Here is a 140,507-nt window from a genome sequence, read left to right as displayed (position 1 = left end):
GTTTAGGCATATCAGGGGGTCCCAAACGCGACATGGCGCCACTACTGATTCCAGCCAATCTTGCATTCAAAAAGTCAAATGGTGCTCCCTCCCTTCCGAGCCCTGACTTGCACCCAAACAGTTGTTTACCCAAACATATGGGGCAAAAGAGTACGCAGGAAAAATTGCACAACAACTTTGGGGGGTCTAATTTCTATTGTTACCCTTGGGAAAATAAAAAATTGGGGGCTAAAAATTTATTTTTGTGGGGGAAAAATGATTTTATATTTTCACAGCTCTGCATTATAAACTTCTATGAAGCACTTGAGGGTAAAAAGTGCTCACCACACATCTAGATAAGTTCATTGGGGGGTCTCATTTCCAATATGGGGTCGCTTGTGAGGGGTTTCTACTGTTTAGGCACATCAGGGGCTCTGCAAATGTCACATGACGCCCGCAGACCATTCCATCAGTCTGCATTCCAAAACGTCACTACTTCCCCTCCGAGCCCCGACGTGTGCCCAAATAGTGGTTTACCCCAAATATGGGGTACCAGCGTACTCAGGAGAAACTGGACAACTTTTGAGGTCCAATTTCTCCTGTTACCCTTGAGAAAATAATAAATTGCGGACTAAAAAAATAATTTTTGAGGAAAAAAAGTTTTTATTTTTATGGCTCTGCGTTATAAACTTCTGTGAAGCACTTGGGGGTAAAAAGTGCTCACCGCACATCTAGATTAGTTCCACGGGAGGTCTAGTTTCCAAAATGGGGTCACTTGTGGGGGAGCTCCAATGTTTAGGCACACGGAGGCTCTCCAAACGCGACATGGTGTCCGCTAACGATTGGAGCTAATTTTTCATTCAAAAAGTCAAATGGCGCTCCTTCGTTTCCGAGCCTTGCCGTGCACCCAAACATAGGTTTACCCCCACATATGAGGTATCGGTGTACTCAGGAGCAATTGCCCAACAAATTTTAGGATTCATTGTATCATGTTGCCCATCTAAAAATGAAAAAATTGAGGCTAAAAGAAATTTTTTGTGGGGAAGAAAAAAAGTACTTTTTCATTTTTATGGATCAATTTGTGAAGCACTTTGGGGTTCAAAGTGCTCACTATGCATCTAGATAAGTTCCTTGGGGGGTCTAGTTTCTAAAATGGGGTCACTTGTTGGGGAGCTCCAATCTTTACGCACACAGGGGCTCTCCAAACGTGACATGGTGTCCACTAACGATTGGAGCCAATTTTTCAGTCAAAAAGTCAAACGGTGCTCCTTCCCTTCTGAGCCCTGTCGTGCGCCCAGTGATTTTTCCCCTCCACATATGGGGTATCGGTGTACTCAGGACAAATTGTACAACTTTCGTGGTCCACTTTCTCCTTTTAACCTTGGGAAATTTAAAAAAAAAAGTTGCTAAATGATCATTTTTGTGACTAAAAAGTTAAATGAATGGTATAAGTTGAATTAGTCAGATGTGACATCATTTCAAGTGACCTCTTTTTAAGTGTTTCGTCAGAAATATGCCATAATGGTAACCCATGGTATATTCTCCTTCACGCTGTCATGCCCTGACCCATCTGCTTCCATCCACAGGTACATTTGAACTGTCTCCTTACCTGGAATACCCACTGCACCCCTGAATCCATGCACCTCTCTCCCTCTGTTCTACATGGTACGCTGCTACTTTTTCCATGACCTTAATTCCACGCATCATACTTCAAATTTACTGCATGCTGATTGATATATCCATGCTCTTCACACCTAACACTATATCCTCCCTCTTCACACCTAACACTATATCCTCCCATCTTATTTTATCTTTCTTGAGCTTTGATGGTAGTCAAATGTGTCTTTTAACTGCAATCTGCTAATTGTTCCCCACTGTGAACTGTCCTTCACCTCCTTCCCCCTCCCTCTCTCACCTGGCTTCATTTCATGGACACTTGAATGATATAAGTTGAATTGAGCTGGCCAGATTTGACTTTAGTCAGATGTGACATCATTTCAAGTCACATCTTTTAAGTGTTTCATCAGAAATTGTCCAGAAATCGACCAGAGGGTAAGATTCTAATTTTACTTGCTTTTCTTCCCCTTACCCCTGCACCCTCAAACCAAATAACTATCTCCCCCTCTCTCCCACCCCCACCTCGCTTCATCCACAGACCTGCTCTTCAGACCTCACCTACTAACATATAATATAAGCCAATTGCTCTCCTTCACCCACCTGCTTTCCCTTTTTTCTTCTCATTCTCACTGCTGGTGACATATCCCCCAATCCTGGCCCCCCCGCCTCATACATCCCACTAATCCTCACCCCTATACTTCTCACACCAAGAGAAACCATCCTCCTTCTCGAACTGTCCTCTGCCTTCGACTATCGACCACTACCTACTGCTACAGATTCTTCCCTTGGCATCAAAGGCCCTGTCCTGGATTGCCTCAAACTTAAAATCTGTGCCACTGACCCCCACCCCCCTGCTTCCTCTCTCTGGGGCACTTTGGATTGCCTGCTCTGTCTGCAACAAGCTCCATGTGATCCACGATCTCTTTACTTCCCACAACCTTTCCCTCCTGGCCCTCACTGAGACCTGGCTGACGCCCCGACACTGCCTCCCCTGCTGCACTGAGTTATGGTGGCCTCCACATTACCCACACACCTCACTCTGGCAACAGACAGTTTCAGTTTCATTCTTTCCAAAAGCTGTTACTTCAACCCTATCCAACCCCCACCCTCCCTTATTCTCCCTTCTTTCAAGGTTCACGCTGTCCGTATCTACTCTCCCTCTAATCTCCTCCAAATGGCTGTCACATACTGACCACCGGGCTCAGCCACTGCCTCCATTGACCAATTCTCCACCTGGCTTCTTCACTTCCTCTCTGCTGACATCCCCACCATCATCATGGGTGACTTTAATATCCCTACTGACACCCACCAGCCAACAGCCTCCAAGCTCCTGTCCCTTACTTCATCCTTTGGACTTACTCAGTGGTCCTCCATAACCACCAACACAGACAGATATATTAGACCTCATCTTCACCCGCCTCTGTTCCATATCTAATCTCACAACCTCTCCCTTCACCCTATCTGACCACCATCTACTCACCTTCTCATCCTTGTCCTCCTCACCCGTACCCCAAGTCCAGCCACTGCCAAATCCTCGCAGAAACCTAGCACACCTAGACATTCAGACTCTGTCCTCCATATCTTCACTTCACGACACGGACAGCACCACCGCTTTCTATAACTCCACCCTCACATCAGCCATAGACTTAGTCGCCCCTCTCATGCATGGCAAAGTGTGACAAATCAATAGGCAACCCTGGCATAACAACCTCACCAAAAAACTCCGACAAGCATCCAGGGTCACGGAGCGCCTTTGGAAAAAAACAAGCCTGCAAGACTTCACTGCTTTCAAACAAGCTACACTTGCCTTCAAATTGCCCTCACTTCTGCTAAACAGACCTATTTTACTAACCTTGTATCTTCACTATCCTACAACCCAAAACAACTGTTCAGCACATTAACTCTCTCATCCGCCCACCACTGCCACCTCCAACTCCCCTTATCTCTTCTGAGAACTTTGCCACCTACTTCAAAAACAAGATCAACCAAACAAGGCAAACCTTTACTGTTCCACCACCCCAACCACTCCATATATCAGACCTCTGTCCTTACCTAATAACCTCCCTCTCCAACATCACCGAAGGAGAACTTACTCGCCTCCTTTCCAAATCACACATCACTACCTGTGCACTTGACCCCATCCCTTCCCACCTGCTCCCCAACCTCACTAACATGCTCATTCCAGCCCTAACCCATCTCTTCAACCTATCGCTTCTGGTACCATCCCCTCTGCCTTCAAACATGCCACCATTACACCCATCCTCAAAAAAGCTAACCTTGATCCAACTGCTATGCCCAGCTATTGCCCCATATCACTGCTCCAGTTTGCTTCCAAACTCCTTGAGCAGCATGTCCACGCTCAACTTTCCTCCCACCTCTAATCTCTCTCCTTGACAACCTCCAATCTGGCTTCCGCCCCACCACTCCACCGAAACTGCCCTGACCAAAATTACTAATGACTTACTCACAGCCAAAGCTAACACAGTTCTCCATCCTCCTTCTCGAACTGTCCTCTGCCTTCGACACAGTCGACCACTGCCTACTGCTACAGATTCTTCCCTTGGCATCAAAGGCCCTGTCCTGGATCGCCTCATACCTTTCTGACCGCACATTTAGCATTTCCCACTCCCACACTACCTCCTCACCCCGCCCTTTCTCTGTTGGAGTCCCTCAAGGCTCAGTCCTAGGGCCCCTACTTTTTTCCATCTATACCCTTGGCCTAGGACAACTCATAAAGTCCCATGGCTTCCAGTACCACCTATATGCGGACGACACTCAGATCTACCTCTCTGGCTCAGATGACTCCTCTCTGCTGTCCAGAATCCCGGATTGTCTGTCAGCCATATCCTCCTTCAACTCTCGCTTCCTAAAACTCAATGTAGACAAAACCGAATTCATCATCTTTCCTCCATCTCGCGTATCCCCCCTATCTGATCTATCTATTATGGTAAAAGGCATCACACTTTCTCTTGCACCTGAAATCCACTGCCTTGGGGTAACTCTCAACTCTGCCCTGTCCTTCAAACCGCACGTCCAAACTCTTGCCACCTCCTATCACCTCCAACTCAAAAATATTGCCAGAATCCATCCTTTCCTCAGCCCACAACCTAATAAAACTCTTGTGCATGCCCTCATCATCTCCCACCTCGATTACTGCAACACCCTCCTCTGTGGCCTCCCGCTAACTCCCTTGCACCACTCCAGTCTGTCCTCAACTCTGCTGCTCGGCTAATCCACCTCTCTCCTCACTACTCCCCTCTGCAAATCCCTCCACTGGCTCCCAATTCCCCAAGTAATCCAGTTCAAACTACTAACACTGATCTACAAAGCCATCCACAACCTGTCCCCTCCCTATATCTCTGAACTAATCTCCCACTATCTTCCCTCATGTAATCTTCGATCCTCCCAAGACCTCCTACTCTCCTCCACACTTATTCGTTCCTCACACAACTGCCTCCAAGATTTCTTCCGAATATCCCCCATCCTCTGGAATTCCACTCCTCAACACGTTCGATTATCCACCTGTTATGATCCGGTGACCTTGGAGCAGCATGAGACTTTCTCTGGAGTAGGTGGAACCTGTACTGACCGCAAACCCTAAACTGACACCGCAACTAGAAGTAGCCGTGGGGTGTACCTAACACATCCTAGACACCTCGACACAGCCGGAGGACTAAATACCCCTATAGATGGAAATGGGAATACTATCTTGCCTCAGAGCAGAACCCCAAAGGATAGACAGCCCCCACAAATATTGACACTGAGTAGGAGAGGAAGGACACACGCAGACAGAAAGCAGGATTTAGCAAACGAGGCCACTCCAGCTAAATAGGAAAGGATAGGACAGAATACTAAGCGGTCAGTATAAAACCCTAAAAATATCCACAGCAGATAATACAAAAATTCCACATCTAACTAAAGACATGGAATGTATATCTGCATCTCCTGAGAATCCAACTTGACTGAGAAAATCCTAACAGTCTAAGCTGGACAGAAAAAACAATGAATAGCACTGAATTGTAAGGCACACAGCACGTGTGCTGCAGAAACAATAAACAGACACTTATCTTAGCTGATTTGGCAGCAGGGCAGGAGGAACCAGACAGAGATGCAAAACCTCCATGAACAATGGACAACTGGCAAGGACTAATGAATCCTGCACACCTAAATACCCCAGTCAGAACAGCAATAAGCAGGGACACCTGAGCAGGATTACAACCCAGGGACAGCTGCATTACCACCAACAACCACCGGAGGGAACCCAAGAGCAGAATTCACAACATCCACCACCCTCGGATCCTTCAGACAGAACCTGAAGACCCATCTCTTCAGGAAAGCCTACAATAACCATTCTGTCACCTCACCAACCACCCGAGCTGCCGCCTCACCAACCACCAGTGCTGCAGCACCCCCGACCTCCTGTCTCTTTCCCATTACCCCGTACAATGTAAGTCCGCAATGACAGGGTCCTCTCCCTTCTGTACCAGTCTGTCATTGTAAATTTATTTTCTGTTAACAATATCTATAACCTTGTATGCAACCCATTTTCTCATGTACAGCACCATGGAATTAATGGTGCTATGTAAATAAATTAATATGTTCATTTTTTCCTTCCATGTTGCTTCTGCTGCTGTGAAGCACCTGAAGGGTTAATAAACTTCTTGAATGTGGTTTTGAGCACCTTGAGGGGTGCAGTTTTTAGAATGGTGTTACTTTTGGGTGTTTTCAGCCATACAGACCCCTCAAACTGACTTCAAATGTGAGGTGGTCCCTAAAAAAAAAAAAATGGTTTTGTAAATTTTGTTGTAAAAATAAGAATTTGCTGGTCAAATTTTAACCCTTATAACTTCCTAGCAAAAAAAAAAAATTGTTTCCAAAACTGTGCTGATGTAAAGTAGACATGTGGGTAATGTTATTTATTAACTACATTGTGTCACATAAGTCTCTGGTTTAACAGAATAAAAATTCAAAATTTGAAAATTTTCACCAAATTTCCGATTTTTTTTTTTTTTCACAAATAAACGCAAAAATTATCGACCTAAATTTACCACTAACATGAAGCCCAATATGTCACTAAAAACAATCTCAGAACCACTAGGATCCGTTGAAGCGTTCCTGAGTTATTACCTCATAAAGGGACACTGGTCAGAATTGCAAAAAATGGCCAGGTCATTAACCCCCTTCCCGACCTTTGACGCAGCGTATGCGTCATGAAAACCTGTGCCAATCCGACCTGTGACGCAGCATATGCGTCATGGTCGGATCGCGCTCCTGCAGGCCGGGTGAAAGGGTTAACTGTAATTTCACCCAACCTGCAGGGACAGGGGGAGTGGTACTTGAGCCCAGGAGGGGTGGCTTTGCCCCCCCCCCCCCGTGGCTACGATCGCTCTGATTGGCTGTTGAAAGTGACGTTTCACTTTCAATCAGAGCGATAGTAATATTTCACCAATGAAAATTGGTGAAATATTACAATCCAGCCATGGCTGATGCTGCAATAGCATCAGCCATGGCTGGAGATCGCGATCTGCCCCCCTCCACCGCCACCGATCTTGTCCCCACGGTCCTCCGTCCTGTTATTGCTGTCCTCCGCTCCCCCCGCAGTCCGATCCCTCCCCTGCTGTCCGATGCCCCCCCCCCTCATACTTACCGACCTCCGGTGTCCGTCCGTGTGCTCCATGGGCGCCGCCATCTTCCAAAATGGCGGGCGCATGCGCAGTGCGCCCGCCGAATCTGCCGGCCGGCAGATTCGTTACAAGTACATTTTGATTGCTGTGATAGGTTCTATCACAGCGATCAAAATAAAAAAATAATAAACCCTCCCCTTTATCACCCCCATAGGTAGGGACAATAATAAAATAAAGAAAATATTTTTTTTTTTTTTTTTTTACACTAGGGCTAGGGTTAGGGCTAGAACTAGGGTTAGGGTTAGAATTAGGGTATGTGCACACGGTGCGGATTTGGCTGCGGATCCGCAGTGGATTGGCTGCGGCGGATTCGTAGCAGTTTCCCATCATGTTTACAGTACCATGTAAACCTATGGCAAACCAAATCCGCTGTGCCCATGGTGCGAAAAATACCGCGCAAACGTTGTGCTGTATTTTCCGCAGCATGTCAATTGTTTGTGCGGATTCTGCAGCGTTTTACACCTGTTCCTCAATAGGAATCCGCATGTGAAATCCGCACAAAAAACACTGGAAATCCGCGGTAAATCCGCAGGTAAAATGCAGTGCCTTTTTCCTGCGGATTTTTAAAAAATGGTGGGGAAAAATCTCACACGAGTCCGCAACATGGGCACATAGCCTTAGGGTTAGGGTTGGAATGAGTTAGGGTTGGCATTAGGGCTAGGGTTGGAAATAGGGTTAAGATTAGGCTGTGGTTAGGGTTAGGGTTATGGTTAGGGTCAGGGGTGTGTTGGGGTTAGGGTTGGGTTAGGATTAGGGGTGTGTTGGGGTTGTGGTTAGGGGTGTGTTGGGGTTAGGGTTGTGATTAGGGTTATGGCTAGAGTTGGGGTTAGGGTTAGGGGTGTGTTGGGGCTAGTGTTGGCGTTAGAATTGAGGGGTTTCCACTGTTTAGGCACATCAGGGGTCTCCAAACGCAACATGGCGCCACCATTGATTCCAGTCAATCTTGTATTCAAAAAGTCAAATGGTGCTCCCTCCCTTCTGAGCACCGACGTGCGCCCAAAATAGTGGTTTACCCCCACATATGGGGTAACAGCATGCTCAGGAGAAACTGGGCAACAATTATTGGGGTCCAATTTCTCCTGCTACCCTTGTGAAAATAAAAAATTGCTTGCTAAAACAATTTTTGAGGAAAGAAAAATGATTTTTTATTTTCACGGCTCTGCGTTGTAAACTTCTGTGAAGCACTTGGGGGTTCAAAGTGCTCACCACATATCTAGATAAATTCCTTGGGGGGTCTAGTTTCCACAATGGGGTCACTTGTGGGGGGTTTCTACTGTTTAGGCACATCAGGGGCTCTGCAAACGCAACGTGACGCCTGCAGACCATTCCATCATGTCTGCATTTCAAAAATCACTACTTCCCTTCCGAGCCCCGTCGTGTGCCAAAACAAAGGTTTACCCCCACATATGGAGTATCAGTGTACTCAAGACAAACTGGGCAACAACTATTGGGGTCCAATTTCTCCTGCTACCCTTGTGAAAATAAAAAAAATGCTTGCTAAAACATCATTTTTGAGGAAAGAAAAATGATTTTTTATTTTCACAGCTCTGCGTTGTAAACTTCTGTGAAGCACTTGGGGGTTCAAAGTGCTCACCACACATCTAGATAAGTTCCGTTGGGGTCTAGTTTCTAAAATGGGGTCAATTGTGGGGGGTTTCTACAGTTTAGGCACATCAGGGGCTCTGCAAACGCAACATGATGCATGCAGACCATTCCATCAAAGTCTGCATTTCAAAAGTCACTACTTCCCTTCCGAGCCCTGACGTGTGCCCAAACAGTGGTTTACCCCCACATATGGGGTATCAGTGTACTCTGGACAAACTGCGCAACAACTTTTGGGGTCCAATTTCTACTGTTACTTTGTGAAAATAAAAAATTGCGGGCTAAAAAATTTTTGAGGAAATAAAAATTATTTTTTATTTTCACTGCTCTGCGTTATAAACTTCTGTGAAGCACTTGGGGGTTCAAAGTGCTCACCGCACATCGATATTAGTTCCTTGGGAGGTCTAGTTTCCAAAATGGGGTCACATGTGGAGGAGCTTCAATGTTTAGGCACACAGGGGCTCTCCAAACGCGACATGGTGTCCGCTAACGATTGGAGCTAATTTTTCATTCAAAAAGTCAAATGGCGCTCCTTCCCTTCCGAGCCGTCGTGTGCCCAAACAGTGGTTTACCCCCACATGTGAGCTATCAGTGTACTCAGGAGAAATTGCCCAATACATTTTAGGATCCATTTTTTCCTGTTGCCTATGTAAAAATGAAAAAATTGAGGCTAAAAGAAATTTTTTGTGAAGAAAAAAAAAGTTCTTTTTCATTTTTACGGATCAATTTGTGAAGCACCTTGGGGTTCAAAGTGCTCACTATGCATCTAGATAAGTTCCTTGGGGGGGTCTAGTTTCCAAAATGGGGTCACTTGTGGGGGAGCGCCAATATTTAGGCACACAGGGGCTCTCCAAACGCGACATGGTGTCCGCTAACGATTGGAGCTAATTTTTCATTCAAAAGTCAAATGGTGCTCATTCCTTTCCGAGCCTTGCCGTGTGCACAAACAGTGGTTTGTGACCAGGTATGAGGTATTGGTGTACTCAGGAGAAATTGCCCAACACATTTTAGGATCCATTTTATCCTGTTGCCTATGTAAAAATGAAAAAATTGAGGCTAAAGAATTTTTTTGTGAAAAAAAAGTACTTTTCATTTTTACGGATCAATTTGTGAAGCACCTGGGGGTTCAAAGTGCTCACTATGCATCTAGGTAAGCTCCTTGGGGGGTCTAGTTTCCAAAATGGGGTCACTTGTGGGGGAGCTCCAATGTTTAGGCACACAGGGGCGACATTGTGTCCGCTAATGATTGGAGCCAATTTTTCATTGAAAAAGTCAAATGGCGCTCCTTCCCTTCCGAGCCCTGTCGTGCGCCCAAACAGTGGTTCCACCGACATATGGGGTATCAGCGTACTCAGGACAAATTGTACAATAACTTTTGGGGTCCAGTTTCTCCTTTTACCCTTGGGAAAATAAAAAAATTGTTGCTAAAACATCATTTTTGTGACTAAAAAGTTAAATGTTCATTTTTTCCTTCCATGTTGCTTCTGCTGCTGTGAAGCACCTGAAGGGTTAATAAACTTCTTGAATGTGGTTTTGAGCACCTTGAGGGGTGCAGTTTTTAGAATGGTGTCATTTTTGGGTATTTTCAGCCATATAGAACCCTCAAACTGACTTCAAATGTGAGGTGGTCCCTAAAAAATATGGTTTTGTAAATTTCGTTGTAAAAATGAGAAATCGCTGGTCAAATTTTAACCCTTATAACTTCCTAGCAAAAAAAAATGTTGTTTCCAAAATTGTGCTGATGTAAAGTAGACATGTGGGAAATGTTATTTATTAACTATTTTGTGTCACATAACTCTCTGGTTTAACAGAATAACATTTGAAAATTGCGAAATTTTCAAAATTTTAGCCAAATTTCCATTTTTTTCACAAATAAACGCAAAAATTATCGACCTAAATTTACCACTAACATGAAGCCCAATATGTCACGAAAAAACAGTCTCAGAACCGCTAGGATCCGTTGAAGCGTTCCTGAGTTATTACCTCATAAAGGGACACTGGTCAGAATTGCAAAAAACGGCCAGGTCATTAAGGCCAAAATAGGCTGGGTCAAGAAGGGGTTAAGGGCATAAAAATTCAAAGTTGCAAAACTGCAAAATTTTCACCAAACTTCCATTTTTTTTTTTCACAAATAAACGCAGGTAATATCAAAGACATTTTACCACTATCATGAAGTACAATATGTCACGAGAAAACACTGGAACGCTTCAACAGATCCCGGTGATTCTGACAGAGTTATAACCTCATAAAGGGACAGTGGTCAGAATTGTAAAAATTGGCCCGGTCATTAATGTGCAAACCACCCTTGGGGGTAAAGGGGTTAAAGAGGTAGACACAGGACTCCCGCTGGTTTATTGCAATCCTCATAAACCTCGTCAGCAGAAAATGTAAATCCGGCCTTTGTCTGACAGAAGGCAAAACATAAAGTAACAAGTCCCTACAATATTGCTAGTTAGCGCCTGAAGAATTAGAGTCCGGCCTCCATGTCCTTTAGAAAAGGGCGTTCAATGCAGGAGACCTGCGACCTCCATACATCCAGCTTTCCTTAACACAAAAGCACTTCTCCAGCGCTTGCACCTTTAGCCCCACGCACATAATGGTCTAGAAAGCTGGGTATTTATCCTCTGGACGCCTCTCCTCTACAGCTGGCACTAAACATGGCTGATTAACCCCTCTCATCACAGTGTGCTGGAGGATTTTTCCTAGGTTTATATTACTGAAGCTAACAACCTCAGTGCTACATATCCCCATCTGGTACCTGATACAAAATATAAAAATGCAGGTGTGAACATTCTGATCAGACTGTATGAAGGCCACGTCATGGTGAACCTCTCAGTGGGTCCTACCTTGGTATATTGGGTTTTTTGTCCCTTTTTTCTTGGACCTGCACTCCTCCCATTTGGCAGAGGTAATTTTAAATTAGCAGGAGACTGCAGAGGGGTCCAGACTATTTTTGCCCTCACTTGAGGAAGGCGAGTTTCAATGCTCCTTTCATTTGGGGTTGGTGCTGTGTGGCGGCCATTGTTGCAGTGATTTTGTGCTTGTGGGGCGGTCTGGAGTCATGGGGACTTAGTAATGCAACATGGGTGCTGTGAGGCACCAGGCCGTCCGCCCTGCTGATGCACTGTCGCTGCCGCGGAGGTTAGCGCATGACGCCGCTCCGTTAAGGTGAGAAAAGTTAGGACCCACTAAGAGGTTCACCGTGACAGCGGCTTCATCCAGTCTGATCTGAATGTTACACTGAGAACCTCATGGTCAGTTATTTATATTAGTGCCTAGCGGCATTAGGTCAATGTATGATTTTTGGAGGTGCGGTCCATGCTGTTTTTTTTTTTTTTTGTGAATTATTTTGTTTAACACATTATTGCAGTTTCAAGATATTATTTCCATCTTTTTGAAGCCCAAATGCTTTAAAAAACACAAACAAACCTCTTTTCGTGGTGCGTGTCCGTCCATTTATTACAGTGTGACTCCAGATTCCTCTCAGTGTGGGCGAGCGCGTGACTACTGTAATACAAAGGGTTCTGGCTACAGCGCGGCTTCACTGCTGCGAAAATAAAGTCTTTTCTTCTATGGATCCCGGTCAGAGTTGAGAGGAAGATAGAAGCACTTAACATTCATATGATGATCAAAGGCTGTAAATAACCTGATGAGTGAAAAATCTTTTGTTTTTGCTCTTATAACATTTTTCAACTTTAAGAACAAGTTGATGGACGACTTTTAAAACTTTTTATGGAGAATGCTGCAGTCCATCAGCAACCACGAATAAGCTGCAACATTCACAACAACCCTGAATGTCTGAGAGAAGTGTGAACGAAGAAGCCCATAAGCAGCCGCTGATTGGCTGCAGCTCATACAGGTGCATCTCACAAAATTAGAATATCATCAAAAAGTTATTCTATTTCAGTTCTTCAATACATCAATCACTGCATCTACGCGGTGTGGCATGGAGGCGATCAGACTGTGGCACTGCTGAGGTGTTATGGTCTGCTGTCTCTCTATGGGGATAAGGTCAAGCGTGTTTGCTGCCAATCAAGCTTTGTTTTCACACCAGGTATTGGTACTTCTGGCAGTGTGGACAGGGACCAAGTCCTGCTGGAGAATGACATCTCCAAAAAGCTTGTCGGCAGAGGGAAGCATGAAGTGCTCTAAAATTTCCTGGTAGACGGCTGCGCTGAGTTTGGACTTGATAAAACACAGTGGACATACACCAGCAGATGACATGGCTCCCCAAACCATCACTGATTGTGGATACTGCACACTAGACCTTGGAAATCAAGGTCCCAGAGTCTGGAGGAAGAGAGGAGAGACAGATAATCCATGATGCTTGAGGTCTAGTGTGAAGCTTCCACAATCGGTGATGGATTCGGGAGCCATGTCATCTGCTGGTGTAGAGAATCTATGGTGTCATGATCTCAATGGCAAGAGAACATAGCATCAGCATATATAGGAACTAGCTCTTGGAAGATGGGAACTGAGCTGACCATGAACTAAACCTAACGCACAACTAGCAGTGGCCGGGTAGCATGCCTACGTTGATTCTAGATGCCCAGCACCAGCCGGAGGACTAAATAATGCTAGCAGAGGAAAATATTAGTCCTAGCTCACCTCTAGAGAAATACCCCGAAAGGAGACAGAGGCCCCCCACATGTATTGGCGGTGAGTTAAGATGAAATAACAAACGTAGTAAGAAAATAGGTTTAGCAAATTTGAGGTCCACTTACTACATAGCAGAAGACAGAAAGGACACTTTCATGGTCAGCTGAAAACCCCATCAAAACACCATCCAGAAATTACTTTAAAACTCTGGCATTAACTCATAACACCAGAGTGGCAATTCCTGTTCACAAGAGCTTTCCAGACACAGTAACGAAACTACAGCTGTGAACTGGAACAAAAATGCAAAAACAAACATGGACAAGAGTCCAACTTATCTAGTAGTTGTCTAGGAGCAGGAACAAGCACAGAGAGGCTTCTGATAACATTGTTGACCGGCAAGCATCTAACAGAGAAGCAAGGTTATATAGCGACTCCCACATCTAGATGGGAACAGGTGAACAGAGAAGATGAAAACACCAGTTCAATTCCACCAGTAGCCACCGGGGGAGCCCAGAATCCAAATTCACAACAGTACCCCCCCCTCAAGGAGGGGGCACCGAACCCTCACCAGAACCACCAGGGCGATCAGGATGGGCCCTATGAAAGGCACGAACCAGATCAGAGGCATGAACATCAGATGCATTCACCCAAGAATTATCCTCCTGGCCGTATCCCTTCCACTTGACCAGATACTGGAGTCTCCGTCTGGAAACACGAGAGTCTAAGATTTTCTCCACAACGTACTCCAACTCACCCTCAACCAACACCGGAGCAGGAGGCTCAACGGAAGGCACAACCGGTACCTCATACCTGCGCAATAATGACCGATGAAAAACGTTATGAATAGAAAAGGATGCAGGGAGGTCCAAACGGAAGGAAACAGGGTTAAGAATCTCCAATATCTTATACGGGCCGATGAACCGAGGCTTAAACTTAGGAGAAGAGACCCTCATAGGGACAAAACGAGAAGACAACCACACCAAATCCCCAACACAAAGCCGAGGACCAACACGACGGTGGCGGTTGGCAAAAAGCTGAGTCTTCTCCTGGGACAACCTCAAATTGTCCACCACCTGCCCCCAGATCTGATGCAATCTCTCCACCACAGCATCCACTCCAGGACAATCCGAAGATTCCACCTGACCAGAGGAAAATCGAGGATGAAACCCCGAATTACAGAAAAACGGGGACACCAAAGTGGCAGAGCTGGCCCGATTATTGAGAGCGAACTCCGCCAATGGCAAAAAAGCAACCCAATCATCCTGGTCAGCAGACACAAAACACCTCAGATATGTCTCCAGGGTCTGATTAATCCGCTCGGTCTGGCCATTCGTCTGAGGATGGAAAGCGGACGAAAAAGATAAATCTATGCCCATCCTAGCACAGAATGCCCGCCAAAATCTAGACACGAATTGGGTCCCTCTGTCAGAAACGATATTCTCAGGAATACCATGCAAACGAACAACATTTTGAAAAAACAGAGGAACCAACTCGGAAGAAGAAGGCAACTTGGGCAGAGGAACCAAATGGACCATCTTAGAGAAACGGTCACACACCACCCAGATGACAGACATCTTCTGAGAAACAGGCAGATCTGAAATAAAATCCATCGAGATGTGCGTCCAAGGCCTCTTAGGAATAGGCAAGGGCAACAATAATCCACTAGCCCGAGAACAACAAGGCTTGGCCCGAGCACAAACGTCACAAGACTGCACAAAGCCTCGCACATCTCGTGACAGGGAAGGCCACCAGAAGGACCTTGCCACCAAATCCCTGGTACCAAAAATGCCAGGATGACCTGCCAACGCAGAAGAATGAACCTCAGAGATGACTCTACTGGTCCAATCATCAGGAACAAACAGTTTATCAGGTGGGCAACGATCAGGTCTATCCGCCTGAAACTCCTGCAAGGCCCGCCGCAGGTCTGGAGAAACGGCTGACAATACCACTCCATCCTTATGGATACCTGTGGGCTCAGAGTTACCAGGCGAGTCAGGCTCAAAACTCCTAGAAAGGGCATCCGCCTTAACATTCTTAGAACCCGGTAGGTATGACACCACAAAATTAAACCGAGAGAAAAATAATGACCAGCGCGCCTGTCTAGGATTCAGGCGCCTGGCGGTCTCAAGATAAATCAAATTTTTGTGGTCAGTCAATACCACCACCTGATGTCTGGCCCCCTCAAGCCAATGGCGCCACTCCTCAAAAGCCCACTTCATGGCCAAAAGCTCCCAATTCCCAACATCATAATTCCGCTCAGCGGGCGAAAATTTACGGGAAAAGAAGGCACAAGGCCTCATCACGGAGCAGTCAGAACTTTTCTGCGACAACACTGCCCCAGCTCCGATCTCAGAAGCGTCGACCTCAACCTGAAAAGGTAGAGCAACATCAGGCTGACGCAACACAGGGGCAGAGGAAAAACGGCGCTTAAGCTCCCGAAAGGCCTCCACAGCATCAGGGGACCAATCAGCAACATCAGCACCCTTCTTAGTCAAATCGGTCAATGGCTTAGCAATATCCGAAAAACCAGCAATAAATCGACGATAAAAGTTAGCAAAGCCCAAAAATTTCTGAAGACTCTTAAGAGAAGAGGGCTGCGTCCAATCACAAATAGCTTGAACCTTGACAGGATCCATTTCAATGGAAGAGGGGGAAAAAATATATCCCAAAAAGGAAATCCTCTGTACCCCAAAAACACACTTAGAACCCTTCACACACAAAGAATTAGACCGCAAAACCTGAAAAACCCTCCTGACTTGCTGGACATGAGAGTCCCAGTCATCCGAAAAAATCAGAATATCATCCAGATACACAATCATAAATTTATCCAAATAATCACGAAAAATATCATGCATAAAGGACTGGAAAACTGACGGAGCATTAGAAAGACCAAAAGGCATCACTAAATACTCAAAGTGGCCCTCGGGCGTATTAAATGCGGTTTTCCACTCATCCCCCTGCCTGATTCGCACCAAATTATACGCCCCACGAAGATCAATCTTAGAGAACCACTTGGCCCCCTTTATGCGAGCAAACAAATCAGTCAGCAACGGCAATGGGTATTGATATTTAACAGTGATTTTATTCAAAAGCCGATAATCAATACATGGTCTCAAAGAGCCGTCTTTTTTTGACACAAAGAAAAACCCGGCTCCTAAGGGAGATGACGATGGACGAATATGTCCCTTTTCCAAGGACTCCTTTATATATTCTCGCATAGCAGCATGTTCAGGCACAGACAAATTAAATAAACGACCCTTTGGGTATTTACTACCCGGGATTAAATCTATGGCACAATCGCACTCTCGGTGCGGAGGTAACGAACCAAGCTTGGATTCTTCAAAGACGTCACGATAGTCAGACAGGAACTCAGGAATTTCAGAGGGAATAGATGATGAAATGGAAACCACAGGTACATCCCCATGAGCCCCCTTACATCCCCAGCTCAACACAGACATAGCTCTCCAGTCGAGGACTGGGTTGTGAGATTGCAGCCAAGGCAATCCTAGCACCAAATCATCATGTAGATTATACAGCACCAGAAAGCGAATAATCTCCTGGTGATCCGGATTAATACGCATAGTTACTTGTGTCCAGTATTGTGGTTTATCATTAGCCAATGGGGTGGAGTCAATCCCCTTCAGAGGAATAGGAGTCTCCAAAGGCTCTAAATCATACCCACAGCGTTTGGCAAAGGACCAATCCATAAGACTCAAAGCGGCGCCAGAGTCGACATAGGCATCCGTGGTAATAGATGACAAAGAGCAAATCAGGGTCACAGATAGAATAAACTTAGACGGTAAGGTGCAAATGGAAACAGATTTATCAAGCTTTTTAGTGCGCTTAGAGCATGCTGATATAACATGAGTAGAATCACCACAATAGAAACACAACCCATTTTTCCGCCTAAAATTCTGCCGCTCGCTTCGGGACAGAATTCTATCACACTGCATACTCTCTGGCGACTTCTCAGTGGACACCGCCAGATGGTGCACTGGTTTGCGCTCCCGCAAACGCCTATCGATCTGAATAGCCATTGTCATGGACTCATTCAGACCCGCAGGCACAGGGAACCCCACCATAACATCCTTAATGGCATCAGAGAGACCCTCTCTGAAAGTCGCCGCCAGGGCGCACTCATTCCACTGAGTAAGCACAGACCATTTACGGAATCTTTGGCAGTAAATTTCCGCTTCATCTTGCCCCTGAGATAGGGACATCAAAGTTTTTTCTGCCTGAAGCTCCAAATGAGGTTCGTCATAAAGCAACCCCAAGGCCAGAAAAAACGCATCCACATTGAACAACGCAGGATCCCCTGGTGTCAATGAAAAAGCCCAGTCTTGAGGGTCGCCCCGGAGCAAGGAAATCACAATCCTGACCTGCTGTGCAGGGTCTCCGGCAGAGCGAGATTTCAGGGACAAAAATAATTTGCAATTATTTCGAAAATTCTGAAACCCAGATCTATTCCCCGAGAAAAATTCCGGCAAAGGAATTCTCGGCTCAGATACAGGTGCATGACAAACAAAATCTTGCAAATTTTGTACCTTCGTGGCGAGATTATTCAAACCTGCAGTTACACTCTGAAGATCCATTACAAACAGGTGGACACAGAGCCATTCAAAGATTAGAAGGAGAGAAAAAAAAAAAAAAAATTTCAGCAGACTACTTATTTCTCTCCTTTCTCAGCCAAGGATTTTAACCCTTTAGTGGCCGGTCAAACTGTCATGATCTCAATGGCAAGAGAACATAGCATCAGCATATATAGGAACTAGCTCTTGGAAGATGGGAACTGAGCTGACCATGAACTAAACCTAACGCACAACTAGCAGTGGCCGGGTAGCATGCCTACGTTGATTCTAGATGCCCAGCACCAGCCGGAGGACTAAATAATGCTAGCAGAGGAAAATATTAGTCCTAGCTCACCTCTAGAGAAATACCCCGAAAGGAGACAGAGGCCCCCCACATGTATTGGCGGTGAGTTAAGATGAAATAACAAACGTAGTAAGAAAATAGGTTTAGCAAATTTGAGGTCCACTTACTACATAGCAGAAGACAGAAAGGACACTTTCATGGTCAGCTGAAAACCCTATCAAAACACCATCCAGAAATTACTTTAAAACTCTGGCATTAACTCATAACACCAGAGTGGCAATTCCTGTTCACAAGAGCTTTCCAGACACAGTAACGAAACTACAGCTGTGAACTGGAACAAAAATGCAAAAACAAACATGGACAAGAGTCCAACTTATCTAGTAGTTGTCTAGGAGCAGGAACAAGCACAGAGAGGCTTCTGATAACATTGTTGACCGGCAAGCAACTAACAGAGCAGCAAGGTTATATAGCGACTCCCACATCTTGATGGGAACAGGTGAACAGAGAAGATGAAGACACCAGTTCAATTCCACCAGTAGCCACCGGGGGAGCCCAGAATCCAAATTCACAACACTATGGCGTATTGTCAAGAGGAAGATGACACCAGACCCAACAAAGCAGATGAGCTGAAGGCTGCTATCAAAGCAACCTGGGCCTCCATAACCCCTCAGCAGTGCCACAGGCTGATCGCCTCCGTGCCACGCCGCATTGATGCAGTAATTTATGCGAAAGGAGCCCTGACCAAGTATTGAGTGCATTTACTGAACAGACATTTCAGTAGGACAACATTTCAGATTTTACAATCATATTTCAAGCTGGTATTATAAAGTATTCTAATTTACTGAGATAATGAGTTTTGGGTTCTCATTGGCTGTAAGCCATAATCATCAACATTAACAGAAATAAACACGTGAAATAGATCACTCTGTAATGACTCTATAGAATATAGGAGATTCACTTTTTGTACTGAAGAATTGAAATAATTAAACTTTTTGATTATATTCTAATTTTGTGTGATGCACCTGTATGTGACAAAGATGTCACACGAGTGCCAACACACGCAGGGCTTACAACACTGGAACGCTGTCAGTCAGGAGGCGAGAAGATGTTGTTTTAATTGTCAATGGGGTCCAGTTTCATTTAAGAAGTGGCTATCCAAGTAGTGGACAGCCCATTTAAAAAAAGAAAATTGTTTGTTTGGTCAGTGAATTCTCAATTTATTTTTTTTTTAATCTACTACTATTCTTTTGAAACATTTTCTACATGTTGAACATCAATACGGCTTCTCTCCTGTGTGATTTCTCTCATGTCTAACAAGATTTGATTTGTATGTAAATGTTTTTGGACACAGTGAACACGAATACGGCCTCTGTCCTGTGTGACTTCTCTGATGGTCTTTCAGTTTGGCTTTAGTAATGAAACATTTCCCACATTCTGAACATGAATACGGCTTCACTCCTGTGTGAATTCTCTCGTGTTTAACAAGATCTGAAGTATTTGTAAAACATTTCCCGCATTCGGCACATGAGAATGGCTTCTCCCCTGTGTGACTTCTCACATGTCTAACAAGATTTGATTTATTTGTAAAACGTTTCCCACATTCTGAACAGGAATACGGCTTCTCTCCTGTGTGACCTCTCTCGTGTGAAGCAAGATGTGATTTATTGGTAAAGCGTTTCCCACATTCTGAGCAGGAGTATGGCTTCTCCACTATATGAATTCTTCTGTGTGCTAAAATGACTGAGCTTTTCCCACATTCCCCACACTGAAATTTTTTACTCCAGTTGAGACCGGTACTTGTAACAATTTCTGATAGGTCAGCAGAATGATCAGAGAGATTTCTGCGGCGACGTCTTCGATGTACATTAAGGGACATGGGTTTTTCTCTTGAATGGCGCTGCATGACATCCTCAATGATGAAGCTTCTCTCAGAGTTCTTGGTGGACTTATCTGTTTAGATTAAAATTCATTTCATTATTTTTATTTTAGAACCACAAATTGAACAAATTCTGAATATTTCTGTTAGGATGGAAACACAAGAGCAGTTTTTTGAGACAAAGTGGGAAGTGGATCAAGATCCATGACAATGAAGTGCAAGTCCGTCCTTTACTTTTTCAAATTCAATTCTGGTTATAGTTGATAAAAAAGTTTCAGGAAACCTGGGTGTGTGATTTCATCCTTAGAAAGCTTAGGCGAACATGTCAAGGACATCAATGACAGGTCAGGGATTCTGGTCTACACTTGGGGATAACTTTTTATTACATAACTCGGGCAGTGTTTACACGTTGTGGCCACAATTGCAGTAGAACTGCAATTTTTATTGCAATTATGCAAAATCATGGGAAAGCGACGTGTTCTTGTCGCGGTTACAGTAAAAACAGCAATGCGGTGACAATGTGTAAACAGAGCTTCAACCTTGATTACGGTAAATGCACAAATCAGAAAAGAAGCATCTTGTCAGAAAATCAAGTGTCCATTCTGGAAACACATTTGACTCATATTCTCTTCCTAACTTGATGAATTTTCATTTTCGCATTGTCATTTTTTTTTATCCCTTTAACCTCATTTCTATGTCAGATACATCAGGGCGTCTTTCTGCAAGACCAGATGTAGTTTTGAATGACACCATTCATAAATAATTTGATTTGTGTTGGTAATTTCTGAGAGCTGATAGGGAGGGTGCGAGGGCTTGTTTAGTGTGGTGAGCTGCAGAGGTCTCTTCAAGTTTACACCACCTACACATAGCTGTCAGAGCTTGACAATCACATTAAAGTAGTGCAACAGCTGCGATCGAGTCGGCACAGGAGAAATACAGCAGCGATCGGAGCCAGCGCAATGGAAATACAGCAGTGATCGGAGCTGGCGCCAGAGAAATATAGCAGCTATCGGAGCCAGTACACTGAAATACAAGATACTGTACATGTCCTTATGTGGCCCTGTCCCGCCCAGTAATAAATGGTGGCTGTGCTCTGTATGTATGTGGCTGCCATTACTAGCTTTCATACTTCAGTATAGCTTCATGCTCCATTTCTCCTGATCTCGTAAAGACAGGTCTCTGTGGCATTTGTTGCCGTTTCTTCTGAAGGCAGAAGATAAAGGATGAGATGCTGGGGGGGTGGTAATTTAAAGGGAACCTTTCACCGGGTTTGGCCGACATAAGTTACGGCCATCACCTTTCAGGGCTGATATGCAGCATTCTATAATGCTGTATATCGACCCCCAACCCGACCTGTAAGAGAAGAAAAATAACTTTTATTATACTCATCTGCTGGGCGGTCCGGTCAGATGGGTGTCGCTCTTCTTGGTCCGGCACCTGCCATCTTCTTGCGATGCTGTCCTCCTTGGTTCGTGTGGATGAAAAGTCGCTGCGTCATCCACAGAAGTCTCCCGGCATCGCGCTACTGCGCAGGCGTACTTCTCTGCCCTGTTGAGATGTTGAGAGCAAAGTAGTGCAGTGCACAGGCACCGGGGCTCTCTGATCTCTTTCGGCACCTGCGCAGGAGAGCGGTGCTGGGTCCACACGAAGCAAACAGGAGGGCGGCATCGCAAGAAGAAGGGAGGACCCAGCCCAAGAACAGCGACGCCCATCGGACTGGACCGCCCCGCAGGTGAGTATAATTAATGCTATTTTTCTTCTCTTGCAGGTCGGGTTGGAGGCAGATATACAGCATTATAGAGTGCTCTATATCAGCCCTGAAAGGTGATGGCCGTAACTTATACCGGCCAAACCTGGTGACAGGTTCGCTTTAAGGCTTGGTAATCCTGGCTGAAGCTACATAACATCCCACACTTTCCCATCACTCGCTCCCAGAAGAGCAAGGCTTCAAGGGGAATCTTTCACATTGAGCCCTTAGAAGGAAAACTGGCAGTACGTTTGACCCCACTAAACCACTTGTATGCATATGTAGCCCAGTGACAAACTCACTGGAATCTTTATATTTTCAATCTATTGCCTGAATCTTGGGAAATGCATGATTTTAGTGGTATGTAAATTAAGTGTTATGGGCAGGAGGGAGCACTTAACGAAACTCTGCCTCCTCCGGGTATTAGCATCCTTCATGCCTCGATCTCTCTGTTGATAGATAGCTGATATACATCTTCCGTCAAGTGTGGGTCAGAGAATTGAGCTCCTGCACAAACCAGCCGTCTCTGCGTATCCGTGTACTAACTTACCATCTTGAGGGCAAAGATTTCACCTTTTACTGCGCCATAGAATGCTGGAGCCTAACCCTAAGCCTTTGGGAGGTGCCCAGTAATGGTGCTGCCGCTTTGCGATAGCCAAAATTTGTGTTAGTCTCAAAATATTTGGCCACAACTGAGCTATAAAGGAGCTTGAAACCAGGGACTCCATTATTACATACCTGCGGTATCATCTCCTGGAAGTACCCCCTCCAAATCACTCATACATGGCGCATCGTCCGTCATCTGGTCCTCATCAACTTCCATTTTAATGATGGTCAGATCTCCAACCTGATGTCACATATATAACAGCTCAGTACAATACCGCAGACATCTCCAGAAGCCCCCAAATCTGAGCGCGGCCCCATATAGATGTGGTGGAGGCGCAGCTTCATCTACCTGGTCACTCTCCGGACAGTCCTGGGCATACAGAGGAGACGGAGATCTCTCTGGGGAATTTCTTACACGGAGTCCATCTGTAGGAAACAGCCGGACAAGAGAGTGTTACATAGGATGACGGGAGTAGCATCTAGGTGACCCTCTAACAGAAATGAACGTCCCCCTCCTTACGCTGCTGCTCGGACATGAAATCAGTCTCTTCTTCTTCATCTATAACCTCAACCTTAATATTAATCAGATCTTCATCCTAAAATACAAGAAAAACATGACATGAGCCTCGAATCAGTGATATATGGTCGTATGTGCTTGAGACGATAGCCCCATCTACCTGATGATTCTCTGAGTCATTCTCCTCTGGAGAGTCCTGGGAATAAAGAGGACTCGGACATCTCTCCGGGAGGTTTCTTACACTGAGTCCATCTGTAGGAGACAAACCGTGACAATACACTGACCGCCATACATCTACATACCAGACATGGCAACTACACGATCCTCGTATATCTACATACCAGACACGATGGCTATACGACCCCCGTACATCTATATGCCAGACACGGCGACTACACGACCCCCGCAGATGTACATACTGGACACAGTGGCAACACGACCACTATACATTTATATACTGGACACTGCTACAAGACCCCTGTACATCTACATACAGCGGCTATACGACCCCCGTACATCTACATACCGGACACCATGGCAACACGACCACCGTACCTCTATATACCGGGCACGGTGGCTATACGACCCCAGTACATATACATACCAGACACGGTGGCAACACATCCACTGTACATCTATATACTGGACACTGCTACAAGACCCCCGTACATCTACATACCGGACACAGCGGCTATACGACCCCCCCATACATCTACATACCGGATACAGGGGCTACACGAACCCCGAACATCTACATACCGGAAACAGGTACAAGACCCCTGTACATCTACATACTGGACACAGCAGATACATGACACCGAACATCTAGATACTGGACACAGCGGTAACACTACCCCAGTAAATCTACATACTGGACTCGGCGAATACATGACCCCTGATCATCTAGATACTGGACACGGCGACTGCACCACCTCCACATACCAGTGTCTGCATGACCTCTGTATACCTATTGCACGGTTTCAGATCGCTGGTAGCTGCTTGGATACACACATGCACAGTGTCTTCATATAATGCTAAAATAGGACAAATCTATACAGCCATCTCGAGAGACATGTCATTCTCACATTGGGGATTGAATCTTGGCTTCATCATAAATTGAAGGGAAAAAGAGCTAGCACTCCCAAAGCTATGTCTGACCCTTGTTGCACTATGACCTTCTGCTAGGAACAGGTAATTGAAGTAGGTTATCTTATGGAGAGCAGATATGAAGCTCGGACACAGTGTGTAATATACAAAAGGATGTAAGGTGACAAATTTATCTCCCGTGTAGATAAGAAGACTTATGTTCAAAAAATTGCAAGGAGACTCTTGGGCACCGAATTCCAGTTATGAAAGATTTTTTTTTTTTACATGTGTAGGTTCTATAGTTATGGGAGACATATTTTCGGCATCATGACAAAGTGGCGAACATAAGGCATTTACTTGCATCAGCGTGCAGCGTTTACTTGCATCAGCGTGCAGCCTGCACATCAACCCAGAATTAATATCAGCCAGATAGACAAAGTTGGATATCTCCTATCTATAAAAAGCTAAAATCATTTCTCCTGCCTGCGACCTCCAGGTGGGGCAGATATCCTGAAGATTGGGGATGTCATAATTTTTGGGGCGTCACCCGCCTCCCATTCACCAGCCCCCATATTATTATTATACATTTTTATAGCGCCATTTATTCCATGGCGCTTTACATGTGAAAAAGGGGGCAAATATAGACAAATACATTAAACATGAGCAAAAAACAAGCCACACAGGTACATAAGGAGGGAGGACCCTGCCCGCGAAGGCTCACAGTCCTGGGTGAGGATACACGAGGAGAGTGTAGAGCTGGTTGTGCGGCGGCTCAGTAGGTTGAGGATCACTGCAGGCTGTAGGCTTGTCGGAAGAGGTGAGTCTTCAGGTTCTTTTTGAAGGTTTCAATGGTAGGGGAGAGTCTGATGTGTTGGGGTAGAGAGTTCCTGAGTATGGGGGAAGCACGGGAGAAGTCTTGGATGCGGTTGTGGGAAGAGATGAGAGGATCAGAGGTTGCGTGTAGGTGAGTACCGGGAGACCATGTCACAGATGTATGGAGGAGACTGGTTGTGGATGGCTTTGTAGGTCATTGTAAGGGTTTTGAACTGGAGTCTCTGGGCCATAGGAAGCCAGTGAAGTGAGTGGCAGAGAGGAGAGGCTGGGAAATAGCGGGGAGACAGGTGGATTAATCGGGCAGCAGAGTGTAGGATGGATTGGAGTGGTGCCAGAGTGCTAGAGGGGATGCCAGAGAGTAGGAGGTTGCAGTAGTCAAGGCGGGAGATGATAAGGGCGTGCATTAGTGTTTTTGTGGTGTCGCAGTCAAGGAATGCGCGGATCCGGGAAATATTTTTGAGTTTGAGACGGCAGGATGAGGCAAGGGCTTGGATATGTGGCTTGAAAGAGAGGGCAGAGTCGAGGATCACCCCAAGGCACTGAGAATGTGGGACTGGGGAAAGTGAGCAGCCATTGACATTGATGGATAGGTCTGGTGGAGGGGTAGAGTGAGATGGGGGGAAAGATGATGAATTCTGTTTTGTCCATGTTCAGTTTTAGAAAGCGAGCAGAAAAGAAGGCCGAGATAGCAGACAGTGTGGGATTTTGGTAAGTAAGAAGGTGAGGTCAGGTCCAGATAGGTAAATCTGCGTGTCATCGGCATAGATATGATATTGTAGACCGTGGGATTCTATGAGCTGTCCCAGGATGAAGGTGTAGATGGAGAAGAGTAGGGGTCCTAGAACAGAGCCTTGAGGAACACCGACAGACAAGGGGCGGAGTGAGGAGGTGGCGTGGGGAAGGGAGACACTGATTGTTCGGTCTGTCAGATATGACGAGATCCAGGATAGGGCCAAGTCTGTGATGCCAAAAGATGAGAGGATCTGTAGCAGAAGGGAGAGGTCACAAGGGGAGTTATGTGGGCGCAACTTATCTAACAAGAACAGAATCTGAATTAGAATTGTTCAGTGTTGGTTGATACAGCTCGCTGTAAGACTGGACCATCAACAAACGGAGAGCTCTCCTCCCTGAAGATCAGTGCTATTCCTGCCGCCACAGTTCAAGTACTTTCCTTTTGTTTGCATTTTTTATGTGCTAGTATATACGGTATTGTTTTGTCCCCTTTTATGTAATCTTTTGTATATTTGCATAAACACTGCTTACTTTTTGGATTTAATATATAAAACTTAATAGGTTTGTTCCTTTTGCTTAATAAACCACATCCCTGAAGCGTTGTAAGGCCCCATGTTACAAGAAACCGGTGTCCAATCGGCCTGTATAAACATATAAACAAATGGTGGTGGCAGTTTTTTTCTGTGGTTACTGAGGGACTTAGCAGTGATCGTACCGAAGTACATGTGTGTGTGCTTATACATAGAGAAGGGCGGACCCCTGGATCTTTGGGTACCAGGGGTGCTGAAAAGAAAGTGGGCAACAATTTCTGGGGTTCACTTTTTCATGTTACCTCTTGCAAAAGTGAAAAATTTGGTGCTAAAGCAACATTTTTGTGAAAAAATTAAAATTTTCAAAATGACGACCTGAAGTTATTAAATTTTGTGTAGTACCTGTGGGTTCAAACTGCTCATTATACACATGAATAAAATCCTTGTGGGAGGTGTAGTTTCCAAAATGAGGTCACTTATAGGTGGTTTCTGCTGTTTAGGCTCCTTTGGGGCCCTAGAAATGCACCCGCAATCTATTTTAGCCAAATTTGTGTTTCAAAATTCAAATGGTGCTCGTTCCCTTCCGGGCTCTGCAGTTTGTCCAAAGAGAGGTTTCTGACCACATGTGGGATATCAGCGCGCACAGATGAAACTGGATAACAAATTTTGGGGTCCATTATCTTGGGCTATTGGAGCGCCCGCTGGGGCCGTGGGGGACTCGGAACCATGATGGTTCTTAAAGGGATGTGTCACGGTGGCAGTGACCTGTCCGTGGCCCTGGGCGTCCAATAAAAGGGGAAAAGTATATCAGAGTAAAGTCTATGGTAGTAGTGTTCGTGACGTCACCTGTGGTATTCAGCCAGGGATGGCGATGCTGCTTAAAGGGGTCCTCTGGGGATGATGGTATTGCAGCAGAGGTGGTATAGATCCCCACAGATAGAACTTAGTCCCCAGTGTAGTTGGTAAGGATTATAGATGGTGAAGTGCAGGAAAGAATTGGAGGACACAAGGTTGCAGACTCTTTACCTTTTACTGGTAGTATGCAGCCACAGTCCAGGGTACGGGTCACAAGTGATGGTGAGGTCCGGCCAGCCTGGAAGCGATTCGGAATCTCCCTAGCCAGGTGGGGTTGGAAGCCTTCCTTTCTGCGCTGTGTTGTAGTCCCTTGCTGCCTAAGGCTTCACACAAGGTCCTCAATTTCCTTCTGTCCTATTGATAGGGCAATATCCGTATGGCAGGCAACGCGAGCCTTTTTACAGGTGTCCCTACTTTCGGCGACTCTGGGCTCTATCTGCTGCTGTGCCTTCGGATGTAATGGTGGATAGGGGCCTTGAAATCTCCAGCCCTCCGGTTTCTGCTGTGGGGCATACAGTTACCTCGGAATTCTGGCTTCCGGTTTCTTGCGGTGATTCTGGAGTGAGCCTTCTCACAGCTCCACTCCCACTATCTTTCCTCTCCTTTACTACTTCTCCCCTCTCAGTCTCTCACAGATTGCTCTGTCAGAAGCTGCAGAACCTCGTGTCTGCAAGGCCCCAGCTTTTCACTAGACTGACTACCTAACTCCTCCTCCAGCCAGAATTTATAGGAAAGCCACCCACAAACTGGATCAGAACAGCGTTGTATGTATGTGTTACCTCTTAAAGGGATCTTTCATCGCTTCCAGGCATGGCATCACCCTCCCCTTGAGGAAGGCAGTACTACTGTGACAGCCGAACTCCTGGGGTATCACACTATTCCTTGCTAAAGTGAAAAAATTGGGGTTAAAGCAGCATTTTCATAAAAAAAAAAATTTGAAAATTTTAGATATTACGACCTAATGTTATCAAATTCTGTGTAATACCTGTGAGTTTAAAGTGCTCGCTATACCCTTGGATAAAATCTTCGAAGGGTGTATTTTCCAAACTTGGGTGACATGTGTGTGTGAGGGGGGTTCTGCTGTCTAGGCTCCCTAGGGGCCCTGCAAATGCGGCACGGCGCCAGCAATCTATTTTAGCCAAATTTGTGTTCCAGTTCAAATGGTACTCCTTCCCTTCCAAGCCCTGCCGTTAGTCTAAACAGAGGTTTGTGACCATATACAGGGGATCAATGCACTCAGAAAAAATGGAATTACACATTTTACAGCCCATTTTGTCAGGCTATCCTTTGTAAAAGTAAAAAAATTGGGACTATAACAACATTTTAGAGGTAAAATTTAAATTTTTTAATTCCACTTTGCATTAATTCCTATGTAGCACCTGTGTAACGCCAGTGTGTTTTTGCCTTGCTTCTCTGGCGTTACTCTGCATGTCTGTGCTCTTACCCTTTGCTCCTTTCCCCCAAATCAGCTGGGATACTATTGACTGCTACCTGTATGGGTGCTGCTCAGTTCCCTGCTCTGCTGCTTAGCCGTACATGTGTTGTAGTCTTTGCTCCGCTGCACGACCACTCGCGTGTGTGGTCCCTGGCTGCCACTGTGGAAGCTATTCACGGGTTGCGAGGTCCTCTGCAGCTGGTGCATGACTTTCCATGTGTGTCCAGGCTTGCAGCCGCTGCCAGGTGTCCTAGGTCTCAGTTCCTGTGCTGGCTATGCTGTACGGGTTTCTGTCTGTGCTTAGGGTGCACACGGCCACACCTTCCCCTCTTTTATTAGGGGCAGTGTGTGTACTTGAATTGATGTCCCCAGCTGTTGTGAATTCTGTTCTTGGGTTCCCTCCGGTGGTTGTTGGTGGTAGTGCAGTGGTCTCTGGGTTGCAATCCTGGGCAGGTGTTTCTGCTGATTGCAGCCCTGACTGGGGTATTTAGGAGTGCAGGATCCATTAGCCCTTGCCAGTTGTCCATTGTTCTTGGAGGTTTTACATCTCTGTCTGGTTCCTCCTGCCCTGCTGCCAATTCAGCTAAGATAAGTGTCTGGTTTTTGTCTTTGCAGCACTCATGCTGTGTGCTTTACAATTCAGTGCAATTCATTGTGTTTTTTGTCCAGCTTAGACTGTGTTTGGATTTTTTCAGTCATGTTGGATTCTCAGGAGATGCAGATATACATTCTATGTGTTTAGTTAGATGTGGAATTTTTGTATTATGTGCTGTGGATATTTTTTAGGGTTTTAATACTGACCGCTTAGTATTCTGTCCTATCCTTTTCTATTTAGCTAGAGGTGCCTCTTTTGCTAAATCCTGTTTTCTGCCTGCGTGTGTCTTTCCTCTTATACTCACAGTCAATATTTGGGGGGGGGCTGCCTATCCTTTGGGGTTCTGCTCTGAGGCAAGATAGAATTCCCATTTCCATCTATAGGGGTATTTAGTCCTCCGGCTGTGTCGAGGTGTCTAGGATGTGTTAGGTACACCCCACGGCTACTTCTAGTTGCGGTGTCAGTTTAGGATTTGCGGTCAGTACAGGTTCCACCTTCTCCAGAGAAAGTCTCATGCGGCTCCAAGGTCACCGGATCATAACACCCAGCCTATTGTTGAGGGGCAGCTCCTATTTATTATTATTATACATTTTTTATAGCGCAATTTATTCCATGGCGCTTTACATGTGAAAAGGGGACAAATATAGACAAATACAATAAACATGAGCAAAAAACAAGACACTTACAGGTACAGAAGGATGGAGGACCCTGCCCGCGAGGGCTCACAGTCTGCAGGGGATGAGTGAGGATACACTAGGAGAGGGTAGATCTGGTTGTGCAGCGGTTCAGTAGGTTGAGGGTCACTGCAGGCTGTAGGCTTGTTGGAAGAGCTGAGTCTTCAGGTTCAGCTCCTATTTAAAGTTCCTCTTCCCTGTTGGGAGTTGCCAGAGCTTCTCATTAGGTTTCTGAACCTAGCCATGTGTGTTTGGTGCAGCATGTTGCTCCTGGTCTGCCTGGTCTTCAGCTCCTGTTCTGCCTGCTATCAGTGTCTACTACGCTGTGCTCAGCCTACTATGCGGTTCTAGTTCCGTCCAGCTCCAGGCCGTTGCTGCGGTGCTTGCACCATACCACTTGAGTTCCTTTCTAGGTCGTGTCCAGTCTCCGGAGCCTGACGTCCGCTGCCTAGTGCCTGAAGCCTGATGACCGCTGCCTGGTGCCAGACGACGGCTGCCTGGAGTCTGATGACCGTCGTCTGGTGCCTGGAGTTTTCCCTGATGACCCGCAGTTCCCTTTCTGGAGCCATGTCTGTTGTCTGGAGTCCAGATGTCCTGCCTTTGTCCTAGATGTCCAGCCTGTGTCCAGATATCCAGTCCGTGGTCCTGGTGGTCCAGCCGGTGTTTTAGAGTTAGCTCCACTCGTGTTCCTGGACGGCTCCTCCTCTGAGTTTCTGGGGAGTCTCCAGTCTACTTGTGTTCCTGGACGGGCTCCTCCTCCGTGTTTCTGGGGAGTCTCTAGTCTACTCGTGTTCCTGGATGGGCTTCTCCTCCATGTTCCTGGGGGGTCTCCAGTTTTGTTTCCTGGTGATGGCTTTGCCTGTGAGTCCGGGATCCAACCAGCCGATGTCCTGAGTGCCATGTCAATGTTCTTGGACCTATGTTGTCTGTGTTTTGCCTGTGTCACGATGTCCGGCCTGTTCCCTGAGGTCCATACTGTGATGATGTCTGTCTGAGGGCGGTGTCTGATGTTCTCCTGCTGTGCCAGTGCTTTCCCAGAGGCCTGAGAGAGAGGTTCTCCTGATATGCCTGTGCCCGATGACCCTGGACTGCATCAACCCGTAATGACCTCTTGCCATTGTCTGACGTCTGCGGACGTGTGATGTTCACCCTTCCTTCATGTGCGGAATTGGGAGCCTAGCATTGTTATGATGACTTTGTGTAGTAAACTTTATGTTTCTTCATGCCTGAAGTTGTGCGGTGTCATCTAGTTCTGCATGTCACCACCTTGCCCACATGCTCAGCTGCCACAGACCCCGGACGCTGCCCTTCCGGAGTCTGGGAAGGCCTGGGTCCTTCTCTGTGGTCCAGTGGGTCCTCATTCCACTACTACCTGGGCCGCATGCCGCACGTCATCATGGCCTGGAGACGTGGGAGTGTAAGCTAAGCCACATCCCCTCCGTTCTTTACAACCTGAAGGGTTAAAATAAATCTGAGAGCAGTTTTGAAGTATTTGAGAGGTGAAGTTTTTAAAATGGTATCACTTTTGGAAAGTTTCCAATATATAGGCCCCTCAAAGTCCATTTAAATCTGAGTAGGTCCCTAAACAGGTTGTGTAAATTTCTTTATGGGGTCATCATAACAGAACCAGACCCCAATCAGAGGACAACAAAACATTCACTCCTAGTCTAGGAACTTTCCAATATTTATGGACACAACTGTTTATCACTTATCACTCTCCCATAATGACAGTTCAGCGCTGTGTTGTGTATAAATATGTGATTCTTCAGAATTTGCTTTAGTCTGTGCCTGATGAAGAGACCGGAGTAGTCTCTCAATTCTAAATATTTTAAAAAAAATGAAAAATATTTAGAATTGAGAGTTCTCAGTGGTTGATACCTTTCTATTTCTAACTGAAAAGATGGTAACAAATTGCAAGCTTTGGAGACTACTCAGGTCCCTTCATCAGGCATAGACTAATAGAAATTCTGAATTTCAATTGGTCTATGCCTGATGAAGGGACCTGAGTAGTCTCAAAAGCTTGCAATTTGTTACCATCTTTTCAGTTAGAAATTGAAAGGTATCAACCACTAAGGACTCAATTCTAAATATTTTTCTATCAACTGGCTAACATGGTACCAAGATATATATCTTTCCTGTTTAAAAAAAATGAGAAATTACTGATAAACTTTTAACCTCTCTAACATCCTAACAAAATAAAATGACATTCAAAAAATGATGCAGATGTAAAGTAGACTCCTGGACCGAGTCACTGTCAATATCCTATACTTAAATGACTGAAAACTGAATATTTTGAATTATTCTCTTATACATCTCCCATAGGAATCAATAGGAGTCAAAGTAAGTCGTAATCTGCAGCTGAGAAGCTGAGGCCTTATGGCAGAAGAAACAGTTCTACAACAGCACAGCGAGCCTCACCTATATCATCCCAGGAGGAGGTACCGATATCCCAGGAGACTGATGGCACAGATCCTGAACATACTCTGATACAGGTATCTGTGCAGTTGCTAACTGCTATTCAAATAAGTACAACTTCTTTGACCAGAAAAATTGAAGAAATTAAAATTGATCTTGGTCTACTGCATAACGATGTGTCTAACCTGGAGGAGAAAGTCCAACTAGTGGAAGATAGAATCTCAAATATGGAGGATCAGATAGCACCTTTACCAGAACGTATCCGGTCAAGAGGACACAAAATGGAACTATATGCCAACAAAAGAATGACAATTTAGAGAATAGACTGAGGCAAAACCACATTCATATTACAGGGTTGCCTGAAAGGGCAGAAGAAACTAATCTCACAGAAATTGTGGAGAGGTGGATACGAGGACTGTTCTCAGATGCCACCTTCTCTGCTGCATATGTGGTCGAGAGAGTGTCACAAGTGTTTCAGATGCAACAGTCACTCTACATCTGGCTGCACAAGGTCTCTGTGTTTGGCATTGCAGACGCCTTCTTAATTCTTCTGACTGTTGGACCCAGTGGTAATCTCCCTTGTTGTCTTTAGTTATCAGAAGGGACTGACCAGTGCCACCCCACCCTTCACTATCCATGCATTGCTCTAGGGATATACAGGGCTTAGGTTTCCTGCTCGGTGATTGGTGTGGAACCAATATAGGGATGGTACGGTAGGCAGGGTGTTATAAGATCTGCCTAGGGGTCTCCACTCCCCCATTCCCTAGTGTTTGGGCTTCCTTCCCCTCATCACTTCTTGTTGCACTTAGTCTTTCCCACACTGTATGTGACATTATCACCGGCCGTGAATATTTAGGAAAAAAAAAATGGACGAGTGGTTTTATTTTTTTTTCTGGGTGTGCTTTTTTCTTCTTCCCTCCCTTGGTTATGGATCCGGTTGCAAGGCTGGTAGAGCAGCTACAATGTCTCTGGTGGAGGTGACTGACCTTTGCAATGAGGTTCAGCAGCCGCAACAGCAGCTGCAGTTCGCTAATGTTGGGGTCTCTGCAGGTGGACTGGTCCAGCTGGAACCCAAGGTTGCCCACCCGGACAGGTTTTCCAGAGGTAGAGACAAGTTTTTTGTGTTCAAGGAGGCTTGCAAACTGTATTTGAAACTTTGTACTCACTCCTCCGGAAATGAGTAGCAAGGAGTAGGAATAAGTACGAATTGTGATCCCTCTGCTGCAAGGAGATTCTCAATTCTGGGCTCTTTGCAGTAGGATTCGGTTTGTCTCCAGTCTGTGGAGGGATTTTTTTTTGGCTCTAGCCCTCATCTATGATGACCCCTGACCGAGTCTCCTTGGCTGAGCCCAGGCTGTGTCGCCTTCAGTGGGGAAATCGGTCCAGACTGTCCAGTCCAGACTGTATAATCTTTCTCGACCTGAGAGACAAGCCATAAAGGATTTCATTGCGGAAAGTCTGGAGAAGGGACATATCAGACCCTTGTCTTCACCCTTGGCAGCAGGGTTCTTCTTCGTGAAGAAAAAAAGATGGCAGTCTACATCCCTGTTTAGATTTCCAGTAATGAAATTAAATTACTGTACCATCCGAGATCTCTACCCTCTTCCTCCGATTTCGGATCTGTTGAGTCAGGTGGTGGGAGCTAAGGTGTTCTCCAAGTTGGATTTAAGGGGGTCCTACAACCTGGTTAGAATCAAAGAAGGGGGTGCATCTTATAATCTGAACACTGTTCTTACCGAGGGGTCAATGCTGCGGCCCAGAGCTGGGGGTGTTGCGGTGGTGGTACGGTGGCCGCATAAGCCGGCTGCCATTCTTCTTCTGGGGTCCAGCGTCTCATTTGGCGCAGGCGCAGATGGAGGAAAACAGAGATCTCCATCCACGCCTGCCTCTACGCGATGTCTCCAGGAAAATGGCTGTTGATGCGGTGCAGGAGCAGATGGAGCTCTCGGCCCGCAGCAACTCATTCACCAGTGGTTTTCAGCCTAGACGGTCGCATCTTGGCACCGTCCAGGTTGAAAACAGTTTCTCCCCCATACATGACTTACAGCGTGGGACAGAAAGACAGACAGGTATGGTATTTTATTTTTATTACAGGAGATCGATGGCTTCGTGGAATTAAAGGGAAGGTGCCACCAGTTTTCTTGTAGTTTGTTTTTTTGTGAAATTAAGCTTAAAATAGTAAATAAAATGTATTAATGCAATGTTTGCACTGTTTGCAAACATTTCTATATGAAAAATATTATATATTTTCTTACAAATATATATATTGACCACTAGGGGGAGCATTTTCCGTTTTAGACCTCAAGCAGCTATAGTAAGACTTAAAGGATTCTTTACTGTTAGGGCAGTGAGAATCTGGAATTGCTTGCCTGAGGAGGTGGTGATGGCGGACTCAGTCGAGGGGTTCAAGAGAGGCCTGGATGTCTTCCTGGAGCAGAACAATATTGTATCATACAATTATTAGGTTCTGTAGAAGGACGTAGATCTGGGGATTTATTATGATGGAATATAGGATGAACTGGATGGACAAATGTCTTTTTTCGACCTTACTAACTATGTAACTATGTAACTACCAGCTTTACTGTTAGCTGGAAAATCTGGGCAGTAACTGCTGACATCAGCATTTCCCTCCCCTTTTGGGTGGGCTAGTATCCCTGGGGCAGAATGAAGAGCAGCATCACAGGCCAGAGCCATTTTGTGTGTGACTGCCCTGTGACCTGCTATCACCAGCAGTTTATAGTTTATGTGGTGTGTATGGAGCAGCATTGTCTGTGCAGAGCTGCCTGTGACTCGTCCCTCAGTAAGATAAGAAGGAGCTCCAGGTCTGCAGTGAATGGCCAGGCATTGTGGAGGGAGGAGAGGGATACATTGTATCAGGTGTCACCTCTCTCTGCAGGCTGGGAATGCAGCTTAATGCAGTGAATGGCCAGGCATTGTGGAGGGAGGGGAGAGATACATTGTATCAGGTGTCACCTCTCTCTGCAGGCTGTGAATGCAGCTTACCAGAGATCACAGGGTCTGTGTGTGAGGGGCAGAGGATGTCTGCCCAGTGCCTGGAGCTGTCTGTGACTCATCCCTCAGTAAGAGAAGAAGGAGCTCCAGGTCTGCAGTGAATGGCCAGGCATTGTGGAGGGAGGGGAGAGATACATTGTATCAGGTGTCACCTCTCTCTGCAGGCTGGGAATGCAGCTTACCAGAGATCACAGGGTCTGTGTGTGAGGGGCAGAGGATGTCTGCCCAGTGCCTGGAGCTGTCTGTGACTCATCCCTCAGTAATAAGAAGGAGCTCCAGGTCTGCAGTGAATGGCCAGGCATTGTGGAGGGAGGGGAGAGATACATTGTATCAGGTGTCACCTCTCTCTGCAGGCTGGGAATGCAGCTCCTGTGATAGAGAGTAAGTGTAGCTGGGCAGAGAGCACTGGGCTATAATAAAATGGCTGCTAGTCACACCTACAGCAGTGAGTTGTGCAGCCCACAGAGGCGTGCCCAGCTCACTGCTAACACCTCTCCAATGTTAAAGATAGGGTCCTCGCCGGTCTATTATCTCCTATGTCCATGGGGTGCTGTAAAATGACACTGTTAGTGTCGTGAACTGCTGTGAAACCAAGATGTCAGCCCCCAGTTCCTTCTTTAAACACATATAACACACGAAATCTGTTTCACATGCATTTAAAACTTGGTTATAGCAGCATGTTATGCTACATTACAGTGATTTATTAATGATCTACAAACGCGGTACCTTACCTTTAAGCGCTAGGTGAGTATAACTGTGTTTATTTTTAAATAAAAAATGAAAACTAAAAATCTAGGTGCGTCTTATAATCAGGAGCATCTTATAAAGCAAAAACATACGATCCCTCAGGTCTCCAAATCAGGAGGATTGGACGTCCTCCTTACCGTTGGGAGAATTTGCTATTAATAATTATTATATTATAATCACGGTCTAGAATCCACCAGCATGTCACTGCATGTCACTGTTCTTTGGTGCGTACGGTTACTATCCACACTTTGGTACGTTTAGCGGGGAAGGGGCTTTGGGAGGTCCAGAGGAACGTTTTGCTTTGTCGCGGTTCTCGGTGTGGCAGGCAGGTTCTGAGTACGTTAATTTGAAGATCATGGGAGACAGGTACAAACGTATGGCTGACAGAAAACGCTTGCCAGGTCCAGACCTGAATGTGAATGACTGTGTGGCTGTCTACCAGGAATAACAGGTTGAAGGTTCCTTCCTGTAAGTTGGGACCTAGATTTATTGGCCCCTATAAAATAACCGCCGTCATTAACCCAGCAGCAATTCATCTTGAGTTACCTTAGGCCCTTAAGATCCACAATGTCTTTCACAGGTCTTTGCTCAAGAAATATGTGGAACCTCTTGATTCCTGGCCCCTACCAGCTACCCCAATAATGGTTGATGGTAATCTAGAGTTTCAGTTTTCGAGGATTGTAGATTCTCGCCTCCGTCGTTTCCTACAATACTTGGTGCACTGGAAGGGTTACCACTCAGAGGAAAAGTATGTGGGTTTCAGCATCAGAGGTGAATGCCCCCAGGCTGGATCGTTCATTCCACACTTTTTATACTGAGAAACCTGGTCCTGAGGAAACTCGTGGGGGACGGGGTACTGTCATGGGTGTGTCAGCTGCAACAGACAGTCGCTCTACATCTGGCTGCAGAAGTGTCTGCGTTTGTCATTGCAGACAGCTTCTTAATCCTTGACTGTTGGACCCAATAGCCACCTCTCTCCGGCTCTTATTGACACACCTGGACCTTGGTGTTTATAAACTCCTAGCCTGGTTCAGTGAGTCGCTGGTAATATTAACTTTTTCTTTTGTGAAGAGTTGGAGCTATAACAGTCGGCATACTTCCTCTATGATGCTCTTGGTGTAATTTCTCTGAAGTCTGCTCAAGCAAAGTTCTGCTCTCCTTGATTGTCTTTAGTTGACAGTGGGGACTAACCAGTGCTCATCCCCCCTCCCTTCCCTATCCAGGCATTGCTCTAGGCATATACAGGGCTTAGGTTTCCTGCTCAGTGATTGGTGTTTAACCAATATAGGGATGGTAAGGTAGGCAGGGTGTTATAAGATCTGCCTAGGGGTCTACAATCCCCCATTCCCTAGTGTTTAGGCATCCTTTCCCTCTTCTCGTCGTGTTGCACTTAGCCTTTCCCACACTGTGTGTGATAGAGCCCACTGTGTACTTGGTAAATCATCTCCTCCAGGTGCTCCTCTTTCTTGTACAGATTTCTTAACTGGAAAGATAGGAATCTTATACTACAATTGACACGTCGAGCTCAAGAATTCCAATATGAAAAGGTTACTGTAAGCTGTTCCCGGATTTTTTGACCGATCTGCAGAAACAAAGTGCCTCATTCACTTCAATAAAAAGACATCTGCACACTCTAAGGGTATGTGTCCACGTTCAGGAAACACTGCGTGTTTGACACTGCATAGAGCCACAGCGTCAAACATGGAGTGTCCAGATGTTACAGCATAGTGGAGGGGATTTCATGAAACCCACGTAATCGGACATGCGGTGCGTCTTTTCAGATATGCGCTCGATATCCATGGCCCCTCTCTAGGCTATGAATAACATCATTTTTTGGGGGGTCCCCCTATTTTTATAGCCAGTAAAGGCTGTCAATATCCCGGAGGTTAACATTCCATAGTACCCTTTTGGTACGATTAATCTTAAAATTTAATTACCCTGGATATCTGGATCCTGAAGCTGAGTTGGCTGTTGGTATGTTCTGATAATTGTTAAACAATATATGGGAGGTGATCTCCATTTTTCCCTGGGAAGGTGACCTTTGAGTGGAGAAAGTGGGGATCAGGGCCTTTTCCAGGTTTTCATGGACCACAGGTGAAAGAGTCTCGATGGGCCCCTTTAACACATTCATGATGCACAGATATGGCAGATAAATATAGGTGCTGTGTTGGTCACCATTATTGGCACCTCCTTCATTTTTTTTTTTTCATAGACTGTACAATATATTCAGAAATAAATAGATTTGTACCAAAGTTATATTCTCAGGATTTCCGAATTAGTGGACCAAAGTAATACAAAAACAAAACACTGAAATTGTAACATGCAAGAGGAAAAACAGAGAAGAAACAGAATAAACATCATGTGCAGCAATAAAGGTCATTAATTAATACTTAGTTGCACACTTAGCACTGATGACGGCCTCCAGCCATTTTTTGCAGCCATCTGTAGGCTTCTTGAACTCCTCGGCTGGTATTTTCCCCCACTCTTCCTTTGCAGTTTGTTCGAGCTCTTGGATGTTTGCAGAGTTCTTTTTCCCAGGGGCAGATTTCCGCTCATCACAAAGATTTTCAATAGCATTGAGCTCAGGACTCATTGATGGTCATTCTAAAACAGACCATTTTTACTTTTTCAACCATTGCTGTGTACTTTTGGAAGTGTGCTTTTTGGTCATTGTTATGCTGGAGGACCCATGATCTTTGACTCAAACCAAGTTTTCTTACACTATGTAGGACATTTTGTTCTAAAATCTCTTGCTAATTTTCCAATTTCATAATTCCTGTAATATGGTTAAGGCCTCCAGTACCAGACACAGCAAAGTAACCCCACAGCATTATGAATCCTCCACCATGCTTAACTGTTGGTAGGGTGTCCTTTTCCTTATAAGCTTCATTGCGCCGTCTGTAAAGAAAACTGTTGCTTTGTATTGCCAAAACGCTCTATTTTTGTTTGATCTGTTCACAGAACATTTTTTCCAGAATGATTGTTAAGGTTCTCTTTGGCAAAGATCAGTTGTTCGCCATTGTGACAAAAGAACATGGCCTACCATGTGGCTTTTTAAAACACTGAAGTAATCATTCATCAGCTAATTCATGTGACATGGGCACCGACAATTAATCACAGGTGATTGTCATTGTTGATTTACCACAGGCGAGTCACAATGTGTTTCCATACTAATGTAATAAAGTAACCAGTACCAGGGTCCCTGCAGATTTGGGGTTTTCTATCTTTCCCTCTCATTGTTTTTTGTTTTAAATTATTGTTTATTATTTGCTCTTTTGCATTTAATAGTTTTATAGTACAATGGCAAAGATTTCACTTCTTACATTACATGAGTGATATATTTCGTAAATTCTACAACAGCTCAGTAACTGGCGAATCCTCGCAGCGCACAGTGTGTGCCCTGGGGGGATTCAAAAGTTTTCATTTTAGACTGGACAGTATAGTCCTCCATACAGTATCATGGGCCCCATATATTGCTCCCTACAGTATAAAGAGCCCCATCTATTGCTCCACACAGAATATTGAGCCCTATATAATGATCCATACAGAATGATGGCCACCACATAATACTCCATAGAGTATAATGATTCCATTTATATATTGCTTGATATAGAATAATGGGCCCCAGATAATGCTCCATACAGAATGGGCTCCATACATAAAAAATAATCACATACTTACCTCTCCTCATTTCCCACTGGCTGCTGCTCCGTTCTCCTCAGCTCTGGGGTCTTCAGCCTATTCTGCCTCTCTGCAGTGCTCAGCACAGAGGGGGCTCTATTGAGGTCATTGCACCGTCTGCCCTGAGACATCAGAGTCAGAAGACGAGGAAGAGACAGGCCCTGCGGCCAGCGGGAAACTAGGAGAAAAAAGTATTTAATGGGAACCTGTCCCCCCCTCTGGCGATTTTAACTAAAAGATCCACCTTGTGCAGCACTAATGCTGTATTCTGTGAAGGTTTCTCTTCTTTTTGTGCTCCCTTCCAATGCAACAATATACATTTTTTATAATTTTCGCGCCATACCTTCAGTCTGTCCGGGGTGCACGTCTTTTCCCCCGGACACAACCGCCTCCCAGCCATCAGTCAGCCCCTCTGTGCGCTGGGCGCCACCTCCTCTGTCCTCAGTAATGTACCCGGCGCTTGCGCTGTGCTTTTCATTTTTGGGCATGCGCCGTTTGCGCTGCCCTTCGACTCACATCACCTGATGGCATTCATCTCGTGCCTGCGTGTACCCGAGATCCCGCCCCGCAGTGTGAATAAATCAGAACACACTGCGGAGCGGGATGCAGATGAATGCCATCAGGTGATGCGAGTCGAAGGGTAGCGCAAACGGCACATGTTCAAAAAAGAAAAGCACAGCGCAGGTGCCGGGTACATTACTGAAGACAGAGGAGGCGGTGCCCAGTCCTCGGAGGGGCTGACTGATGGCTGGGAGGCGGCTGTGTAAGGGGAAAAGACGAGTTCCCCGGACAGCCTAAAGGTATGGCGCGAAAATGATAAAAATTAATATTGCTGCGTTGGAAGGGAGCACAAAAAGAAGAGCCACCTTCACAGAATGCAGCATTAGTGCTGCACAAGGTGGATCTTTTAGTTAAAGACGCCAGAGGGGGTGACAGGTTCCCTTTAAAACAGTTTAAAGCCCCTCCTCAACTCACAGGCGCCATAGTGTGCCGGTGTCCCTGTTTTTCTTCTTGATCTATTATTAATGGTCTCTAAACGCTGCACTCTTACTCTAGTTTCTCATAGAGGTTTGAGGTTGATCAATCTATGCTCTCCAAGGAGAAATCATATTTTATATCCTAATACTGCATGGAATCTAAATGGCTACACTTCAGTTTCCATCCTGGAGCATCAGGGGATTGGGAAGCTCCAGGAAACGAGACATGGTATTTAGCCTGATACACAAGCCTGGGCCACAAATCATTTGCCTTCAGAAACTCCCCTAACACTGGATACGATAGCTAGAACAAAGACATTGGTTGCAGTGGCACAAACACAGCACGCGTGCCTCTTATTCCAGAGGACTCACTCTTGGGCACAAATCTCGGAGATGGTCAGCTAGAATGGTTAGAGAAGATCCAGAGGGGAGATTCCTCTTTGTCTAAGCATTTGTAGACCCAATACCATACGTACTTCTTAATGTTCATAGCCCCCTGCCAGCAGAACTGGATATCCTCCACCAAGCAGTTATTTTTGTATCACAGTTCTCTGATGCCAAAATTTTAATATGATAGGATAGGATGGGATGGGCTCCTCAAATAATGGTAATAGTACTCTACACACATTATTACAGAGGTGGGCTGGATGGAATTATGGAGGCAGCAGCATCCATTGAAAAGGGAAATCTCCCGTTACACACCAGCTGGATGTTTATCGAGAATTGGCCATGTATTTGGAAATTATGCTCTATTGACTGACTTGAGCAGAATCAAATACCTTCCAAGAGCAATATCAGATCATGCCCCAATGGAAGTTCACCTCCAGTTAGGAGGACCCAATAGACCGAAGAGATTCCGCATTCATCCATTATGGCTGTCTCTCGTAGGAGAACATGACCGAACACCTGATCAATTAGAGGTTTTTATAGAAGGCCATAAAGATTTTCCAGATACAGTAGTAGTTTGGGCCGAATTTAAAGCTTATTAGGGGATGTAATATATATATAATAAGGGGTCTGCTATTGGGGAGAGGAGGCTGAACATGTTAATAATCCTTCTGAGGATTCTCTGCTTACATGGCTTGGGAATGGGAGAGAATATTTCACTCACAGGAAAACTTTTTTCTCCAGACATACGTTGACCCAGGTAATCAATCTAGTCCATTTCTGGCATATATAGTCCAACCAGACCAAAGTTCCCCATCAAACTCTATGTAATAAAACAAAAGACGGGGTTTCTTTGCTTAAGTCAGAGCAGATAGCACATAGATTTGAGGAATATTTCAAGGATCTTTATATAGTTCTCAATTGAATCATACATCAGAGGAAATACCGTATTTCTCAGACTATAAAATGCATCGGACCATAAGATGCACCTAGGTTTTAGAGGAGAAAATTAGGAAAAAAAAATTGAAGCAAAAAAGATTGTCTAGTCTGTACTAATATCTCCTACCCTGGTGTACAGTGCCTAAAAGTAGTATTCAACCCCCTGCAGATTTAGCAGGTTTAATAAGATGCAAATAAGTTAGAGCCTTCAAACTTCAAACAAGAGCAGGATTTATTAACAGATGCATAACTCTTACAAACCAAAAAGTTTTGTTGCTCAGTTACATTTTTATCAATTTTAAACATAAAAGTGTGGGTCAATTATTATTCAACCCCTAGGTTTAATATTTTGTGGAATAACCTTTGTTTGCAATTACAGCTAATAATCGTCTTTTATAAGACCTGATCAGGCCGGCACAGGTCTCTGGAGTTATCTTGGCCCACTCCTCCATGCAGATCTTCTCCAAGTTATCTAGGTTCTTTGGGTGTCTCATGTGGACTTTAATCTTGAGCTCCTTCCACAGGTTTTCAATTGGGTTAAGGTCAGGAGACTGACTAGGCCACTGCAACACCTTGATTTTTTGCCTCTTGAACCAGGCCTTGGTTTTCTTGGCTGTGTGCTTTGGGTCGTTGTCTTGTTGAAAGATGAAATGATGACCCATCTTAAGATCCTTGATGGAGGAGCGGAGGTTCTTGGCCAAAATCTCCAGGTAGGCCGTGCTATCCATCTTCCCATGGATGCGGACCAGATGGCCAGGCCCCTTGGCTGAGAAACAGCCCCACAGCATGATGCTGCCACCACCATGCTTGACTGTAGGGATTGTATTCTTGGGGTCGTATGCAGTGCCATCCAGTCTCCAAACGTCACGTGTGTGGTTGGCACCAAAGATCTCGATCTTGGTCTCATCAGACCAGAGAACCTTGAACCAGTCAGTCTCAGAGTCCTCCAAGTGATCATGAGCAAACTGTAGACGAGCCTTGACATGACGCTTTGAAAGTAAAGGTACCTTACGGGCTCGTCTGGAACGGAGACCATTGCGGTGGAGTACGTTACTTATGGTATTGACTGAAACCAATGTCCCCACTGCCATGAGATCTTCCCGGAGCTCCTTCCTTGTTGTCCTTGGGTTAGCCTTGACTCTTCGGACAAGCCTGGCCTCGGCACGGGAGGAAACTTTCAAAGGCTGTCCAGGCCGTGGAAGGCTAACAGTAGTTCCATAAGCCTTCCACTTCCGGATGATGCTCCCAACAGTGGAGACAGGTAGGCCCAACTCCTTGGAAAGGGTTTTGTACCCCTTGCCAGCCTTGTGACCCTCCACGATCTTGTCTCTGATGGCCTTGGAATGCTCCTTTGTCTTTCCCATGTTGACCATGTTTGAGTGCTGTTCACAAGTTTGGGGAGGGTCTTAAATAGTCAGAAAAGGCTGGAAAAAGAGATAATTAATCCAAACATGTGAAGCTCATTGTTCTTTGTGCCTGAACTACTTCTTAATACTTTAGGGGAACCAAACAGAATTCTGGTGGGTTGAGGGGTTGAATAATAAATGACCCTCTGAAAAAACTTTTCCCAATTTTTAAAAAAAAACAACAAAGAAATAACATTCTTTTTTGCTGCAGTGCATTTCACACTTCCAGGCTGATCTACAGTCCAAATGTCACAATGCCAAGTTAATTCCAAATGTGTAAACCTGCTAAATCTGCAGGGGGTTGAATACTACTTGTAGGCACTGTATATGGTCCACTCATCAGCATCCTGGTAGGCATGGCCCCCTCATCCCCATCCTGGTAGGCATGGACCCTCATCCCCATCGTGGTATACATGGTCCCTCTCATCCCCATCCTGGTAGGCACAGCCCCCCTCATCCCCATCCTGGTGGGCCCGGCCTCCCTCATCCCCATCCTGGTAGGCACAGCCCCCCTCATTCTCATCCTGGTAGGCACGGCCCCCCTCATCCCCATCCTGGTAGGCACGGCCCCCCTCATCCCATCCTGGTAGGCACGGACCCTCATCCCCATCCTGGTAGGCACAGCCCCCCTCATTCTCATCCTGGTAGGCACGGCCCCCCTCATCCCCATCCTGGTAGGCACGGCCCCCCTCATCCCATCCTGGTAGGCACGGACCCTCATCCCCATCCTGGTAGGCACAGCCCCCCTCATCCCCATCCTGGTGGGCCCGGCCTCCCCATCCTGGTAGGCACAGCCCCCCTCATTCCCATCCTGGTAGGCACGGCCCCCCTCATCCCCATCCTGGTAGGCATGGCCCCCTCATCCCATCCTGGTAGGCACGGACCCTCATCCCCATCCTGGTAGGCCCGGCCTCTCATCCCCATCCTGGTAGGCACGGCCCCCCTCATTCCCATCCTGGTAGGCACGGCCCCCCTCATCCCCATCCTGGTAGGCACGGGCCCCCTCATCCCATCCTGGTAGGCACGGGCCCCCTCATCCCCATCCTGGTAGGCCCGGCCTCCCTCATCCCCATCCTGGTAGGCACGGCCCCCCTCATCCCCATCCTGGTAGGCACGGGCCCCCTCATCCCATCCTGGTAGGCACGGACCCTCATCCCCGTCCTGGTAGGCATGGACCCTCATCCTTATCCTAGTATGATTGACCCAATCCTAATCCTGGTACACATGGCCCCCCATCAGAAAAACATAAAAAACCCCAAACCATTATATTTACCATCCTGCTCTACCGCGCAGCGTCTTGGTCTGATGTCAGCAGATGATTTATGCTTGTAAGCAGTGTATGGCAGGGACGTCATGTGCTGCTTACAAGACAGATGCCAGAATACTCACTGCAATGTGATTGGAGAGCAATGAATAGTAATTGCTCTTTAATGACGGGCACAGTGTTAGCTGCAGCCAATGGTGGTCACGTGTGATCGCTACTATAGGGAATAAATATTCACTGAATTCCACACCTATGGGAGTGGAGAGCAGTGAATATTCATTGCCTTAAGCAGCGGTCACACGTGAACGCCCGTCGACTGCAGGAAGCCAGCTGCTGCGGCTAACAGCATGTCCACTATTAAAGAGAAATGAATATTCACTGCCCTCCATGCCCATGGGTGTGGAATGCAGTGAATATTCAATTCTCTTTAGCAACGGGCACAGGAGTTAGCCGCAGAAGCCAGCTCCTGCCTCCTGTGACCTGCCACTGCTGCTCCCACACCTCCCACCACAACCAGAGCAGGTATATCCAGACTTTAAGACGCACCCCCCATTTTCATACACAGTTTTGGAGGAAAAAAACGTTAGATGAACACTTAAAACATACTGTTCCGAGACTCTGTAGGAGAGTCAATCACTCCTGGACACAGACATCCGTCTGAGTCTGGATGAAATACATGATGCCATAATGTCTCTCTCTAATGGAAGGGCATCGGGTCCAGATGGCATATCTGTAGAGTTACACAAAAGATATATCCACCAAATAGGCCCTACTTTGTTGAAAACCTCTTCAGAAGTCATCTCAGGGGAATCCCTTTCTCAATCTTTTATGATGCCACTATAGTGGTGATCCCCAAGTCAGATAAACCAGTTGAGTAATGCAGCTCCTATCGCCCTATATCCTTTATAAATATGGATTATAAGATACTCACAACATTTTTTTAGATAAAAACAGTAATATTAACAGTAATATTAAATATCATTCATGAGGACCAATCTGGTTTTATGCCTGGGAGGTCAACATCCTCCAATATAAGAAGAGCCCAAGTTCTAAACCAAATAGTCCATAAATTTATGGGAAGTCATGTGCGTTTGTGTCTTTGGATACTGCAAAGGCCTTGGAAACTCCTCCATCGTGTACTCCTTTGGTTTTAGTGCACAATTTATCAAATGGATTGAATTCCTTGACTCCAGGCCTCGAGCTTATGTTCTTGTGAACGGAATATTATCTGAATATTTTAACCTGGAAAGGGGAACTACACAGGGGTGACCCCTGTCACCGATGCTTTTTGCCCTGGCATTGCTGTTAAAAAATCAGGCAAGACCCTATGGTAGAGGGAACCACAATAAATTCCAGATCGGATAAAGTTGGGTTATATGCCCAAGACCAAATTCTTTTTTTTTGTCAACAGTGGAGCAATCCCTTCCAAGAGCAATTAATTTAATCACTTTGGGGATCTATCGGGTCTTAAAATAAACTGGGGCAAATCCTCAGTAATGCCGATCACTGAGAATATACCCAGACCTTCAGCCTATGGTTTACAAGTAGTTAAATTTAAATATCTGGGTTTTTATTGATAATTATAACTAGCTGAAGACCCCGGCATTGCCCGGGCAGAGTATCTAACTGTGGTTAGTTATAACAAATTATAATGATTATATTGCACATAAAACATTTCACATCATATATTCAACACTACAAATTTGCAACACAAATTAACTAAATGATTTCCCAAGTGTTGATAGTATAAGGCCACATTCACAAGTTATTTGGTCAGTATTTTTACCTCAGTTTTTGTAAGCTAAAACTTGGAGTAAAACAGTCAGTGGAAACACGTCACCACTTCGTATTTATAAGCCAAAACCAGGAGTGGTAGAAAAATACAGGAGGTAAAATACTGACCAAATACTGAACGTGTGAATTTGGCCTTATGTACAGCCTCCACCTGCAGCACCTCTCTCTTCTCTATACACAGCCTCATCCTGCCGACTTCAACTTAAAAATATTTCACAAATCCGTTCATTCCTCAACCAAGAATCTGCAAAAACCCTAGTCCATGCCCTCATCATCTCTCGCCTTGACTACTGCAACCTCCTGCTCTGTGGCCTCCCCTCGAACACTCTCGCACCCCTCCAATCTATTCTAAACTCTGCTGCCCGACTAATCCACCTGTCCCCCCACTATTCCCCGGCCTCTCCCCATTGTCAATCCCTTCACTGGCTCCACATTGCCCAGAGACTCCAGTACAAAACCCTAACCATGACATACAAAGCCATCCACAACCTGTCTCCTCCTTACATCTGTGACCTCGTCTCCCGGTACTTACCTACACGCAACCTCCGATCCTCACAAGATCTCCTTCTCTACTCCCCTCTTATCTCCTCTTCCCACAATCGTATACAAGATTTCTCTCGCGCATCACCCCTACTCTGGAACTCTCTACTACAACATATCAGACTCTCGCCTACCATCGAAATCTTCAAAAAGAATCTGAAGACCCACCTCTTCCGACAAGCCTACAACCTGCAGTAACCACCGATCGACCAAACCGCTGCATGACCAGCTCTATCCTCACCTACTGTATTCTCACCCATCCCTTGTAGATTGTGAGCCTTCGCGGGCAGGGTCCTCTCTCCTCCTGTACCAGTTATGACTTGTATTGTTTAAGATTATTGTACTTGTTTTTATTATGTATACCCCTCCTCACATGTAAAGCGCCATGGAATAAATGGCGCTATAACAATAAATAATAATAATAATAATAATACTGTAGCAGCACCGCACTTCTCTCATTTTCCCCCTGACATCTCTCTTTCCCACCTCACTCCTCTAATTTTCCACCTCACTCCTCATTTTCCACCTCACTCCTCTCATTTTCCACCTCACTCCTCTCATTTTCCACCTCACTCCTCTCATTTTCCACCTCACTCCTCTCATTTTCCACCTCACTCCTCTCATTTTCCACCTCACTCCTCTCATTTTCCACCTCACTCCTCTCATTTTCCACCTCACTCCTCTCATTTTCCACCTCACTCCTCTCATTTTCCACCTCACTCTCTCATTTTCCACCTCACTCCTCTCATTTTCCACCTCACACATGCACATCAACTTCCTGTTATGAGCACAGCGGTGTAATCCATAAGGCTCCTCCCTTTCCCTTGATGTCGTGCCTCACAGAAGCAACTCCATTCTAGACACGACGGAGCTAGATGTGGCCTGTGCCTGCCGCGCACTGATACTCTGAAGGCGGCAGCCCCGATTGTAGCTCGCAGCGGCTGTGACGTCACAGCCAGTGAGTTTTGCAGGGTGGCTTTCAAGGTGCATGTGTCTTCGTCCGTGTGTGCCAACAACGTGGGCCGTGGTGTAGACGGGGCTTTGCGTGTGGAGTGGGCGGGGCTTAATACATACACACATACACTCAGTGTGTATTAGACTTAAAATATAATGTATACCCTGTTAAAGAGATGCTTAAAAATTAATTTGAGAAATGGTCACAGCTTCCTCTTTTGTAGCGGGAAGAATTATTCTTCTCAAAATGATTATTCTTCCAAAGTGACTCTATATATTGGAGCACTCCTCAATTGGGATCCCCAAAATATTCTTTGAGAGAATACATTGTATGATGGCAGCCTTCATATGGCGCTCATCAAGACTCAAAATTAGCATTGGAACCCTGCAGAGGCCTAAATACCTGACTTATTTTACATTATCTAGCTGACCAGATGCACGATTTAAAAAGTTGGTTGAGGGACAAACCTTCTAATATGGACACTCATTTTGCAATTCTTGAATGGGATTTGAATATGGGTCGTCTAAACCACCACAGGGCCTATCTGTGGATAAATACATGGAGGAGGCTCCATCTCAGTGTACTTTTGCCTTAGATAAGTGGGGGAGGCTCCATCTCTGTGTCAGTATACCTCACATACATGAAGAAGGCTCCATCTCTGTGTCAGTATACCTCAGATATACGGAGGAGGCTCCATCTCTGTGTCAGTATACCTCACATACATGAAGAAGGCTCCATCTCTGTGTCAGTATACCTCAGATATACGGAGGAGGCTCCATCTCTGTGTCAGTATACCTCAGATATACTGAGGAGGCTCAATCTCTGCACCAGTATACCTTAGATACACGGAGGAGGCTCCATCTCTGTGTCAGTATACCTCAGATACACGGAGGAGGCTCCATCTCTGACCCTCCTCCGTATATCTCAGGTATACTGACACAGAGATGGAGCCTCCTCAGTGTATCTGAGGTATACTGACACAGAGATGGAGCCTCCTCCGTGTATCTGAGGTATACTGATGCAGAGATTGAGCCTGCTCCGTATATCTGAGATATACTGACACAATCTCTGCATCAGTATACCTCAGATATACGGAGGAGGCTCCATCTCTGTAACAGTATACCACAGATATATGGAGGAAGCTCCATCTCTGTGTCAGTATACCTCAGATATACGGAGGAGGCTCCATCTCTGTGTCAGTATACCTCAGATATACTGAGGAGGCTCCATCTCTGCGTCAGTATACCTCAGATATACGGAGGACGCTCCATCTCTGTGTCAGTATACCTCAGATATACTGAGGAGGCTCCATCTCTGCGTCAGTATACCTCAGATATACTGAGGAGGCTCCATCTCTGCGTCAGTATACCTCAGATACACGGAGGAGGCTCCATCTCTGTGTCAGTATACCTCAGATATACTGAGGAGGCTCCATCTCTGCGTCAGTATCCCTCAGATATACTGAGGAGGCTCCATCTCTGCGTCAGTATACCTCAGATATACTGAGGAGGCTCCATCTCTGCGTCAGTATACCTCAGATACACGGAGGAGGCTCCATCTCTGTGTCAGTATACCTCAGATATACAGAGGAGGCTCCATCTCTGTAACAGTATACCACAGATATATGGAGGAAGCTCCATCTCTGTGTTAGTATACCTCAGATATACGGAGGAGGCTCCATCTCTGTGTCAGTATACCTCAGATACACGGAGGAAGCTCCATCTCTGCATCAGTATACCTCAGATATACGGAGGAGGCTCCATCTCTGTAACAGTATACCACAGATATATGGAGGAAGCTCCATCTCTGTGTCAGTATACCTCAGATATACGGAGGAGGCTCCATCTCTGTGTCAGTATACCTCAGATATACTGAGGAGGCTCCATCTCTGCGTCAGTATACCTCAGATATACGGAGGACGTTCCATCTCTGTGTCAGTATACCTCAGATATACTGAGGAGGCTCCATCTCTGCGTCAGTATACCTCAGATATACTGAGGAGGCTCCATCTCTGCGTCAGTATACCTCAGATACACAGAGGAGGCTCCATCTCTGTCAGTATACCTCAGATATACGGAGAAGGCTCCATCTCTGTGTCAGTTTACCTCAGATATACGGAGGAGGCTCCATCTCTGTCAGTATACCTCAGATATACAGAGGAGGCTCCATCTCTGTGTCAGTATACCTCAGCTATACGGAGGAGGCTCAATCTCTGCACCAGTATACCTTAGATACACGGAGGAGGCTCCATCTATGTGTCAGTATACCTCAGATACACGGAGGAGGCTCCATCTCTGTGTCAGTATACCTCAGATATACGGAGGAGGCTCCATCTCTGTGTCAGTATACCACAGATATACGGAGAAGGCTCCATCTCTGTGTCAGTATACCTCAGATATACGGAGAAGGCTCAATCTCTGCACCAGTATACCTTAGATACACGGAGGAGGCTCCATCTATGTGTCAGTATACCTCAGATACACGGAGGAGGCTCCATCTCTGAGCCTCCTCCGTATATCTGAGGTATACTGACACAGAGATGGAGCCTCCTCCGTGTATCTGAGGTATACTGACACAGAGATGGAGCCTCCTCCGTGTATCTAAGGTATACTGATGCAGAGATTGAGCCTCCTCCGTATATCTGAGGTATACTGACACAATCTCTGCGTCAGAATCCCTCAGATATACGGAGGAGGCTCCATCTCTGCGTCAGTATCCCTCAGATACAGTTAATTCATATATATTTGGACAGAGACAACATTTTTCTAATTTTGGTTATAGACATTACCACAATGAATTTTAAACAAAACAATTCAGATGCAGTTGAAGTTCAGACTTTCAGCTTTCATTTGAGGGTATCCACATTAAAATTGGATGAAGGGTTTAGGAGTTTCAGCTCCTTAACATGTGCCACCCTGTTTTTAAAGGGACCAAAAGTAATTGGACAATTGACTCCAAGGCCATTTCATGGACAGGTGTGGGCAATCCCTTCGTTATGTCATTCTCAATTAAGCAGATAAAAGGCCTGGAGTTGATTTGAGGTGTGGTGCTTGCATTTGGAAGGTTTTGCTGTGAAGTAAACATGCGATAAAGGAGCTCTCTATGCAGTGAAACAAGCCATCCTTAAGCTGCGAAAGCAGAAAAACCCATCCGAGAAATTGCTACAATATTAGGAGTGGCAAAATGTACAGTTTGGTCCATCCTGAGAAAGAAAGAAAGCACTGGTGAACTCATCAATGCAAAAAGACCTGGGCGCCCACGGAAGACAACAGTGGTGGATGATCGCAGAATAATCTCCATGGTGAAGAGAAACCCCTTCACAACAGCCAACCAAGTGACCAACACTCTCCCGGAGGTCGGCGTATCAATATCCAAATCTACCATAAAGAGAAGACTGCATGAAAGTAACTACAGAGGGTTCACTGCACGGTGCAGCCACTCATAAGCATCAAGAAGAAAAAGGCTAAAAAACATCTAAAAAAGCCAGCACAGTTCTGGAAGAACATTCTTTGGACAGATGAAGCCAAGATCAACCTCTACCAGAATGATGGACAGAGAAAAGTATGGCGAAGGCGTGGTATAGCTCATGATCCAAAGCGCACCACATCATCTGTAAAACCCGGCGGAGGCAGTGTGCTGGCTTGGGCATGCATGGCTGCCAGTGGCACTGGGTCACTAGTGTTTATTGATGATGTGACACAGGAATGAATTCTGAGGTCTTCAGAGCCGCCATACTGTGTGCACAGATCCAGCCAAATGCAGCCAAACTGATTGGTCGTCGTTTCATACTACAGATGGACAATGACCCAAAACATGAAGCCAAAGCAACCCAGGAGTTTATTAAAGCAAAGAAGTGGAATATTCTGGAATGGCCAAGTCAGTCACCTGATCTCAACCCAATTGAGCAGCATTTCACTTGTTAAAGACTAAACTTCAGACAGAAAGGCCCACAAACAAACAGCAACTGAAAACCACCGCAGTGAAGGCCTGGCCGAGCATCAAAAAGGAGGAAACACAGCGTCTGGTGATGTCCATGAGTTTAAGACTTCAGGCAGTCATTGCCAACAAAGGGTTTTTAACCAAGTACTAAAAATGAACATTTTATTTACAATTATTGAACCTGTCCAATTACTTTTGGTCCCTTTAAAAACAGGGTGGCACATGTTAAGGAGCTGAAAATCCTAAACCCTTCATCCAATTTTAATGTGGATACCCTCAAATGAAAGCTGGAAGTCTGAACTTCAACTGCATCTGAATCGTTTTGTTTAAAATTCATTGTGGTAATGTCTATAACCAAAATTAGAAAAATGTTGTCTCTGTCCAAATATATATGGTCTTAACTGTATACGGAGGAGGCTCCATCTCTGTATCAGTATACCTCAGATACACGGAGGAGGCTCCATCTCTGTGTCAGTATACCTCAGATACACAGAGGAGGCTCCATCTCTGTGTCAGTATACCTCAGATACACGGAGGAGGCTCCATCTCTGTGTCAGTATACCTCAGATACACAGAGGAGGCTCCATTTCTGTGTCAGTATACCTCAGATACACGGAGGAGGCTCCATCTCTGTGTCAGTATACCTCAGATACACGGAGGAGGCTTCATCTCTGTGTCAGTATATCTCAGATACACGGAGGAGGCTCCATCTCTGCGTCAGTATACCTCAGATATACGGAGAAGGCTCCATCTCTGTGTCAGTATACCTCAGATACACGGAGGAGGCTTCATCTCTGTGTCAGTATATCTCAGATACACGGAGGAGGCTCCATCTCTGTGTCAGTATACCTCAGATACACGGAGGAGGCTTCATCTCTGTGTCAGTATATCTCAGATACACGGAGGAGGCTCCATCTCTGCGTCAGTATACCTCAGATATACGGAGAAGGCTCCATCTCTGTGTCAGTTTACCTCAGATACACGGAGGAGGCTCCATCTCTGCGTCAGTATACCTCAGATATACGGAGGAGGCTCCATCTCTGTGTCAGTATACCTCAGATACAAGGAGAAGGCTCCATCTCTGTGTCAGTATGCCTCAGATACACAGAGGAGGCTCCATCTCTGTGTCAGTATACCTCAGATACAAGGAGAAGGCTCCATCTCTGCGTTAGTATACCTCAGATACACAGAGGAGGCTCCATCTCTGTGTCAGTGTATACCTCAGATATATGGAGGAGGTTCCATCTCTGTGTCAGTATACCTCAGATATACGGAGGAGGCTCCATCTCTGTGTCAGTATACCTCAGATATACTGAGGAGGCTCCATCTCTGCGTCAGTATACCTCAGATATACAGAGGAGGCTATATCTGTGTCAGTATACCTCAGATATACTGAGGAGGCTCCATCTCCGTGCCAGTTTACCTCAGATACAAGGAGAAGGCTCCATCTCTGTGTCAGTATACCTCAGATACACGGAGGAGGCTCCATCTCTGTGTCAGTTTACCTCAGATATACGGAGGAGGCTCCATCTCTGTGTCAGTATCCCTCAGATATACGCAGGAGGCTCTATCTCTGTGTCAGTATACCTCAGATATACGGAGGAGGCTCCATCTCCGTGTCAGTATACCTCAGATATACGGAGGAGGCTCCATCTCTGTGTCAGTATACCTCAGATATACGGAGAAGGCTCCATCTCTGTGTCAGTATACCTCAGATATATGGAGAAGGCTCCATCTCTGTGTCAGTATACGTCAGATATATGGAGAAGGCTCCATCTCTGTGTCAGTATACCTCAGATATACGCAGGAGGCTCCATCTCTGTAACAGTATACCACAGATATATGGAGGAAGCTCCATCTCTGTGTCAGTATCCCTCAGATATACGCAGGAGGCTCCATCTCTGTGTCAGTATACCTCAGATATACGGAGGAGGCTCCATCTCTGTGTCAGTTTACCTCAGATACAAGGAGAAGGCTTCATCTCTGCGTCAGTATACCTCAGATATACGGAGAAGGCTCCATTTCTGTGTCAGTATACCTCAGATATACGGAGGAGGCTCCATCTCTGTGTCAGTTTACCTCAGATATACGGAGGAGGCTATATCTGTGTCAGTATACCTCAGATATACGGAGGAGGCTCCATCTCTGTGTCAGTATACCTCAGATATACAGAGAAGGCTCCATCTCTGTGTCAGTTTACCGTTTACCTCAGATACAAGGAGAAGGCTTCATCTCTGCATCAGTATACCTCAGATATACAGAGAAGGCTCCATCTCTGTGTCAGTATACCTCAGATATACAGAGAAGGCTCCATCTCTGTGTCAGTTTACCTCAGATATATACGGAGGAGGCTCCATCTCTGTGTCAGTTTACCTCAGATATACGGAGGAGGCTATATCTGTGTCAGTATACCTCAGATATACGGAGGAGGCTATATCTGTGTCAGTATACCTCAGATATACAGAGAAGGCTCCATCTCTGTGTCAGTATACCTCAGATACACGGAGGAGGCTCCATCTCTGTGTCAGTTTACCTCAGATATACGGAGGAGGCTATATCTGTGTCAGTATACCTCAGATATACGGAGGAGGCTATATCTGTGTCAGTATACCTCAGATATACAGAGAAGGCTCCATCTCTGTGTCAGTATACCTCAGATATACGGAGAAGGCTCCATCTCTGTGTCAGTATACCTCAGATATACGGAGAAGGCTCCATCTCTGTGTCAGTATACCTCAGATATATGGAGAAGGCTCCATCTCTGTGTCAGTATACCTCAGATATACGGAGAAGGCTCCATCTCTGTGTCAGTATACCTCAGATATATACGGAGGAGGCTCCATCTCTGTGTCAGTTTACCTCAGATACACGGAGGAGGCTCCATCTCTGTGTCAGTATACCTCAGATATACGGAGAAGGCTCCATCTCTGTGTCAGTTTACCTCAGATATACGGAGAAGGCTCCATCTCTGTGTCAGTATACCTCAGATATACGGAGAAGGCTCCATCTCTGTAACAGTATACCACAGATATACGGAGGAGGCTCCATCTCTGTGTCAATATACCTCAGATATATGGAGAAGGCTCCATCTCTGTGTCAGTATACCTCAGATATATGGAGAAGGCTCCATCTCTGTGTCAGTATACCTCAGATATATGGAGAAGGCTCCATCTCTGTGTCAGTATACCTCAGATATACGGAGAAGGCTCCATCTCTGTGTCAGTATACCTCAGATACATGGAGAAGGCTCCATCTCTGTGTCAGTATTTCTCAGATATACGCAGGAGGCTCCATCTCTGTGTCAGTATACCTCAGATACACAGAGGAGGCTCCATCTCTGTGTCAGTATACCTCAGATATACAGAGGAGGCTCCATCTCTGTGTCAGTTTACCTCAGATACAAGGAGAAGGCTTCATCTCTGCGTCAGTATACCTCAGATATACGGAGGAGGCTCCATCTCTGTAACAGTATACCTCAGTTATACGGAGGAGGCTCCATCTCTGTGTCAGTATACCTCAGATATACGGAGGAGGCTCCATCTCTGTGTCAGTATACCTCAGATACATGGAGAAGGCTCCATCTCTGTGTCAGTATACCTCAGATATATGGAGAAGGCTCCATCTCTGTGTCAGTATACCTCAGATATATGGAGAAGGCTCCATCTCTGTGTCAGTATACCTCAGATATACGGAGAAGGCTCCATCTCTGTGTCAGTATACCTCAGATACATGGAGAAGGCTCCATCTCTGTGTCAGTATTTCTCAGATATACGCAGGAGGCTCCATCTCTGTGTCAGTATTTCTCAGATATACGCAGGAGGCTCCATCTCTGTGTCAGTATACCTCAGATACATGGAGAAGGCTCCATCTCTGTGTCAGTATTTCTCAGATATACGCAGGAGGCTCCATCTCTGTGTCAGTATACCTCAGATACACAGAGGAGGCTCCATCTCTGTGTCAGTATACCTCAGATATACAGAGGAGGCTCCATCTCTGTGTCAGTTTACCTCAGATACAAGGAGAAGGCTTCATCTCTGCGTCAGTATACCTCAGATATACGGAGGAGGCTCCATCTCTGTAACAGTATACCTCAGTTATACGGAGGAGGCTCCATCTCTGTGTCAGTATACCTCAGATATACGGAGGAGGCTCCATCTCTGTGTCAGTATACCTCAGATACATGGAGAAGGCTCCATCTCTGTGTCAGTAATTCAAATTCAAATTCAAATTCAAAGAAGCTTTATTGGCAGGACCAAATACACATCAGTTTTGCCAAAGCAAGTGTATAAAGGCAATAGGAATAGGGACTGTGGGGATGTTGGGTAGGAGCTGTAGGGAAGGTGGATGGGGTCAGATCCATTGTGGGGGCTATAGTCCATGGCATAGGGGAGGAGGATACGGGCAGATCCAGGGTGGGGGCTATAGTCCATAGCATAGGGAAGGTGGATGGGGGCAGGTCCAGGGTAGGGGCTATAGTCCATGGCATAGGGGAGGTGGATGGGGCAGATCCATTGTGGGGGCTATAGTCCATTGTGGGGGCTATAGTCCATGGCATCATAGTTCTCTTTCTCGCAGTCTATGACATTCGCTCACATACCGCGCTGCTATCTCCACTGCTCTCTCTTCTTCTCCCAGCAGGATATATGTTTTCTCTTCCTCCTTCATGGTGATGAAGTCCGGGAAGAGATGTGAGAGTCTCCTGAAGTGAGTGTCCCTCACTGCTGAGTATTTGGAGCAGTGTAGCAAGAAGTGGGTTTCGTCCTCTATGGCCTCCTGATCACAGTGTTGGCACAGTCTTTCCTCCCTGGGCTTGTAGTTCTGCCTGTGTCGGCCACATTCGATGGCCAGACTGTGGGCACTGAGTCTATATCGGCTCAGGATCTTGCGATCTCTGGGGTCCAGGAGTTTCTCCAGATATGGGGCCAGTCTGTAGTCTCTCTGTAGACTCCGGTACGTGTTCAGTTTCTGTGAGTTGTTGATATCATTCTTCCAGTCACTGACATACCTCTCCTGGCCTTCGTCTGCCATCTTCCTGATTCCGGCTTTTGTCAGGTTGTTGTGATTGGTGTTCTGGTCCGGTTGAGTTTGGCTTGGCTGTTCCGAGGGTTCTGGTTTTTCTGTTTCACCTACATGTATCAGGGCTTTATGGTGATGGGAGCTTGGATTGCTCCTATGCAGGTGAGCCCGGAATGACAGCGCCCTCTTTAGAACTGTTAGGTGTAGAGGGAATCTACCCAGCTCGGCCCGACAAGCACTGTTGGAGGTGCTCCGATGGACCTGGAGAAGGTGCTTGCAGAATTCCAGGTGGAATATTTCTGTTGGACTGGAATCCCACCTTGACCAGTCTGGGTAGGTGTGGGGACCCCAGACTTCGCTGCCATACAGGAGGATTGGGGCGATGATGGAGTCGAAGATTTTTAGCCAGACCCTCACTGGTGGCTTCAGATGGTAGAGTTTCCTTTGGATGGCATAGAAGGTTTTGCAGGCCTTGTCTTTCAGGGTCTCTATGGCTTGTTTGAAGCTCCCTGACCGGTGAATCTCTAGGCCCAGGTAGGTATATTTGTCCGTTCCTGTGAGGTCGCAGTTGTTGAGGACAAATGATGGGTGCTGGTCTGATTTTCTCTTTCTCCTCTGGAACACCATGGTGTTGGTTTTCTTTAGGTTGACCGGTAGAGCCCAGGTGGAGCTGAATTTCTCTAGGATTTTCAGGTTGTCCTGGAGGCCTTTCTCGGTTGGTGACAGCAGCAGCAGGTCATCTGCATACAGCAGGAATTTCACCTGCGTGTCGTGGAGGGTGAGACCTGGTGCTGAGGAGGATTCCAGGGCGGTAGCCAGCTCGTTGATGTAAATGTTGAAGAGTGTTGGACTTAGGCTGCAGCCTTGTCTGACCCCGCGGTTCTGCTGGAAATAAGCCGTTCTTCTGCCGTTCACACTCACGCTGCAGCGGTTCTCGGTGTAGGAGCTTTTGATGACATCATAGGTCTTTCCTCCTATTCCGCTCTCCAGCAGTTTCAGGAATAAGCCCGGGTGCCACACTGAATCAAAGGCCTTTTTAAAGTCCACAAAGCAGGCGTATATCTTCCCATTCTTTGTATTGTAGACGTGTCTCTGAATGAGGCTGTGCAGAGTGTAGATGTGGTCAGTGGTTCGGTGGTTCGGCATGAACCCTGCTTGGCTCTTGCTGAGGACGTTGTGCTCGGTGAGGAAGGTGAGGATCCTCTTGTTCAGGATATTGTTGAACAGTTTTCCCAGGTTGCTGCTGACACATATGCCTCTGTAGTTGGCTGGGTCATACCTGTCCCCACTCTTGTGGATGGGTGTGATGAGGCCTTGGTTCCAGGTACGAGGGAAGTAGCCAGCGCTCAGCACAATATTGAAGAGTTTAACCATTGCAGCCTGTATTTCTGGTGGGCTGTACTTCAGCATTTCTGGTAGGATTCCGTCCAGGCCACTGGCTTTTCTACATCTTATGGAGGAGAGTCTCTCGGCTACTTCCTGTAGTGTTATAGGTGTATCCACCGGGTTTTGGAAGTTTTTGATTTTTTCCTCCATTGCTTTTAGTTTCACCATTATGTTTTCCTGTTCTTGGCTTAGCTCTTCCTTTGGAATGTCTTTATAGAGGTCTCTGAAGTATTGGAGCCAGAGGTTGCCATTTTGGATATGCGTGTTGTTTTTCTTGTCTTTGGTGCCCATGTGGTTCCATAGTTCCCAGAAGGAGTTGTCTTGGAGGGCGTCTCGGAGTTGGTTAAGCTTGGTAGAGATGTAACTCTGCTTCTTCCTCCTGAGGAGGGTTTTGTACTGCCTTTGTATGGAGTCATAGGCTTCCCTCAGACCCAGGTGGTTGGGGTCTCTGTGTTTCTTGTTGGAGGCTGTTCTCAGGGTCTTCCGTACATCTTTACATTCTTTGTCAAACCAGCCATTGACCTGTGTTTCTTTTGGTCTCTTGTAGTCGACTTTTTTAAGGTCGGACAGTCTGGCCATTGCGTAGAATATATTGTTGAGGTCCTTTGCGGCTTGGCTCACTCCCTCTGGGTTTGGCTTGTACTTGAGATTGTAGAAGTGGTGCAGCATCCGCTGTATTTCAGGTCTGCTGGAAGCTTCTTTATACTTTAGTGCCGACATTTTGGACCATTTATAGGATGGAGGCCGGGTGAAGAGGCCGCTCTGCTGTGGCTTCTGAGTGGATGGTTTCTCTGTAGATTTCATGTACAGAAGAAGTTGGCTGTGGTCTGACAGGTGCGTTTGTGGGGTGACTATGAGGGCGCTGACATCTGCCAGGTTCAGATCTGTAATGGCGTAGTCTACTACACTCCTCCCTACATGGGAGTTTAGTGTATACCTTCCTAAGGAGTCACCCTTGCTTCGTCCATTAAGGATATGAAGTCCTAAACTTCTACATACTTTCAGGAGCTTTCTGCCACTTTTGTTGACTGTACTGTCATAGCTGTTTCTCTCAGTGTGTACATGGTCTTGGCCGTCATTCTCTGCTCCAAGTATGTAGATGTTTCCATCCGTGGTCAGGAAGTCTCTCTCTCTCCCTGTTCTTGCATTGAGGTCTCCAAAGATGAGAACTTTGCCCAGGGCCTGATAATGGGCGGCTTCTCTTTGTAAGATCTCGAAGCAGTCTGGATTGAAGTAGGGGGACTCTGGCGGTGGTATATAGGTGGCACAGAGGTGGACATCAGACTGGCAGGTGAGGATGGAGCTGCTGATTCTGATCCATATGTGGCTGCCTCCTTTCTTCACCGGTTTGATGTACGGGTGGAGCTCCTCTTTATACCAGATCAATACTCCTCCTGAGCCCCGGCCCTGTTTGGTGTTTTTATTTTTCTGGGCATGGACCGAGAATTCCTTGTATCCAATAGGCACCAGGGATTCGTTTTCGGCTCTGGTCCATGTTTCCAGGAGGATCTGAATGTCTATATTTTTCAGTCTTTGTATAAAATCAGGGTCCTTTGTTTTAGATCCAAAGGTTGAGGCGTTGAGACCCTGGATATTCCAGCTGCTGATTGTAAGTGAAGACATTCTTCTGTGTATTTTGTGTGTATATACCTTGTAATGAGTATAGCTGTGTGGGACAAACTGGATTTCTGACTGTTTTATAGAAGTGCTTGGTTCCATCCAGTCACATTAGAATTCTGCACAGTGCATTGAGCAGGGTCTTTATCTCACCCCTATCTCTGCTCTGCATGTGTCTGTGCGGGCTCGGTGGTCCCCTCCATGGAGGTCTCCTCCTTTGATGGTCTGACACTGGGTGAAGAGCTTTGTTACCAGCTTCAGGAGGTAGCGTTGGGGTTTTCTGCTCTTTCTTTCTCGGGGGTCTTTCAGTGTGATTATGGCCACTGTTGGATCCAGCCCTGGGGTCTCTGTTTAGCACGATGTCCTTCAGCTCTTTGGCCAGGAGGCTGACCCCTTGTTTATTGAGATGCTTATTATCGTGCAGGTGACTGGTGTTTATGGAGAGGTGTTGTGCCAGGGTCACGGTTGGCACAGTCTTGATCCTTTCAGTCAGTTCTGTATTGATGGTTTGGGTGGTTTGCCTGGGTGTGTCCTTTCTTGGGAGCAGCGATGACAGAATGATTTTACTGTCCGGGAATTTTTGTTGTGCCATCCTTGCCAGGTTGATCAGTTGTTCTGCGATCTGCTGGTGCTGGTCTGGTAGATTGTTTGTACCCGTGTGTATAATAATATGCTTTGGGTTGGTAAACCGTGGTTTACTGATGACCTCTGCCACCTGTTCAATATTCGCACAGCGGATTGTACGGACCTGTTTTCCTGGGAACAGCCGCTGTGTATTTAGGTACTTCCCATTTGAGTCCATTATTAGGACAATATCAGTATACCTCAGATATATGGAGAAGGCTCCATCTCTGTGTCAGTATACCTCAGATATATGGAGAAGGCTCCATCTCTGTGTCAGTATACCTCAGATATACGGAGAAGGCTCCATCTCTGTGTCAGTATACCTCAGATACATGGAGAAGGCTCCATCTCTGTGTCAGTATTTCTCAGATATACGCAGGAGGCTCCATCTCTGTGTCAGTATACCTCAGATACACAGAGGAGGCTCCATCTCTGTGTCAGTATACCTCAGATATACAGAGGAGGCTCCATCTCTGTGTCAGTTTACCTCAGATACAAGGAGAAGGCTTCATCTCTGCGTCAGTATACCTCAGATATACGGAGGAGGCTCCATCTCTGTAACAGTATACCTCAGTTATACGGAGGAGGCTCCATCTCTGTGTCAGTATACCTCAGATATACGGAGGAGGCTCCATCTCTGTGTCAGTATACCTCAGATACATGGAGAAGGCTCCATCTCTGTGTCAGTATACCTCAGATATATGGAGAAGGCTCCATCTCTGTGTCAGTATACCTCAGATATACGGAGAAGGCTCCATCTCTGTGTCAGTATACCTCAGATACATGGAGAAGGCTCCATCTCTGTGTCAGTATTTCTCAGATATACGCAGGAGGCTCCATCTCTGTAACAGTATACCTCAGATACATGGAGAAGGCTCCATCTCTGTGTCAGTATACCTCAGATATACGGAGAAGGCTCCATCTCTGTGTCAGTATACCTCAGATACATGGAGAAGGCTCCATCTCTGTGTCAGTATTTCTCAGATATACGCAGGAGGCTCCATCTCTGTGTCAGTATACCTCAGATACACAGAGGAGGCTCCATCTCTGTGTCAGTTTACCTCAGATACAAGGAGAAGGCTTCATCTCTGCGTCAGTATACCTCAGATATACGGAGGAGGCTCCATCTCTGTAACAGTATACCTCAGTTATACGGAGGAGGCTCCATCTCTGTGTCAGTATACCTCAGATATACGGAGGAGGCTCCATCTCTGTGTCAGTATACCTCAGATACATGGAGAAGGCTCCATCTCTGTGTCAGTATACCTCAGATATATGGAGAAGGCTCCATCTCTGTGTCAGTATACCTCAGATATATGGAGAAGGCTCCATCTCTGTGTCAGTATACCTCAGATATACGGAGAAGGCTCCATCTCTGTGTCAGTATACCTCAGATACATGGAGAAGGCTCCATCTCTGTGTCAGTATTTCTCAGATATACGCAGGAGGCTCCATCTCTGTAACAGTATACCTCAGTTATACGGAGGAGGCTCCATCTCTGTAACAGTATACCTCAGTTATACGGAGGAGGCTCCATCTGTGTCAGTATACCTCATAAACATGGAGCAGGCTTGGTCAGACTAGTGGATCCAGTCATGTCTCCATCATCATTCTGACATTCATTCAGCTTCCTCTTTTTTACTCCTCTAGACTCCTCCCACTTCCCGTGTCTCTCCAGGGGTTGCTGGTAGATGTAGTTCTTGCCGCCGCTGCTGGTATGAAGCTCTGTACTTGTAGCTCCGTGCACTTGATTCCTTCATGATGTCTCTGAAATTGCGCCATCACTTGTGCGGCCAGTTCAGTGAGTTGCCCCTCCTAAAACTGTCCCACATTTGATAACAGGAGATGTGTGATTGGTAAGAATAATATTCACTGATGTGTGAGGTCACCCCCATAGAACCGCAGCGAGGCATCACTATCTACTCACTGGTACAGGTTGAGTACCGCCACACACCACAGCGCACTCCACTGTACCGCCGCATGCCCCAGAGCACTAGACCATACCACCACATGCCACAGAGCACTCCACTGTACCACCACATGTCACAGAGCACTACACAGTACCGTCACATGCCACAGCGCACTCCACTGTACCGCCACAGCGCACTCCACTGTACTGCCACATGCCACAGCGCACTACACTGTACCCCCACACGCCATAGTTCAGTCACGTTTACTTCATAAATAAACTACATACATATTCTAGAATACCCAATGCGTTAGAATCGGGCCACCATCTAGTATAACATAAGCACAGTAACCTCTTACCTTGTGACATCGGAGGCAGGAAATTCTCCATTGTTTCATCCTCGTACAGATCCCGGTGCCCTTCAAGATAATCCCACTCCTCCATGGAAAAAAAGACAGCAATGTCCTGACACCTTAGAGGAACCTGACAACCAACAAAACCGACATCACCCAGAATCCACCAGTGTGTTCTATATAATCTCCCAGCAGTCTCCTCACATAATCCAGAATCCTCCAGTGTATACTGTATAATCTCCCAGCAGTCTCCTCTCATCACCCAGAATCCTCCAGTGTATACTGTATAATCTCCCAGCAGTCTCCTCTCATCACCCAGAATCCTCCAGTGTATACTGTATAATCTCCCAGCAGTCTCCTCATCACCCAGAATCCTCCAGTGTATACTGTATAATCTCCCAGCAGTCTCCTCTCATCACCCAGAATCCTCCAGTGTGTACTGTATAATCTCCCAGCAGTCTCCTCTCATCACCCAGAATCCTCCAGTGTATACTGTATAATCTCCCAGCAGTCTCCTCATCACCCAGAATCCTCCAGTGTATACTGTATAATCTCCCAGCAGTCTCCTCTCATCACCCAGAATCCTCCAGTGTATACTGTATAATCTCCCAGCAGTCTCCTCTCATCACCCAGAATCCTCCAGTGTATACTGTATAATCTCCCAGCAGTCTCCTCTCATCACCCAGAATCCTCCAGTGTATACTGTATAATCTCCCAGCAGCCTCCTCCCATCACCCAGAATCCTCCAGTGTACACTGTATAATCTCCCAGCAGTCTCCTCATCACCCAGAATCCTCCAGTGTATACTGTATAATCTCCCAGCAGTCTCCTCTCATCACCCAGAATCCTCCAGTGTATACTGTATAATCTCCCAGCAGTCTCCTCTCATCACCCAGAATCCTCCAGTGTATACTGTATAATCTCCCAGCAGTCTCCTCATCACCCAGAATCCTCCAGTGTATACTGTATAATCTCCCAGCAGTCTCCTCTCATCACCCAGAATCCTCCAGTGTGTACTGTATAATCTCCCAGCAGTCTCCTCTCATCACCCAGAATCCTCCAGTGTATACTGTATAATCTCCCAGCAGTCACCTCTCATCACCCAGAATCCTCCAGTGTATACTGTATAATCTCCCAGCAGTCTCCTCTCATCACCCAGAATCCTCCAGTGTATACTGTATAATCTCCCAGCAGTCTCCTCTCATCACCCAGAATCCTCCAGTGTATACTGTATAATCTCCCAGCAGTCTCCTCTCATCACCCAGAATCCTCCAGTGTATACTGTATAATCTCCCAGCAGTCACCTCTCTAGTCAGCAGCTCCGTGATCCTGTTGGTGAGTTCTAGGATCTTCTTCTCGTGCACCAGGGAGCGCGGAGGAGATTTTGTGTTGAGTTTCTGGCTCCTTTTCCCACCTCTGGACTCATGGAGATGGATAATAGGGGTCGCACAGTCACTTGATGTCTTCCTCACTATGGTGTAATCCTGTTGATAAGAGACACAGAGAACTGACTATTATTTCTCCCTTGGTATACAGTAGATTGTGATCCCGTTGTACTGAGATGACTGACAACGCAACAACAACCAATTCTCCTGTACACCAGTGACGTAATGAGGGCCTGTGAGGGAGGAGGGAGACAAGAAATTTGGATTTATTAATTCAGGCCCAATATATTATCCAGAGATCTCCTTCCACTCCTGAATTCTGGCCCCCACCCATGGGATAAGTATACAAATTCCCAAAAGAACAGGAACCTGCCATATGGCCAGAGAATTAGGGGCCACATGTTAATTAAGGCGAGGAGGAACAGAGCTTGGACCCCCTGCTGTCCTTTTTGGCTAGGCTGCCAATATCAATCAGGTATCAATGGAAGGAGTAGACAGTTGGGCAGCGACACCTAGAGATGAATTATGAGAGTACCGTGCATCTCAGGGTTAAGTCCAATACACCATGCCATGGAACCACGCCACATCACCATTGGAGATGGACCAGAAACTAAGGAAGTGCCTGTGGACTCAAGAGCTTCCCTGGGGTCCACGTGCTATAAGGAATGGTAACTTGACACATACAGCTAACTGCAATCCCATACCTGTACCCTACTTTTATCTATACTTCTGGCTGTAATATCTGTATAATACATATATATCTATCTATCTCCGGCCTGGTGATATATATACTGCCCTCACTACGGAGTGCTTCGATAACCAGTTTGTAATAGGGCAGCCTCTCTGGCGACTACTTATCCTAGAGGCAGTTCCTGGACGGACCTGAGGGTAAGGGGGCGCCAGAGAGCTGTGACTGTGTAAGCTCCGTCACAGATTGGTGATGGCAGGGGAATATCGTAACCCCCAGCTCTAGTTTCGACACAGGACCACCTCCCCTGTACGCTGATGAGGTAATGACAGACATCTCCCTTTTCAATCAGCTGACTTCAGCTGCTTTCAGAAGAGCTCAAATGTTTTTCCAGCTCGAGTTCAAGGAAACTATACAATCTACTTGTATTATTCTTGGTTTTAGAAATGCAAATTATGAGCCTGAATCTACAGATTTGTCTATAATGCGTGTGTGAGTATCATGGAGGTTGAGGTCCAGGCGTTGCATCCATAATAAAGGGAAGCATAAGCCTTCGGACCTCAACCCCTGATGCTCACAATCATCTTGCCCATCACATACATAAGTGTGACTTGCAACTATTTTCCATATGAGTAGTACTGCAGATTCATGCATCACTGCATTGTTACTATTTTGCTCCTAAAAATCTACATTTTTATTTTTATTATTTTATACCTCCACCTATGGCTTTCTCCACGGCCTAAATCCTTCTGGACGTGCTCTTTATCAGATTCAAGCATGTGTCGACCGAAGTATGATCCCAGGTCTCTCTTACACAAGCTTGGTGCACACTGGTCACTTCACTCGGGTAGGTATACAGCGTTTTCTTTTACTCTACCGACAAATATTGGAGGACTATGTGGCCTTCCGGCACCTCTAATTCATTGTCATTGAACCATTTCTTCTCCAATCTCACTATATGCTTCAGGTTGTTGTCCTGCAGGAACACTATGTCGTCATTTTCACACCATAGTACTTGAGTGTGCAAAGTAACTCATCTTGTAGGATACTAACATATAGCTCAGAATTGAGACAACCATCGATCCTGGTCAAGTGTTCAACGCCTTAGGCTGTGAAACAACCTCATGTCATCAGGCTTCCTCCATCAAACTTGACATTTCTTTCATTTTTTTATCAGTTAGCCTCTTTTTCCCCTTGTTTCTTCCACACCCATTTCCACAGTCAAAGCCTAGTCTATTGGCCATCGCCTCATTGCTTCAAATCATCTGTTTAAAATCTTCCATTGTCCACTCAGCAGATAGTGATAGAACTATAGAAGAGTTTACCTCTCCCCTCAGCAGATAATAGAAATATAGAAGAGTTTACCTCTCCACTCAGCAGATAATAATAGATATATAGAAGAGTTTACCTCTCCACTCAGCAGATAATAGAAATATAGAAGAGTTTACCTCTCCACTCAGCAGATAATAATAGAAATATAGAAGAGTTTACCTCTCCACTCAGCAGATAATAATAGAAATATAGAAGAGTTTACCTCTCCCCTCAGCAGATAATAGAAATATAGAAGAGTTTACCTCTCCACTCACCAGATAATAATAGAAATATAGAAGAGTTTACCTCTCCACTCAGCAGATAATAGAAATATAGAAGAGTTTACCTCTCCGCTCAGCAGATAATAATAGAAATATAGAAGAGTTTACCTCTCCACTCAGCAGATAATAGAAATATAGAAGAGTTTACCTCTCCACTCAGCAGATAATAATAGAAATATAGAAGAGTTTACCTCTCCACTCAGCAGATAATAATAGAAATATAGAAGAGTTTACCTCTCCACTCAGCAGATAATGATAGAAATATAGAAAAGTTTACCTCTCCACTCAGCAGATAATAGAAATATAGAAGAGTTTACCTCTCCACTCAGCAAATAATAATAGAAATATAGAAGAGTTTACCTCTCCACTCAGCAGATAATAATAGAAATATAGAAGAGTTTACCTCTCCACTCAGCAGATAATAGAAATATAGAAGAGTTTACCTCTCCACTCAGCAGATAATAATAGAAATATAGAAGAGTTTACCTCTCCACTCAGCAGATAATAGAAATATAGAAGAGTTTACCTCTCCACTCAGCAGATAATAATAGAAATATAGAAGAGTTTACCTCTCCACTCAGCAGATAATAATAGAAATATAGAAGAGTTTACCTCTCCCCTCAGCAGATAATAGAAATATAGAAGAGTTTACCTCTCCACTCACCAGATAATAATAGAAATATAGAAGAGTTTACCTCTCCACTCAGCAGATAATAGAAATATAGAAGAGTTTACCTCTCCACTCAGCAGATAATAATAGAAATATAGAAGAGTTTACCTCTCCACTCAGCAGATAATAGAAATATAGAAGAGTTTACCTCTCCACTCAGCAGATAATAGAAATATAGAAGAGTTTACCTCTCCACTCAGCAGATAATAGAAATATAGAAGAGTTTACCTCTCCACTCAGCAGATAATAATAGAAATGTAGAAGAGTTTACCTCTCCACTCAGCAGATAATAGAAATATAGAAGAGTTTACCTCTCCACTCAGCAGATAATAGAAATATAGAAGAGTTTACCTCTCCACTCAGCAGATAATAATAGAAATATAGAAGAGTTTACCTCTCCACTCAGCAGATAATAATAGAAATATAGAAGAGTTTACCTCTCCGCTCAGCAGATAATGATAGAAATATAGAAGAGTTTACCTCTCCACTCAGCAGATAATAATAGAAATATAGAAGAGTTTACCTCTCCGCTCAGCAGATAATAATAGAAATATAGAAGAGTTTACCTCTCCACTCAGCAGATAATAGAAATATAGAAGAGTTTACCTCTCCACTCAGCAGATAATAATAGAAATATAGAAGAGTTTACCTCTCCACTCAGCAGATAATAGAAATATAGAAGAGTTTACCTCTCCGCTCAGCATATAATAATAGAAATATAGAAGAGTTTACCTCTCCACTCAGCAGATAATAATAGAAATATAGAAGAGTTTACCTCTCCACTCAGCAGATAATAATAGAAATATAGAAGAGTTTACCTCTCCACTCAGCAGATAATGATAGAAATATAGAAGAGTTTACCCCTCCACTCAGCAGACAATAGAAATATAGAAGAGTTTACCTCTCCACTCAGCAGATAATAGAAATATAGAAGAGTTTACCTCTCCACTCAGCAGATAATAATAGAAATATAGAAGAGTTTACCTCTCCACTCAGCAGATAATAATAGAAATATAGAAGAGTTTACCTCTCCACTCAGCAGATAATAATAGAAATATAGAAGAGTTTACCTCTCCACTCAGCAGATAATAATAGAAATATAGAAGAGTTTACCTCTCCACTCAGCAGATAATAGAAATATAGAAGAGTTTACCTCTCCACTCAGCAGATAATAGAAATATAGAAGAGTTTACCTCTCCACTCAGCAGATAATAGAAATATAGAAGAGTTTACCTCTCCACTCAGTAGGGAGATGATTTCTAAGGCGAAGTCTATTATTCTTCTTGTAATCTCATTCTTGTTGTCCCCCATCCTCAGTTTGTCATTCAGGAGAGAAAAGTTGATATTATGGATGGATCTTCTAATCTGCTAAAAGAGATGAAAAAGATGTAAATCCTAGGGGACAATATAACATGTGAAGTGCAGAACCGTGCAAATAGAACACTAAGAAAAATATACCGTATATACTCATGTACAAGCCGACCCGAGTATAAGCCGAGGCACCTAATTTTGCTAAAAAATACTGGGTAAACTTATTGACTCAAGTATAAGCCGGGTATGCAGTATCCCCTCATCCCTGTCCTTGTATACATTGCTCCCCCATCGCTGTCCTTGTATGCATGGCTCCTATTTAAAAGAAAAAAAAAACAAAACAACATCCTACTCACCTTCCTGTGCGCCATCGCTGCATCTTGTTCATTCTGACACCAGCAGCATTTCCTGCCGAGCGATCACGTGTCCCCGCTCAGTAAGGTAATGAGTATGTGCTCCACGCCTGTGGTAGTGGAGACGCTGTTACAGAACCCCCCAGCACCCAGAATATGTTATGCAGTTATTTGTATATATATAATAGGTTCCATGTGAGATATATGTCCCTAATGCATCAGCCCACAGGCTGCGCCCATGGGCAGAGGAGACAAGATATCCCCCTTCTGACCTCCCCCACCTTTGTACTTCCCACAGTAAATATCAGCAGGCTCCGGCCACCTGCGGCTATTGTAATGTATGTCTGGCCTGCCGCTTTTGAATGGGCCTGCCCTCTGTATCTGTTGTGATATATATTCTGTGTTCGGTGAGTAAAGAGTTGTCACACTGGAAATACGTGGAGAAGCAGTGATATTTTATATGCGCCCATGTAATGAAGGAATTCCAGTCAGCGTCCTTCATTCAGAATCCAGCCAAAGCAGAGTGGACCTCCTGATCCACGGGGTGGTACTGAAAGAGGTACTCCAGCACAGCAGACCCCGTTACAGACGCGTGCATATTCGTTACCTTAATAAGCGTGATCGCTTGGCTGGAAGAGCTGCTGGCGTCGGAACAAACGAGCTGCTGCGAGGGCACTCAGGTAAGTGAGTAGGATGTGTGCTGGAAGCCGGCTGAAGCGGTTAATGCCACTGTGCAAGCTATAAGAGAAATGAATATTCATTTCTCTTTAGCAGCAGCACAGTATTTAGCCACAGCCGCCGGCTCCTGCCTCTGTGACCCGCTGCTCCCCCGCTCCCCCCAGCCTTCTGGGACAATTGACTTGTGTATCAGCGGAGGGGGGCGATCAGCAAAGAAAATCCACAGCTAAAGTCACAGGACACAGAGCAGATCAGCAGAGAAAATCCACATTAAAGATCTCTGAACGACACAGAAAGGGCTCGTGCCCAATTGCGATTTAATTGGACGAATTCAATCTGATAAAAAAAAATCAGATTGAATTCAGACCAATGTTAATCTACAATTGTGTGCTCATCTGCGTTTTTTTCCAGCTCAAGACACACTCAATAAATGAGTGGTTCTGCAGGTGGGGACCACAGACCACATCTCAGTACCAATGCTTTCTGGCTGATGTTTTGGTCACTTTTGAATGTTGGTTGTGCTTTCACACTCGTGGTAGCATGAGACGGACTCTACAACCCACACAAGTGGCTCAGGTAGTGCAGCTCATCCAGGATGGCACATCAATGCGAGCTGTTGCAAGAAGGTTTGCGGTGTCTGTCAGCGTAGTGTCCAGAGGCTGGAGGCTCTACCAGGAGACAGGCCAGTACACTAGGAGACGTGGAGAGGGCTGTAGGAGGGCAACAACCCAGCAGCAGGACCGCTACCTCAGGCTTTGTGCAATCCTTTAGAGTCCTTTGAGTCTTACCGCTGTCTTTAACATCATGTCCTCCCTTTATCTGAAACTGAACCTGTCAAAAACTGAACTCCTCGTGTTTTCTCACTCTACTAACCTACCTTTGTCTGACATTGCCATCTCCGTGTGTGGTTCCATTCACCCATCACATCCGATCACTGACTCGCTCTTCTTATCTGCATCTCAAAAACATTTCTAGAATTCGCCCTTTTCTTACTTTAGACTCTGCAAAAACCCTGTTTCTCTTATTCATTCTTGTCTGGACTACTGTAACTCTCTACTAATCGGCCTCCCTCTTACCAAACTCTCCCCTCTACAATCTGTCCTGAATGCTGCAGCCAGGATCACATTCCTCACCAACCGTTATACCGATGCCTCTACCTTCTTCCAGTCATTACACTGGTTACCCATCCATTCCAGAATCCAGTACAAACTTATTACCCTCATCCACAAAGCCCTCCATGGCTCAGCACTACTCTACATCTCCTCCCTGGTCTCAGCCTACCACCCTACCTGTGCTCTCCATGGCTCAGCACTACCCTACATCTCCTCCCTGGTCTCAGCCTACCACCCTACCCGTGCTCTCCATGGCTCAGCACTACCCTACATCTCCTCTCTGGTCTCAGTCTACCACCCTACCCGTGCTCTTCGTTCTGCTAATGACCAGAGGTTAACATCCTCAATAATCAGAACCTCCCACTCCCGTCTACAAGACTTTTCATGTGCTGCGCCAATTGTTTGGAATTCACTACCTAGGTTAATACGATTAATCCCCGATCCCCACAGTTTTAAGCGTGCTCTAAAAACGCATTTGTTCAAACTGGCCTACTGCCTCAACGCATTAACCTAACTATCCCTGTGTGGCCAATTCAAATAACTTAAACCAAAATCAGGTTCCTCGCATCATGTTCTCATACACTTTATGCATTTAATTAGTCTTTCATGTCTGTACTGTCACATATTTACATGTTCTCACAGCCGGCATGAACTGCTGTGACTTCAGGACCGTGGGAAAATGCCAGGGATGAGGTCACAGCAGTTCATGAAGGCTGCGAGAACAGCTTTAGTGAATAGAGGTGATGTCACTGATGCTGCGCTCCATCACAGCCTGTCCCGGAGAGACTAGGTGGGCAAGAGCTAATAACCCGGGCCCCTGCAATTTCCCTCAGACTAGGGAAATCCTGACTGACCCTCTACCTAGAGTTTACACTGATTGTGTGCATGTCTAGGCCTCGACCCTCGCTGTCATGCCGTTGCTGCCGCTGCCTCTCCCCACTGCAGCTCGCCGGGTGCGCGCACGCGTCGCATTCAGCTCTGCGCGTGCGCACATCTGATTCCTCTGTTGGCGCTCTTTCCTGTCCTCTCTGTCATCCTGGAGGACTGTAACCCGGAAGTAGCTCCCACGCTGCTATGTAAACTGCTTCCTGCTGCTCCTCTGTGCCTGATGTTCATTTGTGTTTACAAGTGCTTCTGGTCGCCTGTGGTCTCTGAGCGTTCCTAGCTCTCTGACCTTGGGTCTCCTCCTCTCTCTGCAGTGCCTGCCTGTTTCCTGTGTTCCTGCCGTGTTCCTTCAGTTCCTTTTCCTCTGCGGTACCTGCCCGGCTCCTATATCCTTTCCTTGCTCCCGTCAGCCTCAGTGTCTCCATATTGTCCTGCCAGCCTCTGTGCATCTGTAGCATTCCCTTCTTCTCCCTCGTCTCAGTAGTTCCTTTCTGTTCCCTCTTTCCCTTTGTGCCTGCTGTGTACCCGTCTGATCTCAGTCGACCCTCCAGCTTCCGTGGCGATAGTCCCTCACGGGCCTGCCCCTAACTCTCCCTGTATAGGGGGCGGTCCACCTGTTCAGCTCGTCCGAGAGGGGTTCGTCGTCACGGTCCAGTGGGTCCACTCTCCGTTTTTCCCTGTTTGAATCTACACGCTCAATAGGACTGCACTCGGGTGACATCCGAGTGCAGCCAGATTCTTACAGCATCACACTCGCCCTGTCTCCTGTTTTAACCCTAGGCTGAAACCACAGCCCACCACCCAGTGAAAAGATCATACACCAATAGCCACAGTTAGAACAGACAAGGATAACGGAAAATATACACCACGCCGCAGTCACTCAGGAATACACTATAAGTGCACAGGGCAAAATAAATACAAATATAGGAAGGAGTAAATAAAACAAAGGGAAATACACCACCAGCAACGATACTCCAACTACTAGCTCACCACTCCAGACCGAGATAACAACGCACAAGACAGAAGCTATAATCGGCGACGCCCAATGTTCAGGAGAAATATTTAAAGGCAATGGGCATGGCCCAGCTTCCAATCCGAGGATCACGTAAATTAACCTTGGACCAGCTAGATAAAATCTAGCCGACGCCAATGAGCACATAGTGGTCAAAAGCGGAATTACTGCTGTCTGTCGAACGACCTGGTCTGAACAGCGTCCGACATGACAGAGCCTGACCCATACTAAACTCTTGAGCGTGGGAAAATCAGCTGGCATTTTCCCACGCTCAAGAGTTCACCTGAGTTCAGGCTGTAAGGGAGCGCAGCTTCAGTGATGTCACCGCTAGTCACTGAAGCTCCGCTCCCAGCATTTCATTCATTCCCCAGTAGTTTACAGCCGGGACGGTCACATTAGCACTGTTCCCGGTTGTAAACTGTATATCTCCTAGATATGGATTACAGCATGGGACTGACTGAATGCCGGACAGGTATGGGTATATTGTTGTTTTTTTATTTTTTTTATAGGAGATAGAGGGCTTCGCATGGATTACCAGTAACAATAAAATGGTCAAACAGTGTTTAGTGTTTTATTTCATTAAACGACTTTTCTGGCTGTGTCTTTTTTTAGCAAATTAATAACTATAGGATTAGTAATGGATAGGTGTCTTATTGACACCTATCCATTACTAAGCCGGCTTAATGTCACCTTACAATACAAAGGTGACATTAACCCCTTATTACCCCATATGCCACAGCTACAGGGAAGTGGGAAGAGAGAGGCTAAGTGCCGGAATTGACGCATCTTACAGATGCGCCATTTCTGGGGCGGTTGAGAGCTGGTGTTTGTGGCCAGGTGGGGGGAAATAACCATGGCCCCTTCCTAGGCTATGAATCTCAGCCCGCAGTTGTCTGCATAGCCTTTTCTGGCTATAAATTATAGCAGAACCCCACATTATTTTTTGGGGGTCCTCCTATTTAATAGCCAGTAAAGGATAGATATACAGCTGCGGTATGAGATTCATAACCTGGGAAGATCCATGGGTATTAACCCCTTCCTAGGTTACAAACATCGGTCCCCCAGTCGCTGGCTTTTGGTCTCTGGTGCAGAAAATTGCGTGGGAGCCGATCAGCAGAGAAAATCCACAGGAAAAGACACCGAACGACAGAACCGATCAGCAGAGAAAATCCACAGGAAAAGACACCGAACAACACAGAACCGATCAGCAGAGAAAATCCACAGGAAAAGACACTGCACGACACAGATCAGCAGAGAAAATCCACAGGAAAAGACACTGAACGACACAGAGCTGATCAGCAGAGAAAATCCACAGGAAAAGACACCGAACGACAGAACCGATCAGCAGAGAAAATCCACAGGAAAAGACACCGAACGACACAGAGCCGATCAGCACAGAAAATCCACAGGAAAAGACACCGAACAACACAGAACCGATCAGCAGAGAAAATCCACAGGAAAAGACACTGCACGACACAGATCAGCAGAGAAAATCCACAGGAAAAGACACCGAACGACACAGAGCCGATCAGCACAGAAAATCCACAGGAAAAGACACTGCACGACACAGATCAGCAGAGAAAATCCACAGGAAAAGACACCGAACGGCACAGAGCCGATCAGCACAGAAAATCCACAGGAAAAGACACCGAACGACACAGAACCGATCAGCAGAGAAAATCCACAGGAAAAGACACCGAACGGCACAGAACCGATCAGCACAGAAAATCCACAGGAAAAGACACCGAACGACACAGAGATCAGCAGAGAAAATCCACAGGAAAAGACACCGAACGACACAGAGCCGATCAGCACAGAAAATCCACAGGAAAAGACACTGCACGACACAGATCAGCAGAGAAAATCCACAGGAAAAGACACCGAACGACACAGAGATCAGCACAGAAAATCCACAGGAAAAGACACCGAACGGCACAGAGCCGATCAGCAGAGAAAATCCACAGGAAAAGACACTGCACGACACAGATCAGCAGAGAAAATCCACAGGAAAAGACACTGAACGACACAGAGCCGATCAGCAGAGAAAATCCACAGGAAAAGACACCGAACGACAGAACTGATCAGCAGAGAAAATCCACAGGAAAAGACACTGAACGACACAGAGCCGATCAGCAGAGAAAATCCACAGGAAAAGACACCGAACGACAGAACTGATCAGCAGAGAAAATCCACAGGAAAAGACACTGAACGACACAGAGCCGATCAGCACAGAAAATCCACAGGAAAAGACACCGAACGACAGAACTGATCAGCAGAGAAAATCCACAGGAAAAGACACTGAACGACACAGAGCCGATCAGCACAGAAAATCCACAGGAAAAGACACTGAACGGCACAGAACCGATCAGCAGAGAAAATCCACAGGAAAAGACACCGAACGACACAGAGATCAGCACAGAAAATCCACAGGAAAAGACACCGAACAACACAGAACCGATCAGCAGAGAAAATCCACAGGAAAAGACACCGAACGACACAGAGATCAGCACAGAAAATCCACAGGAAAAGACACTGAACGGCACAGAACCGATCAGCAGAGAAAATCCACAGGAAAAGACACCGAACGGCACAGAACCGATCAGCAGAGAAAATCCACAGGAAAAGACACCGAACGGCACAGAACCGATCAGCAGAGAAAATCCACAGGAAAAGACACCGAACGACACAGAGATCAGCAGAGAAAATCCACAGGAAAAGACACCGAACGACACAGAGCCGATCAGCAGAGAAAATCCACAGGAAAAGACACCGAACGACACAGAGATCAGCAGAGAAAATCCACAGGAAAAGACACCGAACGGCACAGAACCGATCAGCACAGAAAATCCACAGGAAAAGACACCGAACGGCACAGAACCGATCAGCACAGAAAATCCACAGGAAAAGACACCGAACGGCACAGAACTGATCAGCAGAGAAAATCCACAGGAAAAGACACCGAACGACACAGAGATCAGCACAGAAAATCCACAGGAAAAGACACCGAACGGCACAGAACCGATCAGCAGAGAAAATCCACAGGAAAAGACACCGAACGACACAGAGATCAGCACAGAAAATCCACAGGAAAAGACACCGAACGGCACAGAACCGATCAGCAGAGAAAATCCACAGGAAAAGACACCGAACGGCACAGAACTGATCAGCAGAGAAAATCCACAGGAAAAGACACTGAACGGCACAGAACTGATCAGCAGAGAAAATCCACAGGAAAAGACACCGAACGACACAGAGATCAGCACAGAAAATCCACAGGAAAAGACACCGAACGGCACAGAACCGATCAGCAGAGAAAATCCACAGGAAAAGACACCGAACGGCACAGAACCGATCAGCACAGAAAATCCACAGGAAAAGACACCGAACGGCACAGAACTGATCAGCAGAGAAAATCCACAGGAAAAGACACTGAACGGCACAGAACCGATCAGCACAGAAAATCCACAGGAAAAGACACCGAACGGCACAGAACTGATCAGCAGAGAAAATCCACAGGAAAAGACACCGAACGGCACAGAACCGATCAGCAGAGAAAATCCACAGGAAAAGACACCGAACGGCACAGAACTGATCAGCAGAGAAAATCCACAGGAAAAGACACTGAACGGCACAGAACCGATCAGCACAGAAAATCCATAACACAAGAGAATTGCAGAGTTGCCGCATATCTTTCCCTTTGCACAGGAACCGCAGGGTCTGCACAGGAACCTTACCATTACATACAGAGAGGCACAGCGCGGATTATACGTCACCTTATCCTGCAGTCACCGGCACATCACACCGGAGAGGAGAGCGGGACCTGCGGGCACCACAACGGCTGACACCAGAGACAACAACCTGCACACTGCAAAGAAACAGCTGAAGGACCTCAGATTACGTCACCAGCATGTGATAATAAGGGGCGGGGCATAACTCGGCAGATGCTTTAGTAAAGGACCTGTGATTACATCAGAGCACGTGACAGCAACAAGGGGCGGAGTTCAGTGTTCCCGCCTTTTCTCTCCTGGAGTTCATCAGCCACTGCGTGCCGGCTCCTCAGTGCTCTGTGCTGTGAGGAGGTGACAGCCCCGGCTCCTCAGTGTTCTGTGCTGTGAGGAGGTGACAGCCCCGGCTCCTCTGTGCTGTGAGGAGGTGACAGCCACGGCTCCTCAGTGCTCTGTGCTGTGAGGAGGTGACAGCCCCGGCTCCTCAGTGTAATGTGCTGTGAGGTGACAGCCCCGGCTCCTCAGTGCTCTGTGCTGTGAGGAGGTGACAGCCCCGGCTCCTCAGTGTTCTGTGCTGTGAGGAGGTGACAGCCCCGGCTCCTCTGTGCTGTGAGGAGGTGACAGCCACGGCTCCTCAGTGCTCTGTGCTGTGAGGAGGTGACAGCCCTGGCTCCTCAGTGCTCTGTGCTGTGAGGTGGTGACAGCCCCGGCTCCTCAGTGTTCTGTGCTGTGAGGTGGTGACAGCCCCGGCTCCTCAGTGTTCTGTGCTGTGAGGAGGTGACAGCCCCGGCTCCTCAGTGTTCTGTGCTGTGAGGTGGTGACAGCCCCGGCTCCTCAGTGTTCTGTGCTGTGAGGAGGTGACAGCCCCGGCTCCTCAGTGTTCTGTGCTGTGAGGTGGTGACAGCCCCGGCTCCTCAGTGCTCTGTGCTGTGAGGTGGTGACAGCCCCGGCTCCTCAGTGTTCTGTGCTGTGAGGAGGTGACAGCCCCGGCTCCTCAGTGCTCTCTGCTGTGAGGAGGTGACAGCCCCGGCTCCTCAGTGCTCTGTGCTGTGAGGAGGTGACAGCCCCGGCTCCTCAGTGTTCTGTGCTGTGAGGAGGTGACAGCCCCGGCTCCTCAGTGTTCTGTGCTGTGAGGAGGTGACAGCCCCGGCTCCTCAGTGTTCTGTGCTGTGAGGTGGTGACAGCCCCGGCTCCTCAGTGTTCTGTGCTGTGAGGAGGTGACAGCCCCGGCTCCTCAGTGTTCTGTGCTGTGAGGAGGTGACAGCCCCGGCTCCTCAGTGCTCTGTGCTGTGAGGAGGTGACAGCCCCGGCTCCTCAGTGCTCTGTGCTGTGAGGTGGTGACAGCCCCGGCTCCTCAGTGTTCTGTGCTGTGAGGAGGTGACAGCCCCGGCTCCTCAGTGTCCGGTGCTGTGAGGAGGTGACAGCCCCGGCTCCTCAGTGTTCTGTGCTGTGAGGAGGTCACAGCCCCGGCTCCTCAGTGTTCTGTGCTGTGAGTTGGTGACAGCCCCGGGCTCCTCAGTGTTCTGTCCTGTGAGGAGGTGACAGCCCCGGCTCCTCAGTGCTCTGTGCTGTGAGGAGGTGACAGCCCCGGCTCCTCAGTGCTCTGTGCTGTGAGGAGGTGACAGCCCCGGCTCCTCAGTGTTCTGTGCTGTGAGGAGGTGACAGCCCCGGCTCCTCAGTGTTCTGTGCTGTGAGGTGGTGACAGCCCCGGCTCCTCAGTGTTCTGTGCTGTGAGGTGGTGACAGCCCCGGCTCCTCAGTGTTCTGTGCTGTGAGGAGTTGACAGCCCCGGCTCCTCAGTGTTCTGTGCTGTGAGGAGGTGACAGCCCCGGCTCCTCAGTGTTCTGTGCTGTGAGGAGGTGACAGCCCCCGGCTCCTCAGTGTTCTGTGCTGTGAGGAGGTGACAGCCCCGGCTCCTCAGTGTTCTGTGCTGTGAGGAGGTGACAGCCCCGGCTCCTCAGTGCTCTGTGCTGTGAGGTGGTGACAGCCCCGGCTCCTCAGTGTTCTGTGCTGTGAGGAGGTGACAGCCCCCGGCTCCTCAGTGTTCTGTGCTGTGAGGAGGTGACAGCCCCGGCTCCTCAGTGTTCTGTGCTGTGAGGAGGTGACAGCCCCGGCTCCTCAGTGTTCTGTGCTGTGAGGTGGTGACAGCCCCGGCTCCTCAGTGTTCTGTGCTGTGAGGAGGTGACAGCCCCCGGCTCCTCAGTGTTCTGTGCTGTGAGGAGGTGACAGCCCCGGCTCCTCAGTGCTCTGTGCTGTGAGGTGGTGACAGCCCCGGCTCCTCAGTGTTCTGTGCTGTGAGGAGGTGACAGCCCCGGCTCCTCAGTGTTCTGTGCTGTGAGGAGGTGACAGCCCCGGCTCCTCAGTGTTCTGTGCTGTGAGGAGGTGACAGCCCCGGCTCCTCAGTGTTCTGTGCTGTGAGGAGGTGACAGCCCCGGCTCCTCAGTGCTCTGTGCTGTGAGGAGGTGACAGCCCCGGCTCCTCAGTGTTCTGTGCTGTGAGGAGGTGACAGCCCCGGCTCCTCTGTGCTCTGTGCTGTGAGGAGGTGACAGCCCCGGCTCCTCAGTGTTCTGTGCTGTGAGGAGGTGACAGCCCCGGCTCCTCAGTGTTCTGTGCTGTGAGGAGGTGACAGCCCCTGCTCCTCTGTGCTCTGTGCTGTGAGGAGGTGACAGCCCCGGCTCCTCAGTGTTCTGTGCTGTGAGGAGGTGACAGCCCCGGCTCCTCAGTGCTCTGTGCTGTGAGGAGGTGACAGCCCCGGCTCCTCAGTGTTCTGTGCTGTGAGGAGGTGACAGCCCCGGCTCCTCAGTGTTCTGTGCTGTGAGGAGGTGACAGCCCCGGCTCCTCAGTGTTCTGTACTGTGAGGAGGTGACAGCCCCGGCTCCTCAGTGCTCTGTGCTGTGAGGAGGTGACAGCCCCGGCTCCTCAGTGTTCTGTGCTGTGAGGAGGTGACAGCCCCGGCTCCTCAGTGTTCTGTGCTGTGAGGAGGTGACAGCCCCTGCTCCTCTGTGCTCTGTGCTGTGAGGAGGTGACAGCCCCGGCTCCTCAGTGTTCTGTGCTGTGAGGAGGTGACAGCCCCGGCTCCTCAGTGTTCTGTGCTGTGAGGAGGTGACAGCCCCGGCTCCTCAGTGTTCTGTGCTGTGAGGTGGTGACAGCCCCGGCTCCTCAGTGTTCTGTGCTGTGAGGTGGTGACAGCCCCGGCTCCTCAGTGTTCTGTGCTGTGAGGTGGTGACAGCCCCGGCTCCTCAGTGCTCTGTGCTGTGAGGAGGTGACAGCCCCGGCTCCTCAGTGCTCTGTGCTGTGAGGAGGTGACAGCCCCGGCTCCTCAGTGCTCTGTGCTGTGAGGAGGTGACAGCCCCGGCTCCTCAGTGTTCTGTGCTGTGAGGAGGTGACAGCCCCGGCTCCTCAGTGCTCTGTGCTGTGAGGAGGTGACAGCCCCGGCTCCTCAGTGTTCTGTGCTGTGAGGAGGTGACAGCCCCGGCTCCTCAGTGTTCTGTGCTGTGAGGAGGTGACAGCCCCGGCTCCTCAGTGCTCTGTGCTGTGAGGAGGTGACAGCCCCGGCTCCTCAGTGTTCTGTGCTGTGAGGTGGTGGCAGCCCCGGCTCCTCAGTGTTCTGTGCTGTGAGGTGGTGACAGCCCCGGCTCCTCAGTGTTCTGTGCTGTGAGGAGGTGACAGCCCCGGCTCCTCAGTGTTCTGTGCTGTGAGGAGGTGACAGCCCCGGCTCCTCTGTGCTGTGAGGTGGTGACAGCCCCGGCTCCTCAGTGTTCTGTGCTGTGAGGCGGTGACAGCCCCGGCTCCTCAGTGTTCTGTGCTGTGAGGAGGTGACAGCCCCGGCTCCTCAGTGTTCTGTGCTGTGAGGAGGTGACAGCCCCGGCTCCTCAGTGTTCTGTGCTGTGAGGTGGTGACAGCCCCGGCTCCTCAGTGTTCTGTGCTGTGAGGAGGTGACAGCCCCCGGCTCCTCAGTGTTCTGTGCTGTGAGGAGGTGACAGCCCCGGCTCCTCAGTGTTCTGTGCTGTGAGGAGGTGACAGCCCCGGCTCCTCAGTGCTCTGTGCTGTGAGGTGGTGACAGCCCCGGCTCCTCAGTGTTCTGTGCTGTGAGGAGGTGACAGCCCCCGGCTCCTCAGTGTTCTGTGCTGTGAGGAGGTGACAGCCCCGGCTCCTCAGTGTTCTGTGCTGTGAGGAGGTGACAGCCCCGGCTCCTCAGTGTTCTGTGCTGTGAGGTGGTGACAGCCCCGGCTCCTCAGTGTTCTGTGCTGTGAGGAGGTGACAGCCCCCGGCTCCTCAGTGTTCTGTGCTGTGAGGAGGTGACAGCCCCGGCTCCTCAGTGCTCTGTGCTGTGAGGTGGTGACAGCCCCGGCTCCTCAGTGTTCTGTGCTGTGAGGAGGTGACAGCCCCGGCTCCTCAGTGTTCTGTGCTGTGAGGAGGTGACAGCCCCGGCTCCTCAGTGTTCTGTGCTGTGAGGAGGTGACAGCCCCGGCTCCTCAGTGTTCTGTGCTGTGAGGAGGTGACAGCCCCGGCTCCTCAGTGCTCTGTGCTGTGAGGAGGTGACAGCCCCGGCTCCTCAGTGTTCTGTGCTGTGAGGAGGTGACAGCCCCGGCTCCTCTGTGCTCTGTGCTGTGAGGAGGTGACAGCCCCGGCTCCTCAGTGTTCTGTGCTGTGAGGAGGTGACAGCCCCGGCTCCTCAGTGTTCTGTGCTGTGAGGAGGTGACAGCCCCTGCTCCTCTGTGCTCTGTGCTGTGAGGAGGTGACAGCCCCGGCTCCTCAGTGTTCTGTGCTGTGAGGAGGTGACAGCCCCGGCTCCTCAGTGCTCTGTGCTGTGAGGAGGTGACAGCCCCGGCTCCTCAGTGTTCTGTGCTGTGAGGAGGTGACAGCCCCGGCTCCTCAGTGTTCTGTGCTGTGAGGAGGTGACAGCCCCGGCTCCTCAGTGTTCTGTACTGTGAGGAGGTGACAGCCCCGGCTCCTCAGTGCTCTGTGCTGTGAGGAGGTGACAGCCCCGGCTCCTCAGTGTTCTGTGCTGTGAGGAGGTGACAGCCCCGGCTCCTCAGTGTTCTGTGCTGTGAGGAGGTGACAGCCCCTGCTCCTCTGTGCTCTGTGCTGTGAGGAGGTGACAGCCCCGGCTCCTCAGTGTTCTGTGCTGTGAGGAGGTGACAGCCCCGGCTCCTCAGTGTTCTGTGCTGTGAGGAGGTGACAGCCCCGGCTCCTCAGTGTTCTGTGCTGTGAGGTGGTGACAGCCCCGGCTCCTCAGTGTTCTGTGCTGTGAGGTGGTGACAGCCCCGGCTCCTCAGTGTTCTGTGCTGTGAGGTGGTGACAGCCCCGGCTCCTCAGTGCTCTGTGCTGTGAGGAGGTGACAGCCCCGGCTCCTCAGTGCTCTGTGCTGTGAGGAGGTGACAGCCCCGGCTCCTCAGTGCTCTGTGCTGTGAGGAGGTGACAGCCCCGGCTCCTCAGTGTTCTGTGCTGTGAGGAGGTGACAGCCCCGGCTCCTCAGTGCTCTGTGCTGTGAGGAGGTGACAGCCCCGGCTCCTCAGTGTTCTGTGCTGTGAGGAGGTGACAGCCCCGGCTCCTCAGTGTTCTGTGCTGTGAGGAGGTGACAGCCCCGGCTCCTCAGTGCTCTGTGCTGTGAGGAGGTGACAGCCCCGGCTCCTCAGTGTTCTGTGCTGTGAGGTGGTGACAGCCCCGGCTCCTCAGTGTTCTGTGCTGTGAGGAGGTGACAGCCCCGGCTCCTCAGTGCTCTGTGCTGTGAGGAGGTGACAGCCCCGGCTCCTCAGTGTTCTGTGCTGTGAGGTGGTGACAGCCCCGGCTCCTCAGTGCTCTGTGCTGTGAGGAGGTGACAGCCCCGGCTCCTCAGTGTTCTGTGCTGTGAGGAGGTGACAGCCCCGGCTCCTCAGTGTTCTGTGCTGTGAGGAGGTGACAGCCCCGGCTCCTCAGTGTTCTGTGCTGTGAGGAGGTGACAGCCCCGGCTTCTCAGTGTTCCGTACTGTGAGGAGGTGACAGCCCCGGCTCCTCAGTGTTCTGTGCTGTGAGGAGGTGACAGCCCCGGCTCCTCAGTGTTCTGTGCTGTGAGGTGGTGACAGCCCCGGCTCCTCAGTGTTCTGTGCTGTGAGGAGTTGACAGCCCCGGCTCCTCAGTGTTCTGTGCTGTGAGGAGGTGACAGCCCCGGCTCCTCAGTGTTCTGTGCTGTGAGGTGGTGACAGCCCCGGCTCCTCAGTGTTCTGTGCTGTGAGGAGGTGACAGCCCCGGCTCCTCAGTGTTCTGTGCTGTGAGGAGGTGACAGCCCCGACTCCTCAGTGCTCTGTGCTGTGAGGTGACAGCCCCGGCTCCTCAGTGCTCTGTGCTGTGAGGAGGTGTGTGAGGAGGTGACAGCCCCGGCTCCTCAGTGCTCTGTGCTGTGAGGAGGTGACAGCCCCGGCTCCTCAGTGTTCTGTGCTGTGAGGTGGTGACAGCCCCGGCTCCTCAGTGTTCTGTGCTGTGAGGTGGTGACAGCCCCGGCTCCTCAGTGTTCTGTGCTGTGAGGAGGTGACAGCCCCGGCTCCTCAGTGCTCTGTGCTGTGAGGAGGTGACAGCCCCGGCTCCTCAGTGTTCTGTGCTGTGAGGTGGTGACAGCCCCGGCTCCTCTGTGCTGTGAGGTGGTGACAGCCCCGGCTCCTCAGTGTCCTGTGCTGTGAGGAGTTGACAGCCCCGGCTCCTCAGTATTCTGTGCTGTGAGGAGGTGACAGCCCCGGCTCCTCAGTGTTCTGTGCTGTGAGGTGGTGACAGCCCCGGCTCCTCAGTGTTCTGTGCTGTGAGGAGGTGACAGCCCCGGCTCCTCAGTGTTCTGTGCTGTGAGGAGGTGACAGCCCCGGCTCCTCAGTGTTCTGTGCTGTGAGGAGGTGACAGCCCCGGCTCCTCAGTGCTCTGTGCTGTGAGGAGGTGACAGCCCCGGCTCCTCAGTGTTCTGTGCTGTGAGGTGGTGACAGCCCCGGCTCCTCTGTGCTGTGAGGTGGTGACAGCCCCGGCTCCTCAGTGTCCTGTGCTGTGAGGAGGTGACAGCCCCGGCTCCTCAGTGTTCTGTGCTGTGAGGAGGTGACAGCCCCGGCTCCTCAGTGCTCTGTGCTGTGAGGAGGTGACAGCCCCGGCTCCTCAGTGTTCTGTGCTGTGAGGTGGTGACAGCCCCGGCTCCTCAGTGTTCTGTGCTGTGAGGTGGTGACAGCCCCGGCTCCTCAGTGTTCTGTGCTGTGAGGAGGTGACAGCCCCGGCTCCTCAGTGCTCTGTGCTGTGAGGAGGTGACAGCCCCGGCTCCTCAGTGCTCTGTGCTGTGAGGAGGTGACAGCCCCGGCTCCTCAGTGTTCTGTACTGTGAGGAGGTGACAGCCCCGGCTCCTCAGTGCTCTGTGCTGTGAGGTGGTGACAGCCCCGGCTCCTCAGTGTTCTGTGCTGTGAGGAGGTGACAGCCCCGGCTCCTCAGTGCTCTGTGCTGTGAGGAGGTGACAGCCCCGGCTCCTCAGTGTTCTGTGCTGTGAGGTGGTGACAGCCCCGGCTCCTCAGTGTTCTGTGCTGTGAGGTGGTGACAGCCCCGGCTCCTCAGTGTTCTGTGCTGTGAGGAGGTGACAGCCCCGGCTCCTCAGTGTTCTGTGAGGTGGTGACAGCCCCGGCTCCTCAGTGTTCTGTGCTGTGAGGTGGTGACAGCCCCGGCTCCTCAGTGTTCTGTGCTGTGAGGAGGTGACAGCCCCGGCTCCTCAGTGTTCTGTGCTGTGAGGAGGTGACAGCCCCGGCTCCTCAGTGTTCTGTACTGTGAGGAGGTGACAGCCCCGGCTCCTCAGTGCTCTGTGCTGTGAGGTGGTGACAGCCCCGGCTCCTCAGTGTTCTGTGCTGTGAGGAGGTGACAGCCCCGGCTCCTCAGTGTTCTGTGCTGTGAGGAGGTGACAGCTCCGGCTCCTCAGTGCTCTGTACTGTGAGGAGGTGACAGCCCCGGCTCCTCAGTGCTCTGTGCTGTGAGGAGGTGACAGCCCCGGCTCCTCAGTGTTCTGTGCTGTGAGGAGGTGACAGCCCCGGCTCCTCAGTGCTCTGTGCTGTGAGGTGGTGACAGCCCCGGCTCCTCAGTGTTCTGTGCTGTGAGGAGGTGACAGCCCCGGCTCCTCAGTGCTCTGTGCTGTGAGGTGGTGACAGCCCCGGCTCCTCAGTGTTCTGTGCTGTGAGGTGGTGACAGCCCCGGCTCCTCAGTGTTCTGTGCTGTGAGGTGGTGACAGCCCCGGCTCCTCAGTGTTCTGTACTGTGAGGAGGTGACAGCCCCGGCTCCTCAGTATTCTGTGCTGTGAGGAGGTGACAGCCCCGGCTCCTCAGTGCTCTGTGCTGTGAGGTGACAGCCCCGGCTCCTCAGTGTTCTGTGCTGTGAGGAGGTGACAGCCCCGGCTCCTCAGTGCTCTGTACTGTGAGGAGGTGACAGCCCCGGCTCCTCAGTGTTCTGTGCTGTGAGGAGGTGACAGCCCCGGCTCCTCAGTGCTCTGTGCTGTGAGGAGGTGACAGCCCCGGCTCCTCAGTGCTCTGTGCTGTGAGGAGGTGACAGCCCCGGCTCCTCAGTGTTCTGTGCTGTGAGGAGGTGACAGCCCCGGCTCCTCAGTGTTCTGTGCTGTGAGGAGGTGACAGCCCCGGCTCCTCAGTGCTCTGTGCTGTGAGGAGGTGACAGCCCCGGCTCCTCAGTGTTCTGTGCTGTGAGGAGGTGACAGCCCCGGCTCCTCAGTGTTCTGTGCTGTGAGGAGGTGACAGCCCCGGCTCCTCAGTGCTCTGTGCTGTGAGGAGGTGACAGCCCCGGCTCCTCAGTGTTCTGTGCTGTGAGGAGGTGACAGCCCCGGCTCCTCAGTGTTCTGTACTGTGAGGAGGTGACAGCCCCGGCTCCTCAGTGTTCTGTGCTGTGAGGAGGTGACAGCCCCGGCTCCTCAGTGTTCTGTGCTGTGAGGAGGTGACAGCCCCGGCTCCTCAGTGCTCTGTGCTGTGAGGAGGTGACAGCCCCGGCTCCTCAGTGTTCTGTGCTGTGAGGTGGTGACAGCCCCGGCTCCTCAGTGTTCTGTGCTGTGAGGTGGTGACAGCCCCGGCTCCTCAGTGTTCTGTGCTGTGAGGAGGTGACAGCCCCGGCTCCTCAGTGCTCTGTGCTGTGAGGAGGTGACAGCCCCGGCTCCTCAGTGTTCTGTGCTGTGAGGTGACAGCCCCGGCTCCTCAGTGTTCTGTGCTGTGAGGAGGTGACAGCCCCGGCTCCTCAGTGCTCTGTGCTGTGAGGTGGTGACAGCCCCGGCTCCTCAGTGCTCTGTGCTGTGAGGAGGTGACAGCCCCGGCTCCTCTGTGCTGTGAGGAGGTGACAGCCCCGGCTCCTCAGTGTTCTGTGCTGTGAGGAGGTGACAGCCCCGGCTCCTCAGTGTTCTGTGCTGTGAGGAGGTGACAGCCCCGGCTCCTCAGTGTTCTGTGCTGTGAGGAGGTGACAGCCCCGGCTCCTCAGTGCTCTGTGCTGTGAGGAGGTGACAGCCCCGGCTCCTCAGTGTTCTGTGCTGTGAGGAGGTGACAGCCCCGGCTCCTCAGTGTTCTGTGCTGTGAGGAGGTGACAGCCCCGGCTCCTCAGTGCTCTGTGCTGTGAGGAGGTGACAGCCCCGGCTCCTCAGTGTTCTGTGCTGTGAGGAGGTGACAGCCCCGGCTCCTCAGTGTTCTGTGCTGTGAGGTGGTGACAGCCCCGGCTCCTCAGTGTTCTGTGCTGTGAGGTGGTGACAGCCCCGGCTCCTCAGTGCTCTGTGCTGTGAGGAGGTGACAGCCCCGCCTCCTCAGTGTTCTGTGCTGTGAGGAGGTGACAGCCCCGGCTCCTCAGTGTTCTGTGCTGTGAGGTGGTGACAGCCCCGGCTCCTCAGTGCTCTGTGCTGTGAGGAGGTGACAGCCCCGGCTCCTCAGTGTTCTGTGCTGTGAGGTGGTGACAGCCCCGGCTCCTCAGTGCTCTGTGCTGTGAGGTGGTGACAGCCCCGGCTCCTCAGTGTTCTGTGCTGTGAGGTGGTGACAGCCCCGGCTCCTCAGTGTTCTGTGCTGTGAGGAGGTGACAGCCCCGGCTCCTCAGTGCTCTGTGCTGTGAGGAGGTGACAGCCCCGGCTCCTCAGTGCTCTGTGCTGTGAGGAGGTGACAGCCCCGGCTCCTCAGTGTTCTGTGCTGTGAGGAGGTGACAGCCCCGGCTCCTCAGTGCTCTGTGCTGTGAGGAGGTGACAGCCCCGGCTCCTCAGTGCTCTGTGCTGTGAGGAGGTGACAGCCCCGGCTCCTCAGTGTTCTGTGCTGTGAGGTGGTGACAGCCCCGGCTCCTCAGTGTTCTGTGCTGTGAGGAGGTGACAGCCCCGGCTCCTCAGTGTTCTGTGCTGTGAGGAGGTGACAGCCCCGGCTCCTCAGTGTTCTGTGCTGTGAGGTGGTGACAGCCCCGGCTCCTCAGTGTTCTGTGCTGTGAGGAGGTGACAGCCCCGGCTCCTCAGTGTTCTGTGCTGTGAGGAGGTGACAGCCCCGGCTCCTCAGTGTTCTGTGCTGTGAGGAGGTGACAGCCCCGGCTCCTCTGTGCTGTGAGGTGGTGACAGCCCCGGCTCCTCAGTGTTCTGTGCTGTGAGGAGGTGACAGCCACGGCTCCTCAGTGTTCTGTGCTGTGAGGAGGTGACAGCCCCGGCTCCTCAGTGTTCTGTGCTGTGAGGTGGTGACAGCCCCGGCTCCTCAGTGTTCTGTGCTGTGAGGTGGTGACAGCCCCGGCTCCTCAGTGTTCTGTGCTGTGAGGTGGTGACAGCCCCGGCTCCTCAGTGTTCTGTGCTGTGAGGAGGTGACAGCCCCGGCTCCTCAGTGTTCTGTGCTGTGAGGTGGTGACAGCCCCGGCTCCTCAGTGTTCTGTGCTGTGAGGAGGTGACAGCCCCGGCTCCTCAGTGTTCTGTGCTGTGAGGAGGTGACAGCCCCGGCTCCTCAGTGTTCTGTGCTGTGAGGAGGTGACAGCCCCGGCTCCTCAGTGTCCTGTGCTGTGAGGTGGTGACAGCCCCGGCTCCTCAGTGTTCTGTGCTGTGAGGAGGTGACAGCCCCGGCTCCTCAGTGTTCTGTGCTGTGAGGAGGTGACAGCCCCGGCTCCTCAGTGCTCTGTGCTGTGAGGAGGTGACAGCCCCGGCTCCTCAGTGTTCTCTGCTGTGAGGAGGTGACAGCCCCGGCTCCTCAGTGTTCTGTGCTGTGAGGTGGTGACAGCCCCGGCTCCTCAGTGCTCTGTGCTGTGAGGAGGTGACAGCCCCGGCTCCTCAGTGTTCTGTGCTGTGAGGAGGTGACAGCCCCGGCTCCTCAGTGCTCTGTGCTGTGAGGAGGTGACAGCCCCGGCTCCTCAGTGTTCTGTGCTGTGAGGTGGTGACAGCCCCCTGCTCCTCTGTGCTCTGTGCTGTGAGGAGGTGACAGCCCCGGCTCCTCAGTGTTCTGTGCTGTGAGGAGGTGACAGCCCCGGCTCCTCAGTGTTCTGTGCTGTGAGGAGGTGACAGCCCCGGCTCCTCAGTGTTCTGTGCTGTGAGGAGGTGACAGCCCCGGCTCCTCAGTGTTCTGTGCTGTGAGGAGGTGACAGCCCCGGCTCCTCAGTGCTCTGTACTGTGAGGAGGTGACAGCCCCGGCTCCTCAGTGCTCTGTGCTGTGAGGAGGTGACAGCCCCGGCTCCTCAGTGTTCTGTGCTGTGAGGAGGTGACAGCCCCGGCTCCTCAGTGTTCTGTGCTGTGAGGAGGTGACAGCCCCGGCTCCTCAGTGTTCTGTGCTGTGAGGTGGTGACAGCCCCGGCTCCTCAGTGTTCTGTGCTGTGAGGAGGTGACAGCCCCGGCTCCTCAGCGTTCTGTGCTGTGAGGAGGTGACAGCCCCGGCTCCTCAGCGTTCTGTGCTGTGAGGAGGTGACAGCCCCGGCTCCTCAGTGTTCTGTGCTGTGAGGAGGTGACAGCCCCGGCTCCTCAGTGTTCTGTGCTGTGAGGAGGTGACAGCCCCGGCTCCTCAGTGTTCTGTGCTGTGAGGAGGTGACAGCCCCGGCTCCTCAGTGTTCTGTGCTGTGAGGAGGTGACAGCCCCGGCTCCTCAGTGCTCTGTGCTGTGAGGTGGTGACAGCCCCGGCTCCTCAGTGTTCTGTGCTGTGAGGTGGTGACAGCCCCGGCTCCTCAGTGTTCTGTGCTGTGAGGAGGTGACAGCCCCGGCTCCTCAGTGTCCTGTGCTGTGAGGAGGTGACAGCCCCGGCTCCTCAGTGTTCTGTGCTGTGAGGAGGTGACAGCCCCGGCTCCTCAGTGCTCTGTGCTGTGAGGAGGTGACAGCCCCGGCTCCTCAGTGTTCTGTGCTGTGAGGAGGTGACAGCCCCGGCTCCTCAGTGTTCTGTGCTGTGAGGAGGTGACAGCCCCGGCTCCTCAGTGCTCTGTGCTGTGAGGAGGTGACAGCCCCGGCTCCTCAGTGCTCTGTGCTGTGAGGAGGTGACAGCCCCGGCTCCTCAGTGCTCTGTGCTGTGAGGAGGTGACAGCCCCGGCTCCTCAGTGTTCTGTGCTGTGAGGAGGTGACAGCCCCGGCTCCTCAGTGTTCTGTGCTGTGAGGTGGTGACAGCCCCGGCTCCTCAGTGTTCTGTGCTGTGAGGAGGTGACAGCCCCGGCTCCTCAGTGTTCTGTGCTGTGAGGATGTGACAGCCCCGGCTCCTCAGTGTTCTGTGCTGTGAGGAGGTGACAGCCCCGGCTCCTCAGTGTTCTGTGCTGTGAGGAGGTGACAGCCCCGGCTCCTCAGTGCTCTGTACTGTGAGGAGGTGACAGCCCCGGCTCCTCAGTGTTCTGTGCTGTGAGGTGACAGCCCCGGCTCCTCAGTGTTCTGTGCTGTGAGGAGGTGACAGCCCCGGCTCCTCAGTGCTCTGTGCTGTGAGGTGGTGACAGCCCCGGCTCCTCAGTGTTCTGTGCTGTGAGGAGGTGACAGCCCCGGCTCCTCAGTGTTCTGTGCTGTGAGGAGGTGACAGCCCCGGCTCCTCAGTGTTCTGTGCTGTGAGGAGGTGACAGCCCCGGCTCCTCAGTGCTCTGTGCTGTGAGGAGGTGACAGCCCCGGCTCCTCAGTGCTCTGTGCTGTGAGGAGGTGACAGCCCCGGCTCCTCAGTGTTCTGTGCTGTGAGGAGGTGACAGCCCCGGCTCCTCAGTGTTCTGTGCTGTGAGGAGGTGACAGCCCCGGCTCCTCAGTGTTCTGTGCTGTGAGGAGGTGACAGCCCCGGCTCCTCAGTGCTCTGTGCTGTGAGGAGGTGACAGCCCCGGCTCCTCAGTGTTCTGTGCTGTGAGGAGGTGACAGCCCCGGCTCCTCAGTGTTCTGTGCTGTGAGGAGGTGACAGCCCCGGCTCCTCAGTGTTCTGTGCTGTGAGGAGGTGACAGCCCCGGCTCCTCAGTGTTCTGTGCTGTGAGGAGGTGACAGCCCCGGCTCCTCAGTGTTCTGTGCTGTGAGGTGATGACAGCCCCGGCTCCTCAGTGTTCTGTGCTGTGAGGTGGTGACAGCCCCGGCTCCTCAGTGTTCTGTGCTATGAGGAGGTGACAGCCCCGGCTCCTCTGTGCTGTGAGGTGGTGACAGCCCCGGCTCCTCAGTGTTCTGTGCTGTGAGGAGGTGACAGCCCCGGCTCCTCAGTGTTCTGTGCTGTGAGGAGGTGACAGCCCCGGCTCCTCAGTATTCTGTGCTGTGAGGAGGTGACAGCCCCGGCTCCTCAGTATTCTGTGCTGTGAGGTGGTGACAGCCCCGGCTCCTCAGTGTTCTGTGCTGTGAGGAGGTGACAGCCCCCGGCTCCTCAGTGTTCTGTGCTGTGAGGAGGTGACAGCCCCGGCTCCTCAGTGCTCTGTGCTGTGAGGTGGTGACAGCCCCGGCTCCTCAGTGTTCTGTGCTGTGAGGAGGTGACAGCCCCGGCTCCTCAGTGTTCTGTGCTGTGAGGAGGTGACAGCCCCGGCTCCTCAGTGTTCTGTGCTGTGAGGAGGTGACAGCCCCGGCTCCTCAGTGTTCTGTGCTGTGAGGAGGTGACAGCCCCGGCTCCTCAGTGCTCTGTGCTGTGAGGAGGTGACAGCCCCGGCTCCTCAGTGTTCTGTGCTGTGAGGAGGTGACAGCCCCGGCTCCTCTGTGCTCTGTGCTGTGAGGAGGTGACAGCCCCGGCTCCTCAGTGTTCTGTGCTGTGAGGAGGTGACAGCCCCGGCTCCTCAGTGTTCTGTGCTGTGAGGAGGTGACAGCCCCTGCTCCTCTGTGCTCTGTGCTGTGAGGAGGTGACAGCCCCGGCTCCTCAGTGTTCTGTGCTGTGAGGAGGTGACAGCCCCGGCTCCTCAGTGCTCTGTGCTGTGAGGAGGTGACAGCCCCGGCTCCTCAGTGTTCTGTGCTGTGAGGAGGTGACAGCCCCGGCTCCTCAGTGTTCTGTGCTGTGAGGAGGTGACAGCCCCGGCTCCTCAGTGTTCTGTACTGTGAGGAGGTGACAGCCCCGGCTCCTCAGTGCTCTGTGCTGTGAGGAGGTGACAGCCCCGGCTCCTCAGTGTTCTGTGCTGTGAGGAGGTGACAGCCCCGGCTCCTCAGTGTTCTGTGCTGTGAGGAGGTGACAGCCCCTGCTCCTCTGTGCTCTGTGCTGTGAGGAGGTGACAGCCCCGGCTCCTCAGTGTTCTGTGCTGTGAGGAGGTGACAGCCCCGGCTCCTCAGTGTTCTGTGCTGTGAGGAGGTGACAGCCCCGGCTCCTCAGTGTTCTGTGCTGTGAGGTGGTGACAGCCCCGGCTCCTCAGTGTTCTGTGCTGTGAGGTGGTGACAGCCCCGGCTCCTCAGTGTTCTGTGCTGTGAGGTGGTGACAGCCCCGGCTCCTCAGTGCTCTGTGCTGTGAGGAGGTGACAGCCCCGGCTCCTCAGTGCTCTGTGCTGTGAGGAGGTGACAGCCCCGGCTCCTCAGTGCTCTGTGCTGTGAGGAGGTGACAGCCCCGGCTCCTCAGTGTTCTGTGCTGTGAGGAGGTGACAGCCCCGGCTCCTCAGTGCTCTGTGCTGTGAGGAGGTGACAGCCCCGGCTCCTCAGTGTTCTGTGCTGTGAGGAGGTGACAGCCCCGGCTCCTCAGTGTTCTGTGCTGTGAGGAGGTGACAGCCCCGGCTCCTCAGTGCTCTGTGCTGTGAGGAGGTGACAGCCCCGGCTCCTCAGTGTTCTGTGCTGTGAGGTGGTGGCAGCCCCGGCTCCTCAGTGTTCTGTGCTGTGAGGTGGTGACAGCCCCGGCTCCTCAGTGTTCTGTGCTGTGAGGAGGTGACAGCCCCGGCTCCTCAGTGTTCTGTGCTGTGAGGAGGTGACAGCCCCGGCTCCTCTGTGCTGTGAGGTGGTGACAGCCCCGGCTCCTCAGTGTTCTGTGCTGTGAGGCGGTGACAGCCCCGGCTCCTCAGTGTTCTGTGCTGTGAGGAGGTGACAGCCCCGGCTCCTCAGTGCTCTGTGCTGTGAGGTGGTGACAGCCCCGGCTCCTCAGTGCTCTGTGCTGTGAGGTGGTGACAGCCCCGGCTCCTCAGTGCTCTGTGCTGTGAGGTGGTGACAGCCCCGGCTCCTCAGTGTTCTGTGCTGTGAGGAGGTGACAGCCCCGGCTCCTCAGTGTTCTGTGCTGTGAGGAGGTGACAGCCCCGGCTCCTCAGTGTTCTGTGCTGTGAGGAGGTGACAGCCCCGGCTCCTCAGTGCTCTGTGCTGTGAGGAGGTGACAGCCCCGGCTCCTCAGTGTTCTGTGCTGTGAGGAGGTGACAGCCCCGGCTCCTCAGTGCTCTGTGCTGTGAGGAGGTGACAGCCCCGGCTCCTCAGTGCTCTGTGCTGTGAGGAGGTGACAGCCCCGGCTCCTCAGTGTTCTGTGCTGTGAGGAGGTGACAGCCCCGGCTCCTCAGTGTTCTGTGCTGTGAGGAGGTGACAGCCCCGGCTCCTCAGTGTTCTGTGCTGTGAGGAGGTGACAGCCCCGGCTTCTCAGTGTTCCGTACTGTGAGGAGGTGACAGCCCCGGCTCCTCAGTGTTCTGTGCTGTGAGGAGGTGACAGCCCCGGCTCCTCAGTGTTCTGTGCTGTGAGGTGGTGACAGCCCCGGCTCCTCAGTGTTCTGTGCTGTGAGGAGTTGACAGCCCCGGCTCCTCAGTGTTCTGTGCTGTGAGGAGGTGACAGCCCCGGCTCCTCAGTGTTCTGTGCTGTGAGGTGGTGACAGCCCCGGCTCCTCAGTGTTCTGTGCTGTGAGGAGGTGACAGCCCCGGCTCCTCAGTGTTCTGTGCTGTGAGGAGGTGACAGCCCCGACTCCTCAGTGCTCTGTGCTGTGAGGTGACAGCCCCGGCTCCTCAGTGCTCTGTGCTGTGAGGAGGTGTGTGAGGAGGTGACAGCCCCGGCTCCTCAGTGCTCTGTGCTGTGAGGAGGTGACAGCCCCGGCTCCTCAGTGTTCTGTGCTGTGAGGTGGTGACAGCCCCGGCTCCTCAGTGTTCTGTGCTGTGAGGTGGTGACAGCCCCGGCTCCTCAGTGTTCTGTGCTGTGAGGAGGTGACAGCCCCGGCTCCTCAGTGCTCTGTGCTGTGAGGAGGTGACAGCCCCGGCTCCTCAGTGTTCTGTGCTGTGAGGTGGTGACAGCCCCGGCTCCTCTGTGCTGTGAGGTGGTGACAGCCCCGGCTCCTCAGTGTCCTGTGCTGTGAGGAGTTGACAGCCCCGGCTCCTCAGTATTCTGTGCTGTGAGGAGGTGACAGCCCCGGCTCCTCAGTGTTCTGTGCTGTGAGGTGGTGACAGCCCCGGCTCCTCAGTGTTCTGTGCTGTGAGGAGGTGACAGCCCCGGCTCCTCAGTGTTCTGTGCTGTGAGGAGGTGACAGCCCCGGCTCCTCAGTGTTCTGTGCTGTGAGGAGGTGACAGCCCCGGCTCCTCAGTGCTCTGTGCTGTGAGGAGGTGACAGCCCCGGCTCCTCAGTGTTCTGTGCTGTGAGGTGGTGACAGCCCCGGCTCCTCTGTGCTGTGAGGTGGTGACAGCCCCGGCTCCTCAGTGTCCTGTGCTGTGAGGAGGTGACAGCCCCGGCTCCTCAGTGTTCTGTGCTGTGAGGAGGTGACAGCCCCGGCTCCTCAGTGCTCTGTGCTGTGAGGAGGTGACAGCCCCGGCTCCTCAGTGTTCTGTGCTGTGAGGTGGTGACAGCCCCGGCTCCTCAGTGTTCTGTGCTGTGAGGTGGTGACAGCCCCGGCTCCTCAGTGTTCTGTGCTGTGAGGAGGTGACAGCCCCGGCTCCTCAGTGCTCTGTGCTGTGAGGAGGTGACAGCCCCGGCTCCTCAGTGCTCTGTGCTGTGAGGAGGTGACAGCCCCGGCTCCTCAGTGTTCTGTACTGTGAGGAGGTGACAGCCCCGGCTCCTCAGTGCTCTGTGCTGTGAGGTGGTGACAGCCCCGGCTCCTCAGTGTTCTGTGCTGTGAGGAGGTGACAGCCCCGGCTCCTCAGTGCTCTGTGCTGTGAGGAGGTGACAGCCCCGGCTCCTCAGTGTTCTGTGCTGTGAGGTGGTGACAGCCCCGGCTCCTCAGTGTTCTGTGCTGTGAGGTGGTGACAGCCCCGGCTCCTCAGTGTTCTGTGCTGTGAGGAGGTGACAGCCCCGGCTCCTCAGTGTTCTGTGAGGTGGTGACAGCCCCGGCTCCTCAGTGTTCTGTGCTGTGAGGTGGTGACAGCCCCGGCTCCTCAGTGTTCTGTGCTGTGAGGAGGTGACAGCCCCGGCTCCTCAGTGTTCTGTGCTGTGAGGAGGTGACAGCCCCGGCTCCTCAGTGTTCTGTGCTGTGAGGTGGTGACAGCCCCGGCTCCTCAGTGTTCTGTGCTGTGAGGAGGTGACAGCCCCGGCTCCTCAGTGCTCTGTGCTGTGAGGTGGTGACAGCCCCGGCTCCTCAGTGTTCTGTGCTGTGAGGTGGTGACAGCCCCGGCTCCTCAGTGTTCTGTGCTGTGAGGTGGTGACAGCCCCGGCTCCTCAGTGTTCTGTACTGTGAGGAGGTGACAGCCCCGGCTCCTCAGTATTCTGTGCTGTGAGGAGGTGACAGCCCCGGCTCCTCAGTGCTCTGTGCTGTGAGGTGACAGCCCCGGCTCCTCAGTGTTCTGTGCTGTGAGGAGGTGACAGCCCCGGCTCCTCAGTGCTCTGTACTGTGAGGAGGTGACAGCCCCGGCTCCTCAGTGTTCTGTGCTGTGAGGAGGTGACAGCCCCGGCTCCTCAGTGCTCTGTGCTGTGAGGAGGTGACAGCCCCGGCTCCTCAGTGCTCTGTGCTGTGAGGAGGTGACAGCCCCGGCTCCTCAGTGTTCTGTGCTGTGAGGAGGTGACAGCCCCGGCTCCTCAGTGCTCTGTGCTGTGAGGAGGTGACAGCCCCGGCTCCTCAGTGTTCTGTGCTGTGAGGAGGTGACAGCCCCGGCTCCTCAGTGTTCTGTGCTGTGAGGAGGTGACAGCCCCGGCTCCTCAGTGCTCTGTGCTGTGAGGAGGTGACAGCCCCGGCTCCTCAGTGTTCTGTGCTGTGAGGAGGTGACAGCCCCGGCTCCTCAGTGTTCTGTACTGTGAGGAGGTGACAGCCCCGGCTCCTCAGTGTTCTGTGCTGTGAGGAGGTGACAGCCCCGGCTCCTCAGTGTTCTGTGCTGTGAGGAGGTGACAGCCCCGGCTCCTCAGTGCTCTGTGCTGTGAGGAGGTGACAGCCCCGGCTCCTCAGTGTTCTGTGCTGTGAGGTGGTGACAGCCCCGGCTCCTCAGTGTTCTGTGCTGTGAGGTGGTGACAGCCCCGGCTCCTCAGTGTTCTGTGCTGTGAGGAGGTGACAGCCCCGGCTCCTCAGTGCTCTGTGCTGTGAGGAGGTGACAGCCCCGGCTCCTCAGTGTTCTGTGCTGTGAGGTGACAGCCCCGGCTCCTCAGTGTTCTGTGCTGTGAGGAGGTGACAGCCCCGGCTCCTCAGTGCTCTGTGCTGTGAGGTGGTGACAGCCCCGGCTCCTCAGTGCTCTGTGCTGTGAGGAGGTGACAGCCCCGGCTCCTCTGTGCTGTGAGGAGGTGACAGCCCCGGCTCCTCAGTGTTCTGTGCTGTGAGGAGGTGACAGCCCCGGCTCCTCAGTGTTCTGTGCTGTGAGGAGGTGACAGCCCCGGCTCCTCAGTGTTCTGTGCTGTGAGGAGGTGACAGCCCCGGCTCCTCAGTGCTCTGTGCTGTGAGGAGGTGACAGCCCCGGCTCCTCAGTGTTCTGTGCTGTGAGGAGGTGACAGCCCCGGCTCCTCAGTGTTCTGTGCTGTGAGGAGGTGACAGCCCCGGCTCCTCAGTGCTCTGTGCTGTGAGGAGGTGACAGCCCCGGCTCCTCAGTGTTCTGTGCTGTGAGGAGGTGACAGCCCCGGCTCCTCAGTGTTCTGTGCTGTGAGGTGGTGACAGCCCCGGCTCCTCAGTGTTCTGTGCTGTGAGGTGGTGACAGCCCCGGCTCCTCAGTGCTCTGTGCTGTGAGGAGGTGACAGCCCCGCCTCCTCAGTGTTCTGTGCTGTGAGGAGGTGACAGCCCCGGCTCCTCAGTGTTCTGTGCTGTGAGGTGGTGACAGCCCCGGCTCCTCAGTGCTCTGTGCTGTGAGGAGGTGACAGCCCCGGCTCCTCAGTGTTCTGTGCTGTGAGGTGGTGACAGCCCCGGCTCCTCAGTGCTCTGTGCTGTGAGGTGGTGACAGCCCCGGCTCCTCAGTGTTCTGTGCTGTGAGGTGGTGACAGCCCCGGCTCCTCAGTGTTCTGTGCTGTGAGGAGGTGACAGCCCCGGCTCCTCAGTGCTCTGTGCTGTGAGGAGGTGACAGCCCCGGCTCCTCAGTGCTCTGTGCTGTGAGGAGGTGACAGCCCCGGCTCCTCAGTGTTCTGTGCTGTGAGGAGGTGACAGCCCCGGCTCCTCAGTGCTCTGTGCTGTGAGGAGGTGACAGCCCCGGCTCCTCAGTGCTCTGTGCTGTGAGGAGGTGACAGCCCCGGCTCCTCAGTGTTCTGTGCTGTGAGGTGGTGACAGCCCCGGCTCCTCAGTGTTCTGTGCTGTGAGGAGGTGACAGCCCCGGCTCCTCAGTGTTCTGTGCTGTGAGGAGGTGACAGCCCCGGCTCCTCAGTGTTCTGTGCTGTGAGGTGGTGACAGCCCCGGCTCCTCAGTGTTCTGTGCTGTGAGGAGGTGACAGCCCCGGCTCCTCAGTGTTCTGTGCTGTGAGGAGGTGACAGCCCCGGCTCCTCAGTGTTCTGTGCTGTGAGGAGGTGACAGCCCCGGCTCCTCTGTGCTGTGAGGTGGTGACAGCCCCGGCTCCTCAGTGTTCTGTGCTGTGAGGAGGTGACAGCCACGGCTCCTCAGTGTTCTGTGCTGTGAGGAGGTGACAGCCCCGGCTCCTCAGTGTTCTGTGCTGTGAGGTGGTGACAGCCCCGGCTCCTCAGTGTTCTGTGCTGTGAGGTGGTGACAGCCCCGGCTCCTCAGTGTTCTGTGCTGTGAGGTGGTGACAGCCCCGGCTCCTCAGTGTTCTGTGCTGTGAGGAGGTGACAGCCCCGGCTCCTCAGTGTTCTGTGCTGTGAGGTGGTGACAGCCCCGGCTCCTCAGTGTTCTGTGCTGTGAGGAGGTGACAGCCCCGGCTCCTCAGTGTTCTGTGCTGTGAGGAGGTGACAGCCCCGGCTCCTCAGTGTTCTGTGCTGTGAGGAGGTGACAGCCCCGGCTCCTCAGTGTCCTGTGCTGTGAGGTGGTGACAGCCCCGGCTCCTCAGTGTTCTGTGCTGTGAGGAGGTGACAGCCCCGGCTCCTCAGTGTTCTGTGCTGTGAGGAGGTGACAGCCCCGGCTCCTCAGTGCTCTGTGCTGTGAGGAGGTGACAGCCCCGGCTCCTCAGTGTTCTCTGCTGTGAGGAGGTGACAGCCCCGGCTCCTCAGTGTTCTGTGCTGTGAGGTGGTGACAGCCCCGGCTCCTCAGTGCTCTGTGCTGTGAGGAGGTGACAGCCCCGGCTCCTCAGTGTTCTGTGCTGTGAGGAGGTGACAGCCCCGGCTCCTCAGTGCTCTGTGCTGTGAGGAGGTGACAGCCCCGGCTCCTCAGTGTTCTGTGCTGTGAGGTGGTGACAGCCCCCTGCTCCTCTGTGCTCTGTGCTGTGAGGAGGTGACAGCCCCGGCTCCTCAGTGTTCTGTGCTGTGAGGAGGTGACAGCCCCGGCTCCTCAGTGCTCTGTGCTGTGAGGAGGTGACAGCCCCGGCTCCTCAGTGTTCTGTGCTGTGAGGAGGTGACAGCCCCGGCTCCTCAGTGTTCTGTGCTGTGAGGAGGTGACAGCCCCGGCTCCTCAGTGTTCTGTGCTGTGAGGAGGTGACAGCCCCGGCTCCTCAGTGTTCTGTGCTGTGAGGAGGTGACAGCCCCGGCTCCTCAGTGTTCTGTGCTGTGAGGTGATGACAGCCCCGGCTCCTCAGTGTTCTGTGCTGTGAGGTGGTGACAGCCCCGGCTCCTCAGTGTTCTGTGCTATGAGGAGGTGACAGCCCCGGCTCCTCTGTGCTGTGAGGTGGTGACAGCCCCGGCTCCTCAGTGTTCTGTGCTGTGAGGAGGTGACAGCCCCGGCTCCTCAGTGTTCTGTGCTGTGAGGAGGTGACAGCCCCGGCTCCTCAGTATTCTGTGCTGTGAGGAGGTGACAGCCCCGGCTCCTCAGTGTTCTGTGCTGTGAGGTGGTGACAGCCCCGGCTCCTCAGTGTTCTGTGCTGTGAGGAGGTGACAGCCCCGGCTTCTCAGTGTTCCGTGCTGTGAGGAGGTGACAGCCCCGGCTCCTCAGTGTTCTGTGCTGTGAGGCGGTGACAGCCCCGGCTCCTCAGTGTTCTGTGCTGTGAGGAGGTGACAGCCCCGGCTCCTCAGTGTTCTGTGCTGTGAGGAGGTGACAGCCCCGGCTCCTCAGTGCTCTGTGCTGTGAGGTGGTGACAGCCCCGGCTCCTCTGTGCTGTGAGGAGGTGACAGCCCCGGCTCCTCAGTGTTCTGTGCTGTGAGGAGGTGACAGCCCCGGCTCCTCAGTGTTCTGTGCTGTGAGGAGGTGACAGCCCCCGGCTCCTCAGTGCTCTGTGCTGTGAGGAGGTGACAGCCCCGGCTCCTCAGTGTTCTGTGCTGTGAGGAGGTGACAGCCCCGGCTCCTCAGTGTTCTGTGCTGTGAGGTGGTGAGGGCCCCGGCTCCTCAGTGTTCTGTGCTGTGAGGAGGTGACAGCCCCGGCTCCTCAGTGTTCTGTGCTGTGAGGAGGTGACAGCCCCGGCTCCTCAGTGCTCTGTGCTGTGAGGTGACAGCCCCGGCTCCTCAGTGCTCTGTGCTGTGAGGAGGTGACAGCCCCGGCTCCTCAGTGCTCTGTGCTGTGAGGTGGTGACAGCCCCGGCTCCTCAGTGCTCTGTGCTGTGAGGAGGTGACAGCCCCCGGCTCCTCAGTGTTCTGTGCTGTGAGGAGGTGACAGCCCCGGCTCCTCAGTGTGCTGTGCTGTGAGGTGACAGCCCCGGCTCCTCAGTGCTCTGTGCTGTGAGGAGGTGACAGCCCCGGCTCCTCTGTGCTGTGAGGTGGTGACAGCCCCGGCTCCTCTGTGCTGTGAGGAGGTGACAGCCCCGGCTCCTCAGTGTTCTGTGCTGTGAGGAGGTGACAGCCCCGGCTCCTCAGTGTTCTGTGCTGTGAGGAGGTGACAGCCCCGGCTCCTCAGTGTTCTGTGCTGTGAGGAGGTGACAGCCCCGGCTCCTCAGTGTTCTGTGCTGTGAGGAGGTGACAGCCCCGGCTCCTCAGTGTTCTGTGCTGTGAGGAGGTGACAGCCCCGGCTCCTCAGTGCTCTGTGCTGTGAGGAGGTGACAGCCCCGGCTCCTCAGTGCTCTGTGCTGTGAGGAGGTGACAGCCCCGGCTCCTCAGTGTTCTGTGCTGTGAGGAGGTGACAGCCCCGGCTCCTCAGTGTTCTGTGCTGTGAGGAGGTGACAGCCCCGGCTCCTCAGTGTTCTGTGCTGTGAGGAGGTGACAGCCCCGGCTCCTCAGTGTTCTGTGCTGTGAGGAGGTGACAGCCCCGGCTCCTCAGTGCTCTGTGCTGTGAGGTGGTGACAGCCCCGGCTCCTCAGTGCTCTGTGCTGTGAGGAGGTGACAGCCCCGGCTCCTCAGTGTCCTGTGCTGTGAGGAGGTGACAGCCCCGGCTCCTCAGTGTTCTGTGCTGTGAGGTGGTGACAGCCCCGGCTCCTCAGTATTCTGTGCTGTGAGGTGGTGACAGCCCCGGCTCCTCAGTGTTCTGTGCTGTGAGGAGGTGACAGCCCCGGCTCCTCAGTGTTCTGTGCTGTGAGGAGGTGACAGCCCCGGCTCCTCAGTGTTCCGTGCTGTGAGGTGGTGACAGCCCCGGCTCCTCAGTGTTCTGTGCTGTGAGGAGGTGACAGCCCCGGCTCCTCAGTGTTCTGTGCTGTGAGGTGGTGACAGCCCCGGCTCCTCAGTGTTCTGTGCTGTGAGGAGGTGACAGCCCCGGCTCCTCAGTGTTCTGTGAGGTGGTGACAGCCCCGGCTCCTCAGTGCTCTGTGCTGTGAGGTGGTGACAGCCCCGGCTCCTCAGTGTTCTGTGCTGTGAGGAGGTGACAGCCCCGGCTCCTCAGTGTTCTGTGCTGTGAGGTGGTGACAGCCCCGGCTCCTCAGTGTTCTGTGCTGTGAGGAGGTGACAGCCCCGGCTCCTCAGTGCTCTGTGCTGTGAGGTGGTGACAGCCCCGGCTCCTCAGTGTTCTGTGCTGTGAGGAGGTGACAGCCCCGGCTCCTCAGTGCTCTGTGCTGTGAGGAGGTGACAGCCCCGGCTCCTCAGTGTTCTGTGCTGTGAGGAGGTGACAGCCCCGGCTCCTCAGTGCTCTGTGCTGTGAGCTGACAGCCCTGGCTCCTCAGTGCTCTGTGCTGTGAGGAGGTGACAGCCCCGGCTCCTCAGTGTCCTGTGCTGTGAGGAGGTGACAGCCCCGGCTCCTCAGTGTTCTGTGCTGTGAGGTGGTGACAGCCCCGGCTCCTCAGTGTTCTGTGCTGTGAGGAGGTGACAGCCCCGGCTCCTCAGTGTTCTGTGCTGTGAGGAGGTGACAGCCCCGGCTCCTCAGTGTTCTGTGCTGTGAGGAGGTGACAGCCCCGGCTCCTCAGTGCTCTGTGCTGTGAGGAGGTGACAGCCCCGGCTCCTCAGTGTCCTGTGCTGTGAGGAGGTGACAGCCCCGGCTCCTCAGTGCTCTGTGCTGTGAGGAGGTGACAGCCCCGGCTCCTCAGTGTTCTGTGCTGTGAGGAGGTGACAGCCCCGGCTCCTCAGTGTTCTGTGCTGTGAGGTGGTGACAGCCCCGGCTCCTCAGTGTCCTGTGCTGTGAGGAGGTGACAGCCCCGGCTCCTCAGTGTTCTGTGCTGTGAGGTGGTGACAGCCCCGGCTCCTCAGTGCTCTGTGCTGTGAGGAGGTGACAGCCCCGGCTCCTCAGTGTTCTGTGCTGTGAGGTGGTGACAGCCCCGGCTCCTCAGTGTTCTGTGCTGTGAGGTGATGACAGCCCCGGCTCCTCAGTGTTCTGTGCTGTGAGGTGGTGACAGCCCCGGCTCCTCAGTGTTCTGTGCTGTGAGGAGGTGACAGCCCCGGCTCCTCTGTGCTGTGAGGTGGTGACAGCCCCGGCTCCTCAGTGTTCTGTGCTGTGAGGAGGTGACAGCCCCGGCTCCTCAGTGTTCTGTGCTGTGAGGAGGTGACAGCCCCGGCTCCTCAGTATTCTGTGCTGTGAGGAGGTGACAGCCCCGGCTCCTCAGTGTTCTGTGCTGTGAGGTGGTGACAGCCCCGGCTCCTCAGTGTTCTGTGCTGTGAGGAGGTGACAGCCCCGGCTCCTCAGTGTTCTGTGCTGTGAGGAGGTGACAGCCCCGGCTCCTCAGTGTTCTGTGCTGTGAGGAGGTGACAGCCCCGGCTTCTCAGTGTTCCGTGCTGTGAGGAGGTGACAGCCCCGGCTCCTCAGTGCTCTGTGCTGTGAGGAGGTGACAGCCCCGGCTCCTCTGTGCTGTGAGGTGGTGACAGCCCCGGCTCCTCAGTGTCCTGTGCTGTGAGGAGGTGACAGCCCCGGCTCCTCAGTGTGCTGTGCTGTGAGGAGGTGACAGCCCCGGCTCCTCAGTGTTCTGTGCTGTGAGGCGGTGACAGCCCCGGCTCCTCAGTGCTCTGTGCTGTGAGGAGGTGACAGCCCCGGCTCCTCAGTGTTCTGTGCTGTGAGGTGGTGACAGCCCCGGCTCCTCAGTGTTCTGTGCTGTGAGGAGGTGACAGCCCCGGCTTCTCAGTGTTCCGTGCTGTGAGGAGGTGACAGCCCCGGCTCCTCAGTGTTCTGTGCTGTGAGGCGGTGACAGCCCCGGCTCCTCAGTGTTCTGTGCTGTGAGGAGGTGACAGCCCCGGCTCCTCAGTGTTCTGTGCTGTGAGGAGGTGACAGCCCCGGCTCCTCAGTGCTCTGTGCTGTGAGGTGGTGACAGCCCCGGCTCCTCAGTGTTCTGTGCTGTGAGGAGGTGACAGCCCCGGCTCCTCAGTGCTCTGTGCTGTGAGCTGACAGCCCTGGCTCCTCAGTGTTCTGTGCTGTGAGGTGGTGACAGCCCCGGCTCCTCAGTGCTCTGTGCTGTGAGGTGGTGACAGCCCCGGCTCCTCAGTGTTCTGTGCTGTGAGGAGGTGACAGCCCCGGCTCCTCAGTGCTCTGTGCTGTGAGCTGACAGCCCTGGCTCCTCAGTGCTCTGTGCTGTGAGGAGGTGACAGCCCCGGCTCCTCAGTGTCCTGTGCTGTGAGGAGGTGACAGCCCCGGCTCCTCAGTGTTCTGTGCTGTGAGGTGGTGACAGCCCCGGCTCCTCAGTGTTCTGTGCTGTGAGGAGGTGACAGCCCCGGCTCCTCAGTGCTCTGTGCTGTGAGGAGGTGACAGCCCCGGCTCCTCAGTGTCCTGTGCTGTGAGGAGGTGACAGCCCCGGCTCCTCAGTGTTCTGTGCTTTGAGGTGGTGACAGCCCCGGCTCCTCAGTGCTCTGTGCTGTGAGGAGGTGACAGCCCCGGCTCCTCAGTGTTCTGTGCTGTGAGGTGGTGACAGCCCCGGCTCCTCAGTGTTCTGTGCTGTGAGGTGATGACAGCCCCGGCTCCTCAGTGTTCTGTGCTGTGAGGTGGTGACAGCCCCGGCTCCTCAGTGTTCTGTGCTGTGAGGAGGTGACAGCCCCGGCTCCTCTGTGCTGTGAGGTGGTGACAGCCCCGGCTCCTCAGTGTTCTGTGCTGTGAGGAGGTGACAGCCCCGGCTCCTCAGTGTTCTGTGCTGTGAGGAGGTGACAGCCCCGGCTCCTCAGTGTTCTGTGCTGTGAGGAGGTGACAGCCCCGGCTCCTCAGTGTTCTGTGCTGTGAGGAGGTGACAGCCCCGGCTCCTCAGTGTTCTGTGCTGTGAGGTGGTGACAGCCCCGGCTCCTCAGTGTTCTGTGCTGTGAGGAGGTGACAGCCCCGGCTTCTCAGTGTTCCGTGCTGTGAGGAGGTGACAGCCCCGGCTCCTCAGTGTTCTGTGCTGTGAGGCGGTGACAGCCCCGGCTCCTCAGTGTTCTGTGCTGTGAGGAGGTGACAGCCCCGGCTCCTCAGTGTTCTGTGCTGTGAGGAGGTGACAGCCCCGGCTCCTCAGTGTTCTGTGCTGTGAGGTGGTGACAGCCCCGGCTCCTCTGTGCTGTGAGGAGGTGACAGCCCCGGCTCCTCAGTGTTCTGTGCTGTGAGGAGGTGACAGCCCCGGCTCCTCAGTGTTCTGTGCTGTGAGGAGGTGACAGCCCCGGCTCCTCAGTGTTCTGTGCTGTGAGGTGGTGACAGCCCCGGCTCCTCAGTGCTCTGTGCTGTGAGGAGGTGACAGCCCCGGCTCCTCAGTGTTCTGTGCTGTGAGGTGGTGACAGCCCCGGCTCCTCAGTGTTCTGTGCTGTGAGGTGATGACAGCCCCGGCTCCTCAGTGTTCTGTGCTGTGAGGTGGTGACAGCCCCGGCTCCTCAGTGTTCTGTGCTGTGAGGAGGTGACAGCCCCGGCTCCTCTGTGCTTTGAGGTGGTGACAGCCCCGGCTCCTCAGTGTTCTGTGCTGTGAGGAGGTGACAGCCCCGGCTCCTCAGTATTCTGTGCTGTGAGGAGGTGACAGCCCCGGCTCCTCAGTGTTCTGTGCTGTGAGGTGGTGACAGCCCCGGCTCCTCAGTGTTCTGTGCTGTGAGGAGGTGACAGCCCCGGCTCCTCAGTGTTCTGTGCTGTGAGGAGGTGACAGCCCCGGCTTCTCAGTGTTCCGTACTGTGAGGAGGTGACAGCCCCGGCTCCTCAGTGTTCTGTGCTGTGAGGCGGTGACAGCCCCGGCTCCTCAGTGTTCTGTGCTGTGAGGAGGTGACAGCCCCGGCTCCTCAGTGTTCTGTGCTGTGAGGAGGTGACAGCCCCGGCTCCTCAGTGTTCTGTGCTGTGAGGAGGTGACAGCCCCGGCTCCTCAGTGTTCTGTGCTGTGAGGTGGTGACAGCCCCGGCTCCTCTGTGCTGTGAGGAGGTGACAGCCCCGGCTCCTCAGTGTTCTGTGCTGTGAGGAGGTGACAGCCCCGGCTCCTCAGTGTTCTGTGCTGTGAGGTGGTGACAGCCCCGGCTCCTCAGTGTTCTGTGCTGTGAGGAGGTGACAGCCCCGGCTTCTCAGTGTTCCGTGCTGTGAGGAGGTGACAGCCCCGGCTCCTCAGTGTTCTGTGCTGTGAGGAGGTGACAGCCCCGGCTTCTCAGTGTTCCGTGCTGTGAGGAGGTGACAGCCCCGGCTCCTCAGTGTTCTGTGCTGTGAGGAGGTGACAGCCCCGGCTCCTCAGTGTTCTGTGCTGTGAGGTGGTGAGGGCCCCGGCTCCTCAGTGTTCTGTGCTGTGAGGAGGTGACAGCCCCGGCTCCTCAGTGTTCTGTGCTGTGAGGAGGTGACAGCCCCGGCTCCTCAGTGCTCTGTGCTGTGAGGTGACAGCCCCGGCTCCTCAGTGCTCTGTGCTGTGAGGAGGTGACAGCCCCGGCTCCTCAGTGCTCTGTGCTGTGAGGTGGTGACAGCCCCGGCTCCTCAGTGCTCTGTGCTGTGAGGAGGTGACAGCCCCCGGCTCCTCAGTGTTCTGTGCTGTGAGGAGGTGACAGCCCCGGCTCCTCAGTGTGCTGTGCTGTGAGGTGACAGCCCCGGCTCCTCAGTGCTCTGTGCTGTGAGGAGGTGACAGCCCCGGCTCCTCTGTGCTGTGAGGTGGTGACAGCCGCGGCTCCTCTGTGCTGTGAGGAGGTGACAGCCCCGGCTCCTCAGTGTTCTGTGCTGTGAGGAGGTGACAGCCCCGGCTCCTCAGTGTTCTGTGCTGTGAGGAGGTGACAGCCCCGGCTCCTCAGTGTTCTGTGCTGTGAGGAGGTGACAGCCCCGGCTCCTCAGTGTTCTGTGCTGTGAGGAGGTGACAGCCCCGGCTCCTCAGTGTTCTGTGCTGTGAGGAGGTGACAGCCCCGGCTCCTCAGTGCTCTGTGCTGTGAGGAGGTGACAGCCCCGGCTCCTCAGTGTTCTGTGCTGTGAGGTGGTGACAGCCCCGGCTCCTCAGTGTGCTGTGAAGAGGTGACAGCCCCGGCTCCTCAGTGTTCTGTGCTGTGAGGAGGTGACGGCCCCGGCTCCTCCGTGTTCTGTGCTGTGAGGTGGTGACAGCCCTGGCTCCTCAGTGTGCTGTGACGAGGTGACAGCCCCGGCTCCTCAGTGCTCTGTGCTGTGAGGAGGTGACAGCCCCGGCTCCTCAGTGTTCTGTGCTGTGAGGTGGAGACAGCCCCGGCTCCTCAGTGTTCTGTGCTGTGAGGTGGTGGCAGCCCCGGCTCCTCAGTGTTCTGTGCTGTAAGGTGGTGACAGCCCCGGCTCTTCAGTGTTCTGTGCTGTGAGGAGGTGACAGCCCCGGCTCCTCAGTGTTCTGTGCTGTGAGGTGGTGACAGCCCCGGCTCCTCTGTGCTGTGAGGAGGTGACAGCCCCGGCTCCTCAGTGCTCTGTGCTGTGAGGAGGTGACAGCCCCGGCTCCTCAGTGTTCTGTGCTGTGAGGTGGTGACAGCCCCGGCTCCTCAGTGTTCTGTGCTGTGAGGAGGTGACAGCCCCGGCTCCTCTGTGCTGTGAGGAGGTGACAGCCCCGGCTCCTCAGTGTTCTGTGCTGTGAGGAGGTGACAGCCCCGGCTCCTCAGTGTTCTGTGCTGTGAGGAGGTGACAGCCCCGGCTCCTCAGTGTTCTGTGCTGTGAGGAGGTGACAGCCCCGGCTCCTCAGTGCTCTGTGCTGTGAGGAGGTGACAGCCCCGGCTCCTCAGTGTCCTGTGCTGTGAGGAGGTGACAGCCCCGGCTCCTCAGTGCTCTGTGCTGTGAGGAGGTGACAGCCCCGGCTCCTCAGTGTTCTGTGCTGTGAGGAGGTGACAGCCCCGGCTCCTCAGTGTTCTGTGCTGTGAGGTGGTGACAGCCCCGGCTCCTCAGTGTCCTGTGCTGTGAGGAGGTGACAGCCCCGGCTCCTCAGTGTTCTGTGCTGTGAGGTGGTGACAGCCCCGGCTCCTCAGTGCTCTGTGCTGTGAGGAGGTGACAGCCCCGGCTCCTCAGTGTTCTGTGCTGTGAGGTGGTGACAGCCCCGGCTCCTCAGTGTTCTGTGCTGTGAGGTGATGACAGCCCCGGCTCCTCAGTGTTCTGTGCTGTGAGGTGGTGACAGCCCCGGCTCCTCAGTGTTCTGTGCTGTGAGGAGGTGACAGCCCCGGCTCCTCTGTGCTGTGAGGTGGTGACAGCCCCGGCTCCTCAGTGTTCTGTGCTGTGAGGAGGTGACAGCCCCGGCTCCTCAGTGTTCTGTGCTGTGAGGAGGTGACAGCCCCGGCTCCTCAGTATTCTGTGCTGTGAGGAGGTGACAGCCCCGGCTCCTCAGTGTTCTGTGCTGTGAGGTGGTGACAGCCCCGGCTCCTCAGTGTTCTGTGCTGTGAGGAGGTGACAGCCCCGGCTCCTCAGTGTTCTGTGCTGTGAGGAGGTGACAGCCCCGGCTCCTCAGTGTTCTGTGCTGTGAGGAGGTGACAGCCCCGGCTTCTCAGTGTTCCGTGCTGTGAGGAGGTGACAGCCCCGGCTCCTCAGTGCTCTGTGCTGTGAGGAGGTGACAGCCCCGGCTCCTCTGTGCTGTGAGGTGGTGACAGCCCCGGCTCCTCAGTGTCCTGTGCTGTGAGGAGGTGACAGCCCCGGCTCCTCAGTGTGCTGTGCTGTGAGGAGGTGACAGCCCCGGCTCCTCAGTGTTCTGTGCTGTGAGGCGGTGACAGCCCCGGCTCCTCAGTGCTCTGTGCTGTGAGGAGGTGACAGCCCCGGCTCCTCAGTGTTCTGTGCTGTGAGGTGGTGACAGCCCCGGCTCCTCAGTGTTCTGTGCTGTGAGGAGGTGACAGCCCCGGCTTCTCAGTGTTCCGTGCTGTGAGGAGGTGACAGCCCCGGCTCCTCAGTGTTCTGTGCTGTGAGGCGGTGACAGCCCCGGCTCCTCAGTGTTCTGTGCTGTGAGGAGGTGACAGCCCCGGCTCCTCAGTGTTCTGTGCTGTGAGGAGGTGACAGCCCCGGCTCCTCAGTGCTCTGTGCTGTGAGGTGGTGACAGCCCCGGCTCCTCAGTGTTCTGTGCTGTGAGGAGGTGACAGCCCCGGCTCCTCAGTGCTCTGTGCTGTGAGCTGACAGCCCTGGCTCCTCAGTGTTCTGTGCTGTGAGGTGGTGACAGCCCCGGCTCCTCAGTGCTCTGTGCTGTGAGGTGGTGACAGCCCCGGCTCCTCAGTGTTCTGTGCTGTGAGGAGGTGACAGCCCCGGCTCCTCAGTGCTCTGTGCTGTGAGCTGACAGCCCTGGCTCCTCAGTGCTCTGTGCTGTGAGGAGGTGACAGCCCCGGCTCCTCAGTGTCCTGTGCTGTGAGGAGGTGACAGCCCCGGCTCCTCAGTGTTCTGTGCTGTGAGGTGGTGACAGCCCCGGCTCCTCAGTGTTCTGTGCTGTGAGGAGGTGACAGCCCCGGCTCCTCAGTGCTCTGTGCTGTGAGGAGGTGACAGCCCCGGCTCCTCAGTGTCCTGTGCTGTGAGGAGGTGACAGCCCCGGCTCCTCAGTGTTCTGTGCTTTGAGGTGGTGACAGCCCCGGCTCCTCAGTGCTCTGTGCTGTGAGGAGGTGACAGCCCCGGCTCCTCAGTGTTCTGTGCTGTGAGGTGGTGACAGCCCCGGCTCCTCAGTGTTCTGTGCTGTGAGGTGATGACAGCCCCGGCTCCTCAGTGTTCTGTGCTGTGAGGTGGTGACAGCCCCGGCTCCTCAGTGTTCTGTGCTGTGAGGAGGTGACAGCCCCGGCTCCTCTGTGCTGTGAGGTGGTGACAGCCCCGGCTCCTCAGTGTTCTGTGCTGTGAGGAGGTGACAGCCCCGGCTCCTCAGTGTTCTGTGCTGTGAGGAGGTGACAGCCCCGGCTCCTCAGTGTTCTGTGCTGTGAGGAGGTGACAGCCCCGGCTCCTCAGTGTTCTGTGCTGTGAGGAGGTGACAGCCCCGGCTCCTCAGTGTTCTGTGCTGTGAGGTGGTGACAGCCCCGGCTCCTCAGTGTTCTGTGCTGTGAGGAGGTGACAGCCCCGGCTTCTCAGTGTTCCGTGCTGTGAGGAGGTGACAGCCCCGGCTCCTCAGTGTTCTGTGCTGTGAGGCGGTGACAGCCCCGGCTCCTCAGTGTTCTGTGCTGTGAGGAGGTGACAGCCCCGGCTCCTCAGTGTTCTGTGCTGTGAGGAGGTGACAGCCCCGGCTCCTCAGTGTTCTGTGCTGTGAGGTGGTGACAGCCCCGGCTCCTCTGTGCTGTGAGGAGGTGACAGCCCCGGCTCCTCAGTGTTCTGTGCTGTGAGGAGGTGACAGCCCCGGCTCCTCAGTGTTCTGTGCTGTGAGGAGGTGACAGCCCCGGCTCCTCAGTGTTCTGTGCTGTGAGGTGGTGACAGCCCCGGCTCCTCAGTGCTCTGTGCTGTGAGGAGGTGACAGCCCCGGCTCCTCAGTGTTCTGTGCTGTGAGGTGGTGACAGCCCCGGCTCCTCAGTGTTCTGTGCTGTGAGGTGATGACAGCCCCGGCTCCTCAGTGTTCTGTGCTGTGAGGTGGTGACAGCCCCGGCTCCTCAGTGTTCTGTGCTGTGAGGAGGTGACAGCCCCGGCTCCTCTGTGCTTTGAGGTGGTGACAGCCCCGGCTCCTCAGTGTTCTGTGCTGTGAGGAGGTGACAGCCCCGGCTCCTCAGTATTCTGTGCTGTGAGGAGGTGACAGCCCCGGCTCCTCAGTGTTCTGTGCTGTGAGGTGGTGACAGCCCCGGCTCCTCAGTGTTCTGTGCTGTGAGGAGGTGACAGCCCCGGCTCCTCAGTGTTCTGTGCTGTGAGGAGGTGACAGCCCCGGCTTCTCAGTGTTCCGTACTGTGAGGAGGTGACAGCCCCGGCTCCTCAGTGTTCTGTGCTGTGAGGCGGTGACAGCCCCGGCTCCTCAGTGTTCTGTGCTGTGAGGAGGTGACAGCCCCGGCTCCTCAGTGTTCTGTGCTGTGAGGAGGTGACAGCCCCGGCTCCTCAGTGTTCTGTGCTGTGAGGAGGTGACAGCCCCGGCTCCTCAGTGTTCTGTGCTGTGAGGTGGTGACAGCCCCGGCTCCTCTGTGCTGTGAGGAGGTGACAGCCCCGGCTCCTCAGTGTTCTGTGCTGTGAGGAGGTGACAGCCCCGGCTCCTCAGTGTTCTGTGCTGTGAGGTGGTGACAGCCCCGGCTCCTCAGTGTTCTGTGCTGTGAGGAGGTGACAGCCCCGGCTTCTCAGTGTTCCGTGCTGTGAGGAGGTGACAGCCCCGGCTCCTCAGTGTTCTGTGCTGTGAGGAGGTGACAGCCCCGGCTTCTCAGTGTTCCGTGCTGTGAGGAGGTGACAGCCCCGGCTCCTCAGTGTTCTGTGCTGTGAGGAGGTGACAGCCCCGGCTCCTCAGTGTTCTGTGCTGTGAGGTGGTGAGGGCCCCGGCTCCTCAGTGTTCTGTGCTGTGAGGAGGTGACAGCCCCGGCTCCTCAGTGTTCTGTGCTGTGAGGAGGTGACAGCCCCGGCTCCTCAGTGCTCTGTGCTGTGAGGTGACAGCCCCGGCTCCTCAGTGCTCTGTGCTGTGAGGAGGTGACAGCCCCGGCTCCTCAGTGCTCTGTGCTGTGAGGTGGTGACAGCCCCGGCTCCTCAGTGCTCTGTGCTGTGAGGAGGTGACAGCCCCCGGCTCCTCAGTGTTCTGTGCTGTGAGGAGGTGACAGCCCCGGCTCCTCAGTGTGCTGTGCTGTGAGGTGACAGCCCCGGCTCCTCAGTGCTCTGTGCTGTGAGGAGGTGACAGCCCCGGCTCCTCTGTGCTGTGAGGTGGTGACAGCCGCGGCTCCTCTGTGCTGTGAGGAGGTGACAGCCCCGGCTCCTCAGTGTTCTGTGCTGTGAGGAGGTGACAGCCCCGGCTCCTCAGTGTTCTGTGCTGTGAGGAGGTGACAGCCCCGGCTCCTCAGTGTTCTGTGCTGTGAGGAGGTGACAGCCCCGGCTCCTCAGTGTTCTGTGCTGTGAGGAGGTGACAGCCCCGGCTCCTCAGTGTTCTGTGCTGTGAGGAGGTGACAGCCCCGGCTCCTCAGTGCTCTGTGCTGTGAGGAGGTGACAGCCCCGGCTCCTCAGTGTTCTGTGCTGTGAGGTGGTGACAGCCCCGGCTCCTCAGTGTGCTGTGAAGAGGTGACAGCCCCGGCTCCTCAGTGTTCTGTGCTGTGAGGAGGTGACGGCCCCGGCTCCTCCGTGTTCTGTGCTGTGAGGTGGTGACAGCCCTGGCTCCTCAGTGTGCTGTGACGAGGTGACAGCCCCGGCTCCTCAGTGCTCTGTGCTGTGAGGAGGTGACAGCCCCGGCTCCTCAGTGTTCTGTGCTGTGAGGTGGAGACAGCCCCGGCTCCTCAGTGTTCTGTGCTGTGAGGTGGTGGCAGCCCCGGCTCCTCAGTGTTCTGTGCTGTAAGGTGGTGACAGCCCCGGCTCTTCAGTGTTCTGTGCTGTGAGGAGGTGACAGCCCCGGCTCCTCAGTGTTCTGTGCTGTGAGGTGGTGACAGCCCCGGCTCCTCTGTGCTGTGAGGAGGTGACAGCCCCGGCTCCTCAGTGCTCTGTGCTGTGAGGAGGTGACAGCCCCGGCTCCTCAGTGTTCTGTGCTGTGAGGTGGTGACAGCCCCGGCTCCTCAGTGTTCTGTGCTGTGAGGAGGTGACAGCCCCGGCTCCTCTGTGCTGTGAGGAGGTGACAGCCCCCGGCTCCTCAGTGTTCTGTGCTGTGAGGTGGTGACAGCCCCGGCTCCTCAGTGTTCTGTGCTGTGAGGAGGTGACAGCCCCGGCTCCTCAGTGTTCTGTGCTGTGACGAGGTGACAGGCCCGGCTCCTCAGTGCTCTGTGCTGTGAGGAGGTGACAGCCCCGGCTCCTCAGTGTTCTGTGCTGTGAGGAGGTAATAGCCCCGGCTCCTCAGTGTTCTGTGCTGTGAGGAGGTGACAGCCCCGGCTCCTCAGTGTTCTGTGCTGTGAGGAGGTGACAGCCCCCGGCTCCTCAGTGTTCTGTGCTGTGAGGAGGTGACAGCCCCGGCTCCTCAGTGCTCTGTGCTGTGAGGAGGTGACAGCCCCGGCTCCTCAGTGTTCTGTGCTGTGAGGTGGTGACAGCCCCGGCTCCTCAGTGTTCTGTGCTGTGAGGAGGTGACAGCCCCGGCTCCTCAGTGTTCTGTGCTGTGAGGAGGTGACAGCCCCGGCTCCTCAGTGTTCTGTGCTGTGAGGTGGTGACAGCCCCGGCTCCTCTGTGCTGTGAGGAGGTGACAGCCCCGGCTCCTCAGTGTTCTGTGCTGTGAGGAGGTGACAGCCCCGGCTCCTCAGTGTTCTGTGCTGTGAGGTGGTGACAGCCCCGGCTCCTCAGTGTTCTGTGCTGTGAGGAGGTGACAGCCCCGGCTTCTCAGTGTTCCGTGCTGTGAGGAGGTGACAGCCCCGGCTCCTCAGTGTTCTGTGCTGTGAGGAGGTGACAGCCCCGGCTTCTCAGTGTTCCGTGCTGTGAGGAGGTGACAGCCCCGGCTCCTCAGTGTTCTGTGCTGTGAGGAGGTGACAGCCCCGGCTCCTCAGTGTTCTGTGCTGTGAGGTGGTGAGGGCCCCGGCTCCTCAGTGTTCTGTGCTGTGAGGAGGTGACAGCCCCGGCTCCTCAGTGTTCTGTGCTGTGAGGAGGTGACAGCCCCGGCTCCTCAGTGCTCTGTGCTGTGAGGTGACAGCCCCGGCTCCTCAGTGCTCTGTGCTGTGAGGAGGTGACAGCCCCGGCTCCTCAGTGCTCTGTGCTGTGAGGTGGTGACAGCCCCGGCTCCTCAGTGCTCTGTGCTGTGAGGAGGTGACAGCCCCCGGCTCCTCAGTGTTCTGTGCTGTGAGGAGGTGACAGCCCCGGCTCCTCAGTGTGCTGTGCTGTGAGGTGACAGCCCCGGCTCCTCAGTGCTCTGTGCTGTGAGGAGGTGACAGCCCCGGCTCCTCTGTGCTGTGAGGTGGTGACAGCCGCGGCTCCTCTGTGCTGTGAGGAGGTGACAGCCCCGGCTCCTCAGTGTTCTGTGCTGTGAGGAGGTGACAGCCCCGGCTCCTCAGTGTTCTGTGCTGTGAGGAGGTGACAGCCCCGGCTCCTCAGTGTTCTGTGCTGTGAGGAGGTGACAGCCCCGGCTCCTCAGTGTTCTGTGCTGTGAGGAGGTGACAGCCCCGGCTCCTCAGTGTTCTGTGCTGTGAGGAGGTGACAGCCCCGGCTCCTCAGTGCTCTGTGCTGTGAGGAGGTGACAGCCCCGGCTCCTCAGTGTTCTGTGCTGTGAGGTGGTGACAGCCCCGGCTCCTCAGTGTGCTGTGAAGAGGTGACAGCCCCGGCTCCTCAGTGTTCTGTGCTGTGAGGAGGTGACGGCCCCGGCTCCTCCGTGTTCTGTGCTGTGAGGTGGTGACAGCCCTGGCTCCTCAGTGTGCTGTGACGAGGTGACAGCCCCGGCTCCTCAGTGCTCTGTGCTGTGAGGAGGTGACAGCCCCGGCTCCTCAGTGTTCTGTGCTGTGAGGTGGAGACAGCCCCGGCTCCTCAGTGTTCTGTGCTGTGAGGTGGTGGCAGCCCCGGCTCCTCAGTGTTCTGTGCTGTAAGGTGGTGACAGCCCCGGCTCTTCAGTGTTCTGTGCTGTGAGGAGGTGACAGCCCCGGCTCCTCAGTGTTCTGTGCTGTGAGGTGGTGACAGCCCCGGCTCCTCTGTGCTGTGAGGAGGTGACAGCCCCGGCTCCTCAGTGCTCTGTGCTGTGAGGAGGTGACAGCCCCGGCTCCTCAGTGTTCTGTGCTGTGAGGTGGTGACAGCCCCGGCTCCTCAGTGTTCTGTGCTGTGAGGAGGTGACAGCCCCGGCTCCTCTGTGCTGTGAGGAGGTGACAGCCCCCGGCTCCTCAGTGTTCTGTGCTGTGAGGTGGTGACAGCCCCGGCTCCTCAGTGTTCTGTGCTGTGAGGAGGTGACAGCCCCGGCTCCTCAGTGTTCTGTGCTGTGACGAGGTGACAGGCCCGGCTCCTCAGTGCTCTGTGCTGTGAGGAGGTGACAGCCCCGGCTCCTCAGTGTTCTGTGCTGTGAGGAGGTAATAGCCCCGGCTCCTCAGTGTTCTGTGCTGTGAGGAGGTGACAGCCCCGGCTCCTCAGTGTTCTGTGCTGTGAGGAGGTGACAGCCCCCGGCTCCTCAGTGTTCTGTGCTGTGAGGAGGTGACAGCCCCGGCTCCTCAGTGCTCTGTGCTGTGAGGAGGTGACAGCCCCGGCTCCTCAGTGTTCTGTGCTGTGAGGTGGTGACAGCCCCGGCTCCTCAGTGTTCTGTGCTGTGAGGAGGTGACAGCCCCGGCTCCTCAGTGTTCTGTGCTGTGAGGAGGTGACAGCCCCGGCTCCTCAGTGTTCTGTGCTGTGAGGTGGTGACAGCCCCGGCTCCTCAGTGTTCTGTGCTGTGAGGAGGTGACAGCCCCGGCTCCTCAGTGTTCTGTTCTGTGAGGAGGTGACAGCCCCGGCTCCTCAGTGTTCTGTGCTGTGAGGTGGTGACAGCCCCGGCTCCTCAGTGCTCTCTGCTGTGAGGTGGTGACAGCCCCCGGCTCCTCAGTGTTCTGTGCTGTGAGGAGGTGACAGCCCCGGCTCCTCAGTGTTCTGTGCTGTGAGGAGGTGACAGCCCCGGCTTCTCAGTGTTCTGTGCTGTGAGGAGGTGACAGCCCCGGCTCCTCAGTGCTCTGTGCTGTGAGGAGGTGACAGCCCCGGCTCCTCAGTGTTCTGTGCTGTGAGGAGGTGACAGCCCCGGCTCCTCAGTGTTCTGTGAGGTGGTGACAGCCCCGGCTCCTCAGTGTTCTGTGCTGTGAGGTGGTGACACCCCCGGCTCCTCAGTGTTCTGTGCTGTGAGGAGGTGACAGCCCCGGCTCCTCAGTGCTCTGTGCTGTGAGGTGGTGACAGCCCCGGCTCCTCAGTGTTCTGTGCTGTGAGGAGGTGACAGCCCCGGCTCCTCAGTGTTCTGTGCTGTGAGGAGGTGACAGCCCCGGCTCCTCAGTGTTCTGTGCTGTGAGGAGGTGACAGCCCCGGCTTCTCAGTGTTCCGTGCTGTGAGGAGGTGACAGCCCCGGCTCCTCAGTGTTCTGTGCTGTGAGGAGGTGACAGCCCCGGCTCCTCAGTGTTCTGTGCTGTGAGGTGGTGAGGGCCCCGGCTCCTCAGTGTTCTGTGCTGTGAGGAGGTGACAGCCCCGGCTCCTCAGTGTTCTGTGCTGTGAGGAGGTGACAGCCCCGGCTCCTCAGTGCTCTGTGCTGTGAGGTGACAGCCCCGGCTCCTCAGTGCTCTGTGCTGTGAGGAGGTGACAGCCCCGGCTCCTCAGTGCTCTGTGCTGTGAGGTGGTGACAGCCCCGGCTCCTCAGTGCTCTGTGCTGTGAGGAGGTGACAGCCCCCGGCTCCTCAGTGTTCTGTGCTGTGAGGAGGTGACAGCCCCGGCTCCTCAGTGTGCTGTGCTGTGAGGTGACAGCCCCGGCTCCTCAGTGCTCTGTGCTGTGAGGAGGTGACAGCCCCGGCTCCTCTGTGCTGTGAGGTGGTGACAGCCGCGGCTCCTCTGTGCTGTGAGGAGGTGACAGCCCCGGCTCCTCAGTGTTCTGTGCTGTGAGGAGGTGACAGCCCCGGCTCCTCAGTGTTCTGTGCTGTGAGGAGGTGACAGCCCCGGCTCCTCAGTGTTCTGTGCTGTGAGGAGGTGACAGCCCCGGCTCCTCAGTGTTCTGTGCTGTGAGGAGGTGACAGCCCCGGCTCCTCAGTGTTCTGTGCTGTGAGGAGGTGACAGCCCCGGCTCCTCAGTGCTCTGTGCTGTGAGGAGGTGACAGCCCCGGCTCCTCAGTGTTCTGTGCTGTGAGGTGGTGACAGCCCCGGCTCCTCAGTGTGCTGTGAAGAGGTGACAGCCCCGGCTCCTCAGTGTTCTGTGCTGTGAGGAGGTGACGGCCCCGGCTCCTCCGTGTTCTGTGCTGTGAGGTGGTGACAGCCCTGGCTCCTCAGTGTGCTGTGACGAGGTGACAGCCCCGGCTCCTCAGTGCTCTGTGCTGTGAGGAGGTGACAGCCCCGGCTCCTCAGTGTTCTGTGCTGTGAGGTGGAGACAGCCCCGGCTCCTCAGTGTTCTGTGCTGTGAGGTGGTGGCAGCCCCGGCTCCTCAGTGTTCTGTGCTGTAAGGTGGTGACAGCCCCGGCTCTTCAGTGTTCTGTGCTGTGAGGAGGTGACAGCCCCGGCTCCTCAGTGTTCTGTGCTGTGAGGTGGTGACAGCCCCGGCTCCTCTGTGCTGTGAGGAGGTGACAGCCCCGGCTCCTCAGTGCTCTGTGCTGTGAGGAGGTGACAGCCCCGGCTCCTCAGTGTTCTGTGCTGTGAGGTGGTGACAGCCCCGGCTCCTCAGTGTTCTGTGCTGTGAGGAGGTGACAGCCCCGGCTCCTCTGTGCTGTGAGGAGGTGACAGCCCCCGGCTCCTCAGTGTTCTGTGCTGTGAGGTGGTGACAGCCCCGGCTCCTCAGTGTTCTGTGCTGTGAGGAGGTGACAGCCCCGGCTCCTCAGTGTTCTGTGCTGTGACGAGGTGACAGGCCCGGCTCCTCAGTGCTCTGTGCTGTGAGGAGGTGACAGCCCCGGCTCCTCAGTGTTCTGTGCTGTGAGGAGGTAATAGCCCCGGCTCCTCAGTGTTCTGTGCTGTGAGGAGGTGACAGCCCCGGCTCCTCAGTGTTCTGTGCTGTGAGGAGGTGACAGCCCCCGGCTCCTCAGTGTTCTGTGCTGTGAGGAGGTGACAGCCCCGGCTCCTCAGTGCTCTGTGCTGTGAGGAGGTGACAGCCCCGGCTCCTCAGTGTTCTGTGCTGTGAGGTGGTGACAGCCCCGGCTCCTCAGTGTTCTGTGCTGTGAGGAGGTGACAGCCCCGGCTCCTCAGTGTTCTGTGCTGTGAGGAGGTGACAGCCCCGGCTCCTCAGTGTTCTGTGCTGTGAGGTGGTGACAGCCCCGGCTCCTCAGTGTTCTGTGCTGTGAGGAGGTGACAGCCCCGGCTCCTCAGTGTTCTGTTCTGTGAGGAGGTGACAGCCCCGGCTCCTCAGTGTTCTGTGCTGTGAGGTGGTGACAGCCCCGGCTCCTCAGTGCTCTCTGCTGTGAGGTGGTGACAGCCCCCGGCTCCTCAGTGTTCTGTGCTGTGAGGAGGTGACAGCCCCGGCTCCTCAGTGTTCTGTGCTGTGAGGAGGTGACAGCCCCGGCTTCTCAGTGTTCTGTGCTGTGAGGAGGTGACAGCCCCGGCTCCTCAGTGCTCTGTGCTGTGAGGAGGTGACAGCCCCGGCTCCTCAGTGTTCTGTGCTGTGAGGAGGTGACAGCCCCGGCTCCTCAGTGTTCTGTGAGGTGGTGACAGCCCCGGCTCCTCAGTGTTCTGTGCTGTGAGGTGGTGACACCCCCGGCTCCTCAGTGTTCTGTGCTGTGAGGAGGTGACAGCCCCGGCTCCTCAGTGCTCTGTGCTGTGAGGTGGTGACAGCCCCGGCTCCTCAGTGTTCTGTGCTGTGAGGAGGTGACAGCCCCGGCTCCTCAGTGTTCTGTGCTGTGAGGAGGTGACAGCCCCGGCTCCTCAGTGCTCTGTGCTGTGAGGTGGTGACAGCCCCGGCTCCTCAGTGCTCTGTGCTGTGAGGAGGTGACATCCCCGGCTCCTCAGTGTTCTGTGCTGTGAGGTGGTGACAGCCCCGGCTCCTCAGTGCTCTGTGCTGTGAGGTGACAGCCCCGGCTCCTCAGTGTTCTGTGCTGTGAGGTGGTGACAGCCCCCGGCTCCTCAGTGCTCTGTGCTGTGACGAGGTGACAGCCCCGGCTCCTCAGTGCTCTGTGCTGTGAGGAGGTGACAGCCCCGGCTCCTCAGTGTTCTGTGCTGTGAGGTGGTGACATCCCCGGCTCCTCAGTGTTCTGTGCTGTGAGGAGGTGACATCCCCGGCTCCTCAGTGTTCTGTGCTGTGAGGAGGTGACGGCCCCGGCTCCTCCGTGTTCTGTGCTGTCAGGTGGTGACAGCCCTGGCTCCTCAGTGTGCTGTGACGAGGTGACAGCCCCGGCTCCTCAGTGCTCTGTGCTGTGAGGAGGTGACAGCCCCGGCTCCTCAGTGTTTTGTGCTGTGAGGTGGTGACAGCCCCGGCTCCTCAGTGTTCTGTGCTGTGAGGTGGTGACAGCCCCGGCTCCTCAGTGTTCTGTGCTGTGAGGAGGTGACAGCCCCGGCTCCTCAGTGTTCTGTGCTGTGAGGAGGTGACAGCCCCAGCTCCTCAGTGTTCTGTGCTGTGAGGAGGTGACAGCCCCGGCTCCTCAGTGTTCTGTGCTGTGAGGAGGTGACAGCCCCGGCTTCTCAGTGTTCCGTGCTGTGAGGAGGTGACAGCCCCGGCTCCTCAGTGCTCTGTGCTGTGAGGAGGTGACAGCCCCGGCTCCTCTGTGCTGTGAGGTGGTGACAGCCCCGGCTCCTCAGTGTCCTGTGCTGTGAGGAGGTGACAGCCCCGGCTCCTCAGTGTGCTGTGCTGTGAGGCGGTGACAGCCCCGGCTCCTCAGTGTTCTGTGCTGTGAGGCGGTGACAGCCCCGGCTCCTCAGTGCTCTGTGCTGTGAGGAGGTGACAGCCCCGGCTCCTCAGTGTTCTGTGCTGTGAGGTGGTGACAGCCCCGGCTCCTCAGTGTTCTGTGCTGTGAGGAGGTGACAGCCCCGGCTTCTCAGTGTTCCGTGCTGTGAGGAGGTGACAGCCCCGGCTCCTCAGTGTTCTGTGCTGTGAGGCGGTGACAGCCCCGGCTCCTCAGTGTTCTGTGCTGTGAGGAGGTGACAGCCCCGGCTCCTCAGTGTTCTGTGCTGTGAGGAGGTGACAGCCCCGGCTCCTCAGTGCTCTGTGCTGTGAGGTGGTGACAGCCCCGGCTCCTCAGTGCTCTGTGCTGTGAGGAGGTGACAGCCCCGGCTCCTCAGTGTTCTGTGCTGTGAGGAGGTGACAGCCCCGGCTCCTCAGTGCTCTGTGCTGTGAGCTGACAGCCCTGGCTCCTCAGTGCTCTGTGCTGTGAGGAGGTGACAGCCCCGGCTCCTCAGTGTCCTGTGCTGTGAGGAGGTGACAGCCCCGGCTCCTCAGTGTTCTGTGCTGTGAGGTGGTGACAGCCCCGGCTCCTCAGTGTTCTGTGCTGTGAGGAGGTGACAGCCCCGGCTCCTCAGTGCTCTGTGCTGTGAGGAGGTGACAGCCCCGGCTCCTCAGTGTCCTGTGCTGTGAGGAGGTGACAGCCCCGGCTCCTCAGTGTTCTGTGCTGTGAGGTGGTGACAGCCCCGGCTCCTCAGTGCTCTGTGCTGTGAGGAGGTGACAGCCCCGGCTCCTCAGTGTTCTGTGCTGTGAGGTGGTGACAGCCCTGGCTCCTCAGTGTTCTGTGCTGTGAGGTGATGACAGCCCCGGCTCCTCAGTGTTCTGTGCTGTGAGGTGGTGACAGCCCCGGCTCCTCAGTGTTCTGTGCTGTGAGGAGGTGACAGCCCCGGCTCCTCTGTGCTGTGAGGTGGTGACAGCCCCGGCTCCTCAGTGTTCTGTGCTGTGAGGAGGTGACAGCCCCGGCTCCTCAGTGTTCTGTGCTGTGAGGAGGTGACAGCCCCGGCTCCTCAGTATTCTGTGCTGTGAGGAGGTGACAGCCCCGGCTCCTCAGTGTTCTGTGCTGTGAGGTGGTGACAGCCCCGGCTCCTCAGTGTTCTGTGCTGTGAGGAGGTGACAGCCCCGGCTTCTCAGTGTTCCGTGCTGTGAGGAGGTGACAGCCCCGGCTCCTCAGTGTTCTGTGCTGTGAGGCGGTGACAGCCCCGGCTCCTCAGTGTTCTGTGCTGTGAGGAGGTGACAGCCCCGGCTCCTCAGTGTTCTGTGCTGTGAGGAGGTGACAGCCCCGGCTCCTCAGTGTTCTGTGCTGTGAGGTGGTGACAGCCCCGGCTCCTCTGTGCTGTGAGGAGGTGACAGCCCCGGCTCCTCAGTGTTCTGTGCTGTGAGGAGGTGACAGCCCCGGCTCCTCAGTGTTCTGTGCTGTGAGGAGGTGACAGCCCCGGCTCCTCAGTGTTCTGTGCTGTGAGGTGGTGACAGCCCCGGCTCCTCAGTGCTCTGTGCTGTGAGGAGGTGACAGCCCCGGCTCCTCAGTGTTCTGTGCTGTGAGGTGGTGACAGCCCCGGCTCCTCAGTGTTCTGTGCTGTGAGGTGATGACAGCCCCGGCTCCTCAGTGTTCTGTGCTGTGAGGTGGTGACAGCCTCGGCTCCTCAGTGTTCTGTGCTGTGAGGAGGTGACAGCCCCGGCTCCTCTGTGCTTTGAGGTGGTGACAGCCCCGGCTCCTCAGTGTTCTGTGCTGTGAGGAGGTGACAGCCCCGGCTCCTCAGTATTCTGTGCTGTGAGGAGGTGACAGCCCCGGCTCCTCAGTGTTCTGTGCTGTGAGGTGGTGACAGCCCCGGCTCCTCAGTGTTCTGTGCTGTGAGGAGGTGACAGCCCCGGCTCCTCAGTGTTCTGTGCTGTGAGGAGGTGACAGCCCCGGCTTCTCAGTGTTCCGTACTGTGAGGAGGTGACAGCCCCGGCTCCTCAGTGTTCTGTGCTGTGAGGAGGTGACAGCCCCGGCTCCTCAGTGTTCTGTGCTGTGAGGAGGTGACAGCCCCGGCTCCTCAGTGTTCTGTGCTGTGAGGTGGTGACAGCCCCGGCTCCTCTGTGCTGTGAGGAGGTGACAGCCCCGGCTCCTCAGTGTTCTGTGCTGTGAGGAGGTGACAGCCCCGGCTCCTCAGTGTTCTGTGCTGTGAGGTGGTGACAGCCCCGGCTCCTCAGTGTTCTGTGCTGTGAGGAGGTGACAGCCCCGGCTTCTCAGTGTTCCGTGCTGTGAGGAGGTGACAGCCCCGGCTCCTCAGTGCTCTGTGCTGTGAGGAGGTGACAGCCCCGGCTCCTCAGTGTTCTGTGCTGTGAGGTGGTGACAGCCCCGGCTCCTCAGTGCTCTGTGCTGTGAGGAGGTGACAGCCCCGGCTCCTCAGTGTTCTGTGCTGTGAGGTGGTGACAGCCCCGGCTCCTCAGTGTTCTGTGCTGTGAGGTGATGACAGCCCCGGCTCCTCAGTGTTCTGTGCTGTGAGGTGGTGACAGCCTCGGCTCCTCAGTGTTCTGTGCTGTGAGGAGGTGACAGCCCCGGCTCCTCTGTGCTTTGAGGTGGTGACAGCCCCGGCTCCTCAGTGTTCTGTGCTGTGAGGAGGTGACAGCCCCGGCTCCTCAGTATTCTGTGCTGTGAGGAGGTGACAGCCCCGGCTCCTCAGTGTTCTGTGCTGTGAGGTGGTGACAGCCCCGGCTCCTCAGTGTTCTGTGCTGTGAGGAGGTGACAGCCCCGGCTCCTCAGTGTTCTGTGCTGTGAGGAGGTGACAGCCCCGGCTTCTCAGTGTTCCGTACTGTGAGGAGGTGACAGCCCCGGCTCCTCAGTGTTCTGTGCTGTGAGGAGGTGACAGCCCCGGCTCCTCAGTGTTCTGTGCTGTGAGGAGGTGACAGCCCCGGCTCCTCAGTGTTCTGTGCTGTGAGGAGGTGACAGCCCCGGCTCCTCAGTGTTCTGTGCTGTGAGGAGGTGACAGCCCCGGCTCCTCAGTGTTCTGTGCTGTGAGGAGGTGACAGCCCCGGCTCCTCAGTGCTCTGTGCTGTGAGGAGGTGACAGCCCCGGCTCCTCAGTGTTCTGTGCTGTGAGGTGGTGACAGCCCCGGCTCCTCAGTGTTCTGTGCTGTGAGGAGTTGACAGCCCCGGCTCCTCAGTGTTCTGTGCTGTGAGGAGGTGACAGCCCCGGCTCCTCAGTATTCTGTGCTGTGAGGAGGTGACAGCCCCGGCTCCTCAGTGTTCTGTGCTGTGAGGTGGTGACAGCCCCGGCTCCTCAGTGTTCTGTGCTGTGAGGAGGTGACAGCCCCGGCTCCTCAGTGTTCTGTGCTGTGAGGAGGTGACAGCCCCGGCTCCTCAGTGTTCTGTGCTGTGAGGAGGTGACAGCCCCGGCTCCTCAGTGCTCTGTGCTGTGAGGAGGTGACAGCCCCGGCTCCTCAGTGTTCTGTGCTGTGAGGTGGTGACAGCCCCGGCTCCTCTGTGCTGTGAGGTGGTGACAGCCCCGGCTCCTCAGTGTCCTGTGCTGTGAGGAGGTGACAGCCCCGGCTCCTCAGTGTTCTGTGCTGTGAGGAGGTGACAGCCCCGGCTCCTCAGTGCTCTGTGCTGTGAGGAGGTGACAGCCCCGGCTCCTCAGTGTTCTGTGCTGTGAGGTGGTGACAGCCCCGGCTCCTCAGTGTTCTGTGCTGTGAGGTGGTGACAGCCCCGGCTCCTCAGTGTTCTGTGCTGTGAGGAGGTGACAGCCCCGGCTCCTCAGTGCTCTGTGCTGTGAGGAGGTGACAGCCCCGGCTCCTCAGTGCTCTGTGCTGTGAGGAGGTGACAGCCCCGGCTCCTCAGTGTTCTGTACTGTGAGGAGGTGACAGCCCCGGCTCCTCAGTGCTCTGTGCTGTGAGGTGGTGACAGCCCCGGCTCCTCAGTGTTCTGTGCTGTGAGGAGGTGACAGCCCCGGCTCCTCAGTGCTCTGTGCTGTGAGGAGGTGACAGCCCCGGCTCCTCAGTGTTCTGTGCTGTGAGGTGGTGACAGCCCCGGCTCCTCAGTGTTCTGTGCTGTGAGGTGGTGACAGCCCCGGCTCCTCAGTGTTCTGTGCTGTGAGGAGGTGACAGCCCCGGCTCCTCAGTGTTCTGTGAGGTGGTGACAGCCCCGGCTCCTCAGTGTTCTGTGCTGTGAGGTGGTGACAGCCCCGGCTCCTCAGTGTTCTGTGCTGTGAGGAGGTGACAGCCCCGGCTCCTCAGTGTTCTGTGCTGTGAGGAGGTGACAGCCCCGGCTCCTCAGTGTTCTGTACTGTGAGGAGGTGACAGCCCCGGCTCCTCAGTGCTCTGTGCTGTGAGGTGGTGACAGCCCCGGCTCCTCAGTGTTCTGTGCTGTGAGGAGGTGACAGCCCCGGCTCCTCAGTGTTCTGTGCTGTGAGGAGGTGACAGCTCCGGCTCCTCAGTGCTCTGTACTGTGAGGAGGTGACAGCCCCGGCTCCTCAGTGCTCTGTGCTGTGAGGAGGTGACAGCCCCGGCTCCTCAGTGTTCTGTGCTGTGAGGAGGTGACAGCCCCGGCTCCTCAGTGCTCTGTGCTGTGAGGTGGTGACAGCCCCGGCTCCTCAGTGTTCTGTGCTGTGAGGAGGTGACAGCCCCGGCTCCTCAGTGCTCTGTGCTGTGAGGTGGTGACAGCCCCGGCTCCTCAGTGTTCTGTGCTGTGAGGTGGTGACAGCCCCGGCTCCTCAGTGTTCTGTGCTGTGAGGTGGTGACAGCCCCGGCTCCTCAGTGTTCTGTGCTGTGAGGAGGTGACAGCCCCGGCTCCTCAGTATTCTGTGCTGTGAGGAGGTGACAGCCCCGGCTCCTCAGTGCTCTGTGCTGTGAGGTGACAGCCCCGGCTCCTCAGTGTTCTGTGCTGTGAGGAGGTGACAGCCCCGGCTCCTCAGTGCTCTGTACTGTGAGGAGGTGACAGCCCCGGCTCCTCAGTGTTCTGTGCTGTGAGGAGGTGACAGCCCCGGCTCCTCAGTGCTCTGTGCTGTGAGGAGGTGACAGCCCCGGCTCCTCAGTGCTCTGTGCTGTGAGGAGGTGACAGCCCCGGCTCCTCAGTGTTCTGTGCTGTGAGGAGGTGACAGCCCCGGCTCCTCAGTGTTCTGTGCTGTGAGGAGGTGACAGCCCCGGCTCCTCAGTGCTCTGTGCTGTGAGGAGGTGACAGCCCCGGCTCCTCAGTGTTCTGTGCTGTGAGGAGGTGACAGCCCCGGCTCCTCAGTGTTCTGTGCTGTGAGGAGGTGACAGCCCCGGCTCCTCAGTGCTCTGTGCTGTGAGGAGGTGACAGCCCCGGCTCCTCAGTGTTCTGTGCTGTGAGGAGGTGACAGCCCCGGCTCCTCAGTGTTCTGTACTGTGAGGAGGTGACAGCCCCGGCTCCTCAGTGTTCTGTGCTGTGAGGAGGTGACAGCCCCGGCTCCTCAGTGTTCTGTGCTGTGAGGAGGTGACAGCCCCGACTCCTCAGTGCTCTGTGCTGTGAGGAGGTGACAGCCCCGGCTCCTCAGTGTTCTGTGCTGTGAGGTGGTGACAGCCCCGGCTCCTCAGTGTTCTGTGCTGTGAGGTGGTGACAGCCCCGGCTCCTCAGTGTTCTGTGCTGTGAGGAGGTGACAGCCCCGGCTCCTCAGTGCTCTGTGCTGTGAGGAGGTGACAGCCCCGGCTCCTCAGTGTTCTGTGCTGTGAGGTGACAGCCCCGGCTCCTCAGTGTTCTGTGCTGTGAGGAGGTGACAGCCCCGGCTCCTCAGTGCTCTGTGCTGTGAGGTGGTGACAGCCCCGGCTCCTCAGTGCTCTGTGCTGTGAGGAGGTGACAGCCCCGGCTCCTCTGTGCTGTGAGGAGGTGACAGCCCCGGCTCCTCAGTGTTCTGTGCTGTGAGGAGGTGACAGCCCCGGCTCCTCAGTGTTCTGTGCTGTGAGGAGGTGACAGCCCCGGCTCCTCAGTGTTCTGTGCTGTGAGGAGGTGACAGCCCCGGCTCCTCAGTGCTCTGTGCTGTGAGGAGGTGACAGCCCCGGCTCCTCAGTGTTCTGTGCTGTGAGGAGGTGACAGCCCCGGCTCCTCAGTGTTCTGTGCTGTGAGGAGGTGACAGCCCCGGCTCCTCAGTGCTCTGTGCTGTGAGGAGGTGACAGCCCCGGCTCCTCAGTGTTCTGTGCTGTGAGGAGGTGACAGCCCCGGCTCCTCAGTGTTCTGTGCTGTGAGGTGGTGACAGCCCCGGCTCTTCAGTGTTCTGTGCTGTGAGGTGGTGACAGCCCCGGCTCCTCAGTGCTCTGTGCTGTGAGGAGGTGACAGCCCCGGCTCCTCAGTGTTCTGTGCTGTGAGGAGGTGACAGCCCCGGCTCCTCAGTGTTCTGTGCTGTGAGGTGGTGACAGCCCCGGCTCCTCAGTGCTCTGTGCTGTGAGGAGGTGACAGCCCCGGCTCCTCAGTGTTCTGTGCTGTGAGGTGGTGACAGCCCCGGCTCCTCAGTGCTCTGTGCTGTGAGGTGGTGACAGCCCCGGCTCCTCAGTGTTCTGTGCTGTGAGGTGGTGACAGCCCCGGCTCCTCAGTGTTCTGTGCTGTGAGGAGGTGACAGCCCCGGCTCCTCAGTGCTCTGTGCTGTGAGGAGGTGACAGCCCCGGCTCCTCAGTGCTCTGTGCTGTGAGGAGGTGACAGCCCCGGCTCCTCAGTGTTCTGTGCTGTGAGGAGGTGACAGCCCCGGCTCCTCAGTGCTCTGTGCTGTGAGGAGGTGACAGCCCCGGCTCCTCAGTGCTCTGTGCTGTGAGGAGGTGACAGCCCCGGCTCCTCAGTGTTCTGTGCTGTGAGGTGGTGACAGCCCCGGCTCCTCAGTGTTCTGTGCTGTGAGGAGGTGACAGCCCCGGCTCCTCAGTGTTCTGTGCTGTGAGGAGGTGACAGCCCCGGCTCCTCAGTGTTCTGTGCTGTGAGGTGGTGACAGCCCCGGCTCCTCAGTGTTCTGTGCTGTGAGGAGGTGACAGCCCCGGCTCCTCAGTGTTCTGTGCTGTGAGGAGGTGACAGCCCCGGCTCCTCAGTGTTCTGTGCTGTGAGGAGGTGACAGCCCCGGCTCCTCTGTGCTGTGAGGTGGTGACAGCCCCGGCTCCTCAGTGTTCTGTGCTGTGAGGAGGTGACAGCCACGGCTCCTCAGTGTTCTGTGCTGTGAGGAGGTGACAGCCCCGGCTCCTCAGTGTTCTGTGCTGTGAGGTGGTGACAGCCCCGGCTCCTCAGTGTTCTGTGCTGTGAGGTGGTGACAGCCCCGGCTCCTCAGTGTTCTGTGCTGTGAGGTGGTGACAGCCCCGGCTCCTCAGTGTTCTGTGCTGTGAGGAGGTGACAGCCCCGGCTCCTCAGTGTTCTGTGCTGTGAGGTGGTGACAGCCCCGGCTCCTCAGTGTTCTGTGCTGTGAGGAGGTGACAGCCCCGGCTCCTCAGTGTTCTGTGCTGTGAGGAGGTGACAGCCCCGGCTCCTCAGTGTTCTGTGCTGTGAGGAGGTGACAGCCCCGGCTCCTCAGTGTCCTGTGCTGTGAGGTGGTGACAGCCCCGGCTCCTCAGTGTTCTGTGCTGTGAGGAGGTGACAGCCCCGGCTCCTCAGTGTTCTGTGCTGTGAGGAGGTGACAGCCCCGGCTCCTCAGTGCTCTGTGCTGTGAGGAGGTGACAGCCCCGGCTCCTCAGTGTTCTCTGCTGTGAGGAGGTGACAGCCCCGGCTCCTCAGTGTTCTGTGCTGTGAGGTGGTGACAGCCCCGGCTCCTCAGTGCTCTGTGCTGTGAGGAGGTGACAGCCCCGGCTCCTCAGTGTTCTGTGCTGTGAGGAGGTGACAGCCCCGGCTCCTCAGTGCTCTGTGCTGTGAGGAGGTGACAGCCCCGGCTCCTCAGTGTTCTGTGCTGTGAGGTGGTGACAGCCCCCTGCTCCTCTGTGCTCTGTGCTGTGAGGAGGTGACAGCCCCGGCTCCTCAGTGTTCTGTGCTGTGAGGAGGTGACAGCCCCGGCTCCTCAGTGTTCTGTGCTGTGAGGAGGTGACAGCCCCGGCTCCTCAGTGTTCTGTGCTGTGAGGAGGTGACAGCCCCGGCTCCTCAGTGTTCTGTGCTGTGAGGAGGTGACAGCCCCGGCTCCTCAGTGCTCTGTACTGTGAGGAGGTGACAGCCCCGGCTCCTCAGTGCTCTGTGCTGTGAGGAGGTGACAGCCCCGGCTCCTCAGTGTTCTCTGCTGTGAGGAGGTGACAGCCCCGGCTCCTCAGTGTTCTGTGCTGTGAGGAGGTGACAGCCCCGGCTCCTCAGTGTTCTGTGCTGTGAGGAGGTGACAGCTCCGGCTCCTCAGTGCTCTGTACTGTGAGGAGGTGACAGCCCCGGCTCCTCAGTGCTCTGTGCTGTGAGGAGGTGACAGCCCCGGCTCCTCAGTGTTCTGTGCTGTGAGGAGGTGACAGCCCCGGCTCCTCAGTGCTCTGTGCTGTGAGGTGGTGACAGCCCCGGCTCCTCAGTGTTCTGTGCTGTGAGGAGGTGACAGCCCCGGCTCCTCAGTGCTCTGTGCTGTGAGGTGGTGACAGCCCCGGCTCCTCAGTGTTCTGTGCTGTGAGGTGGTGACAGCCCCGGCTCCTCAGTGTTCTGTGCTGTGAGGTGGTGACAGCCCCGGCTCCTCAGTGTTCTGTGCTGTGAGGAGGTGACAGCCCCGGCTCCTCAGTATTCTGTGCTGTGAGGAGGTGACAGCCCCGGCTCCTCAGTGCTCTGTGCTGTGAGGTGACAGCCCCGGCTCCTCAGTGTTCTGTGCTGTGAGGAGGTGACAGCCCCGGCTCCTCAGTGCTCTGTACTGTGAGGAGGTGACAGCCCCGGCTCCTCAGTGTTCTGTGCTGTGAGGAGGTGACAGCCCCGGCTCCTCAGTGCTCTGTGCTGTGAGGAGGTGACAGCCCCGGCTCCTCAGTGCTCTGTGCTGTGAGGAGGTGACAGCCCCGGCTCCTCAGTGTTCTGTGCTGTGAGGAGGTGACAGCCCCGGCTCCTCAGTGTTCTGTGCTGTGAGGAGGTGACAGCCCCGGCTCCTCAGTGCTCTGTGCTGTGAGGAGGTGACAGCCCCGGCTCCTCAGTGTTCTGTGCTGTGAGGAGGTGACAGCCCCGGCTCCTCAGTGTTCTGTGCTGTGAGGAGGTGACAGCCCCGGCTCCTCAGTGCTCTGTGCTGTGAGGAGGTGACAGCCCCGGCTCCTCAGTGTTCTGTGCTGTGAGGAGGTGACAGCCCCGGCTCCTCAGTGTTCTGTACTGTGAGGAGGTGACAGCCCCGGCTCCTCAGTGTTCTGTGCTGTGAGGAGGTGACAGCCCCGGCTCCTCAGTGTTCTGTGCTGTGAGGAGGTGACAGCCCCGACTCCTCAGTGCTCTGTGCTGTGAGGAGGTGACAGCCCCGGCTCCTCAGTGTTCTGTGCTGTGAGGTGGTGACAGCCCCGGCTCCTCAGTGTTCTGTGCTGTGAGGTGGTGACAGCCCCGGCTCCTCAGTGTTCTGTGCTGTGAGGAGGTGACAGCCCCGGCTCCTCAGTGCTCTGTGCTGTGAGGAGGTGACAGCCCCGGCTCCTCAGTGTTCTGTGCTGTGAGGTGACAGCCCCGGCTCCTCAGTGTTCTGTGCTGTGAGGAGGTGACAGCCCCGGCTCCTCAGTGCTCTGTGCTGTGAGGTGGTGACAGCCCCGGCTCCTCAGTGCTCTGTGCTGTGAGGAGGTGACAGCCCCGGCTCCTCTGTGCTGTGAGGAGGTGACAGCCCCGGCTCCTCAGTGTTCTGTGCTGTGAGGAGGTGACAGCCCCGGCTCCTCAGTGTTCTGTGCTGTGAGGAGGTGACAGCCCCGGCTCCTCAGTGTTCTGTGCTGTGAGGAGGTGACAGCCCCGGCTCCTCAGTGCTCTGTGCTGTGAGGAGGTGACAGCCCCGGCTCCTCAGTGTTCTGTGCTGTGAGGAGGTGACAGCCCCGGCTCCTCAGTGTTCTGTGCTGTGAGGAGGTGACAGCCCCGGCTCCTCAGTGCTCTGTGCTGTGAGGAGGTGACAGCCCCGGCTCCTCAGTGTTCTGTGCTGTGAGGAGGTGACAGCCCCGGCTCCTCAGTGTTCTGTGCTGTGAGGTGGTGACAGCCCCGGCTCCTCAGTGTTCTGTGCTGTGAGGTGGTGACAGCCCCGGCTCCTCAGTGCTCTGTGCTGTGAGGAGGTGACAGCCCCGGCTCCTCAGTGTTCTGTGCTGTGAGGAGGTGACAGCCCCGGCTCCTCAGTGTTCTGTGCTGTGAGGTGGTGACAGCCCCGGCTCCTCAGTGCTCTGTGCTGTGAGGAGGTGACAGCCCCGGCTCCTCAGTGTTCTGTGCTGTGAGGTGGTGACAGCCCCGGCTCCTCAGTGCTCTGTGCTGTGAGGTGGTGACAGCCCCGGCTCCTCAGTGTTCTGTGCTGTGAGGTGGTGACAGCCCCGGCTCCTCAGTGTTCTGTGCTGTGAGGAGGTGACAGCCCCGGCTCCTCAGTGCTCTGTGCTGTGAGGAGGTGACAGCCCCGGCTCCTCAGTGCTCTGTGCTGTGAGGAGGTGACAGCCCCGGCTCCTCAGTGTTCTGTGCTGTGAGGAGGTGACAGCCCCGGCTCCTCAGTGCTCTGTGCTGTGAGGAGGTGACAGCCCCGGCTCCTCAGTGCTCTGTGCTGTGAGGAGGTGACAGCCCCGGCTCCTCAGTGTTCTGTGCTGTGAGGTGGTGACAGCCCCGGCTCCTCAGTGTTCTGTGCTGTGAGGAGGTGACAGCCCCGGCTCCTCAGTGTTCTGTGCTGTGAGGAGGTGACAGCCCCGGCTCCTCAGTGTTCTGTGCTGTGAGGTGGTGACAGCCCCGGCTCCTCAGTGTTCTGTGCTGTGAGGAGGTGACAGCCCCGGCTCCTCAGTGTTCTGTGCTGTGAGGAGGTGACAGCCCCGGCTCCTCAGTGTTCTGTGCTGTGAGGAGGTGACAGCCCCGGCTCCTCTGTGCTGTGAGGTGGTGACAGCCCCGGCTCCTCAGTGTTCTGTGCTGTGAGGAGGTGACAGCCACGGCTCCTCAGTGTTCTGTGCTGTGAGGAGGTGACAGCCCCGGCTCCTCAGTGTTCTGTGCTGTGAGGTGGTGACAGCCCCGGCTCCTCAGTGTTCTGTGCTGTGAGGTGGTGACAGCCCCGGCTCCTCAGTGTTCTGTGCTGTGAGGTGGTGACAGCCCCGGCTCCTCAGTGTTCTGTGCTGTGAGGAGGTGACAGCCCCGGCTCCTCAGTGTTCTGTGCTGTGAGGTGGTGACAGCCCCGGCTCCTCAGTGTTCTGTGCTGTGAGGAGGTGACAGCCCCGGCTCCTCAGTGTTCTGTGCTGTGAGGAGGTGACAGCCCCGGCTCCTCAGTGTTCTGTGCTGTGAGGAGGTGACAGCCCCGGCTCCTCAGTGTCCTGTGCTGTGAGGTGGTGACAGCCCCGGCTCCTCAGTGTTCTGTGCTGTGAGGAGGTGACAGCCCCGGCTCCTCAGTGTTCTGTGCTGTGAGGAGGTGACAGCCCCGGCTCCTCAGTGCTCTGTGCTGTGAGGAGGTGACAGCCCCGGCTCCTCAGTGTTCTCTGCTGTGAGGAGGTGACAGCCCCGGCTCCTCAGTGTTCTGTGCTGTGAGGTGGTGACAGCCCCGGCTCCTCAGTGCTCTGTGCTGTGAGGAGGTGACAGCCCCGGCTCCTCAGTGTTCTGTGCTGTGAGGAGGTGACAGCCCCGGCTCCTCAGTGCTCTGTGCTGTGAGGAGGTGACAGCCCCGGCTCCTCAGTGTTCTGTGCTGTGAGGTGGTGACAGCCCCCTGCTCCTCTGTGCTCTGTGCTGTGAGGAGGTGACAGCCCCGGCTCCTCAGTGTTCTGTGCTGTGAGGAGGTGACAGCCCCGGCTCCTCAGTGTTCTGTGCTGTGAGGAGGTGACAGCCCCGGCTCCTCAGTGTTCTGTGCTGTGAGGAGGTGACAGCCCCGGCTCCTCAGTGTTCTGTGCTGTGAGGAGGTGACAGCCCCGGCTCCTCAGTGCTCTGTACTGTGAGGAGGTGACAGCCCCGGCTCCTCAGTGCTCTGTGCTGTGAGGAGGTGACAGCCCCGGCTCCTCAGTGTTCTGTGCTGTGAGGAGGTGACAGCCCCGGCTCCTCAGTGTTCTGTGCTGTGAGGAGGTGACAGCCCCGGCTCCTCAGTGTTCTGTGCTGTGAGGTGGTGACAGCCCCGGCTCCTCAGTGTTCTGTGCTGTGAGGAGGTGACAGCCCCGGCTCCTCAGCGTTCTGTGCTGTGAGGAGGTGACAGCCCCGGCTCCTCAGCGTTCTGTGCTGTGAGGAGGTGACAGCCCCGGCTCCTCAGTGTTCTGTGCTGTGAGGAGGTGACAGCCCCGGCTCCTCAGTGTTCTGTGCTGTGAGGAGGTGACAGCCCCGGCTCCTCAGTGTTCTGTGCTGTGAGGAGGTGACAGCCCCGGCTCCTCAGTGTTCTGTGCTGTGAGGAGGTGACAGCCCCGGCTCCTCAGTGCTCTGTGCTGTGAGGTGGTGACAGCCCCGGCTCCTCAGTGTTCTGTGCTGTGAGGTGGTGACAGCCCCGGCTCCTCAGTGTTCTGTGCTGTGAGGAGGTGACAGCCCCGGCTCCTCAGTGTCCTGTGCTGTGAGGAGGTGACAGCCCCGGCTCCTCAGTGTTCTGTGCTGTGAGGAGGTGACAGCCCCGGCTCCTCAGTGCTCTGTGCTGTGAGGAGGTGACAGCCCCGGCTCCTCAGTGTTCTGTGCTGTGAGGAGGTGACAGCCCCGGCTCCTCAGTGTTCTGTGCTGTGAGGAGGTGACAGCCCCGGCTCCTCAGTGCTCTGTGCTGTGAGGAGGTGACAGCCCCGGCTCCTCAGTGCTCTGTGCTGTGAGGAGGTGACAGCCCCGGCTCCTCAGTGCTCTGTGCTGTGAGGAGGTGACAGCCCCGGCTCCTCAGTGTTCTGTGCTGTGAGGTGGTGACAGCCCCGGCTCCTCAGTGTTCTGTGCTGTGAGGAGGTGACAGCCCCGGCTCCTCAGTGTTCTGTGCTGTGAGGATGTGACAGCCCCGGCTCCTCAGTGTTCTGTGCTGTGAGGAGGTGACAGCCCCGGCTCCTCAGTGTTCTGTGCTGTGAGGAGGTGACAGCCCCGGCTCCTCAGTGCTCTGTACTGTGAGGAGGTGACAGCCCCGGCTCCTCAGTGTTCTGTGCTGTGAGGTGACAGCCCCGGCTCCTCAGTGTTCTGTGCTGTGAGGAGGTGACAGCCCCGGCTCCTCAGTGCTCTGTGCTGTGAGGTGGTGACAGCCCCGGCTCCTCAGTGTTCTGTGCTGTGAGGAGGTGACAGCCCCGGCTCCTCAGTGTTCTGTGCTGTGAGGAGGTGACAGCCCCGGCTCCTCAGTGTTCTGTGCTGTGAGGAGGTGACAGCCCCGGCTCCTCAGTGCTCTGTGCTGTGAGGAGGTGACAGCCCCGGCTCCTCAGTGCTCTGTGCTGTGAGGAGGTGACAGCCCCGGCTCCTCAGTGTTCTGTGCTGTGAGGAGGTGACAGCCCCGGCTCCTCAGTGTTCTGTGCTGTGAGGAGGTGACAGCCCCGGCTCCTCAGTGTTCTGTGCTGTGAGGAGGTGACAGCCCCGGCTCCTCAGTGCTCTGTGCTGTGAGGAGGTGACAGCCCCGGCTCCTCAGTGTTCTGTGCTGTGAGGAGGTGACAGCCCCGGCTCCTCAGTGTTCTGTGCTGTGAGGAGGTGACAGCCCCGGCTCCTCAGTGTTCTGTGCTGTGAGGAGGTGACAGCCCCGGCTCCTCAGTGTTCTGTGCTGTGAGGAGGTGACAGCCCCGGCTCCTCAGTGTTCTGTGCTGTGAGGTGATGACAGCCCCGGCTCCTCAGTGTTCTGTGCTGTGAGGTGGTGACAGCCCCGGCTCCTCAGTGTTCTGTGCTGTGAGGAGGTGACAGCCCCGGCTCCTCTGTGCTGTGAGGTGGTGACAGCCCCGGCTCCTCAGTGTTCTGTGCTGTGAGGAGGTGACAGCCCCGGCTCCTCAGTGTTCTGTGCTGTGAGGAGGTGACAGCCCCGGCTCCTCAGTATTCTGTGCTGTGAGGAGGTGACAGCCCCGGCTCCTCAGTGTTCTGTGCTGTGAGGTGGTGACAGCCCCGGCTCCTCAGTGTTCTGTGCTGTGAGGAGGTGACAGCCCCGGCTTCTCAGTGTTCCGTGCTGTGAGGAGGTGACAGCCCCGGCTCCTCAGTGTTCTGTGCTGTGAGGCGGTGACAGCCCCGGCTCCTCAGTGTTCTGTGCTGTGAGGAGGTGACAGCCCCGGCTCCTCAGTGTTCTGTGCTGTGAGGAGGTGACAGCCCCGGCTCCTCAGTGCTCTGTGCTGTGAGGTGGTGACAGCCCCGGCTCCTCTGTGCTGTGAGGAGGTGACAGCCCCGGCTCCTCAGTGTTCTGTGCTGTGAGGAGGTGACAGCCCCGGCTCCTCAGTGTTCTGTGCTGTGAGGAGGTGACAGCCCCCGGCTCCTCAGTGCTCTGTGCTGTGAGGAGGTGACAGCCCCGGCTCCTCAGTGTTCTGTGCTGTGAGGAGGTGACAGCCCCGGCTCCTCAGTGTTCTGTGCTGTGAGGTGGTGAGGGCCCCGGCTCCTCAGTGTTCTGTGCTGTGAGGAGGTGACAGCCCCGGCTCCTCAGTGTTCTGTGCTGTGAGGAGGTGACAGCCCCGGCTCCTCAGTGCTCTGTGCTGTGAGGTGACAGCCCCGGCTCCTCAATGCTCTGTGCTGTGAGGAGGTGACAGCCCCGGCTCCTCAGTGCTCTGTGCTGTGAGGTGGTGACAGCCCCGGCTCCTCAGTGCTCTGTGCTGTGAGGAGGTGACAGCCCCCGGCTCCTCAGTGTTCTGTGCTGTGAGGAGGTGACAGCCCCGGCTCCTCAGTGTGCTGTGCTGTGAGGTGACAGCCCCGGCTCCTCAGTGCTCTGTGCTGTGAGGAGGTGACAGCCCCGGCTCCTCTGTGCTGTGAGGTGGTGACAGCCCCGGCTCCTCTGTGCTGTGAGGAGGTGACAGCCCCGGCTCCTCAGTGTTCTGTGCTGTGAGGAGGTGACAGCCCCGGCTCCTCAGTGTTCTGTGCTGTGAGGAGGTGACAGCCCCGGCTCCTCAGTGTTCTGTGCTGTGAGGAGGTGACAGCCCCGGCTCCTCAGTGTTCTGTGCTGTGAGGAGGTGACAGCCCCGGCTCCTCAGTGTTCTGTGCTGTGAGGAGGTGACAGCCCCGGCTCCTCAGTGCTCTGTGCTGTGAGGAGGTGACAGCCCCGGCTCCTCAGTGCTCTGTGCTGTGAGGAGGTGACAGCCCCGGCTCCTCAGTGTTCTGTGCTGTGAGGAGGTGACAGCCCCGGCTCCTCAGTGTTCTGTGCTGTGAGGAGGTGACAGCCCCGGCTCCTCAGTGTTCTGTGCTGTGAGGAGGTGACAGCCCCGGCTCCTCAGTGTTCTGTGCTGTGAGGAGGTGACAGCCCCGGCTCCTCAGTGCTCTGTGCTGTGAGGTGGTGACAGCCCCGGCTCCTCAGTGCTCTGTGCTGTGAGGAGGTGACAGCCCCGGCTCCTCAGTGTCCTGTGCTGTGAGGAGGTGACAGCCCCGGCTCCTCAGTGTTCTGTGCTGTGAGGTGGTGACAGCCCCGGCTCCTCAGTATTCTGTGCTGTGAGGTGGTGACAGCCCCGGCTCCTCAGTGTTCTGTGCTGTGAGGAGGTGACAGCCCCGGCTCCTCAGTGTTCTGTGCTGTGAGGAGGTGACAGCCCCGGCTCCTCAGTGTTCCGTGCTGTGAGGTGGTGACAGCCCCGGCTCCTCAGTGTTCTGTGCTGTGAGGAGGTGACAGCCCCGGCTCCTCAGTGTTCTGTGCTGTGAGGTGGTGACAGCCCCGGCTCCTCAGTGTTCTGTGCTGTGAGGAGGTGACAGCCCCGGCTCCTCAGTGTTCTGTGAGGTGGTGACAGCCCCGGCTCCTCAGTGCTCTGTGCTGTGAGGTGGTGACAGCCCCGGCTCCTCAGTGTTCTGTGCTGTGAGGAGGTGACAGCCCCGGCTCCTCAGTGTTCTGTGCTGTGAGGTGGTGACAGCCCCGGCTCCTCAGTGTTCTGTGCTGTGAGGAGGTGACAGCCCCGGCTCCTCAGTGCTCTGTGCTGTGAGGTGGTGACAGCCCCGGCTCCTCAGTGTTCTGTGCTGTGAGGAGGTGACAGCCCCGGCTCCTCAGTGCTCTGTGCTGTGAGGAGGTGACAGCCCCGGCTCCTCAGTGTTCTGTGCTGTGAGGAGGTGACAGCCCCGGCTCCTCAGTGCTCTGTGCTGTGAGCTGACAGCCCTGGCTCCTCAGTGCTCTGTGCTGTGAGGAGGTGACAGCCCCGGCTCCTCAGTGTCCTGTGCTGTGAGGAGGTGACAGCCCCGGCTCCTCAGTGTTCTGTGCTGTGAGGTGGTGACAGCCCCGGCTCCTCAGTGTTCTGTGCTGTGAGGAGGTGACAGCCCCGGCTCCTCAGTGTTCTGTGCTGTGAGGAGGTGACAGCCCCGGCTCCTCAGTGTTCCGTGCTGTGAGGAGGTGACAGCCCCGGCTCCTCAGTGCTCTGTGCTGTGAGGAGGTGACAGCCCCGGCTCCTCAGTGTCCTGTGCTGTGAGGAGGTGACAGCCCCGGCTCCTCAGTGCTCTGTGCTGTGAGGAGGTGACAGCCCCGGCTCCTCAGTGTTCTGTGCTGTGAGGAGGTGACAGCCCCGGCTCCTCAGTGTTCTGTGCTGTGAGGTGGTGACAGCCCCGGCTCCTCAGTGTCCTGTGCTGTGAGGAGGTGACAGCCCCGGCTCCTCAGTGTTCTGTGCTGTGAGGTGGTGACAGCCCCGGCTCCTCAGTGCTCTGTGCTGTGAGGAGGTGACAGCCCCGGCTCCTCAGTGTTCTGTGCTGTGAGGTGGTGACAGCCCCGGCTCCTCAGTGTTCTGTGCTGTGAGGAGGTGACAGCCCCGGCTCCTCAGCGTTCTGTGCTGTGAGGTGGTGACAGCCCCGGCTCCTCTGTGCTGTGAGGAGGTGAGAGCCCCGGCTCCTCAGTGTTCTGTGCTGTGAGGAGGTGACAGCCCCGGCTCCTCAGTGTTCTGTGCTGTGAGGAGGTGACAGCCCCGGCTCCTCAGTGTTCTGTGCTGTGAGGTGGTTACAGCCCCGGCTCCTCAGTGTTCTGTGCTGTGAGGAGGTGACAGCCCCGGCTCCTCAGCGTTCTGTGCTGTGAGGTGGTGACAGCCCCGGCTCCTCAGTGTGCTGTGCTGTGAGGAGGTGACAGCCCCGGTGTCACGATATGGTATGAAATATCATATAGGTTTAGTTTCTCTTGTCAGCCCAGGATGTGGGCTAAGAAACCCCCCCTTCTCTTTTACTTTAGAGTTGAGCTGCCTTTCCACTGTGCATGGGGGAAAAGAGTTTTATTGACGAAAGGCATTTACGACCGGCATTTCCTGTAGTAGAAAGTGCTCAGCTTTAACTGTTAGAGAAGATTCTAGAATCCTGAAAGTCCTTTGTTCTGTTTTTGTAAGATATTAGGCAAACGATTTAAAATACGAACGCAAAAATATATCGTCATAATCACACTCGGAGGATCTACCCATCCCTCGAAACACAGGTTTCTAGCTCCATCTGGTACAGAGGTAGGGATTTCTCTGTCAGTGTGCGTGACAGGTGGGACATGTTTGGTCTCACTGGAATGCCGGCGATGATACGAGATGAATGAGGGGTATGGTGCGATTATGATAGGTTCAGCAGCGGAATTACAAGTCTTAGAAAGATTTAGCTTATACTTAGTCAGAATGTAGAGAGAGGAGGGTCTGGGATAGCCAGCCTTTTTGGTGATGTCACCGACCTAAGCTATAACTGTTTTGGCCGGACTCCAGCAGTGAGTCTGTTGCTGGAAGAACATGTGGGTCTGACCTGAAGAGCTGTACCTCATGCATTGGGATTTCTGGGAGCCCCTCCCCCTAGCATGGTGTTTGCCTGAACTGATATGAACTAAGAACATGTGAGTTATCTTTTCTTCCTTTAATCCTTTTATTTTCATAATTACCTTGTACATATTTGCAATTGTCTCATTTGTAACATCTTTGTAAAATATTTTGATAAACACTGCATAAACTTTATGGGTATATTATTTCATGCCAGTTATTTCTCCATGCTCTAAAAACGTACCCTGTCTTTGAAGGGAAATTACGCTACTATTTTGGGGTTAGCTCTGGACCCGTTTGATCGGAGCTTGTGGCAGCGACCGTGTGCAGGCTTTTGGGTGCTGTTTCAGCGACTGCGGCTTGATAATTATTGTTCCTGCCTTTGTGGGAGTAGTTATCGCGTCGCTGCAGCGCGCCCAATAGCCAGTACATAGCAGGCAGCCTTTCTGGCGACTAATTACCCTAGGTGCAGTACCTAATCTGACCTGAGCGTAAGGGGGGCGCCAGAGAGCTGCAAGTGTTAAGTGGAACTGTAAGCGGGATACACAAATCCCTGCAGTTCATGGTATATTGGAGAGCAGTGGGATACCTAAAATAAGCCCCTGCTGTAACCTAAGAGGTCAATAGCATTGTGTGTGTTTTTTTTTTTTATCACATTGTGGCAGTGGAGGGATAACTAGGATAAGCCCCCTGCACATGTGATAGCCGTCTGCTGGTCTAAAGTCACCCCAATCCGTGACATATTGTGGGCAGCGGCTAAGGGATCTTGACAGTCACGGTGTGAATCGTGACAAGTGGTGGCAAGGCGGTGGGATATTAGAGCATTAGTGATTTGGTTTGAGCAATCATTCCTCTCACTAAAAACTTGCAGAAAGTTCTTGCGAGAACTCTGCGCAAATAAGTTTTGAGAACGAACTCAGTGTTTATTAGTCTTGAGACAATTGTGTGTACTGGTGATTATCCCCTCCCTTTTTCTTCGTTTTTCTATCCTATCTTTTATTTGGCAACCATGGCAACGAAAGGAGAAGCCTGGTACACCCAGCAGAAGAAAGACACTCTTGCTGGGATATGCACGTATCATGGCCTGAACCCCCAGAGCATGACCAAGACTCAAATGGTCGCTGAACTGGTGCAATAGGAAGCCGCTCTAGACCACTCACAGAGGCCTAAGATGCCAGCACCAGCGAACGTGGTGCTGCAGCAGAGGTTCAACCACTGAATACGGGCCCTACTGGCAACCAGGGGGGTGCAGACCACCTCCTGCTGCTGGCTCTGCAACAATGCTCTGCAGATGACCTGGACCGACGTCTGCAGCTGATCCAGCAATACCAGGAGCGAGCCGAGCGAGAGGCCCAGCGAGCCGAGCGAGAGGCCCAGCGAGCCGAGCGAGAGGCCCAAGCGGAGAGGGAGTACCAGCTGCAGATGGCCCAACTACAAATGCAGGGGTCGTCCCAGTCCAGTCGTGAGCCCAGCAGCGCTCAGATACCGAAGCCCCGGCCTGACCACTTTCCTGTTATGGAAAAGGATGGGGACTTGGACACGTTTCTGCGGGCCTTTGAGAAAGCCTGCAGACAGTACCAGCTGCCTACACAAGAATGGGCACGGTACCTGACACCAGGGCTGAGAGGAAAAGCTCTGGAGGCGTTTGCTGCCCTCCCTCAAGAACAAGATGGTGACTATGAGGCCATCAAGCAGGCTCTCATAGCCAAGTACCAGCTTACACCCGAGGTGTACCGTAAAAAGTTTCGGACCCTCCAACGTGGCCCACACGACAGCTACAGTGATGTGGTGCATTGACTGGGGACCCACTTTGACCAGTGGACCCAAGGACTGTCAGTAACCACTTTTGCCCAGCTGCGAGACCTGATGATCAAAGACCAGTTCTTCCATCTATGCCCAACTGAGGTGCGACAGTTCGTGATGGACAGAGAACCCAAAGACGTGACGAAAATAGAATTATTCTTACCGTTAATTCGGTTTCTAGGAACCTTCCACGACGGCATATGGAGGTTGCCTCTTTGCCCTAATGGGGAACAGGAAATGGAGAGGTTAAAAGGCCCTCCCACCTCCCTCTCACCAGTGACTTATAACTGAAAACCATAGCACCGGTTTACCTTGAATCCCAGATTTAAATCCAGGAGTATAGGGAGGGAACTAGCGCCGTCGTGGAAGGTTCCTAGAAACCGAATTAACGGTAAGAATAATTCTATTTTCTCTAGTCACCTTCCACGACGGCATATGGAGGAATACCAACTGATTGGCGCTAGGGAGGGACAACGGCCTGGAGTACTTTCCGGCCGAAGGCTAAATCCTTGTTGGGCATTATATCCAATCTGTAATGCCTGGAGAAGGTATGCAAAGAAGACCATGTGGCTGCCCTGCAGATTTGCTCTGCTGATGCACCTGCTCTTTCTGCCCAGGAGACTGAGGTTGATCTAGTCGAATGAGCCTTGATTCCCACTGGAGGAGTTTTGTCTTGAGCAAGGTATGCTTCTGCTATTGCTTTCTTTATCCAGTTGGCAATAGTACTTTTGGCTACCTTTTTTCCCCTATTTTGTCCTGATGGATGGATAAATAGATTGTGGTCAATTCTGTAAGAACTGGTTTGTTCTAAGTAAAACAATACAGTGCGCCTGACATCCAGCATATGGAATCTCTCTTCTTTGGAATTTGCAGGATTTTGGCAAAAAGAAGGTAGAATAATTTCCTGGGAGCGGTGGAAGTCCGATACGACCTTTGGGAGAAAGGAAGGGTCTAGGCGCAGTACTATAGAGTCATCTCGAATGGTTAGGTATGGTTCTCTTATTGAGAGAGCTTGTAATTCTCCCACCCTCCTTGCTGATGTAATAGCCACAAGAAAAATTGTTTTGTAGATTAGGTTTTTCTGGGAGCAGGAGGATAATGGTTCGAAGGGGGGACCTGTGAGCCCCTGTAATACTAGGTTGAGATCCCACAGTGGTACTGTTATTTGCTTCTTAGGGTTCATTCTAGAAGCTGATATCATGAATCTCTTGATCCAGCGATGATTTGCCAGATCCTGATCAAATATTGAACTGAGGGCGGACACCTGGACTTTTAAGGTGCTAGGCATGAGGCCTATTTCTAAGCCCTTTTGCAAAAAGTCTAGAATTTTTGAAATATTCGGGTTGAAGGGATCCGGCACCTCAGGAAGACAGAAGGATGAAAATTTCTTCCAGATTTTATTATATATTGCAATGGTTACAGGTTTCCTAGATTTTTGAAGTGTGGAAACCACTGCTTCTGATAGTCCTCTTGCTCTTAATATTTGGGCTTCAGTAGCCATGCTGCCAGATTCCACTTGTGGGCATCTAGGAGATGGATTGGTCCTTGAGAAAGAAGGTCTTTTTCTATCGGAAAGTGGAGCGGCCCATCCACCTGAAGGTCCACTATCAGGTTGTACCAACTCCTCTTGGGCCATAGTGGAGCTACCAATATGGTAGGCGTTTGTTCTTCTCGCACTTTCTGTAAGACTTTTGCCAGAATTGGGATTGGTGGAAACGCATAAGCTAGCCGGAAATTCCACTTCTGGACCAGTGCATCCACTCCTTTGGAGCCGTCCCTGGGGTTCAGAGAGAAGAATGCTTCGACTTTCGCATTTCGGCTGGATGCAAAGAGGTCGATTTCTGGGAGACCCCATTTGTTCACCAGCATCTCGAAGCTTCGGTTGCTCAGGCACCATTCCCCCGGATGTATGTCTTGGCGACTTAGATAGTCTGCCTGAATGTTGGACGAGCCTTTCAGGTGAACCGCTGTCAGAGATAAGAGATGTCTTTCTGCCCAGGAGCATATCCGGGCAGATATATTCTTCAGGCAATTGTTTTTTGAACTGCCCTGATGTCTGATGTGGGCCACCGTGGTCACATTGTCCGAATATATCCGAACGTGATGTCCCTTGATTAGATGACTTCCTACTAGTAGGGCTTCTTCTACAGCTTTTAGCTCTCTGTAGTTGGAAGATTTCTTGCTTGTTGACTGGTCCCAGAGACCTTGGAAAGGGGTGTGATTTATCATGGCCCCCCAGCCTCTCTGGCTGGCGTCCGTTGTTACTGTGGTCAGTGGGACTTGCGTCCAGCTGACCCCTTTTTGTAGATTTTTTGGGGACATCCACCAAGCCAGGGAGGCCTTGACACGACCTGGTGTGTACAACCTCTTGTTTAAAGAATTGGGATGACCGTCCCAATTCTGCAAGATATGTGCCTGAAGAATTCTGGAATGGGCTTGGGCCCATGGTACCGATTGAATGCAGGCTGTCATCGAGCCCACAAGAGACATGCCTACTCTGACTGTAGGGGATCTGGTGTCCCTGAACGTTTTGACCTTTGATAAAAGGGTTTGACGGTGTTCCACTGGGAGGAAGGACATTTGTTTTGCCGAGTCCAGGAGAACTCCCAGGAATTTCCTGCATTTGGAGGGTCGTAGGTGAGATTTTTCCAGATTCGGCACCCATCCAAGAGATGTCAGGATTTCGAGAGTCTTGGATACATGGGACTCCAGGGCCTGTTTGGAAGGAGCTATTATCAGAAGGTCGTCTAGGTACGGCACTATACAGACGCCTTGCTTCCGGATAAAGGAGACTACCTCCCCCATTATTTTGGAAAATACTCTTGGAGCCGAGGAAATTCCAAATGGGAGGACGTTGAATTGATAGTGCTCTATCAGACGCCCTCTCTGTACAGCGAATTTGAGGTATTGGCGATGTCTTTGGTGAATAGGGATGTGAAAGTAGGCATCTTTCAGATCGAGAGTGGCCATGAAGTAGTGTGGACCTATCAAGGGGATGGCATTCTTCACTGATTCCATCTTGAATCTTCGGTACTTTATATGCCGATTGAGATTCTTTAGATTTATAATGACACGGGACTCGCCCGATGGCTTGGGAACCAGGAATAAGCGAGAGTAGTGGCCGTGATCCCTCTCCGATTCCGGTATCTGGGATATCGCACCTGACATCTTTAGGGCTCTGAGACCGGACGCCAATTTTGACTGATCTTTCAGGGAGGGTAGGGAGGTGACTTTTAGACCCCGTGGGGGGGAGGAAATGAATTCTATTAGGAGACCCTCTTTGATATTGAGGATCCAGGGGCAAGAGGTGATGTTTTGCCACTGGGAGTAAAAATTTGAAAGTCTCCCCCCCACTGGATCGAAGCCACCGTTTCTCCTGTTGAGACTGCTGCTGCTGTTGCTGAGGGATGAGGATGTTTCTCCCCCCTCCCTTCGGGTAACTCCACCTCCCGGACTTGCCTTTCCCTCTCTGAGAGGTTTGGGACTGAAAGGGACGAAAAAACTTCTTTTTGGGAGTTTTTTGTTCTGGGAGGGCTTTCTTTTTATCGGTTGCTTTCTCCAAGATGTCATCAAGAGAAGGCCCGAAGACGTAGTTACCTTTAAATGGTATGGCGCATAACTTGGCTTTGGAGGTGATATCACCAGACCACATTTTTAACCACAGCGCCCTTCTGGCCGAGTTAGTCTGTACTAACGACCTTGCAGCAATTCTGATCGTTTCCATCGAAGAATCTGCTAGGAAACCCGTGGCTCTAAGGA

At 53.1% G+C, this 140,507-nt stretch overlaps 1 protein-coding gene across 3 annotated transcripts; it reads right to left on the bottom strand.

The window, feature by feature from the left end:
* Positions 1–18,932: 18,932 nt before the first annotated feature.
* On the bottom strand, positions 18,933–76,421 carry LOC143808902 (oocyte zinc finger protein XlCOF7.1-like). 3 transcript variants are annotated; one of them, XM_077292085.1, is made up of 9 exons: positions 76,261–76,421; positions 68,370–68,501; positions 64,106–64,285; positions 62,808–62,886; positions 23,260–23,351; positions 23,103–23,178; positions 22,932–23,008; positions 22,715–22,823; positions 18,933–20,303 (listed from the first exon to the last, which is right to left on the bottom strand). In XM_077292085.1, the coding sequence occupies exons 2-9, from the start codon at positions 68,445–68,447 to the stop codon at positions 19,627–19,629; spliced, it is 1,368 nt and encodes a 455-aa protein (XP_077148200.1). In that variant the 5' UTR covers positions 68,448–68,501; positions 76,261–76,421; the 3' UTR covers positions 18,933–19,626. The 3 variants fall into 3 exon arrangements, with proteins under 3 accessions (XP_077148200.1, XP_077148198.1, XP_077148197.1); XM_077292083.1 differs by having other exon boundaries at positions 62,808–62,931; positions 68,370–68,504; positions 76,261–76,420; XM_077292082.1 differs by having other exon boundaries at positions 62,808–62,931; positions 76,261–76,419.
* Positions 76,422–140,507: the final 64,086 nt, after the last annotated feature.

Source organism: Ranitomeya variabilis, chromosome 2, assembly GCF_051348905.1.
Source record: "Ranitomeya variabilis isolate aRanVar5 chromosome 2, aRanVar5.hap1, whole genome shotgun sequence".
NCBI lineage: Eukaryota > Metazoa > Chordata > Amphibia > Anura > Dendrobatidae > Ranitomeya > Ranitomeya variabilis.
This window is presented reverse-complemented; position numbering and strand designations above follow the sequence as displayed.

What these genes read in the sequence shown, in the direction of transcription:
- LOC143808902 (XM_077292083.1), bottom strand. Translation starts at nt 68,447, where the DNA reads ATGGGGGACAACAAGAATGAGATTACAAGAAGAATAATAGACTTCGCC. An exon ending in TCTCCCTACTGAGTGGAGAG is followed by an intron (nt 64,286 to 68,369) that starts GTAAACTCTTCT and finishes TCTTATCAACAG; the next exon opens with GATTACACCATAGTGAGGAA. An exon ending in CCTGCCTCCGATGTCACAAG is followed by an intron (nt 23,352 to 62,807) that starts GTAAGAGGTTAC and finishes TGTCTCCTACAG; the next exon opens with ATGGACTCAGTGTAAGAAAC.